A 131535-nucleotide genomic window follows, 5' to 3' on the forward strand; every position below is an offset into this window, starting at 1 on the left:
GTATACTAATCGGTTCAGAATCACTTTCTGAGTCGATTCCGTGGGTCTGTCTGTGTGTCCATGTAAACCTTGTGTGCACGCTACAGGTCGCAAGATAAGTTAATGAAATTTCGCACATACTTTTTTGGTTCAAGGACGAACGCTATTGAAAATAGTTAAAATTGGTCCATTATTTCTCCTAGCCCCCATACAACTGTACCCCACGAATCAGGCCAAATTATCAGCAAAAATTAGTACAAAATCTCTTTTTTTTGACAACAGTATGTTAAAATATTCCACAATAAAAAAAATAAAATGCTTTATATTTTAAAAAATAATCCAAAATTTTACAACTGACTGGTATAGGGTATCACATGGTCGGCAATGTCCGACTATAAATTCATACTTATTTATATATTCTTATATGTCAGTTTTATATATAAAAAGTTATATATGTATGCAATGGAATGAAGTACTCAATGGTAATAGAATGTTAGAGTAGAGTTAGAGACAAACCAAACAAGCTCATCATCAAATCAACTAAACGAGACCAACAACACTCTGACATGACAACTTACACGGTCTTTTCCAATAAAATCTTACAAACACATACATATATGAATATTCCTAGTAAACTCTTATGAAATAATACAGTAAGTTTCAAAAGTGAATCAAAGCTAAAAAAGTTCTCCAATGGCAAACGGTTTCTTTTTAAGCACAATGTAATCGGCGAAGTCCTTTTGTACAATATTGTCATCGTATTTTATAAAAACGTTACATTTCTACTTTGACAGTTTAGTTTTTTTATTCATGGTTCGTATTCCATTTTTCCTTCCTGTGATGTTCTTACGTGAATGACAACCATTTGGCTATTGTAGCTGTCATTTTGACTGTTAAGGTGGTTAAGATATGTCACAATTTATTCTGGCTAAAACACACATATTCACATATGTATATATTCTGTAAGTTCAAATAAGAATTTATATTCATATGCATATGTGTAGGTATATGTATGATATGTCTATAAAAATTACGAGTTTAAATACAAGTTTTCATCTATTTCTACCAGTTGTGCTACAACTATGAGTCTTTAGTTTTTGTGTGTTAAAGTTAGTTAACAGGAAGTGTGACGGTTGTTGATACATGTGTCCATTTACCACTGACGTAAGCTTCTTTTATCAAACACTTACAAATACTAGAAGTTTCATACCAAATATAAAAGAAAAATGGAAATAAAACTTGTACTTTGTGTTACTCTGAAAAATAAAAAACGAATATTTACGTGCACTGATTTAGCTTTTTTTTTTAAACAAATCTCTAGGCTCTTACCATACTTATGTTCTATTTCTATGAATCCAGCATATCGATAGTGATTGCAATTTTGTTCACTTGAGCTTATTGTAGTTTTCTGAGGATCTTTATTTTGTTTTTGTTTTTTTTTTACTTTAAAGTCAAATGTGAGAATCTGTTTGTTTTCATTTTCTTTATTTTTTCAGCTTGTGCCTTTTAGCACTGATTTTTGACAAAATGTTTCAAATTGTTTTTTGCTTGCTCGGTGATGTACATACATATGTCTGTCTAAGTGTTTGTATTTTTTTGTAATATATTCTTTTTATTGCTATTTGGTGTAAGCGGATGTTGGGCTGCACGTGTGGCATACATGCATTTCCGGTTTAATTGATTTTGCCACAAATTGTGTTGAAAACTGAAAAAAAACCTTATGGAATATTGAATGAATTCAACACAGCACTATATGATTGAGCTGTACAGCATTACAGTGTAATTTGAACGTTGTTGTCAGGGACCAAAAAATAAAATGATAATAAAAAAATATTATATCTATGTATTTTTATCATTTGTAATATTAACTTCCCTGCAGTTTAGTTACGCAGGTATCCCATCGGATAACTGTTTTACAAAGTTCTATTAAATAAGCAGTATAAATGTATGCTAAGCTTACAAAATTGGACAGTCGATTTTTGTTAGCTGTTTTTTTTGTTAGGAAGTTATTTTCTTATTTTTTCAAGCCTCATTTTTTTGGTATGTATCTGTTGATAGTTGTAATGAAACATTTGCTTGTGGCTACAGCACTCTCATACATATTTTTATGTATGTGTGACTACAAACACGAGCACAATTATTTACATGAAAGTTTGTTTGATTATATACATTTTTGTTTTTGTACATTAAAATGAATCTATGTGTTTGGCTTCTGGTTAAGGGTACTACAGACACTCATATTCATACATATATATGTACAAATATTAGTGTTACTAAGCAATACAGTAAAGTTAAAATTTGTTTAAACGCATGCAAGTGTTTGTGTCAAGTACAGTGTGAAGAGCGGAAAAATATTGCCAACACTTTGTACAGTTAAAAGTACTGCATTTATAACAACATCAGCAACTACAACATGTATATCAACAACATACAAGAACTAAAAAAGAAAAATAATAAAAGTACACTTTATATGTTAACCGGAAATGTTTGCATAAAATGAACACTCTCCGCCAGTGATCCATATTAACCCGCTCAAAGCCAAAATCAATAAATTTCTGTGATGATGATGAATTTTCTGCTTTCTTCATATATATTCATGTTGTTTGTTAAACAACAATTCATCTACAGCGACATCATGTTTTTGCTTCGTCAAAGTCAGAAAAGGTTTGTTCCATATTTATTTATATTGTTTCAGATTTGCTTGGTGTTCTTGTTGCTAAAGGATTTTAAAAATTTAATATGAATGCTGCTGTTGAATAAATTGTTTAAATTTGATTTGTTGATGTTTTCAATAGATAAATAACATTTAAAACAAAAATATAACTGAACTTTATTTAAAACTAGAAATGAACAAGAACTAAACTAGAACTGAAGTTTTAAGTTAAGTAAAACTCGCTTAATGAAAAATTAGAGATCAGTTGTCTTTTATTATATTAAATAAATAATTTAATTAAATCCAGTCAAACTTCCATTTACCCCCAATGGAATAACAAATATTTTACTTTAATTTAACGTTTTATATATGTTGGTTTTAAAATTACAATTACATTGCGAATGTGAGTGCCACATTTATATGTCGTATAAACAAACTCAGTTAGTTGGAAAAACCTCTGGCAAATCAACTGAAAATATTTTGCACCAAATATTCAAAACGCTAAATAAATAAAAGCGCATAAAATGCTAGTAAACGTTACTAGCAACTAAATATACGAACGTACATACATTCAACGTTCAACAGTCAACATGCTAAAAACCGCTTAAGAAAAGCAAACATTTGATTACACGTCTGCATTTGGATGTAAGTAACGTGCAAAAATTTCTGCCACAGCTGCTTTCATATTTGAATTAATTTACCATTTCAATATCATTTTATTCCAATTTTTTTCACTTCTTTTGGTATGTTCGTTTAGCACACTGTTAAAAATATATAGGAAAAGGTTGATGCACACAGTAAAAATTAAATTAAAATTTATGTTCACACCAATAAAATCACAATGGCATTTTTTTGTTTCTTTCTGTTTCAAGACTCTTTACCCTTTTTTAAGATTTCCCTACTTTAAGCCTTAAGCCGGAAGTTAAATAAATGTTTGTTTAATATAGAAAAAAAATTTGTTAGAAAAATTTGTAAAAATAGAAGGATGAGGTAGTGAGTATGACAGAAAGAGAAAAATGTAGTATGTAGTTATAGTTATATACTCTTAAAGTGTTTGCTTGTTTTTATTGCACATGATATTTTTGTTGCTGTTGTTAGTGGCGGTTCTATATTTTCACGGGTGAATTTTAAACGACTGAATTAATATTTATCTGTCGAATATTTACTCTCATTTTCTTAAAGCACTCATCACAATCATCAATTTTATCACCATCGTCATTTTGAATATGAAAGTACAAGTATGTAAAGAGCTTATATCTTTAAATATAATACCTTCATATGTTCATATATATGGAAGAATACATACGTACGTAAGTATTTTATTTCTATAAATTTTGGGGTGTCCCGTGGACCACTCTTTAAAAAGGAATACCTCTAAAACGATGCGTTTAAATATACTAAAGACGAGAAAACGAAAAACATTTTTTTGAAAAGATCCTCACAATATGATCAAAATTTTTTTCTGCAATCTTTTCAAATTGGGTGTCAAATACCAAACGACTTTTCAAATATTTTTCTATAAAAAGCGAGAATAATGTTCCTCCCCCATTTACTATAATCAAATTGTTGACTATAAATATTTTTCAAAACTTATTTTTTTTTTTGCTGTATTCAGCTCAAAATTACGGAATTTTTGAGAACCATTTCAAAAAAATATAAAATTTTTTATTTTTCAGAAATTACACTGAGGTCAGGATTTTTAATCACTGGTAGGGAACTGAGTATCATTCCAAAAAATAATATTTTTTATTTTTCTCTGTTTAGTACATTAATACGCATCGATTTATTGATATCCCTTCATGAAATTCTCAAAAAGGCTGTTCCTGGGAACATTCTATTATACATACATTAATGTTCAACCTTTTTAGTGTAATCTAAAGGAACAAATTCTTTAGGCAACTAAACACTTCAATCATAAATTCTTTAGTTAAGCCTATGAGCTTTGATAACACGTTAGATTGTTTAAGTTGTCTACCAAAATATTTATCATAATTTTCGTTTTATGTTCCATTTATTTTACTTTTTAATTTTCGAATAAAACAATTACACTTTGCATTATTTAAGAGATCTTTAAATTTCTCAGATTTAATTTTCTTCCTTAAATTTTCCAAATATTTATAAAAATTCCTTAAAAACTCTGTCATACACAAACACTTATATACATTTAGCCAAAAAGAAAAAATCAACCTCACACAGACATCCAGCAGCAGATTTTTAGCAGATGTGTGTGAAAGAGTATCTGTCAGTGTAGATATGCGTATGTGTGAAAATTTTCGCAATTGAAATGCCAATCAATTTTTCACGATTACCTTCAGTAAAAGTGTTTGAACGTAAATTTCACGCTGAGTTTCTTGCGTTTTTTTTTTGTTCCTTCATCCTCAGTGTAGCAGAGTTCACTTTGGGTTTTCCGTTTGTTCGTTTAATTTTTTTATTGTTTTATTTCTGCTCCATCTGAAATTTGTATTGACTGCCAAAAACCTTTGCACTTAATATGAATATTGTTTGTGAATGTGGAGTTTTTATTTTTCTTACAATTTGCTAAGCTGTTTTGCTTGGTTTGGCTTCGTTGGCTGCCAGGTTGGTAGCTTGGCTGAGTTGTTGCTGGCAAATATTGATATGACAGACATATTTTATTTATCATCATTCTCATTTTATTTTGCTTCATATCTCATTCATTCACTTACATACTCTCAATTTTTTTGTATTTTACAGATGAGTTTTGGCGTTCTATTTTTGGCTGCAGATGTTTCTGGTAAGTTTTAGTTATATATTGAGTAAAAGTTAAAATTCCATTCATTCCATCGTATATGTTGCTTATTTTTTTATCAAATAAATTTGTTTTTAATAATATATTATATGTGAAAAAATTTTTTTTGCTTACATATTTATGTTTGCATGCATTTACTTCAATAGCATTTTTTAGAGGATTGATTGGGGTAAGAAAAAGTGTTGTATTAGGTAGAATCTTTTGTACTCTTCATATTTATAAAAATATTATATTATTTTGTTTTAATTTGTTGAGATTTTAACCAATTTAATATAGGAAAAGAATGAAGTTTTGTAAAAATTTTGAATTGAAGATTTCTACCTGAAAGACATTTAAAATTTGCACAAAATTAATTTTAACAGAAATAGCTCAATATATACGCTTTCGATTAGGATCTGCAAAAGATATACTTAGTAAGGTCCACAAATTATATTGTGGAATTTATTAACACAATGACAAAATTACACTGCATAACCAAGGGGTTTAAAAATAAGTTTAAATTTTTTTCAGATATTTATTTTTTAGTACCTGTTTATTTTAACATATCAATAATTTTATTCGGATTGTATTATTACAATTTTGTTCTAATATGATTAGATTAAATTAAAAATGTTTGGTTCATTGATTAAGAAAAAAGCAAACATCTTAATTTGTAGAATCCCAACAAAAAATCTACAAATTTTGATAATGAATTTAGAGAATGTAGTTATCAATAACATTATTTATTTTTTAATGGGATTCGTTGTCAATTATGTGATTTGAATCATAGTTGATATTAGTATTTTTTTTCTTGAAAAAACGTCGATTTATACTTTTAAGATTAAATTATTCCAAAAAGTAATTTAAACAACTTGTTAGTGGAGCACTCAGTTAGCGGAAGGTCTAATAAATACAAAAAATAACTGTATAGCCAGGTTTAAGCCCGGTAATGTCATTTGCACATTTGTCACCAGTTATTTTTTGAACTTCTTCCAAAAAAAATAATTTGTTATTCACCCCAAAAGTAAGTAGTTTCACATCCCAGCAAAAAATAATTGATGTCATACTTTACAAACGACATCTTAATCACATCTAAATATGCGATTATATATTTTTAGCTTTTATAAACCAAATATTTCCTTACAAATGAAAACCTAGTTAAAAATGAGGAAAGAGATGTAGAAAAGTCACTACAAATAACATATTCGAAATACCTCAAAGTTTGGTGAAAAACCAATGAAATTAACATAAGTATGTTATTGAACGAATTCGATTTATTTTTGCATTTATAAATAAGATTAGATGTAGCTCATAGTTCATAGTCAAAAATGAACAACATCCCTCCAATGACACGCTAATCTAAAATTCATAGGTTTTTCACTAAAATTGGAAGTACTTCAAGTATCTTATTTGTGGTAAAAATTATATTTCTTTTTCCTCATTTTTTTTTTGCTGGGATTCAATATTACTTGCCTGCTTACCGGGTAAGTAAAGTTTTTCCTGGGATAATCCTTACTAACTAAATCACGTTTAGTGAGTTAGTTAGTTATTTAGCTAGTTTGAAAGGGAGATGTACATACATATATAAAAAAAATTCAACAAATCGGAAGAAAAAAACCTACGTCTTGAATATGATCAACTATTTATAGATAAAATTAAAATTTTAAATAAATTTCAAAGTATTTCACATACAAATTTCCAAGTTGAAACTTTTCGAACACTTTAACATTTTTAAACAAAAAATACATCTTCATTAATAAAAAAATTTTTATAAAAAAGTTCCTTGGAAGCCAATTTTTATTTTGGAAGTACTACGTTTATTTCTCGGTATACTTCCTATATTATCCATTTGATTTAAGGCCCTCGCTCAAAAGCAGCTTATCTTGTAACTTTCTGTACATTTTTAACTCTACTACTGCAACAACTGATTCCATCTAAACATCTTACAAATCATGCAACAAGTAGCTTTTACTTTTTTCTACCCAATTTTACCACCTACAATATCAATTGAAGTACTTACAAGTACATCAACATCATTATCGTCATCTTAAAAATGTTTCATCTTCGTTACCAAGTGAATTTATGCCATCAACACATTCTGCTAGTAGTGTTGCTATACACACATATGTACATATGCAATGCCTTTTTCCAATTTATATCCTTCTGTCATATACATGCATAAATACATTTACGATATTGATGAATTTTTATTATGATTTTTAATATTTGAAAAGGTATGAAAGTAGCATAATAATAATTTTAAGGTTATTTAGTTAAAATTTCATAAGAAAACATATTTTTCAATTTAAATATTAAATATTATGAACACACAGATGCACAGACACTCATGAAAAATGTATATAAGTGTGTGAGTGTGTTTGAGTTTTGTTAAATAAATTGACATCGTAGTAACTGTTTGATAAATTTAATATTTTATAATTTGACAATACATATTTGAAATATAAATACGTGTTTATATTTAACAAATATAAATTTATATACGTTTTGCAAATAATATACAAAAAGCTAAATATATAGCCAGTCTTACTTATTTGTTTTTAATAAATATTTTATATTTATTAAGAGCAATACATAAATAAATTTACTTTATACTATAATTTATTTTATATTTATACTCATATTTTTGTATTAAAATCCCTAAATGTTTTAATTTATTTTAAAATCAATATTATTTTTATTCAGAAAATAGGAAACTAAACATCAAAATTTAAACAAATTTCCTACTAAAAACAAAATAAAAAAAACATTTTTACTAAAATGACTAATATTACAAGCACTTTAAATAAACAAATCTTATTTAAAACAGTTTGCAAATGAAATCACTTTAAATGCAGCAATTTTACAATTGTGTATAAATTATTCATGCCATAAAATGTGTAAGAGAGAGCTTAAAAAAATACAGACAGACAGACAAACCTAGCAAGAGACAGACATGTGTGTATTCATTCATACATACATTTATAATAAATATAGTTAAATTTGTTTACTTGTCATAACTTTAACACTCACTACTCAAATATTTACCATTCATCCTTTTTGTGGAGTGTAGTTAGTGTTTGTTTGTCGGATGTGAGTATTTCTATTGTTGTTGTGCGTATAAATGTATCATCATCATTATTAAATATTATATTCTTTGTCTGTATGTTATTACAACAAATTGTTATTATCTGTATTTGTACTTGTACATGTGAAAAACGAACGTACAAACAAAACACAAAATAAAATTTACAAATACAGACATTTACTTACTATTACTTATACTTTTACGAAAGTCGTATGAAAAGTTTTGTGTTCATGTAAGTTTATTCAAAAATGCTTTTGAAAAAAAATTATTTTCTAACGATTTTTTATTAAGGAATTTATTTCAAAAATATTTGTACAGAAAATGGAGAAGTAAAGTTCAATTTGTTGCAAAGTTCAATTAGAATTTGTTTAAGCATGTTTTATTGCATCCTCAAATAAATCCTAAAAAAAGTTTTTGTTTTTAAATAAAACTTATTAAACACCCTTTATAGACGCACAGTTATTCAGAGTGTTTGAATGTAAATTTATCTGAATTTAAAAATATCATTGTTGTATCGTTGGGCGTAGTTGTTGCTGTTATTTTGATTCAAATATGTATATTAATAATAACAACAATAGTGTCATATTTACAATCCCATATTTGAATGATGTCATTGAAACATCAATCATAAAGTATTTCAAAAAAACACACATTCCGTTACGTACGATGTTCACATTTTTATAGTATTATATAAAAATATACTATATACTTACTACCTACCAATAAAAGCAAAAAAAATATAACAAAATATTTTTACCAACGAACATAAAAATAATGTTGCATATAATGTAATTTTTTATAATTTAGAAAAAAATCCTTAACAGCGAGGCATGGAGTATAATAACATATGGACTTCTTAGGAAGATTTTCGCGTATCACAATTTGAAATAACAACATTTATTAAGGCATGATATAGTTTGCAGTACTTATAGTTTGTACATTAGGGTGTACCGAGGACCAATTTTATTTGTACTCTAAAGTGGGTCTTAAAAATACGACAATTTTGAAACCTATTTTAATAAAAAGTGAATAGGTATAATTTTGTGGACCAAACATACTCTAAAACTTTTTTTATAAATGTTTTCAGGTACTCAACTCAAAATTAGGAAATTTATAAAACTCATTTTGACAAGACTACAGAATAATAACTGAGATCAAGATTTTTTATCGCTGATAGGCAAAAGAGGCCTTTTTTGTTGTTACAAACCTTATGTATATTTGTTCTTAAACGTATTAGAAAGATTCTGTAAAATATATTATTAAAAACTTAATATTCATAGACAATTTTGAAAATGTTATAGATTTTATACTCTACAAAATATTGGTAGACATAAAAAACTAAGAAACCTAAAACAACATTTAGGTGATTTCTTGAAACACAATAGGCATGTTATTTAGTTGAACTACTACTAATCCTTTACTTGGGACCATCCTAGTATATGTGTGAGTTTTCTTCTCAAATTTCTTAACTTTTTTTCTAAAGCTTACAAGAATCTATTTTTTTGGAATTTGACAATGTCGTCTTTAACATAAAAAACCAAATGACATGTGAGAACATGTAGACATGAATAGACACATACATATGGATAAAAAAGAAAACAATAAAAAAACCAAAAAAACAGATCAGACAATACGAGTGCATAATATATGTTTGTAAGATTGAATAAAGGAAGGAATGACTGACTGATGGAATGAATGAATATTTGAAAAAGTATACTTGTGTGCCTAACTGCCACTCGTAAATCGTCAAGTTTGTTTTACACTTTTTTAGTTTATATTCTTCTCGTTTTTTTCCTTGGATTTCAGTTTTTCTTTTTTTGTTTTATTTTAACGTTTCAAGGCATGTCTTTCAAACTAGAAGAATCTTGTGTTGTTTTAGGCCTCTTTATTATTTTTTTTTATAAATTTTGTATTGAGAGGAGAACTATATGAATGTCAGTTTACAAACAGTGATTGTGAGTTGTTACATAAAATACTACATGTTTTATAGACTTTATTTTTTTTAAGGACTCTGATATGATAATTTGGAGGAAGGTGTTTGTGGTTTAAATTTGTAAAAAAAGTAAGTTATTAAAGAAAATGTCTAAAAAGATGTATACAGAATTTATACTTTGTGAAAAGCTAATTTTACACGAAATATTTTTAATAAAATATAATTGTAAAAATTTTGTTACGAAGTGGAATAGGTGCATCCAAAAAATATAAAATTACATACACACAGCACAATTAACAATGCTATTATGTCAAAATGAAGCGATTTGTTGTAGAAATTAAAGCGTTGTTACAATGACAATGGTGCATTGTCAAAATTACAACGGTGATTGTTCAAATAATATTTTGGTATTATCCCATTTTTGGGTTTGAGGGATTTCTCCAAACAAATTGCCCAATTCCTATAAGTTTTACATTCTCAATGAAAGTTTTTTAAACTGTAAATTTTCATTAAAAATTTCCATAAATAAATATTTTATTTATATATATTTAAAATTTGTACCTTTGTAAAAAAAAAAATGGCACTTAAAAAAAAATCCATTGATATATTCTACTATTGTTAAGTTTTTGGCTCTTTTTAAGTTTATTTATTTAAGAGCAGTTTACACTCTATGCAATATGTAAAATAACACAGGGACTAGAATATGTAAAAGAAAATTCTCCAGGTCCACTAATAACATTTTCAAGAAACTAAAACAATATTCGGTTTCCTTCAGACTGTGATAACTATTTGACTATTTGTTAAAAAATAATAATTTTCTTATACTTTTGCGAAATCTTTAGACGATTTTCCTGTTCCATTGTAAGTTTTCCATTTTTTCTCTTTTCTCTTCTTGTCAAAATACTGAAATGTTGGAAATTTCTGTTTTATCATTACTGAGTCCTGCTGTTGTTGTAACAATTGAAAAGCGCTTTAAAGGATAATAACAATAAATTTTTTATTGTAATGTATTTTATCTGCTTTTTTTCTACAACTTCTACTTCATTTTTGCTACTTGTAATTTTTTTATTTCCGTTTGTTTTTTTTTAAGTTTTATTTTTTTAGTCTTGTCTTTCAAACAGTATGTGGTGTGTATTTTAGCAAAATATTTAGTTGATTTTTTGCTTACTAGAGGATTTTTTCTGTACATATTTTAGATGTAGTAATGGCCCGTGGGCTATAACAAAGGGATGTAACTTTTTTTTTTTTTTGTTTTTTTTTGGTTTTCTTTATCAGAACTAAAAAATGTAGATATGGATTTTTTCTTAAGTATTTTTAGTAGTTATTTTATAAACGTTGTTGTTTTTGCTTTTATTATTATTATTATTGTCATTATATGTATGTGCGTTGAGTTGTTAAAGTAATATATTAAAATATATAAGACTATAATGCCCTCCATACAGTGAAACATAACAACCAGCCCATCAACCAGTACATATCTTCCCTTTCTTCCAGGGCTGTGGGCTCAAAATGGAAACAGTAACATTGCCTTAAACTATTACAATGTTTTTGAGCATTTAGCATTTTCAGAGGCAGCAACATAAATATTTAGTTGTAAGAGCCAGTTTATATTTGTGTGCCTTAAACAATCTATTCTCCATTATTGTTATGGCTGGATATTTGCTAGAGGAGATACTCACTTACATACACATACGCAAAAACATTCTGTTAAAATACCACGTGATTTGGTATGAATGCTTTGTTTTGGCCGGCTCTTGAGTATAATAGGAGTCTGTGTTGGATGTACTGATGTGGAAATATTTAATCGGCTTCCGGGGATATTAGAAATTTTTGGGTGGAAACCTATTTATGTCCAAAAATTACTTCAAATGCTTGTTAGAGTTCTAACAGCTTTAATGCAGGCAAGAGAAAAGAAATATAGACATATTATTGTTATTATTGGTTTCGGTAAAAGTTTCTATTGGACTGCTTATTTTAACAAGAGACTTATGAAATCAAAATTTTGTGAAAAAAATTATGAAGTTAGTAATCATTTTTCTAAAAAATTAAAAAAATAATCTTAACAAATTAGGAATAACTTCCACATTGAAATCTTTCAAGACATTGACTTCTTCTCCCAGCCAATACACAAAGTAAATGATAAAAACTTTTAAGTCATATTTTGTTTATGAATTTATTTCACTCACTAGTATATGTGGGTGGTTGTTGATATCTTCTTATTATCATAAAATAAAAAATTATTTTGGTAAAATATTTTAAATTTATTATTTACAGGAAAAAATTCTTTTAATTTCAGACTAAATTGTTTAAATTCATATTTATAATCCGATAAACCTTTCATTATGTATTGATGTTTATATTTAGCAACAGCGGGTATAAGTTTTAAATTTTTCTTTGGAAAAGAGTAAAAATTGATTATTTGTACACACTTTTCTTTATCAACTGGTTATACAGGAAATAATTGTTAAGAAATTTTATAACTTAAATGTTGCCATTAAAATATTTTTAATTTTGGGCATTTGTTGCTGAATATAAAAATAAAAATTAAATGTCATTATATAAAAGAGTTAAAAGATGAAAAATACTTTAATAATTTTACGTTAAAGTACAATAGAAAGCAATTTTATTCACTTCAACTACTGCCACAAATCTAGAGTTTTTAAAATTCTTAAATGAAATACATAATTTTCTTTTATAAATGTTTATTATTAGTACATACTTACATTTTTGCTGTACAAAAAGCAATACAAGAAAAAAACAATATTTTTTTGACTTTTTATAGCGATTTCTCATGGCATTTTTAGCAATTTGTCGTAATTTTCTTCCTTTTATGTTTGTTAAAGAAAAATAAAAAGAAAACTTTGTACACAAGAAGAAAAAAAGTACAAAAAGAAAGAAACCATAATAAAAGTACAGGAAAAATAATAAGAACACATTTTATTTTCCGGACAATCGGTTTGAAAGCAACCGCAGCTAATTTAGCTAAAAGATCCTTAACAACAATTTTCGGGCCTTTCTTGATATTATCACGTAAAACACACATACACTCTTACACTCGTTTGTATACATACACATTCTCTAAACACACATAAAATCTACTTTTTAAAAATACCAAGTACAACCACTAGTACTTTTTGAAACACACTTGTTTTTTGTGTAAAATAATGTAAAAGTGTTTTTGTGTTAGTCTACATCCGCATCCTTTTTTGTGTTGTTGTAGGAAAAAAAAACAACAACAAAATTTTAGAAAAAAAATTGAAATAGAATAACTACGTGCTAATGGCAAAATAAGAAAGAGAAAAGTATAGTAAATGACATTTTCAACCCTACTCATGTTAAGTGTTCCGTTCGGTTTTTTTCACAATTCTATTTCAATTTTTCTGTGTTATTTTTTTTTCGTTGAAGTTCATTTGTTCTGTGATGCTGCTCCATTTCCTCTTAATTCTTTTCCTTATTATTTTTTTATTCTTTAAATTTGTGTGTAAACATTTCATAACCATTTCCGCTGAGGTCAACGTCATACATGTGTATGGCCAACGTTATTAGATGATGACCCTCTCAACAGTGCAATTTTCTCACGCTAATGGTTTCTTAAAGTTGTTAATTTTTTCACACAATGCCCTACAGTTGGTGTTAGGATTATCTATAGATAACATGTCTAAATACAAGATAAACCATTAAAAATAATTAAAGACAACTTATCTATAGAAAGATTGTTATCTGTAGAAAAATAGTTATTGATAACTTTTCTATTTAAAAGTTTTGTTATCGATAACATTTTTGTAAAAGCGTTCTATTATTGACATCTTTCTATAGATAAATTTGTTATCGATAACTTTTCTATAAAAAAAGTTGTTAGTTTTATTTTCTTTAAACTAAATTTTATTATCAAACTTTTGTAAAGAAAATTTATGTGATTAAGAATTTTTTGAAGAAACAATTTTTGTAGAAACGTTTTAGCATCGATAATTTTTATGTATAAATATTTGTAGATAAATTACTTATTAACAAACTTTTAGTTATCGATAATTTCCAGCCAACTCCGTTATATATTTTAGTTTTAATTTCTTTTTTTTTTTAGAAAAGAAGTATATTCAAATATTTTGTTTTTCCATTAATTTGCCTTTTGACAGTCGCATATTATCGATAACACTATTATCTCACTTATTTCAATTACTTCATTGTTCGTAAATATTGACAAAAAAAGAAGTGAGAAAAAAACGAAAATTGTTGTATAATAAATTAAATGCCCTTCAGGGAATTTAGTATTTGAGCAAAAATTTTACACGTTTCTAAATGTATTTTTAATAAAATGGTCATTTGTAGAATCAAAATTAGATCTTAAAACAGAATGTTTAAGATAAAAAGTTTTTTTTTATTTTAACTTAAATTGCTTAATAGCAAATTTAATACAATTTACCAACATTTTATACGAAAGAAAAACAAAATTTTATAATAAAAACGAATTACTAAACAGCAGCAGTGAGTAGGATTATTATTAATTATGTATTTACAAAATAATGGTTGTTCACTGATGCGTATGATTAATATTCACAAAAATAAATATATATTAAACATTCGCACACAATACATTATAGTTTGTGTGTGCACGACTTAATATTTATTATAATCGCATTTCAATAACAATTTCATTACACAAATCAAATGATGAAAAATTGTTTTCTATTTTTTTGTATGTTTTTGTCATGTTAAATGCTGCTAATAATCAATACGTGAACGTACAATCATACTGATTAGTTTCCATTTATTACGTATTTTTTACTATTTTTGCGTTTAACTTATCAATACGGACATCAACACAATTCCATTAATTTACTCATACTTCTGCTGAAACTGGCGACACTCGACTAAGAAACGTATATAGATATGCATGTACGTTTTTTATAGTTATTTAAATAAAATGAAATAAAAATTATTAATGAACTCTCTCCTCCCTTTTTTACTACTTCTACTTTTTTTTGCACTTTTTTATTGCTATAGTTGTTGTATATGAAATTATAATCATTGTGCAATAAATAAAGCAATTTTGCAGTAATAGAAAGAGCGTCTAAGAGTAGCAGCAACTTCTATCCTTTTATCTTCAGCTCTTCAATTTTTTCAGCATTTAATTTATTGCAAAGTTCTTTAGTCAGTTAGTTAGTGTGTCTGTTTTTCAGTTGGGCATGTCGTTTTTTATATCATTTTTCCCTCAGACTTCTAAATACATGCCATTCATAACTTATTGAAATTCCTCGAAAGACTTGATGGTATTTTCTATATAAACTATACAAACTCACTTTCATTTTTTGTAAGATACATACATAAATATACAGACACATTGGCTTATGCATGTCTCATCCTGCTCCACTATTTCTGTGTTGCCACTAATCTTCCTGGCTCAGAGTTATGACTTACGGATACATGTTAGTTTCTAAATGTATTGAAGGAAAATAAAATAAAAACCTCTTTTAAGTGAATTTTATGATGCTGAAGTGGAACTACTGAGATACCAACAAACAATGGGTTCGTTCTAGACATCCTTTCTTTTGTCAGAATTTTGTTGTTGCTTTTGATAAATTTATTATTGAACAGGAAGTAAATTATTTGTAATTAACAAAAGGTTGATCGATTAATTGTTTTAGATTTTTATATTTTTCATGTTTATTTTGCTTGTCATGCATATTGATGAGACATAAATCTAAATGCATGAATCTAAAGGTTTTAGACTACACCTGATGAAGGTTAAAAGCAATATGATTATTAAATTTATATAAAAGCATTTCACTGACTCATGTGTTTTTTCTATAATACAAAACAATAAATTAATTATAATTATTAAGAAAAATTTATATTATTTTCTATGATATTGTTAGAGGTACGATTAAAGTAAAGACATCCATTAAGCCAAGTTATGTTTAAATTTACCTAGAAAGAAAAGTTATATTTGTCCATAAAAAAGTGATGTTATGGGTAATTTTCTTAAAAAAAATAAGTTATCGATAACTTTCTATACAAAAATTATGTTTCAATGCCTTCTTGAACAAAAAATTAATTATCGATTACTTTTTTATAAAAAAATCATATTATTGATAAGTTTCTTATTGAAATGTCCAGTTACCTCCTACTCCTCTATAGAAAAGCCAAAGTATCGATAAATTTTGTTAAATAAAAGTCAAGTTATTGACAACTTTTTTACTGAAGTCATGTTTTCGATAATTTTTCTACAAAAACATTAGGTTATCTCTTCTAAGTTTAATTAATACAATTTTTCGAAGGAAAAGTCAAATTAGAGATAATTTTATTAATGAATTCAAGATATCGATAATATTTCCGTAGAAAGGTCATATAAAATGTATCTGTAAAAAAACTAAGTGATCTGATTAAAAGAATTATGTCATTAGGCACCACAATGACATATTTCTATATATTCTACCCATAGTGACAAGAGTAAAACGCAAAAATACTTAACAGTGTAGAGAAATAACAATCTGCTTTGTTAACCTGATTAATATACATAGATTCTCTCGCACTGAATACAACAGGGATACCGAACATAGTTTACTGTGTCTCTTGAACCCAATCCCCGTTAGATTTAATATAACGACATCACTTACTTATTTTTTTTTTCCTATAATTCCTCATGCTTGCTTTAGAATATAGTATTTTTTCATTTATTTTTTATAATAATAGAAAAAATGTTATTGTTTCATTTTACGCATAAACGACAAATACGTGAGTGCAGTGGATGCGTACATGTGATGTTTAAAAAAACACAATTCATAAGATGAATAAGAGATCCCGCTACCACTACCTATATAATACAACACTCATATATAGCCACGCTCTCACACTTCCATTTGCAACCAAAAGGAAGGATGTATTTGTGTGTATGTGTTGGTTCGTAGAAAAAATAAACTAAAATTACGTAAACAGCCTGAAGTATGATTAAGCTCTGTATGAGAAATATAAAATGGAATAGTGGTATGCAAAAATTAAAAATAATAATAAAACAAACAAAAAAATGCAGAAGGAAGTTAAAGTGGCTTCAAATAGGAAATCCTTCAAAAACAGTTCAAGGGGTGGGGGGTTTAGATGCCAGGTTGCGAAATAACAAAAGAATGGTTAGAATACGTAAATTATCTGCAAATGCATGACTTTAATTTTTATGTTATTTTTATACATACTCACATACACATACATATACATATTTTTTTATTTTGTTTTCATTAAAACTACTTTTCTTTTTTAAATTAAATAATCGAAAATATTTTTGTATGCATATAAGTAGCAAAGTGTTTTCTTTTATTTTCCCATACAATGTCGAAATAAAACTAATTAAAAATTCTTGTAGTTTGTTTTTTATTGTCACCATAAAAACAACAACTTTTTTTAGTATAAAAAACCATCTTAAGCGCTGAAAATAAAATATTTACGGTTAGAAGTTTTTGCTTTTTTAAAATTCCTAAGAGCTCGTACGTATTCATAAAATGTTGTCGCTTTTGTTGTCATTTCTAAATGGATAAATAAAATTCTATTCAGAAATTCTTTTCATTAGCACGATATGCGTCTTTTGTTTAAGACATATGTATGTATTTTTCCCTTGTCTTCATATAAATTGTTCTACACTATACTGACAATTGAAGTGTGTTTTATGCGTGTAAGTGGTTAGCTTGGTAGGCTTAAGCAAATTTTTTGTACTTTATAAAGGGATCTGGTATTTAAAGGAATGATTGAAGTATTTGACATTAAAGATGAGCGATTATTAAAAATTTATTGTTCTTTGATAACATACATATGTAAGGATTTAAAGCCAATTGTTAATTGCCAATCTTTTCTATTTTTCTCAACTAGATCGTAAGTGATTTTGATTATTCTCCCGATTGAAGCTTTATTTAAAGATCAAGAGGCAATGTTAAGTTCTTCATGGTGGGAAATAAGATTAATCATTGAGTTTCACTATTTTCTCAATTAGATCTTTATTAAAAAATTTCAAGTCTATTTTAAGTTTTTCGTATAGTTAGCTAGTGTGTAAGTAATTCACATGGATGACCATGGGGCCTGTCGTGAGCTCCTTTACCAGTTCCTCGGGTGGGAATTGAATTTAGGATCTCCTATCTACCAGACTAGATCACCAACCACTAACTAACCTACCGGAGGCCCGATAATCACGATAATCTTTTATATATAAATAGATCTACGACTGACTTAAAGTCTTTTTAACTCGATTTATGGGGGAAATATTTACTAAAAAATATTTTCACTTTTATCTAAATTGAAGCATTATTTATGGATCATCAGCTTTATAATCGTAATGTTGTCGATAGAATATTATTGTTATCGATTATAAAATATAAAACAGCACCAAAATAGTTACAAAGTTAATCTAGTTAAAGTAAACACTATCTTTAACCTTTAAACAAAATTATGAAACTTTCTGCCGCCAAATTTCCCTTATTTGTGTAGACAACACTTTCAAGTCGTTACTAACTAATATTTCGCAATTTCCTATTCCTCATTTAAATTATATTGTTGTTGTTACTGGTTTTTTTATTCATTTATTTTGCTTTAAATAATATTGTTCGCATTTTACACGACATCTTGATGAACTTAGAAGCGAAGACAATGTTGGAATTTTTACTAGCTACATGAAGTAAAAATGCTGCTGAATGCACTAAAACGACAACAACAATAGTACCTCCCTAAAACTGCCACTTAAGAAAAATCTCTTTTCAACGCGTGAGGCAAAGATACTAAGCAGATAAAAAAAAAACACACACACACACAAGAAAAAAATAGACAAATGAGAATGATGTGATGGGGAAGATATGTTCCACTAACATGAAAACTAAGTATAAAGGATTATTTTTCTTACTCGGGGTTAACCCACAAATTTTATAATGTATTAAAAATCCTAAGGCGAGACTTTACATATTAATGTTCGCTTAAAATAGAGGAAAGGGTTTTCACGATTTTGAGTAAGGAAAATAGGGTAAGGAATATACATAAGCTTAACCATTATTTTGGCATTAGCGTTTGAGGCTATGTTTGTTCAGATGTTTGTTTAACTGGTTTGTAACAATCGAGTTAAGTGCAAGTGTTTGCTTGCTTGTTTGATCATACAATTTGTTTTTCTTCATCTTTTTATTCTTAAGTCAGAGTACCTACTTGCTGGTTCCTTTCTGCCTTTAAGTTTAAGTTTATGGCGCTTTTTAAAGAGGAAACTGTTGCTGTTTTTATAAGTAGCGTTATTTTTATTTTTATCCTTGCCTCGTTTCTTAATACTTACTTTGAATTTTCTTGGCGTATGACAACTAAGTCTTAAGCGGAAAACGGAAGTTGACTGCATTTGTTAACTTCCTTAATTTGAAATGTCAGTTTTGTCTGTTGAAAAGTTGTTCCTTGGGGTTTTTATTTGGCGTTTTCTTTTCAAGATTTTTAGTCTCGCTTGAATAAAATATTTCATTTTTGTATAAAATTAAAACATTGAACAAGACAAATAAAATACTGCTACAAAAATGTTGAAATATTCATTTACATATTTAACATATTTGTTGTTGTTTATTATAATGCTTACTTTTTATTATATTTCTTTATTATTTTTCTCCGCTATATTTAAAGATGAAAATCTGTTATATAGTGTATAATTCATATTACAATTATTAGTTAATTAAAGCTTTAACAAATTGCCAAATTAAGTGGGTATTCATGTTATCTATCTGGGTTTCGGCTTCGGTCATACGTTTTTTGTGTAGTTTTTTTTTTTTGTATGGTCATAGTTTTTATATATTTCACACATACAGATTCACATATTGATAGCAATCGCCATAAATTTTTGTGGCCTGTTTGGGCCAAAGTATTCCCTTTCCTATTTTGATGGGCTTTTATTTCCTTGAGGAGTAAACTTGCTGCTGTTGTGTACTGCAAATATGTATGTGGGTGTCAGAGGGCTTCTTTTTATGGGTTTTTGTTAACTATTAATAGCTTAATTTTAGTGTTGTCATGTTTTCCCTTCTTTCCCCTCCATCGTTGACAACCAGACCAAAAATCAACCAGCAATATATGTATATATATATTTGTTTGTTGGTTTCAGTCCTGCTTTATAAAATCCTTCAACCACCAAAAAAAAAGTAACAACGATACCCGTTTGACATACCAACCATAAAATAACATTTTATTGTTTCCTGCTATTTTTATTGTTTTGCAAGGATGTGTAAATTTTTGTAAGTACGTTTGTACGTCTACTACAACTACAAACATATGTTAAAGATAAAGTAAGTTTGTTTTTAAAATTGTTGAAATTGTTAGTGTAGGCATAAGAAGATAATGTGTTAAATGTCTTAAAGGTCTTTGGCTGTTATTTATTTTTATATTTGTTCATGTAGGTATCTTTGTGTGTCTGCCTCTACATACATATGTATGTAAGTATGTGAACATATATGGTATAAACCACTTAACTTAAGTCGAAGTGTGTATACATGCTTAATTTTTTCGAAATATTTGGAAAGCTTTTTTATCCATTTTGATTAAAATACAGACTTAACATTTTCCAAAAATGTTTATTTTTTATTTGCTTTAAGTAGATAAAGCTAACTTTATATTTTCTGCGCCTTAAAGTAAAGACGGAGATTTATTAATTATTTTTATATAAAATAAATCATATTAGGTAAAATTGTTCCCCTGAAGAAATTGTTGCATACTTTAGGCTGTAAATAATAAACGTTTTGTTTGAAATTTTATAAATGATAATAAAACCAGTAGGTAAGTATAGTCGTTCATGGCCGGCAATATGATACCTTATATCATAAGTGTATTTTAAAAATTATTTATTTTTTATAAAGAAATTTAATGATGAAAAACATATTTCTATTCGAATTAGTGTCAAATATATAGTTATGCTGAATTTCGTTTTCTTCTTCTTTTTTCAAAGGTGGGTTTCTATGGTAGTAAAGGTCAACTAGGCGTGGTCATTTATGCCTATTTATAAAACACAGTTGTGCCATGTAAGATTGTTAATTGAAGTTGTTATAATTTAAAACACCCAAATCGAAAGGTCGGGTCGTATGAGGGATAAATAAATTAATAGAGCAATTACAGTAATTTTATTTATTTTATCAAAAAAAAAATCGTGAAAATTGGGGCCTTTAGTTTACATGAACAACCAGCCAGACAGACAGACGGACATGTCTTAATCGACTCAGAAAGAAAATCTGAATTGATCGGTATATTTTAAAATATTTTACAAATATCATCATACACACATAATACCATTCCCACTGTAGTAGCGTACAGTATAAATAGACTTCTTCAAACATTGCAACGAATTGCTACTAACAGATCATTGTTATAAAAATTGGTTACAAGATCATAGCATACTTTTGGGATAATATAATTATATGATTTACTGAAATTATACAACATCGTTTATATATTTTAGATTAAATTTAGTGAGTATCTTCATGGCCTTAGGATCTTAATAAAAATTTATACTTATAGATAAAATGAAGCTTAATTCATGATCATAAATTTTTGGGTAGAAAATTGTCTATAACTTAAACGTGTCCTAATTGGAAAAAATATTTAAATTTTTTAAAATTTGTTTGTGATCTTTCTTTTTTACTTCAAAAACGATCTTCCTTAATTTCGCTAAAACACGGATTTGTAATCATTCATATATTTGGTCTAACACTTAAAACTGAGTGTGAATTTATAACAAATTTAATTTTTAAATTTAATTATTTAAAAATTTTTTTTAACAAATTCAATCATAATTAAAAAATTTAAACATTATATTTTTAAACCTTTTTAAGCACTTCATTCTTATAAATTTATAGAAAATTTTAACTACAACTAAACACGCATACACACATAAATACATGTAGTGACTTTAACATACCCTTCCATAGTTTAGGATTATTTCACGTTTAAACTAAAAACATGAAATGGTGTGTTAATTAATTGCTCAATTAACTTGATGTTTAACATCTGTTACATTCTGACTGTGAAAACTTGAAGGCTTTCGTTTTTAACAACCTACAAAAGGAAATTCGAATTATTTTCCTTTCTTATAAAATTGTTTTTGCTGTGTTGCTCTAGTTAATATTATTATGTTATTAAGGAAAAATTACTTAAGTTGTTACAAAATAAAATGAAGAAAATAAAAGCAAACTGTAACAATAATAACTCTGACAGTTACTCAAATAACAACAAGGAAAGTATTTTTAATTCGCTTAGTAAAAGTTGTGCCACAAAAATAACAACAGCCCTCAGCGCCCGGACTCTACTCATTAATAAACAACATCATGGTAGCACCCAATTATTTATAACAACAAACCGAACAACTAACAAATCCAAAACGCCAAAAAAATAAATTTTATCAAGTTATGTTTTTTACTTGGAACTAAACACTGGCCAACGAAAAAAGAGTTCAAAAAGTCAATTGTTGAACATTTATCCTTTACAACAACAAACAACAAGACGAACACAAAGAAACTCTATCCCTTCAAATAAAATCAAAAATTATTTAAATAGAAATTCTATTTGAAACAAACCAACTAAATTTAGTCTGTTTATGTAAAAAGGCCAGGAGAATATGTTGTAGCTTGTGTTTTTGGCGTGTGTGTGTGTTTTGCATTATTGACTAGATACCCTGTTGTTCGAGGTAGCTGTCCCATATCTATTTGGTTCTACGTTACCTAGAGAGAGTGAAAGTATGTTTAAAATATATTTTAATCAATTCAAATACTTAGTAAAGCATTTGCTTTAAACCTTATTTTCAAAACTGTTGGGTTCCTTTGGTGTGTTGTAAAAGTTTTTTGGTTTGAGTATTTTTATATTTATTATGAATGTGGTAGTAAAATAAAATTAATTGTAATATTTTAGCATTTTTATGGCCAGCTTAATGAGTTGGAATTTATTTACTTTAATACAGACCAAGAAGAAGTATTGGCCAAATTATTATTTTTTATAAGGCTTGGCTGGCTCTAGAGTATGTAATTGTAAGTAATTTGAAATTAGTGCAAATAATATTTTAGTTTATTACCATTGAAGTGTATATAATTAGTAATGATTCTTATTTATGTAGTTGCTAGTATTATGTAATCACAAAATAAAGTATTGTTGTTTAAATAAATGTGTTAGTAGTATTAATAATTTGTTTTTCATGTTAAGCGATTAGACTAATGAAGCTAATAAGAAGTGCTCTATTTTTTACAAGTTAAAATATGTATAAAAATAATGAAAAATTGTAAAACTGTTTGGAATTATTTTGAAATTAAGAAAAACTGACTGACAATCGTTTTCATCTCACAAAAAGAATTTTGACTTACGATGAATTTTTTGGTTGGAACATAAAATGGGCTGGAACCTACATAGTGCAAACGCAAAATGAATGATTTAAATATAATACTCAAAACATATTCGTGTAGCATTTTATGCCGAAAACCTTATTCATTTATGAATTATTTACTGATGAGTGTTTTTATAAAGGACTCTGTATGATCAATTCTATGCTGAAATAAATTCGCAGAATTTAAAGTTAAACACATTTAAATAAAACCCTGCGTGACCGAAATGTCCCCCTCCTCCGGCAGTTCTTAACCGATAGAGCTGAAAATAACAGACATATTCTTATAGAATGTTTTCCTGATATATGTAATATCTACTACATCTTGGCTTTTACGGTGATTGTGGCTTATATTAGAACTAATGTCATTGTATTAATAATAATCTAGTTAAAAGAGAATAAACCCAAGGACAGTATTATGTTACTAACTCTAACAGAACATATCGCCATACAAGCACAACTATAAACAGAAGGAAAGACTTTTTAAAACTCTAAACACCTTGACACCAAAGTGTTCATAATTATACCCTTCACCTTCGTGAGAAGGGTATATATAAGTTTGTCATTCCGTTTGTAATTTCTATATTATAATTTTCCGACCCTATAAAGTATATATATTCTTGATCCTTATAGATAGCGGAGTCGATTAAGCCATGTCCGTCTGTCTGTCTGTCTGTCCGTCTGTCTGTCTGTCTGTCTGTCTGTCTGTCTGTCTGTTGAAATCAGTTTTTAGACGACCCCAGATCCGAATCTTCAATAATTCTATTGGACATGCTTTCGAGAAGATCGCTATTTAAAATCAGCAAAATAGGTCGGTTAATAACGGAGATATGAGCAAAAATCCGAGACAACCTCTGAAAATTTCATCAAAAAATTGTTAAAAAAGCAACAAAAACACTGTACATAGAAAAAGATGTACACGTGTGTGTGTAGATGTATTTGGTTTTATTCAGCTGTGTATTTTTTGTATGTTTGGAATCCAAAAATACAAAAAATACACAGCAAAAAAATATGATTTGCACTTTTTGTTAAAATAAAATAATTTTCCCTTTTGTTTTGCAAATATATTTTTTAATGAATAGAAAAAAGTATTTAAAACGTTTTCAATTATATGAGAGTAGATTGTGAGTTATTGTACAATAATTTTTTGCGAATAATGTAAGTTTGAAATTTAAAACTAACACAAATTTTTTCCAAGTGCTTTTTAAAACAATTTTTTTACGATAAACAAAAACAAAATCTACGTCTCGTCAATGTTTACCAGCAATGAATCAGAGGTCGAAGTCGACCGGCTTCGAGTCGGAGCTTAGCCGCCGCCGAACTATATTTAGTTGCTTGAGCCGCCGCCGAAACATTCGGCTTAAATCGACTCAAATTTTTTTAATGTTTTTATTAACTAGACTGTAAGATCAATTATGTTTAAAATACACTATGGTGAAGGGTATATAAGATTCGGCACAGCCGAATATAGCACTCTTACTTGTTTTATAATACCATCCGTTGTCAATGTATATATGGATAGTTCTTAAATCAACAACAAAAAAATAACAAATAAATGACGTCATAATAAGTATCAGCAAAGAATAATAATGTGTTACTATAGTTAAAACTCTATATTGTCAAACAGAACGTTGCTTTGGTTATATGACAACGGTTCGTATTAAAGTCGCAACGCCATTATGCTAAAATGGCACAAAGCGTAAACGGAATGACTACAATGCGTTGTTAAAATTACAACTGTGGTAGTCAAATGGAAAAGATTTTATTTACATCTTATACACATCCGTTTTCTAAATGTTATTTAACGTGTTAAGATAATTTTCGACAAGGGATTGTATCAATTTCAGTATTTTTTAACGGGGTTTCCTTCTGTGCACAAATCTTATTCTTTGTCAGAAATAAACAAACATCGATTTTGTCTTTAAACGGAACTGAGTTTCAATAAATTTTAATATTTCTTATTCTTATTTTTCTGATTTGTTTTTGTAAAACAATGTTATATTTTTTTAATATCATGTTTTATTTTCCATACAAAGATTAAAAATATATTACAAAATTAATGTTTTTTAATATAATATTTTATAATATAATTTTTAAAATTTAACAAAAAAAATAATTATACTACAGCCATATAAATGAATTTAATAAATATATAGCTCTGTGTAAAAATAACCCTACCAAATGAAGAAAAAATTATGTTTAATTAAATAAATAAATTTTTTATACAAAATTGTGGAAAAGTAACTTATGTATAAAAGAACTTAAACTAACGAACCGGGTTCTTTATTTTTATAAAAATGTTAACACAATTATTAAATAATACACAATAAATACACTAAAAAGATGTTTATAAAATTGTGACAAATAAAAAAAAAATAATTTTAGTTAATTAAACGTGTTTTACATTATATCAAAGAAACTAATTAAATGTAATTTTTTATTTTTCCTTAAAAAATGTTCGTTTAAAAACTACTTTGTATTTAATAAAAATGACTACAAATAACTACAGCTACTAACTAATTTATGAAACCTTAATTAGAACATATTACTTTTCAGACAACAGATGACTTTGAACCTCATTTCATTCACGCTTAACTTAGTTCTATGTCCATCTGTCATTTTGTCTTACTTCTATTTAACAAGTAACCCCTAAGATTATGAATAATACAAAAATTATAAGACTTGAATATTAATTTATTAATGAAATGACAAAATTTATGCAAACTACTAAACTACTTTACTATTAAAGCAAAAAAAAAAAAAGAGTAAAATAATTAATCTACCCCCCCCCCAAAAAACCACATTATAATTAAAGCAAACCCCTTTGTTTAACCCTTTTTGAATTTCAATAACAAAATGGTCAATATTAGAAAAACTAAAACCCAAGATGAAATTGATATGAAACCATTGTAAACAGAGGGATTTGACATATCCCAGCCACGTTGTAATATAGAACGCAGTGATTCAGTAGGTTTGGTGAGGGGCAAGAAGGCGGTAACAAATTGCAAAAATGGAAACATGCCTTCAACGGGCCAAATAATTCCACACAACATGACAATGGGCAGAAAAGAGCCCATGGCTACATAAGTGGCAGTACGTTCGGTGTCCACAGCACAGGCTATAACAAAACCAAAGCACATGCCACAGAGACCATTAAGTATACACAAACCCACTACCAACCAAATACTTCCCACAATTGTCAATTCAAAGAAATAAAAGCTAACCAATAAAACAAAAGCCGTTTGGCTAAACATTACAGTGAATTGGGTTAAAACTTGGGCCAAAAGAATTTCAGGTCCCGTAATGCCTGCCACCAAACAACGTTCTAACATGCCTTCATTGCGTTCGATTAACATGGCTCCCGAGGTAATGGCCACCGATAAAAAGAAGATAATGGTCAGGATAACACCAGGAGCAGCAAAGTCCGTAAAGTTGGGATTATTAAAACCATAAATAGGTTGATTCCAGTTGACTGGAACTCGTCCAAGTTTGGGATTTAAATCACAATCGATTAATATATTTTCCACAAAACTAAAGAAGGCATATTGCAAATCACGATATAACAAAGTGGAGATTTGTTGGTCTAAAAAAAATAAATCAAAAGTTTAAAATTTGTTTAAATTAAAAATAATTCCTCGTTCAACTGATACTCACTTGACATATCAAGTTTAACATTAAGATCCGAAGATTCCACTGTAGCATCATCAGTATAGCGTCCGTTTTCTGTACGTTCCACTAATGATTCTGTATAGTTGTCAGCAAATACCAAAGAACCCCAGGCCTGGCCACGGCGCACCATTTCATTAGCTTCTTCATCACTACTGGTAAATGTCTAAAAAAATAAGGCAAAAGTAGTAGTAAATTTTATTGGCTTAGTTACGCTTGTGAAACAATATTAATTTGGTTGTCCGTTACACATATAAAGGCATTTTTCTAGTTGAATTTCCGATTTATTTTTCAAAAGGAAATGGAAACTAAAAAAAAGTAACGTTTGCAATTAGTTAGATATTGGTAGTAAGCAATTAAGGGTAATCACATATTTGAGAAAAAAAGTTTTATAATATTTGTTTTAACCAGATTTTTATATGATGTATTATAATTTTAACATAAATGTATATTTTTTTAACTACTTTATGTTTTAAAGTCGCAAAACAATCTGCCGACTTTTTTATAGTCATCATCTACGAATAAAACACAAAATGCAAAAACAAATATGTCAAAATTATTAACAATTAAACGTTTTTTTTTTACTAATTTTTTCCTTCATACCTTTAATTTATATGAATATTCTAAATATTAATGAATACTTTTATTTGTAGAACTTGGTTTGAATACCCTTAATATTACAACTAACTACTACTAGAACGATTGCATTTATTTAATGGCACATCATAAATCCTTAAATAACTGCGATAAGCAAATAATTTTGGTCGTCAGTAAAGTCACTTGAAAATTAATCTGTAATTGCTACAAAATCCTCTCAATTCCCTTATAGCCACGTATTGATTTTTCTGCTCTTAAAAATGTACGTACTACAATGTTGCTGTAGTAACTGTAACTCAGAGAAGTCCCTTTATATTGAGGACTTATTTTTTTTTCAGTTTGTACATTAAATAAATGAAATCTCTTTTATTTTATGGTCTAGAGTTTATTGTTTCACCGACTTGTACTTTATTTAATTTCAAGTGCAATCTCATAAGACGTTTTTTGCCTTTTCCCCAAAGAAATTTATACTTTTGTTTAAGTGACACTTCACAAGCAGCTCAAGAGGGAGCTCAAGACGCAAATGTTGAAAGAGAAAAAGAAAAATCTGTTTCGGGTAATTAATGAATTTTTTTGGGTTTTTTCCTCAAGTTTTTTTTTCATTTGAGTAAACAAAGTTCATTTTTCTTAGTATCGGTCCTATTGAATAGTTTTACTTTGTGGACTTTATAATTAAGTTTACACCATTAATTGTTGTTAAGGGTTTGGGGTTAAAAAGTAAAAGTTTCCCCCTTTTTTGGGGAGAGATATTATAAATTTTCTATATTCATTTTGTGTGAGTTTTTTTTCCCTAGAAGTATGTATGTATGACAGTGTATAAGTAAATATTTCCGGAAATTTGTTTTCCTTTCACTTTGTTTAGTTTGCGTAATTTGTCAAACTGAATTGTTACACTTTATGTTAGTCTTGACAAAAGTTGGAAGGAGAAATTTGATATAAGTTAATGCGTTTGATTTTATTATTACCTTGTTTACTTCAAGGACAGCTAGACCGTCAACTAGCCATCCACTTACAAATTTTCTTTTGTTTGAGCTTTTTCAGTTTTTTTTTCAGTTATTTTGTAATTTGTCTTGTTTAAATGAAGACATATACAACAAAAAGTGTATTCATATTGAAAGAAAGAATGGAAGATTTAAGCTTAATATTGTCATTTTGTTATTGCCAACAACACCAGCCGAAGAAGCGACCACCATGATGTTGTAATACACAAAACCTTCAAACACTTGGTCGGTGGGAGTGTTAGAGGAATAGCCAGTCATTCAGACAATGAATATATGAGCAGGTATTTGTAATTGTATGTAAAATGTTAAAGGGGATCTTTATAAGTAAATGGTCATAAACTGCAGCAAATGAAGTACTTAAGGACCTTTCCTATTCCATCCCTTCAATGTTTCTATTTTCCTTACATTCCGTTTCTTTCATTATTATTCTTCATTTAAGTTTTCTATACTATTTTGAAATAAATTTTCATCATTGGCTATTTGTGGCTAGAAGTGTAGTATGTGAGTGTATTTGAGTATTTTCATGCTTAGTAGCATTTTATGGTCCGTAACAACGTATTAACATTTTGACAAATTGAATCAAATTACCTGATGTTCTAACATCTTCTTTATACACCTCAGACTGAAATTGTGATATTTTCCACAAATATACACTGAACTACATGCAGAGACTTTAGATACATACATACTTTCATACAATCATATAAGCATCCTATTATATTCAACATTTCACCCTCCCAAAGCATTGAAGCCTGACTGACACAGGACAATGCTAATGGTACAACAATAACGAGATGGAAATGAAACCAGTGTTCTGTCATTGTGTTCTCTTCTTCTTCATGACAATAAAACAAACAAACAAAAAAATTAATTCTGTCAGTTTTTCTTTTTATTGAAATTCATTCACCTACGAAACAAAAATCCCCCAAAAACATTGAAATTTAACAGTAGAATTCCGTAAAAAGGGAACTTTTCTTAAATTAATTTGTTTATGTATTTGTGTCTTACTTGTTGAATTGCCTGACAAGTCTATTAAAAGATTTAATGAACGTTTTGTTAAAGTGTCAGTTTGTGACATTTTTTGAGTGTTGGCAAAATAGGCTGGTTTTAAGATTTCAGCAGTAACTAAAGCAGTAAAAAGTAATTGATTTGTGTTAGGAAACAATAGGAACGCAATTTGTATATTGTTTCCGGTGTAAGAATGAACCCATTTAATTTGTTTTAAAGCCTCCCATCATTTTCTTCAACATCGTCCGTAAGAATGCTCTGATTGCTGAATTGACTTTAGATTAGACATCCAAAGAACTACTTTATCACTTATGTTGTAAAATTTTCACACGCACCAATTTTATTTTGTTTCTTGCAAATATCTTTAATAATTGTTATACAAATAGCGAATTTTGTCCAAATATTAAATTTTCTTCTCCAATTAGAAACATTCACATTATTTTAAAAAAAAAGTTGTCTAGGAACATTTTCCATTAAAAACTGCAAATACTTACCACAACCATACTCTTATTCTTCACCAACAAATCCAGATAACGACAACTTAACATGGTTTGATTGCAACCCATACGCACAGGACAACTTTGTTGCATAATCATTTCCTCGGTCATTTCATGATTGGAAACAGCAATTTTCAAACCAGTAGGATCATGACCAATGGCATAACAGAATAAAATAATCTGAACAACCGGTAAACCAACAATAAACAACATTATGCTAAAAGGATACACAAAAAGAATCAAAATCATAAGCATATGTAAAGTACTACAACAAAAAAAAAAAAAAATATCTTACCCCACATTACGCATCATCCACAAAAAGTTTTTCCATATTAAAGCGTGCAAATGATGTGAACTCATTACATGTAGATTGTACAAGAATGAAGTTTGTATTTCTTGCTCTGGTGGCAAAGGTGGTGCGGGAGCAGCTTGCGATGATATGGGATCACGTATGGCCGAAGACATAGAAATATTATCACCAAACTCTCCCGAAATTTCAGCAGGATTTTGTTCATCCGATAAATCTAAGGCTGGATTAGAAATGGCTGGCACTGCCACCTGTTCTACAATTTCCTGAGCTATAGAAGATCTTCTACGTTTACCCATATTCTGCAGGACAGATAATTTTAAGAAGACCTCCTCCAATGAATCAGCATTGTATTGTTGTCTCAGAAATTCTGGAGATTCCTCTGCCAACATTCTGCCACCACGCAATAAACCAATCTAAAATTGAAAATAGATAGAAAAATTTTAGTAATGCAAACTTTTGTAAATGTATGTGTAATAAAATATCATTTATTATAATCCTGAGATGCTGTAATCATCATTATCATCAGCATGTTGCTGCTGTTTCTATTACATTTATAATCTCTATATACGTGTTAGTGGGTGTATGTGCTTGTGGGATTGTAACTCGTTACGTTGCTCTTCTTGTCTGGTGATATAAATCACACAACATTGATTAACCCACCCACTTTTAAGCAACAGCAGAATATAAAAATGACTTTTACATTGAAATATTGCCAAGTTTTATGAACTTTCGCTGACCCCTTTCTTTTTATTTCTTTTCATTTTGCTGGCTGCCATTATTCTCTTACAACATACATATAAACAAACCAACTGCTAACTTTTGTTCTTGTTATTGTTTTTTGCTGTTGCAATAACCATTGAAACATTTACTATACTTACAATGCCAAATACACACACACTCATTCACTCATTTACTCATAGAAACTATAATCATAGTTTTGCATAACTTTCCAACACCCTTTATTATTATTTCATGTTTTTTTTTTTGTTATTGCTTTTGTTCAAGTTTTTACATTTTCATCTCTGCTATACGATTTTGTTTTGTTTTCAACTCTTGCCCCGACATCGAATAGTAGAAGCCGGAAATTTTAGCCGGTAGCAGGCGGAAATTGAGTTAATTGATTTATGTTCGAACATGACTAGACACATCGTCATGCCTTTACTCGTCGTCGTTTACGTATTGCGTTCTATGGTAAAGTTTTTCCTAACTTTTTTTTGCAATTCTATTTTTGTTCTATTTTGGCTAAATTAAAACAAAAAGTAAAAGAAAATGAATTGTGGAAGAAAAAAAACCTTTTTTATGTAGGTTTTTATCCAACAACTTACTGAGCGAACGCCTTTGCGTTGTTTTACTTATGTGCGAGTTTTTGAAGGAGGCTTTTGTTTTTATTACATTTTAAGTGTAACAACAATGAGAAACCTCTTTAAATAAGAATGAAGTAAAAGTTACAATAAATCCTGCAGTTTGAGGCGGGTATCCTGCAGAAGAATTTTATCTATCATTAAAGGTTTACCAGCGGTTAAGATTTAGATATTATGTATGTCCCATTTTAATTACCAATGTTTTCAATTGGTTCTGCTGTAAAACCTGCACTACATGTTAGATGATTCTAACCTTCAACCAATTTATTACTAGTTTTGAAGAAATGGATACATTGACTTCTTTAAAATCCGCTTGATACCTTAGTAAAGGCCCCCAAAAGGTGAGTATATGTGAGTCTGTATCTATTTAAGAATTTGCAACATCTGTCTGTTGGTGGATGTGTGTCTATCTGGCTCTGTCTTGTTGTCGGTTAAAATTTATTTACGAGCAAAGTTTTTACCTCTTGCCTCATCGCTAATGGTGGTCAGTTTTATTTAGTACAAGTAATTACATCAAAATTGTGGTTACGTGTTTAGAATTACTGTGAGTTTGATGTTTTCTCTCTTTCTTCTCTAGTTGTTTTCCCTGTATTTTTCACTTTTATTCGTTTTTTTTTTTTTTTGTTCCTTTCGGTTTACATATTTATGATGTTGAAGTAATTAATGAACTTTATTAGAAGATTGATAAACTTAAAGTTTTTCCTGTCTAGAGTCTTTGTGTACTCTCAGCATGACCAGCACAGCGTACAATTAAATCACAGTGACGTTGATGTGTAATTAAACAGAAATTAAGGTAAATTAGTAACATTAATAAAATAAACTATCATTGGTTTTGTTTAAGAGGAAAACGATTAAAAGGTTGTTTAGCAAAGTTAAGTCTAAACTTTAGTAAAGTGATAAACCTAAGGACAAATGACGTTTATTAAGAACTCATTATGAAATCAAACTTCCCTAAAATATGGTATGCGTTTAAAATAACTTTAAATTATAGGAAAAAAATCTGATCTGCGAATATTGCTGATATATTATAAAATTCGATTGTAATGACAACATCAGAACATTTATTAAGCACAAGGAAATCATATAAAAAATGGAAACTTTTCATTATGAGGTGTCAATCATATTAACCAACGAACTGGAAAATTTGTTCCAATTTATTATTTCTCACCATAAAAATTACCATTTTTCCAAAACAGTTTTTTTTACCAAATTATAGTTTTATAAATTATTCATACATGTTAACAAAACTCAATTTAATTTAATGAGACAATTCTTCTTTCGCAGCAAAAAATCCAAATAACCAAATATAAAAAAACTTGCTGAATATATGTGACGCCGATGATTTTAGTTATTTGATTTGAAAGTGATAAAAAGAAACCCTTTTCTAAATGTCATACACATTTCAAATTCAAACTCAAACATACCAGCATTATAAATAATCTAACTAAAAGTTATTTGTTTCGTCTTGTCTTGTCATTCTTTCTTCTGATTCAATAAACAATTTCATTTAACTTTCTAATAAGATTTTACACAAATTTTGTACAAAGCAAATAAAAATTTATGTTGAAAATTCAAATAAATATTTGTACAAATTCTAAATGACTAAACAGACACAGACACTCTTTCAAACCCCTTCCTTATTCCAGCTTTAGTGCAAATACTTCTAAGACAAGACAATGCATGATGAAATATTAGATTTTTCTGTTAGAGGAATATATTTGCGTCTTTATTTTACATGTCAACAAACCCTTTTTAAGAGTTGGAATGTTAAGTGACATGGATAAACATCTTATTGATTTACACAATGCTACAATTCAATATTTATCAATGCGAATGATTTTACTTTATCCTTGATATTTTTGCTAAAAAAAATCCATTTAGCAACCAATATGATTTGTTTTAATGGCATGACGGATAAACGAACAAGTTTTTTTTCGTCCACAACAGCAGCAAACTTCAAATCAAAGTGTTACAGTCAAAGAAATCCAATTGAAAACACAAATGACTGGCGACGTTTGAGTGAAAGTAAAAAACAAAAAAAATTCAGCAGAAAAAGATGTCACATGTCCAAACATCAACCCACGAGGAGTTGCTAGCAAGGACCAAAGGATACGGCTTAAGATTCCCAAAACTCAACTACATTTTTATTTTCATAAGAAAGTGAATCTGATTTAAATTTTTTTGTTTTTTGTTTTCTTTTCATTTCGTTCTTTAAGCTTGTTGATAAAGATTTACGAGAGTGACAGCTTATTTGAATACCAACTAAACTCTAGTAAAATCAAGACGAAGGAATCAAAAATAAATTTTCCCTTAATAAATAGTCTAAAGGGAGTGTTTATGATTTTATTTAAATATTCCTCCTGTTAAACTTCTTCGGTGACGCTTCCTAAGCATCTTTGATAATGTATAGATATAACAAAAATATTAAAAAAATCATAATCCTTATAGTTATTTAGTTAAGGGTTACATAAAGTTAGAATATTTTGTGATCAGACGTAAAAAAAAACAAAAAGTTTTCAACTAAGATTTTATACTTTTTCCATTTAATTTTTCTTCTTTTGTGGCATCAACGTCAAAAACCATTTAACCTTTTGCTAAGTTATGCATTAACCTTTTGTTGCATTTTTATAAAAATATTGTGGATTATTTGTGTATGTTTCATAGCATGAAAGCTGTTGCTGTTGTTCTGACTGCCACCAACAATATCAAGCAACCATCATTGTTGCTACTAAAACAGCACACAAACAATATGTACAGCAGCAACCACAACGAAGGCAACAGAACCCGTGTTTGAAAGACAAACGTTAAACAAAAGAGAGACAATAGAGATACTACATGGCTTTAAACACACACTCGACTGCACTTAAAGAAACTACAAGGATTTTAATTTTATATTTTTACAATCCCTCTCTATGGAATCATAATTTAACTAAGGCCTATAAATATGCTACATATTTGTTAATTAATAAGAAAACTACATTTTTGTATTAAATTTCGAAATATTCGCGAAAATAAATATATTTTCTTCAAAATTAATTTTTTGTGAAGATTTTTTTAAAATTTTAATATAACAAGAACTTAAAACTGTAGTTATAACTTTTTAAGGAATACTTTGTAAGGTTCAATTCAAAAATATAATTTTCTTTCAGTGTGTTTTTATTTATGCCAAAAAATTTCTTTTGCTATATTTCAAGAAACGCAGCAGAGGTGAGATCTTGAGTTTGTCAGTGTGACTGAAGGGCTGACACTTTTGTGAAAGTAGAAACCACAAAAATGTCAAATGGGAAAATTGTTGCAAACGAAAAAAGTAAAATAATTTTTGTTCTATGTGTCCTTCTTCCTCGCAACTCATACGAAGGAGCAAGAAAAAATATAACACTAACAATCTTAAATAAATAGAAAATACAACAACCTGCAAGATGTTTGTTCAATTTAGTTTCTCATGCATACGGCATGTTTGTCACTCTCTCTCACATCTACACACATGTATGTATATCTATAAAGTATATCACATGAATAAATATTATCCTTATAAAAAGCATAGTTTTTTACTTTTTTTGATTTTTTGTTCTTATTTTAAACACTAAAAAATATTTATTCCATTTTTATATTTTTTTTCTCTATTCTTTGCTAAAAAAGTTTTTATATGTAGATATTTTTAAAATTTTTACTATTAAGTTTTTTATTACTATGTTTTCTATTTTATATTGTATTATTTCCGTAATTTTTTTCTTTCTGTTGTCATGGTGTTAGTACTGTTATACTAAGTATAGTAATAATAGGTTGATAACTTGTAATGGTTTGTATCTGTAGCAAAATTTATTTTTAAAAATTACTAGAAAGAAATTTTTTTCTCTGGTATGTGTATATATCTAGGCGGTGATGCATATAATTCCAATCATATTAAAAGTCACTCAAGTAATAACGAATAAAACAAAAAACAATAAACAAAACAGGAATGGAACTATATTCTATACAAAAGCCAAATAACTTAACTCCTTTAAAAATATAAATCCAAATGCTAACAAAAAAATTTTATAAATGGTATCTGGTTGTATTATATTGCTTAAACTATAAATTTGAAAGTTAAAAAATTTTGTCAAAATGTTTACTTAATCACTTTACCAACTAAACTTCCTATAACTCCATACATGGTACATATGGTATGTATGTGTTTATCTGTAGTTTAAAACAAATACAACATTTTTGTTTCCAAATATTGGTTAAACTTTTTTTTTGAAATTATAAGAACATATTTTTTTAGGAAATAATAATAATAAGAATTTTTGTTGGTAGAAAATCAATGTGGTTTTTTTGTATGCAAATAATAAAATAACTTTACTGTCAAGTATAGTTAGTATATGGTTTTCAATCTTTAAAAAAAATATTTCCATTTATTATTAGTTTATAATACTTTATGACCTTATCTCTTAAAACTAGGTATGATGTGGTTCTTTTTTTGTAAATTTCTAATTGAATATGTTATTGAGTAGGATAGAGAAAGTACAATATTATGAATTTAAACTGATATTAGAAGCTTTTTAAAATATAAACCGATTAATTCTGAGTTTGTGTCTATTAAAAAGCAACTTGTATATGCTATGCCAAAAACTAAGTTTTTTATTATATGAGAATATATTTTCAACTATTTCATATTTAGAATTTATTTAAAGAATTTTTTTTGAGGTCTTAGCTTATCAACATTTTCATTTAGACCCTCGCATTTTTACCTAGTCCAAAACATTTATAAATCAAAGTAAAAACCTTTGTTATTTGTTTTATTTCCTTATTTTGTTGTGGAAATAACTTTTAACTTCAATTTGCCAATTAGAAGTTGAGTTTTTAGTTTCTTTTTAGTTATTGCTATTTACATACCCTTTACAATATATGTATGTATATGTTTCTTTAGTTGTACAAGTTTATCCTTTTCTCTAACAGGCAAGATTTAAGATCCATGTTTCCTGTTTACTTTTGCAAAAAAATGAGAATTGTTTAGTGTCTTTTTGAAGACTAATAAAGCAAGTTATAACAAGCTCAAACTAAACTAAAAGGTTTTTTTAATAAACTAAATGACAAATTCTGATAAATATTTTACTTTAAAATTGTTATTGAAATTAAAATATTTTATAAAATTTTATTTTAAACCATTTGAATCACATTTTAACAATTACCACTTAGTTATGCTAGATTATGTCGAATCGTATACATATATATCTATCATGTTTCGAGTACTTATGTAAGTGATTTTTGGAAAATGGCTGTGTATATGAAAGTTCGTGTCAATATATATTGAACTTTATGGAATTCTAGAAAGTAATAAATTTCTAATAAAAAGTATATTTTTTCCAATATTATTTCAATATGTTGTTTTGTATTTGAAATCAATTTTGTAACTATAACCGAAAAGTAAAAAAAAAACATGTTTTGTACATCGAAATATATAGTTTTTTTCAACACTCTTCAGAAGTAATAAAATTTCATCATTCACTTTTATGAAATTATTTAAGCCGACTCTCTTACCAAGCAACAGTTTCGTCATACATATTGAAAATTTACAAATTAAAATAGTTGGGATTTTTTATTTTTTTATTCCATTTCACTGACTATTGTAATTTGTAGGTGAAATAAGTCACCAAATGTTATTGCTATTTTGTATTGTCACTATTCAATGGTTCAGTCATTTAATTTTTACTCTTTTTGTGTAAACGACATCCTCAACAGTATCATTGACAAAAGTTTTACAAAAAAAAAAAAAAAAAAACGAAATATATGTAAGTACGTGTGTGTGTATATTCTCTTGTTTCATATATATAAATTGTTTTTAAATCCTGTCTCTTTTCATTAAATTGTTGCCATGAATGGGACTAAAAACGAATAAAAAAAAAACGGTGAACCAGATCACAGCAGAAAAGGTTCAAAAAGTCTAGCCAATCATTTAACAAATAATTGAAATTCATTTCATTTTACTATGATATGTTAAAAATCGTTAAATAATCTAGAAAAATGTACATATTAAACAGGATTTAAAGACACAAAATTAATTTATAGTAGAACATTTATAAATAAATTGTTGATAAGAATATTTATTTATTACATTTTAAGTGATTATTGTGGCTATCTGCCAAATTCTTTTTCAGAATATGTCAGTAGCAACATGCAGCAAATATGAAACTTTCATCACATGGGATTTTTGTATGTAAAAATTTATATTTACAATACAACAATATACATATGTAAATACATATATAAATATATTTTACAGTGGCATCAACATCGACTCCTTATATAAGCAACTGGTTAAAGTTAACTTCCTATCAGCAACATTATTTTCTTATTAGTTAAATCTATCAAATTCTTTATTATTTCCTTCCTTTGTTTAACACTTATTTAATGATAAATATTTAACATTTGAAAAGTTAATTTTAAAACATTTTATCATTGTCGAGCTGTCATGTTTGTCATTAATTTTCTAATTAAATACTTTCTCTTTATATAAAATAACATTGTCCAAATAATTTATAACAATGTTGATGGTTTACTTCGCATTTAAAAGAAAAAAAAGTTGTTTTAAATACTTCGTTACGTTTACGTTACCATTTAATAATTAGCAGAAAAAACATAAAACAATCTCTAATTACCTTAGAATGGAAATTAGCTCAATATAAAATAATACTAGAGATACAAAGTTTTAGTTATAAAAAAAAGATCAATTGCAGAATTAAATAAAAAATTATTTTTAAACAAGGCCATTAAATGTATATGATAAAAATGAAAAAGAATTAAAATCTAAAGGCGCAACATCATAAACATTATCGGGATATTGAACAATTGTAATAAAAACTCAGAGCTCTCTTGCAAGCATTCACAAATACGAAATATCGTAAGCTTTCTCATCACCTACGGCAGAGTCAGAAAGCCTTTCCATAAATGCTTAAATTTTCACAAAAAATTTATAGTAAATAAGTATGAGAGTTTAATTATTTCTCATCATATCGGTTGTGAGCTCTCTTAAAAAAGTTGAAGCTTATTCAGCTTTCAATCATTGCCTTTACCTGAAAACCTTAATTTCTAAAAATTTTTAATTGGAAAAGTATAAATGTATATATTTATACCCCACACCACTATAGTGGGGAGGGTATTATGCATTTGTGCTGATGATTGTAACACCCAAAAATATTGGTTCTAGACCCACCTTAATGTATACCAATTGGCTCAGAATCATTTTCTGAGTCGATTTGGCTATGTCCGTCTGTCTATCTGTCTGTCTATCTGTCTGTGTGTCCATGTAAATTTTGTGCGCACGCTATAGGTCGCAATTTTCAAGATAATTTGACGAAATTTCGCACATACTCTTTTCTTGGTTCAAGGATCGTTGAAATCGGTCCATTATTTCGCCTAGCCCTCATACAACCGTACCTCCCGAATAGGGCCTTTAGGCTCATAAATACGTTAAATGTTGTTAAATGGAACAATAAATGACACTACTAATTTTTATAGTGATCGGGCCTCATTTGACCCTAGCCCCCATACAAATTCCCCTCAGCAAATGTCTTGAAGGTCAAAATTCACTTATAATTTCTAATAAATCAATTAAAATCTACGTAAATAATTTTGAAGTATACGTAAATTCCTCTACCAAAACTTATAAGGATAGGCCAATATTTACCCTTACTCCCTTATGAACCCTCTTGTAGAAAATCTTTTTTTTTTCAATACACACAATACGGTTAAAGAACAAATTAAATGCTTTATTTTTAAAATTATCAACTTTTTTAACATACTGACTGGTGTAGGGTATTATATAGTCGGTAATGTATGTAATAATTATGAAATTTGTAAGTGCATTAATATCAGTCTTTGATTTAAACATGTTATTCATGCTTTAAATGCTTTGCATAATTGAATAATTCACTTTAATTTGACTTTCACGACCTACATGCCATTCTTAAATCAATTTCCAATTATGCTCCCAACCATTGGCAACATTATTTTTTTAAAGTCACAATTTTGCATTTAAATTACTCTAGAATAAAAAATTAAATTAACAATCAAACACTCTGCTTTTATATCCGTTTGAATAGCGTTAAGAGAAAATGAAATACAGCAAAAGAACATTAAATAAACAAATGTAAACATATTTTTACTTCTGTTAAAAAAATAATAGAAAAACCAAAATGAAATAATAGAAAAAGAGAAAAATAGAAACCCCAAAAGATTTTAAAAAGAATGTCCCCAAACAGCTTAAATAAGCCTGAAAAATTCTAGGAGATAGGTGGGGTAATCTTATACAGGATCACGTTTGTTATGATTATTGTTAAGGACTTGTTGGTTTCTAGTGCGTGTGTGTATGTAAGTGTTTTCAAATGTTGCCACATTTAGATGAAAACAAAACATGTTTTGTTGTAACACGTAGCTACATAACTATTATTATACTCCTCTTGAAGTCCTATATATGTCATTATTCATACATTCGTATTTTTATTTATCCACCCTGGTCCAGTTTCAATGTTAACAAAATTTTTCTGTTCTTTTTGAACTATTTTGTATGGTTTATTTAAAGAATTTTTTATTCTCTTCTGTTTTAGAATATAAGTATGTATATAGCTAAATAAATCGGTTGCAACAAGCAAAAACTGCACATCTCAAATAGTAATAAAATCTTTTTTGAAATCTTAATACTCAAATCCATATTGTATGAAGTATCTAAAAAAAATAGACCAAAACTTAAGATAAAATTACCATGTTAATTATAATATATAAATGTTGCTCATTAAAAACTGAAATGTTTTAAAATGCTATGCTGCAAAATGTAATAAAGCTAGTTATGTAATTCTTCTTTGTTGCCACAAAACAGTTTGTCTTTCTAACACAATCACTTTTCCGAAGAAGACTATTTCCTAAAAGTAACTATGTGTATGATTGTGTTCGTATTAGAGTAATAAAAACAAGATTTAATGCAATGTATTGTTGTAAAACATTAATTTGAGAAAGAGGAACAAAAAAACGTACAGGACCTTGAGTATGAGTAACATTGCTGTTAACGAAAGAAAAGTGGATTAGGTGAAAGGAGACAAAGAGATAGGTAAAGATGGAATATATAAAAAGCTTTTTATTTACAAGCATAATTCCCAGCAAAAAGTTGTTATAATATAAAGATATTTTAATTAAAAAAACATAAGAAAAGCTTATTTTCTCAAAAAATATTACTTTTCAAAAACGAACTACTTTTTGTTTTTCTGGATTCATATTAAAAAAATCAAAATAGAAAATTTTCTCTAAAAAATATTATATTTTGAAATAAAATTTCTTAATTTTCTAATTTTTTTAACTAAAACTTTTGCCTGGATATTTATATTATTTTGCATAACAAATTTATTCTATTAGATTTGTCACCTCCTTTTGCTCTACACTCTAATTCATGTTATTGGAACGATTTTAGCTATTAAGTCGATTGTTAAAGAAATTAATGCGAGCAATTAATCACAAACTCTTTCATTTTTATTTTTCTAAACTTCATCGTTTTAAGCTTATAGCCCAGAATGAGTTTCATAAAAAGTAGATGATTGTTGCAAGAAACCAAGAAAAAAAGACTGAAAAGACATAGTATTGAACAATGTAGAAAAACAAACAACCAGTAAAATCCACACAACACATACAGATTGTTAAAAACTGCAATGGTTCTGGGTTTCATCATAAACAAAACGTGAAGAAGAGTAAAAAACAGACCATGATAGAAGCAATATAATGGACTATTCCTGTTCTTAGTTTTATATCCTTGTTGCTGTGTATCCTTTTAGTATGTTGCTATGCTATTTATATACCTTTAGGTTACCACACACATACACTCACTCATACACTTATTAAGTGTAGCAACGTAAATTATGCTTTTCAAATTCTTGTCGTTGTTGTCCTTTCGAATTGTTCCTTCATTCGTTTTAGTCATCCATTTATACAACGTACTTTTCCATTTATTTAGGTGGCCATTCTTTTAACTGACTTTGATGGTAGTGACAATAAGATTGAATTGCTCGCAATCGTTTCCATGGCCACACAACACATTTTTGAAGCTAGTTCTATGCAGGAGTTTTGTAGAAATTCTAGCAGAAGCCATAATCTCATAAATTCACAGCAACAAAATGTATATCATTCTTTTAAACAATATTCTAAATATAAATGTTTTAAGTTTAAGAAGTCTATAACAAGAATTATTTTTACAATAAAGTTTTCCAAGGAAATTAATACCAAATTAGATTCTAAAATGTTTGCGTCGTTGTCTTAGAAATATAATCTAATTGAAGAGTTTTGGTTTCTTTAAGGAAGATTTCAAATGAAAATTTTAAATGTTTTTAAAGGATACTACCAATATGTTGCTAATAAGAACATATTTTATGGTAAGTTTTTATTTAAAAATTATTGCTAAGATGTTTTCAATTTGATACTTATAAAGCAGAAAAGGATTGCTGCTTAGTCACGACCACTAATCACTAATTTATATTGTGGCAACATAAATGTTTGTAAATGTTGTAAAAAAATAATATACGTTTAAATTAAATCCGCAATAAAGTTACATTATTTTCTGACGAGCTAAAAACAACTATAGACTAGACTATAGACTATAGACTAGACTAGACTAGACTAGACTAGACTAGACTATAGACTATAGACTAGACTAGACTAGACTAGACTATAGACTAGACTAGACTAGACTAGACTATAGACTAGACTAGACTATAGACTAGACTATAGACTAGACTATAGACTAGACTATAGACTGGACTATAGACTAGACTATAGACTAGACTATAGACTAGACTATAGACTAGACTATGGACTAGACTATAGACTAGACTATAGACTAGACTATAGACTAGACTATAGACTGGACTATAGACTAGACTATAGACTAGACTATAGACTAGACTATAGACTAGACTATAGACTAGACTATAGACTAGACTATAGACTGGACTTTAGACTAGACTATAGACTAGACTATAGACTAGACTATATACTAGACTATAGACCAGACTATAGACCAGACTATAGACTATACTATAGACTAGACTATAGACTAGACCATAGACTAGACTATAGACTAGACTATAGACTAGACTATAGACTAGACTATACTCTAGACTATAGACTAGACTATAGACTAGACTATAGACTAGACTATAGACTAGACTATAGACTAGACTATAGACTAGACTATAGACTAGACTATAGACTAGACTATAGACTAGACTATAGACTAGATTATAGACTAGACTATAGACTAGACTATAGACTAGACTATAGACTAGACTATAGACTAGACTATAGACTAGACTATAGACTAGACTATAGACTAGACTATAGACTAGACTATAGACTAGACTATAGACTAGACTATAGACTAGACTATAGACTAGACTATAGACTAGACTATAGACTAGACTATAGACTAGACTATAGACTAGACTATAGACTAGACTATAGACTAGACTATAGACTAGACTATAGACTAGACTATAGACTAGACTATAGACTAGACTATAGACTAGACTATAGACTAGACTATAGACTAGACTATAGACTAGACTATAGACTAGACTATAGACTAGACTATAGACTAGACTATAGACTAGACTATAGACTAGACTATAGACTAGACTATAGACTAGACTATAGACTAGACTATAGACTAGACTATAGACTAGACTATAGACTAGACTATAGACTAGACTATAGACTAGACTATAGACTAGACTATAGACTAGACTATAGACTAGACTATAGACTAGACTATAGACTAGACTATAGACTAGACTATAGACTAGACTATAGACTAGGCTATAGACTAGACTATAGACTAGACTATTGCCTAGACTATAGACTAGACTATAGACTAGACTATAGACTAGACTATAGGCTAGACTATAGACTAGACTATAGACTAGACTATAGACTAGACTATAGACTAGACTATAGACTAGACTATAGACTAGACTATAGACTAGACTATAGACTAGACTATAGACTAGACTATAGACTAGACTATAGACTAGACTATAGACTAGACTATAGACTAGACTATAGACTAGACTATAGACTAGACTATAGACTAGACTATAGACTAGACTAGACTATAGACTAGACTATAGACTAGACTATAGACTAGACTATAGACTAGACTATAGACTAGACTATAGACTAGACTATAGACTAGACTATAGACTAGACTATAGACTAGACTATAGACTAGACTAAAGACTTAAATATAAAATGAACTATGTTAAAAAAATTGAAAAACGCCTGTTTTAAAATCTTTAAATATTCTGCTGACCGCTTAAATACATAATATAATCCCCCGATTGCTATTTTATAAACTTTAGATTTTATGTGAAAAAGTCATATTGGCTACGCTGAATATTTTCCTTAAACCAGTTCCATACTAAAGAAATAGATATGATTATAAAGTAGTTTTCATTATTCCAGTTGTATCTTTAAATCACTTAGCTCTCGTTATCTGTAATCATTACCAGATTGTTAATGTTGATACAACATTTCAATCTAGTTTTTACTTTAGCAATAATTTTATTTATTGCGGAAAAGTCATCATTTAAAACATTCTTTTTTGTTTTGATTTGTTATTACAGATTATTTATGTTATGTTTTAAAAATTGCGTAACATTTTATCAATCCTTTATTGCGCCATAATTTCCATTTAAATCGTTTTAACCCCTTCAAACCAGAAAAAAGATAAACAATTACAATTTTTCTCTCCATTTATTTTCAACTTTCTAAAATGTTATAAAATTGACAAACGAATTTAAACCAGTTTTATTTATAAAATGCGAATTTTATTCATTGTTTTTAATATTTGACATATTTTTAATTTATGTTGATATAAATTTAAATGGTTTAATTTGTCTATTGTGTACACTGAGCAAATACGTATACTTAATCTAATATTTAATTTGATTTTCACATAGTTGTTTTAATGTTAAAGTATTGTTTTATATTTATGCTATTAAGTTTGGCTTTTTTAAAGTAAATTTTATGAAAAAAAACATTTGTATTTTCAGCCATTTTTCTCCATGTGTATATTATTTTTTTGTCTCATTTATTGTCCACTTTTTTTGTTTATAGTTTTTTTCTTTTCAATTTACTTTAAATTTATTGATTATTGTTATTTGACTTTTTGTTGTTGTTTAAATTTCACTTTGCTTTATGATTCTTTAGTTTTTTGCCTTTGTTTTGATTTTTATTGTTCGTTATTTTATTTTTATGGGCCATAATTTTTATCTTAGCTTTTGTCTATCGATTCCTAAATGTTGTCACACTAACAAAAAAATCGTAGACGTTTAGTTCTTGGGTTAAATTTAGATGGATGGGTTTCGTTCGGTTCCCATGTCTCAGATGATTTAACCTCAAATTCACACATTGCTTGAGTTGACTTTTGTCACCAAAACTTGTTTGTTGTTTTTATTAGATTCCAACTCCCTTCAGTCATATAACCCATTCACTTTTCACTTCACTTTTCTGTTTGTTCTTCATATTTTATCCTTTCTTTCTTTATTTTTGTCTATGTATTTTCTGAGATGTTTTCTTTATATGTGTTAATGTATTTTTTGTTTTATGCGTATTTATTGTAGAGTGTTGTGTTGTGTTGGTTTTAGTATTTTCCCATTCATTTAAGTTCTTTTCGCATTAAAAGCTTAAATAAATCTTTCTGTTAAATTTTTTTCTCTTTTGCTGGTTATGAATGTAAGTTCTTTTAAGGGTGTGAAGTTAAATTCGTCGGCCAGATACGTCCCACAACACATTTGTCAAATACGTTCCACATACTGTAAAATTCGTTTTCATATTAAATTAATTGATTTTTTAATAAAACAAACGCCAAATAAAATGTTTTTGTGAAAAAAAGTAAAAATATATTAAAATTTATTCCGAAAATAAATATGTAAAATAAAAATTAATTAAAATAATTGTATACTCATAAAAAATGGTGGTTAAATAAAAAATTTTCAAATGAAAAAAATCGACACTTTGAGAAGACATGAATTGGGGTACCGGCATAGTGGATGTAGTCCAGGACTAGTTCTTTCAAAAAATATATAGTTTATATGCAATTCCAGCTCTGGATAATTTTTACGATTTTTTTAAAAAACACAAAATTTTGCCAAAAATTCTGAAATTTTCAAGTGGCTCCAACGGGTATTTAGAGAAGACATGAATCGGGGTAGCGAAAAACTGGAAGTAGCCCAGGACTAGTTCTTTCCAAAAACATATAGTTTATATGCAATTCCAGCTCTGGATAATTTTTACGAATTTTTGAAAAACCATAGAATTTTTGCCAAAAATTCTGAAATTTTCAAGTAGCTCCAACAGGTATTTAGAGAAGACATGAATCGGGGTAGCGAAAAACTGGAAGTAGCCCAGGACTAGTTTTTTCCAAAAACACATAGTTTATATGCAATTCCAGCTCTGGATAATTTTTACGAATTTTTGAAAAAACGTAAAATTTTGCCAAAAATTCTGAAATTTTCAAGTGGCTCCAACGGGTATTTGGAGAAGACATGAATCGGGGTAGCGAAAAACTGGAAGTAGCCCAGGACTAGTTCTTTCCAAAAACATATAGTTTATATGCAATTCTAGCTCTGGATAATTTTTACGATTTTTTAAAAAACACAAAATTTTGCCAAAAATTCTGAAATTTTCAAGTGGCTCCAACGGGTATTTGGAGAAGACATGAATCGGGGTAGCGAAAAACTAGAAGTAGCCCAGGACTAGATCTTTCCAAAAACATATAGTTTATATGCAATTCCAGCTCTGGATAATTTTTACGATTTTTTTAAAAAACACAAAATTTTGCCAAAAATTCTAAAATTTTCAAATGGCTCCAACGGGTATTTGGAGAAGACATGAATCGGGGTAGCGAAAAACTGGAAGTAGCCCAGGACTAGTTTTTTCCAAAAACATATACTTTATATGCAAATTCAGCTCTGGATAATTTTTACGAATTTTTGAAAAATCATAGAATTTTGCCAAAAAATCTGAAATTTTCAAGTGGCTCCAACGGGTATTTAGAGAAGACATGAATCAGGGTAGCGAAAAACTGGAAGTAGCCCAGGACTAGTTCTTTCCAAAAACATATAGTTTATATGCAATTCCAGCTCTGGATAATTTTTACGATTTTTTAAAAAACACAAAATTTTGTCAAAAATTCTGAAATTTTCAAGTGGCTCCAACGGGTATTTGGAGAAAACATGAATAGGGGTAGCGAAAAACTGGAAGTAGCCCAGGACTAGTTCTTTCCAAAAACATATAGTTTATATGCAATTCCAGCTCTGGATAATTTTTACGATTTTTTTAAAAAACACAAAATTTTGTCAAAAATTCTGAAATTTTCAAGTGGCTCCAACGGGTATTTGGAGAAAACATGAATAGGGGTAGCGAAAAACTGGAAGTAGCCCAGGACTAGTTCTTTCCAAAAACATATAGTTTATATGCAATTCCAGCTCTGGATAATTTTTACGAATTTTTGAAAAAACGTAAAATTTTGCCAAAAATTCTGAAATTTTCAAGTGGCTCCAACGGGTATTTGGAGAAAACATGAATAGGGGTAGCGAAAAACTGGAAGTAGCCCAGGACTAGTTCTTTCCAAAAACATATAGTTTATATGCAATTCCAGCTCTGGATAATTTTTACGATTTTTTTAAAAAACACAAAATTTTGTCAAAAATTCTGAAATTTTCAAGTGGCTCCAACGGGTATTTGGAGAAAACATGAATCGGGGTAGCGAAAAACTGGAAGTAGCCCAGGACTAGTTTTTTCCAAAAACATATACTTTATATGCAAATTCAGCTCTGGATAATTTTTACGAATTTTTGAAAAATCATAGAATTTTGCCAAAAAATCTGAAATTTTCAAGTGGCTCCAACGGGTATTTAGAGAAGACATGAATCAGGGTAGCGAAAAACTGGAAGTAGCCCAGGACTAGTTCTTTCCAAAAACATATAGTTTATATGCAATTCCAGCTCTGGATAATTTTTACGATTTTTTTAAAAAACACAAAATTTTGTCAAAAATTCTGAAATTTTCAAGTGGCTCCAACGGGTATTTGGAGAAAACATGAATAGGGGTAGCGAAAAACTGGAAGTAGCCCAGGACTAGTTCTTTCCAAAAACATATAGTTTATATGCAATTCCAGCTCTGGATAATTTTTACGAATTTTTGAAAAAACGTAAAATTTTGCCAAAAATTCTGAAATTTTCAAGTGGCTCCAACGGGTATTTGGAGAAGACATGAATCGGGGTAGCGAAAAACTGGAAGTAGCCCAGGACTAGATCTTTCCAAAAACATATAGTTTATATGCAATTCCAGCTCTGGATAATTTTTACGATTTTTTTAAAAAACACAAAATTTTGCCAAAAATTCTGAAATTTTCAAGTGGCTCCAACGGGTATTTGGAGAAGACATGAATCGGGGTAGCGAAAAACTGGAAGTAGCCCAGGACTAGTTCTTTCCAAAAACATATAGTTTATATGTAATTCCAGCTCTGGATAATTTTTACGAATTTTTGAAAAAAACGTAAAATTTTGCCTAAAAATCAGTTAGAGAAGACATGAATCAGGGTAGCGAAAAACTGGAAGTAGCCATGGACTAGTTCTTTCCAAAAACATATAGTTTATATGCAATTCCAGCTCTGGATAATTTTTACGATTTTTCAAAAAACATTTTGCAAAACATTCAGAAAAATTTTGGAGAAGACCCGTTAAAAACTATTTTAAGGGTTGTATTTACATAACCAGTTACTTTTCAGTGACTAGTAATTAGCGTCTGCATAACTTTGAGGTACTTTAGTAATGACTGTTAATCTAGTATAGGAGTATGAGCTTTATTTTCGATTTGTTTCTTAGTTTTCATATTTTAACCGATTGCGTGAAACAATTGTGTTTTTACAAATAAGATAACAAAATAAATTTGCAGGTGAATGTTAAAACCATTATTTGAAGAACAATAGAAAATCTAAGCACAGGAGCAGTGAGTAGAACATTTGACTAGCAAACAAATAATGCTGCATGTACTTCCTGGGTATTTCATATATTCTTGAAGAGTTATATTTAACATTTCCCAAAGAAATAGCATTTGATTTTAAAATTTTAACTTATTTACCCATTTACTACCATAAAATTGTTAGTATATATATTTCTTTATAGGGCGAATCTGTCAACCGATCTTGACAACTTTATTTGGCAAACATTTTTAATTTTAGAGTTAAAAAAAAAATAGAAAAAATTTTTTGATGGCACATTCAAAATATTTTGTGTGAATATAAACTGACCCTAATATGTGATGAATCCGTTAGCGTAAATCATTTTGATTGAGGGAAGCAAAAGTTATAGAGGGTTTCACTTAATTATTTAAAAAAATCCGTAAAATTGTAGTAATTATATGTGTAATATTTGAAAAAATTGCACATAATTGTAAAAATTATTCAAATTTAGCGCATAAGATTTATTTTAAAAAAAATTTAAGAAATTTCATTTCTGTAATGTTTTAACTTGTTGCCTATAGTTTTTGAAAAATATAGAATTAGTAAAATTAAAAAAAAAACAATTAATATCTGAATATTGTGAGCTTGATTTATATGGGAATGCAATTAAAAAAATATAGTTTGAAGGAATTAAATATTTATAGAGCGATGCTTTTTGATGCTGGGTACATTTTATTTCAGGAGCGGATCCAAGGTGTGGAAAAAATAAAATTTAAAAAACTTTGATAATTGCTCATATACCGACAATCAAACAAAAAATTAAATTGATTAAACCAAGGTAATGTTTAACTTTAAACACTGTGAATTAATTTATATCAGGATAGGTACAAATATCGCGGTAATTCATAATTTTTAAGAATTTATGATGAGAGTGATACAGGTAGCAAAATATTATGTAAATTGTACACAAATTAAAAATGTTTTTGCATCTGTGTCAATTGGATTGATCGTTTTGGGTCTTTTTTGTAAATTTGTTGTTAGGATCGGGTTTTTTATATATGATTTATATAAATTCTTAAAGGACATAATGTTGCAGGTAATAATAAAGTTAAAACGGAGTCGCTTAGACTCTACTTGAACGTTAAAGTGCACTGAACTTTCACGATAACCATTCACAGGTAATATTTTACAATTTGTTGTGATAATTGGAAAATGAATCTCAAAAACCCTAAACTAATTCAAAAAATTGTGAAATCTTTGATTTTTAATTTTCTTAGAGACTTTATCTAGAAAGTCAGTCGAATTTCCTAAAAAATAAAAACATTTTTAAAATTTAAAGGCTTCACAAATGCTCTAGAAAAAGTAGCAAAAGTAAAATTTGTTGTGAATATTAGAAAATGTATTTAAAAACTAAATATTTCACAATCTAAATCTAAAAAAGCCGAAAAAAGCAATTTGTTGAGAAAATTTGAGATTTTTTCAGCAATCCAAGCCCACTCCAAATGACCATTGTATAGTTTTTAAAATTACATTTATTGTATTCGTAGATGTAGTGAAGTTTTTACAGTTTTTTACTGCCTGGAATTCAATCTTTCACGAGAAAATAATTTACCTATGCACATATTTAAATTACTCCAATTTTTGTAAAACTTAATGTTTAAAAAAACCGTAAAATTTACCCAGAGCTGGAATTGCATTTAAGCTATATATTTTTGGAAAAGTCAGGTCCTGGTTTACTTCCGCTCTGTTGGTACCCCGATTTATTTCTTCTCCAAATACTTGCTGCAGCCACTTGAAAATTTTTGATTTTTTGGTAAAATTTAATGCTTTTTCAAAAATTCTTAAAAATTATCCAGAGCTGGAATTCCATATAAACTATATGTTTTTGGAAAGATCTAGTCCTGGGCTACTTCCAGTTTTTCGCTACCCCGATTCATGTCTTCTCCAAATACCCGTTGGAGCCACTTGAAAATTTCAGAATTTTTGGCAAAATTTTGTGTTTTTTAAAAAAATCGTAAAAATTATCCAGAGCTGGAATTGCATATAAACTATATGTTTTTGGAAAGATCTAGTCCTGGGCTACTTCTAGTTTTTCGCTACCCCGATTCATGTCTTCTCCAAATACCCGTTGGAGCCACTTGAAAATTTCAGAATTTTTGGCAAAATTTTGTGTTTTTTAAAAAATCGTAAAAATTATCCAGAGCTAGAATTGCATATAAACTATATGTTTTTGGAAAGAACTAGTCCTGGGCTACTTCCAGTTTTTCGCTACCCCGATTCATGTCTTCTCCAAATACCCGTTGGAGCCACTTGAAAATTTCAGAATTTTTGGCAAAATTTTACGTTTTTTCAAAAATTCGTAAAAATTATCCAGAGCTGGAATTGCATATAAACTATGTGTTTTTGGAAAAAACTAGTCCTGGGCTACTTCCAGTTTTTCGCTACCCCGATTCATGTCTTCTCTAAATACCTGTTGGAGCTACTTGAAAATTTCAGAATTTTTGGCAAAATTCTATGGTTTTTCAAAAATTCGTAAAAATTATCCAGAGCTGGAATTGCATATAAACTATATGTTTTTGGAAAGAACTAGTCCTGGGCTACTTCCAGTTTTTCGCTACCCCGATTCATGTCTTCTCTAAATACCCGTTGGAGCCACTTGAAAATTTCAGAATTTTTGGCAAAATTTTGTGTTTTTAAAAAAATCGTAAAAATTATCCAGAGCTGGAATTGCATATAAACTATATATTTTTTGAAAGAACTAGTCCTGGACTACATCCACTATGCCGGTACCCCAATTCATGTCTTCTCAAAGTGTCGATTTTTTTCATTTGAAAATTTTTTATTTAACCACCATTTTTTATGAGTATACAATTATTTTAATTAATTTTTATTTTACATATTTATTTTCGGAATAAATTTTAATATATTTTTACTTTTTTTCACAAAAACATTTTATTTGGCGTTTGTTTTATTAAAAAATCAATTAATTTAATATGAAAACGAATTTTACAGTATGTGGAACGTATTTGACAAATGTGTTGTGGGACGTATCTGGCCGACGAATTTAACTTCACACCCTTAGTTCTTTTTTGGTTAGTGTAAATATAACAGTTTTTATATTTTTTGTTTATGAGTAAGCTAAACCTCTTCCTTATAGTTAGTCCTTTTTAATATTTACACTCTCATATACAGACACACATAAATACATTTAAGTCACGCAATTATATTTTATTGTTGTTAAATAAAAAATAAAAAGAAAAACCAGCAACAAAAATATATAAATAAATGTTTTTTGTGTATTTGTTTATTGTTAAATGCGGCTTGTTATTTGTTGTAGCTAGTGTTTTTCATTCTATATTTTTTCCAGTTCCTGTTGTTGCTGTTGTTGTTTTTTTGTCAAAATAGATTTACAAGTACCATAAATCCCTGACATTGTTTTCCGAGATTTTTATATACAAATAAATAAACATGAATACTCTCCCACTCGTACTCTTACTCCTTTTCACGCTCACTATACATATGTAGAAAGTGTTTATTGTATGTCTGTGTCAGTGCGATTGTTTATGTCTATATATGTGTCGGATGATAAATTAAGGTTAAACACATAAATGTATAATTTTCATTTCTTTTTTGTTTATTATTAGTATTTTTGCAGCGAACAATTGTTTAAATATATTTATTTTGTATTTCCCCTCAAATATCATTTGTATGTGATTTTTTGAAAATGGTAATTTACAACATGAACAGGTTATAATTAATAAAGAGTTTCGACCAAGATTTATATTTCAACATCATGTGATTCTTTGGTTTCTTAGGAAAAAATTATTGTTTTAAATTTTAAATATATTTAAAATTTAATTTCGAATAGTTAATTATTTAAACTTTATGTAAAAGTTTTAGATTAATTTAAGAAATTTTAAATTAACGTTGGATTCCATATTTAATTTAAAATTTTTGACTAATTTTAGAATTCATTAAAATTTTATTAATCATAATTTCCCTCCAAAAAAAAATACATTTTTTACATTTAACGCCATTTTTCAATTTATCAGCTCATTAATCCCACTGTGCTATTTTCGAATTCCTACAATGAACATTAACTAAAAATCACACGCAACTTCCTATTCAAAATAATAAGGATGTATTGGCCATAAACAGCAATTTATTTGTTCCAAATCTAAACAAAGCTAAGAGAAATATTATTATAAATTAAATGTTTCTTTGTTTTAATTGTTTCTGAAAAAAAACATCAATTATAATTAAGGAAACTTCTTATATATCCTTACAAAAAAGCTGAAGCTTATAACATGGGCTTTAAAGAATGAATTAAGTTTTTCTTTCAGTGTATTACAAATAATTCTGCAAAAAGGTACATAAAAATTATGTTTTATGCATGACTTCAGAAGTTGTGAATTTGTATTCAAATTGATTCCGAAAGTCTTTTTCAGTACCTCTTTTTAGCTTTTCTGAAAGTTGAACTTTAAAAGAGTTTCAACAGAATACTCTTCAAAGGTAAACTTTGCACTTAATAAGTATCAGGCCAAATTGGCAGCAAAAATGCAATCAGCGAATGCCAAACTGTTAAATGCAACTGAAATTATATGAGCGAGGAAATCTTATAGAGCCACTATTTGATTGCCCCAAAGACAAAGCCTATTGAGTGAATGAAATCAGTCCATTATTTCACCAAGTCATCATAGCCATCAACCGTTTCCCTAGAATAAGTCTTTTGAGCTAAATTTATATATTTTAATGTTCTTGTATCTCTTCAGTTTTATATGCATAAAACTAAATAAATCTGACAATTTATTATAGGGACTACGGAAGGTATGAGTAATATTTTACTATACAAATTACTAATACGTAAAAAATCTGTGATAATTCAAAAAATTTAATTAATTTATTTGTGTTTTTCTTAAAATATTAAGGGTCTTATTTATGAACTTTTATAAAAGATTTTTAAAAAAATGTTCATAAAAAATTTGTTCTATAAAACTATAACAAATGTTTATGAATAAGGCAGTTAAAACTTTTCCTTTGATTTTAATTTTTAAAATTTCTCCTAGATGCTGTAAAAAGAAAGCCACATAAGTCATAACAAATTTACTTTAAAATACAATGTTATAAACTTTATATATGTACATTTTATGTCAACTGTAAATAAAAACTATTTTTCTATATTTTATTTGTACAAAAATAATTACGAAAGCAATTAGAATATGAGTAATTTATTTGGACAATAGTCTAAGTCGTAATTTTAAATATTTCAAGTAATATGACAATTATAAAAATAAATTTTTAAATATTTTTAATTTATACATTTTAAAATTTGGAGAAAAATTCTATAATTCCTTTTTATAAGTTATTTGTTTACTTTTACTTATTACACTTAAAAAATTACTGACCTAATTGTTGTTTTTTTTTTGCATATAAAATTTTTCAAATATATACACTTGAAATAATTATGTGTAAATATGTGTCTGTGGGATTTGTATGCAAGCTAGTGTTAGTAATTAAAGTAAATGTTTAAACATTTCCTTGAACTCTATTTTTGACCCCAATTACATTTGTATTACTTGCTTAACAAATAGCATTCATAACCCAAACAATTTAATTTAAAATGTTAAATGTAATGCTTGCACATTACCAGACAGTTCAGCGTAATTGTCCAACTTTGTCAGCAGAACTTACAGTCACTAACTGTCGTGCCATGAGCCTGTTCTAGGCACTTCAATATTATATCGACATCTGTGTATGCAAATAAATCACAAATATATAAATTCGATTCGATTTTTTAAAATAGGCTACCTAAAATCTGTTAGGTATTGTACAATTTAATAATTTTACACAATAATCCCTTCGTACGCTGTCTTTCATGCGGGTGATACAATGGACAAAAGACCGACAGATACAAATATAAAGTACAAATAAATAGAAGACGAAAAGAAAAAGGACTAACAGGACGAGCAGATAGAAAACTGCTTGCATTTATTTCAACATGTGTATAAATATAAACATGTGTATAGCAAGTCGGTATTTGTGAGTAAGTAAATGAGTATCCTTGTGTTATACGAGTGTTTAAGAGCATGTGTGTTGAAGATTAAATACACTCGTAAATGTTGTTTTTAAAAATAACTGTTCTGATACAACATTCGTTTTAAAAACGTTCATTAAAACATACATACAATTCAACAGATATTACTTACCACATGCGCTTGGGCACATTCATCGATGTAATGTGTTGTAATTATCACAGTTGTGTTACCATTCTTGGTTATATCCACTAGATGATCCCATATGCTGCAACGAAAGGACAAATCGCCATAAAGAAAAGGAAGAAGAAAAGAAACAAAATGAATTAAAGTATTCGTGTTTAAATATGTAAAAGAAAAAGGAAAATGAATTAAACAACTGTAATTAATCTGAACATGTATTTATATTAGTACATACATGAGCAACATGAAAAGTAAATAAAAATGTATAATTTTTTTAAATAGCAGAGACCAAATTGAATTGCAATAAATCTCGTTAAGGATGTTGTAGTCTATAAAAATCGACCAAATAATATCCTGTCCTTAATAATCGAGTTAAATAATTTATTTTCTTTTGTAAAGCTTAATACTTTAAAATCATACACATATGTATAGTTTATTTGCAAAAAAAAAAAATAATTTATTACAGGAGCTTGAAAAATAGGAATAGAACTTTGACTTTAATGATTTTTTTAAGCTTAAACTTTTCTTTAAATTATAAAAACTTCTTCCGAAAAACTGCAGGTATGAATGAGCTTTCTTTAGATATTACATTAGAGCTTTTCTTTTAAAAAATATTGTTAGCCATAAAGCTTTCTTTAGATATAGTATTTAAGCTTTATAAAACACTAAGTAATAGAGGATAGAGGATATCGCCGCCTTAACTTTTTAAGGCGGCGATAAAGCCTTTACTATAAAATCTAAAGAAAAACTTTTGTGTATAAAGTAGTAGTAGATCAATATATTTAAGCAACCGCTAAATATAATCTTGAGAAAGCTTTAAAGATTTTTGTATATAATTTTGAGCCATTAACAAAGTTAAAATGGTTACAATTGAAAATGTTAAAATCAAGAAATAGTGTAAACAGTACCCTTTTGTAGCGTACAAATCTTTTATTTCATATGCATATTAAAAAATGTAAAACCACAGCTCAGGGTACTTAATTTGTTATATCTTTATATTAATAAATATTATTTTCCTTTTTTACTTTAAACCAACAAATAATGGAAATAAATAAATATTTGTTGTAGTTATTTCAATCAATAGTCAATAACAACAAAAACAAATTTTAACCAAACGGAAGTGTATTAAAACTGTTTGCATTTTTACCAACAAACAGCTAAAGGAAGTGTAAAATATTTAATAACTTTATCACTGCAATAAAAAGCGGGGCAAATTATCAATGTGTTGCAATTATTTCATTAACATCTTTTTTCTTTTATGCAACTAATTTACTTTATTAAAATATTGCTATAGAAAACTTACCTTTGACGTAACACCGGATCCACACCTACTGTAGGTTCATCCAAAATTAACAATTCCGGCTCCTGCAGCAACGCCACTGCTAAACTCATGCGACGCTGTTGACCACCACTTAAATTTTTAACGAATTTCGAACCATTTGGCAAATTTAAAAGTTTCAACAAAAACTCAGTTCTATCTTCAATGTCGCTGCGGGACATGGCAGCAATTAAACCAAAGTAGATTAATGTTTCCCTCATAGTAAATTCACCATATAAAGCCACCTCCTACAAAAAGATGAACAAAAAAAAAAAAAAAACATGAACCACATATTTATACTTTTTTAATAAAATTGTATAAAAAGGAGCAAACATTCAGAGAAAAAAATATGTATGTATATGTAAGGGAAATCAAATAAAAAAACATTATAATAAAACTGAAAGACTACATCATAAAATTTAAATTTATTTTCTGTTTTATTCATATTTTTTGTACTTTTTTGACCATTTCTTTCTCTTTACAATGAAGAACCATAAATTATATTTAAAATGCAACTCCATTAGTGGTAGATGAATGTACAAAAAGTGTATTACAAAAATATAAAAAAAGAAAACAAATATTTTTTTTTTTTTATTTAGTGTATTTTCTTTGTAGGAGTCTTTGTGTCTGTATTTTTTTTTTTTTTTTTGTTATTATTGAAATTATTTTAAAAGAGCTCATTAGCTTTGATAAGGATCTGTCAGAAATGTGTTGGTGGTAGGTGGTAAAATTTGAATGTATGTATAACAGTAATAAGTATTTTATATAATATTACATCAACCATCATTAATACATCATTTAACTTCCCTAGCATTCTTAAGTTAATTACTCTAACAGCACATTTTGCATAAAAAAAACTGTCGCCATATCTTGTTTATTTGTCTGTTATTTATTACACAATTTTGCTCAATTTCAATAGCAACATTTTGAAGAGTTGCTGAATTTAAAAACCATTATTAATAAAATACCTTGACATGAATGAAAAACAATTTATTATCAATTTTACCGATATAATAAAATATTTCTAATAAATTTCTAATTCAATTATTGACCACTTTTATAATCATTGTCAAAATTTCATGGCAAAAACATATGTAACAACATTTTTAATTAATTAGTAATTTTTAGTTTAATTTGTTTAATTGATAATTTAACTGCATTTACATATTTGTTTAGGTTTACACTGTAATGACCACTTGTTAAAGATCTAATTTTCAATAGCATCCAGAAAATCTTTAGTTTTCTTTTTTGAGCTAGCGATAGATTTTTCTGTAGAAAGTCTTGAGGTAGCGATAGAATTTTCTGTAGAAATTCTTGTGTTTTCCATACAGTTTTCTTTAGAATATCTTGTGTTTCCTATAGAGATTTCTCTAGAAAGCCTTGAGCTACCGATAGAGCTTTATTAAGAAAATCCTATGCTTTAAAGAGTTTGAGTTTTCTTTGGAGCTAACAATAGAATTTGAAAATACAGAAATTCATTACAATGAAACTACGTATTGTTATACACATATTGCTTTCCGTTCACAGTCTGTGGAATGTTTTAAACAGTTACATTATCGTAAAGTATTTTTTTCAATCTTTTTTAAATGCTTTTATAAGTAAATAATTAAAAATATTTCATTGTTATGTGGTTTTTTATATTGTCATTATTGAATTGAATATCGTTGGTTATAAATTCTTCCTGATAAAACTTATTGAAATGACGATGATAAATTTTATGTTAGAAATTGCTCAAACATTGTTGACATTTATAAAGGTATTTTAATTGTGTGGTTAATGAATAAATTTTATATAAATAAATGTATGGTTTGATAATTGTTATTTGTTAAACCAATTAAAATTACACAAGTTGTAAAAAATGTAAATTTATTAAGGTTTGATTGTTTAGAAATCATAGTGTGTTTAACACTTACCTGTGGCATATAACCAATTCTTGGTCCCGGTACACCGGAACCCCTGGAGCCAGGACGACCACCCAATACCCAAATTTCACCTGAATTTAAACGTCTTCTACCCACAATACAGGATAATAAAGTGGTTTTGCCACAGCCAGATGCACCCAAAAGACCATAACTGCAATTTAAAGAAAAAAATTAATTATTTATCCGTATTGCTTGCACATAAATAATAATTATATTATAAATTCAATTTAAATTTATAATGATTTTCTAGAATACAATTCTTCAAACATTTCGATAACAGATTAATTAATATTTGTGGTTCTTTTTTTATAATACATTAAATGTGTAAATACTTATTTTGTTATTTAATATTCATAACAAAAACACAGAAATTATTAAATTCATGTTAAATTATTATTTTCAATTAGGACTTATATGTAGATTTCGGTAGATCATTTATTATTATTTCTATTAAATGATTTATTTAATAAAAATTTTAGTTAGAAATAATTTTAACAAATTAAACTATAGAAAATAAGACCAAAGGAAGTAGAGGATAATAAACTTAAATTGGTTTATAACTAAAAGGATAATATTTTATATATTAATAATGTTTGTTGAAGTCTTTTCGATGCTTTTCATATTTACTAAAGTGATTAACTGCATATTTTAATTTATTTTAAGTAAACTTTTCAATTGTAATTTATTTTTTCAATGACAAAGAAAAGTTCTTTTGACTAATTTTAAAATTTTATTTTTAAATTTGAGAATGCATTTGTCAAATGAGTTCTTTTAGTAATCTAGTTTTAATATGTTATGCCTTTCTAAGTATTTATTTTCCTGTTTTACCAAATAAACAATATTTATTTAAGTTTCAATACTTGTTGTTTTAAACAACAACAATTGAAAGAGAATAAATGTCTATGATTTAGCTCTAAATAAAAGAAAATATATTTATACATTTCGAAAACATTTTTATTTAAAAATATTTTCTTTTTAGCTTAAAATAAATAGAAATTAGCACTTAACTTTGTATGACTTTATTTAAATTTTAGTCTTTCAAATATGCTTTTTAAAATAAGATTAAAAACACATTTTTCTTGTTATACCCCTTATTTTCGTGGGATGGTTATATGTATCCATTTCAGCCTGTCTATCTTCTTTTTTGAAATCCATTTGAAGGTCTACAATATTTTCGGGATACAGATATGCATGTTTTTGGTACATTTAGAATTGGTCCATAAATACGTATGAGGAAATATGCGTCACAGCTTTTTATTGTTTATAAAAACAAAACAGAGGAAAAACAGGATACGTATGAAGTTAATGGTTATTATTGTCAAAATCAGGAAAAATGCTTATGATTCGAATGGTATATTTTTTAGTTTAGACCAATATTTTTGAATGTTACAAACATCAACAAAAACGCATATTTGTTGTAGCAACATTTTCTAAACAATTATGTTATTGTTACAATGTTTTTGTTATTCTCGTTTAGGGAAACTTTCCACATTGTTGCTATTGTTATTATTAGTTTTTTGTTATTGTAGTTGTTGTTGCTTTTAACGTTAGCTGTTAAGAGCAACTACGTCTAACATTTGTTTTAATATTTTTTTTTTTTTTTTTGTATAGTTTGTATTTTACATTTCATTTTCAGTTTAGCCCCAAAACAGCCACAGTGCCATTGGGTTGCACATAAACTGCATGGATACTTTGTACAACAACATCAACAACTAAAATATCAAAAATTAAAATGTTACAAAAAATTGATAAAATTATAAAGTTGGTTTTATTTTGTCGGTTGCATACTATTTCTGATATATGAAATGAAATGATGTCACAAAAACTCCACTCAGAATTAGTTCATGATCTAAAAAAACAAACATTTTAATTTCATAGTTTCAAATTGTTGGGATGAGTAAAATCGGTAAGAATAGCTTTTCCGATTTTAAAGATATCAAGTATTTTACTCTTTATTTGAAGTTAATAAAGACAAATTTAAATTACTTAGTAAAACTTAATACTTTTAACAAATACATTGAATCTTTTCAAATTTTACTGAATATTTATTCAGAATTTTACATTCTAATGAACTTTACATAAATTAATCTTTGATATTCTGCATTGTGTGCATTTACATATCAACTCCATTCCTATTCCCCATTTTCGATGTTTAGACTGAACAATAAACCTTTTACTGCAATATTGAAAAGTTCAGTTTTTTCACATTTTTTTTTTGCTCCCTTTCAAACATGGAATTTTTAAAAGTAAGTACTTACTTTGAACTGTTATAGCAAGCTTTTAAAAAAGTCAAATACTTGGGAATTCTACTGCCAACTGCCGAATAGTACATATAAATATTTTTTTATAAAAAAGTTCATAGAAATAGTTATTTGCAAATAGCAGGGACCAAGTAGCAATCATCCATACAATGATAGACAGACAGACAAACAGTTATACTATCACAATATGATTGTGTGTTTGGTATGCTGGGAATTTTGTAAAAAGTTAAACATAGTTTTGGACTTTATAGGGAAACTATTGCAGTAGAATATAATACAAATATGAACATTATTACTTGATGTGCCCTAAAATGTCAATGATGATAGTGTATTGTTGTATCAAGGATTAGAAAGTAAAAGAAGGAAGTAATAAAAGGCAAATATACCTGTTTTATAAGCATCTTATACAATGAATGAAATCATAATTTTAACCACAATGTTGTTTACAAAAACAAACAAAAAAAGTTATTTGCCATAAATGGTTAAAGGGGGGATTTTTTGTTAAAAATCTAATGAGCAGAAATTCAAAATGAACAAAAAACATACACACTTTTTTACTAAAGATTTGTATGTAAATGTTCTTTGATTACTGGTTTTTTGTGGGTTTGTATGTGTATATATTCATTTTACCTCAAATGTGCGTTTTGCTATTTTAATTAACTTTTGTGGCCATTCGTTTACTTTCTTTCTCCTACTTCCGGTTTAGACTTTTAGTTGCTTTTCTAAAGGGAAAATTTTACCATACATATATATTTATGTAAATACTTGGAGGTGTATGTGTGTCTATGTGCATTGTAAGTCGACTTAGAGAGTACTTGTTGTTTACAAACAATATTTCATTCATTCACTCAAATCAGTCTTTGTATTGTCCTGCACATCTTTACACACATATATTTATGGTGTATATTTCCAAGTAGTTTTATATTGTCTGGATCCCTTTCATCAACTCATTAAAATAACTTGAAAGTTGAATAGATCAATGTTTACTTTTATGATAAAAGGAGAAGTATATAGAAATGATGAGTAAAACCATTAGTGTGGTACCGTCACCCTGAGCTGTCGGGTTATGTTAGAGAGTGTAGGAGAGTAAGTTTGTATTGCTACGTTTTTCATATGTGTGTGCATTTGTGGTTTATTTAAACAAATTTTCTGTTAACTTGTGGCATTTCATTTGTTATACTTGTAATATTTTCCTTTTTCTCCGGCAAAGCATTATGGTTTGTTTAAAAAATTAAACCCCCCATAAAGGATACCAATGAAACAAATACTTTTTTTAATTGGTAATTTTTGTTCACATAAAGTTCACATAAAGCAAAACTAAAAAATATAATTCTATATAAATAATTTAAAAAATACCTTTTTATATACGATTTTAATTAGGAGTTTGGATTAAAATGTCTTTCATTCTTCACAGATGGAATAAATAAAAGTTAGTAATTTTAGAATCTTCAAAAATTGTAATAATTTTATTTTTTATTAAAAAAATTCTGCGATATTATCAGATGGCTTCAGAAAGGGGTCGTATATGCATCAGGATTATACAAGGAAACAAACCAAAATAGTCAGAGTACCTAATTGCTCTAAAACATGGAAATATTTTTTTTAATAAATCTCTCAGTGTTTTGGTAAATTGTCAATTTTTTATACAAATATTTAGTTTTTTATAAATTACATATTTCATGCTCCAAATTTTTAAATTACCAAACCAAAGTAATAAAAAGATTTATTTATGGATTATTATATTAAAGAAGTTAATATAGTTTTTTATAATGAATCAGTATTTCAAAAATGTTTAAGGTGCTTATCTTTTAAAAAAATCTTTTTCAAACAAAAAATAATTTTTTTGCTAAATTATTATAATTATGCTATTAAATCTACTTAAATTCAAATCATTTTACCACTCAGGTGCATGATGTCCTTGTCTTTGCTTATTCGTTAACAATATGAATTTGTTAGCAACATAAAGTGAACAACAAAAGTTTTCCCTATAGTCTAAAAGTTTTATGTTTTTTATTTTGCGTTGTTTGGTTGTGGCATAGAAAGTTTTACACAAAATCTTACAAAAATTTACAAGTAGTTGTTGTGTTGCAACAACTGATTAAACTAAAACAGTCAACTGTTTTGCACGTACTTTAGTGATGTCTTCCATATTTTTTTCGCGTTGGAGGAGAAGGAAAGGAATTGAATTAAGCATTGTTTGGTTTTTAAATTATGTTAAATTAATGTAGATTTTAAGTTTGGAATTTACAGTAAAAGCCGTTTAATTACGCCAAATATTTTCCAAAATTTCCTCATATATTACAATTGTTCAATTAAAAGCAAATTTAATTTGCTACCTGTTTTTAAAAGTTTGTATAGTAGTAATTGTTGTGCTTTTCAAAAAGCATGAAGTGTATAGAGGGGTTTTACTCAAATTATTGTAATGTAAGTTAAAAATATAATTTAGTAGTTTTATTTATAATTAAGGGAATAAATTTCGTCAATGATTTTTTATTTAAAAAAATATTAATTAAATTAAAAAGTTTCTTATCTACAAGATTACTTACGTAAACTTAGGCTTACTTAACAAATATATAAATAAAATATTGCAAACAACTTGAATAATCTGAATAAAATTAAAATCACCACTAGTTTATACATATTTCTTTTCGCAAAAAAAAAAAAAAAATATAAAAGAAAAAACTTTAAAAATCTTCAGAATTCTGCTGATAACAAAACAATGGGATGGATGTTGCGGTACACTTACTGCAAGCTTCGTTACACCAATAACAATTTTTCTAGGATTTTTTTTCCAAGAGACAAAAGAAACAGAGTTAAGTAAAATTAAAAAGAATGTAAACAACAAAATCCATAATTAAAAATAAGTTGGATTTTGCACGACTACAAGTTGAGTCAGCAATTGCATTGAAAACTAAAAGAAAAGTGAAAAAATGTGTAAAAATAAACAGAAGCCGTAGGACATCTAGATTTCCTGGTTAAACTCTTCCATCTACCATAATTTTGCAGTTGTTTTTCTTCGCACTTGGTGTACATAGAAAAAAATGGGCCATATTTTTTTAGAGTTTCAGCTCGAGTTTGTAATTCCAACAACGAATTGAAATTGTAGCAGTAATTACATTACAATAACATCCTGTTTAAAGCCAGCTATAAGGCTATGAATGTATGTGTGGTTTAAGGATTCACTTATTGTTTAAACACTCATACACCCATACTAGCAAACTGGCTTTCAATTCCTCTTTCACACTTTCTGTCACTCTACCCTTCGTTCTCTTTAGTTAACTTGTTACTTTCATACAATGGTCAACTGATTGGTAGTGAATTTCTACTAATTAACGCTTAAATTGAACTGTATTTTTGGCCACCTGCAGAGCTTTCATTCTCAGTCATGTTTGCCGTTTACTGATTTGTATTCCTTTTTCTTTACTCCCCTTTTAGTTTTTTTTCTTTTCTTTCGTTTTAATTTTTTCAATTTTCCCATTGTGTTTGCTTGTTACAATAATAGAAAATGAAATTAATTGAACTGTTTTGCTTGATTGCTTAATTTGAATAGAATTCAATGAAAAAATATAGATAATTAGGCAATTGCTAGAATAATATGAAAGCTTGAAAGAATGAGAGCTTAAGCAAATTTAACAATAATTGTATTGAAAAATAAAAGATAAAAAAATTAATAATTTTTATTTATTTTCCTTTTATACCCACCAGAAAAAAATGGGGGTATATTGTTTTTGTTTTCGTTTAAAAACACATTGAAATATTTATATAAGAGCCATAAAAATATATATATTCTGGTTCTTTATTAGACGTCCTAAGACGATTTAGCCATGTCCGTCCATCTGTCCGTCTATTTAAAACACAATAGAGTCCAAATGGAAGTAGCTAGTGAGCTGAAATTTTGCACAAATATTTTTAATTCATGCAGTTTGTTTTATATTTAAAATGGGTAATATCTGTTCACAATTTTTAATTGTTGGTAATGATTTCCTGATGGGGTTTAATCAAGTTTTCTTTAATAATAAACTCTAATTTTCTCAAGAAATAATATATTATTACTTATAATTTTTTGTAAGTCATTGAAGTAACCTGAATATTATTATTTTAAATAGTTATTGTTAAATATAAATACATTGTTAATATTCAAATGTCCCTTTTAAAACATTAACCTATAAAATATTTACACAACTAATTCAATGTATTACATAACAATTTTAATGAATTTAATTACAACTATTAATAATAATTTACAAAATTAATATTTTCTTTATCATCTAAAAATCTCGGCCTATTACTTCACACTTAAATGGTGCACACAAACTATACAGACATTGATAATAATTATGAAATTATTGTATTGTCTTTGGAATTTGAACGACAAGTCGTAATACGTACAACTAAAACATTTAATAATTTTTGTATACATATAATAGCAATAATGGTAATGATGTTGTTGAATCTAAAAAGTGCGAGATATACAAATTTGCTGTAATGAAAATTCCTACGAGACAAAATGTTTAGATTCTTATCGAAATTAGTCACAATTACACAATTTTTTCATTACATCCTATTTAATGTATTTTTTTCTTATTCTATAGCTTTTTATTATGCTACAGTCTTTGGGTGATAAAGAGATGTTTATTTTTGTATAGGGGAGGTATATTTAATGGCGGAAATTATTTTTTTTTTGTTTAATGATTAACCAATAATTAGAAGAGATATCAAATTGAAACTGTTTAAAATCTAAAGGACATTTAGTACTTTAATTTTGCAGTAAATGAGCTTTAATGTCTTATTGTTTTATTTTGTTATAAGTTGCCTTAAATAGCTTAAAGAAAAAGGAAGAGCTCAGAAGAGATTGTAAGGAAATAAACACAGACTGTGCTTTAAAATTTAATTATGTTCAGACAAATAGTAGCAAATGGTTTTTTATTGCTTTTTACAAAGCCAGCTAGACAGTTAAGGAAAATAGCAGTTAGTCCATCCATCCATCCAGAAGAAGCTTCTCTTTTAGTCAGTTCGTCAGTCCGCTAGTCGGTTAATCATATAACAATTTATTTATTTACGGCAATCAGCCCGTTAAAGATCTATTTTTAAATATTTAACACCCAAGGAAAATTAACAGCATCTTTATTTAGAATTTTTATAGTCGCCTAAAAGTATATGTTGGTTTTAAAATATACACAACATAAACACGTTCCTGGAATATTCTCGAAAATGTTTAAAATTATAGTTGTAACTAAATTATTTTTGGATTTAAACTAATTTTGCAAATAAGTGCAATATTTAAATTTCTGCTTTGATTCCCAATACAATTATATTTTCCACGAGTGTATGAATTCATCTACTACAAGCCAACCATCCAACTACATATACATACATATAAAGTAATGGTGTTTAATGTAAAAATAAAGAGCAAAAGTTCTTTAAAAGACTCTTAACTGTTTTCTTTTTTTTAACTTAATTCGTTTCATTTTCTTTACTTTCCTTCTTGTCTAGTAATACAATAGTCAATCTTAATAACAGCAATAACACCAATATTTTGCCACCATCACCATTGAAGCCATTACCACCATCATCACCATCATTACTTTTAGATTTCTATAACTTTAACCAACAAAGCAAGCAAGCAAACAGCTTCTCTATTCTTATTTGTTCTATACAATTTTTAACTCATAATATTGTATGCTTATGACAGCCTTTTATTTATACAACAAGTCGCAGGACAAAAAAAATATAGACAAAATGTGAGAAAAAAAGGTTAAAGAAAATGTATAGACTACACTATAAACGACTCAAAAAAGAGATTTTGTCGACAAAATGGTTTTGAGAGATTTGTTTTCCTTTTACTAACACACTCATGCACAGAGAAGAATGATGAGTAGGACCTCTATAAACTATTTGCTGTGTTTGACAGGCTTTCGTTGAAATTTGAGCCAAATATCCCTAAGGTACATTGATTGAAAAATTCATAGAAACAACGTCCACGAAACTGTGTTTCTGGACATTGGACAATAATTCGGATTCAATTATTTTCACTCATTAAGGATTGATTAGACATACAAAATGATGGCTATACTTAGATTATGATCAGACTTTTCTCTAAGTGTACATACATCTAAATTAAGAGAAAATTTGTTATTTAACAGACGATGTGATAAAATAGACTATTAAAGAAGTACAAATACATAAGGAATGGAAAATAAAAGCTGGAAATAAGTCACTTACAGTGGGTATTTAAAATTAATTCTATGGGTAAATTTTGTTCGCCCTTATATTCATTCGCCTGTCTGTCTGTTCTACTGTTGTTTTTTTTTAGATTTTTTCTTGTCTTATTCATTCTATGTATTCAAATGTGCGCTTAATGCATGAGTAAAAGTTTTACAACTGAAACAAATTATGTCCTTTACATTTGTGTCCGAACATAGATATATAACAGCAAAGAGAGTAGGGGAAAGACGAAAAAGTACATAGAAAATAAAAGTTGTTTTAGTCTTTGCTGGTTCGTTTATTTGGTTTGCTTGTCAATGTTTTATTCAACATTTTGTGGTTCATTCATTTAACATGTTTATTTTAGTTTTACAAAACTTTAAAGAAAAAATTACAAATAAAAAACGTATAATAGATAAAAGAGTAAAAATTCTATACAAAACAGACAAATATTTAAGCTTTTAATATGCATTTACTTGAAAAGCTGCTTATTGTAATTATAATAAAGTTGTTATTTAACAACCAGTTAAAATTGTATCTACTTATTTGATTGTGCGAAATGAAATAAGAAAAAACTTCCTTTTAAATACAAATAAATGCATAAAGAGTGTAAATAAGTACCCTGCTGTTCGTGGTAAAGTTCATTTACAATTTGTCCAAAATATTATATAAATATGTATTCTACTATAGATTTTAGGCTTAAATTGTATTAAACCATCTAGACTTATCTGCTTTCTCTTCACTTTAAGCTCTTTTTTTATTTTCCCAACTATCGGGTTTTTGTATACACAATGTCATTTACATGTATGCAGTTAATGAACTGTACAATTAAAGAGAAAAGAGTTTTGGTATAAACATCCTGGATGATGTTGACTACAATGACTTTTCATGAATTCTTCTTTTATTCTTTTCCAAATTAAATGGCCAATCTGCTTATAAAAATATCCTTTTTGCACAACAACAACAACATCAGTTAAAATGTTCCGTGAATTATTCATTTATTTTAAAAGAAAAATGCAGATAATGGAAAAAACTTCAACCGTATCATTGTAATTGGTGATTAACGCCTATAAGATGAAGTTTAATTTTAGTTACCTTGAAAAACAAACCAAATAAAATGAGAAAAGTGTAAAGTTTAATCTGAATTTCTGTTATTATTGTTAAATAATTTGCATTTTTTTAATAATTTGTTTCATATTTATTTAATAAAATGCTTTACATTAGCAAATTAATAGTATTTTATTTAAAATATCCATAAACAAAAAGTTTTCTCATTTTATTAAAAATTATATTTGTTAACTGAAAATAAATTAATTTATTGTTTTGTGGTTAAATAGAAAAATATCATAACGAAATGTAGATTTTTAGCGTGATTATATTTAATTATCTGTTATTACCATTAAATATAACAAAATTATAGAAAATAAAATCAAAAATTAAATAAAATTTATTTAAAAAATTATACTTATTATTTTATTATAGGAAAAGTAATAAATTTTCTGTTTCGCGCCTTTACGTATATAAGTTAATTAACCCTTTATAAAATTTATTTAAATGTGCGTAAAACAAAAGAAGTTTATAACAACATATTAATAAGCTCTTATTTGAGTATTTATTTGTAAGCGATGTTTCTAATGATAATACCTGGTCATTCATTAAAGATTTCTTTGTCTAAATTTCGTTTTAAGCATAAATTTTCCTAAAATCTCCCTAAAACTTTTAACATTTAAGTCAACAATGAAAAGGATTACAAAGTTAAGGGGTTAAACATTGTATTTTTATATATTTAAATCTCTTCTGGTATTAATATTTTAACATAAATATGCATGAGAGAGAAAAAACTTTTTTTGTTTTCTTGTAATGCATGTGTTAAATTGTTAATAACGGTATTTTTACAGTTTACTAAACATCATTAAAAAGGGTTTAAACATGAACACATACATTTCCATATATTTATTTATAAAAAATATATACTTTTTGTTATCGTTCTCTAACAATCAGTGTAAAACAACCTCAATAAGTATAAATGTATTTTTTGATAAAAAAGAAAAACAAAAACAACAGCCAAAATGGTATTATGGGTTTGCCTGTGAAACACTAACAACATACAACAATAATATTAACAAAATTGAAATAAAAACATTTTGTTTATAGGAATTATAGTATTTTTTATGTTTTGCACTGATGTTTTATTTTTGTGTGATTGTGTGATTTTTTTTTTAGATTTTTTCTCAAAATATTATATATGAGATGTGACACGCGATACATTTTAATAAATTTGTTAAACATTCAACATTACAAATTTGTCAGATTACCATGTTTATGAATAAGCAGCTTATAAATTTTACAGAAAATTACTAAAAAAATCTTATTATTAATACATACATGCATACATGTTTACATACATGTGTTAGTAAGTAGTTAAATGCGTGAGATTGTTGGGATGTTTGAAATTTTCCTATTTTTAAAAAGTAAATCACAAAAAACGCATTAAACCATCATTCAACTTAACCACCCCCACCTAAGAAAATAATTTAGCCATCAAGCTCTAATTGACGTATTGCTGCTGTTTTTTTATATTACTGTGACCAAAACAACATCATTGTTGCATGTTTTTTAGATGATGATGATGACGATTGTAGAAATAAATATCAACTACAATAATAACAATCACATAAAAATAAAAAATTATAAACACACACCCACGTAATTCCCTCAATTACACGCACTCACATTAAAAGTTGCGTGCTGTGTGCGTGTGCATGTGTTTTTGTGAGCAAAATCCTTATTCCTGCAGTTTTAGAGAAAACAATGTATCCTTATTAGACAATATTTCCGCAGATGTTTAACTTCCTTAAAATTCAAGAAAAAAAATTTCTACATATTTTTTTAAGTAATCTAGAGATTAGTAAAATTTAACCATTATTTTAGAATTTAACTTAAACTAACCCGAACAAATTTATGCCAGAGTCAATTTGCTATCTGTAATGAATATAAAGTCAGCTTTGAAGAAACTTAGCAAAACTGCAGGGTTTTTATCTTATCAACTTATACTAAAACACAATAAAAATACTAAAAATACTAATCATTTTTATTATTAGTTGAATTATTTTTATTATTATTATTATTATTTTTATATTGTTGTTTTTGCTGTCTATACTGAGTTTTGATTTTAAAAAATCTATGCCGGGTCACGTTTCAAAATGTGGAAAATATTTAGTGGAATAGTTAGTGTAATTTACTTACACAAATACAACTATAAAGAGATTTACATTATTACCACTTTGTTTCTATTTACTTAATACTTAGGGTACTGCGTATTTGCAATAAATATTAAAATTTGTATAAAATCATTATAGAACAAAGTAGTTAAAGTTAATACGTGGAACTTCTGATTTTGTTTCTTTTTTAGAAATTGTATATCTTATAATGTTTAAAATTAAAAAAAAGAAATCAAAAGTTTTGGGCAATCTAATTAACTGCTATTTGTATTCCGATTACAGCAATGTCTTTATAAACATTTTAAATGCGGCTTAATGACTTTTTTGGTCAATAAACTTTAACTTGATCGGTGATATATGTAGTACAATTCTTGCATTTATAAGTTCTTTAATGTATGGATAATATAATATGTATTTTCCAGCATTAAAATAAAAATGCTTTCTTAAACAATTTTATTTCTATGCATCAGGAATGGCAAATGGAATTAGGAATGGTACAAAACGCATTTAAAACTGTACTTTTTTGGGTCAGATTTCACCAAATGTAAATTTTTGCAAATTAAGATCAATGGACAACAAAGGCATTTCAAGACGACTTTTTCACTCAGTAAAATAATCAATATTTGTAATACATTAGTCAATGTACTAGTCCATTGCTAGACAATAAGCTATTCTATAGAATAGATGGGAAACTAGTCTTAACAAAATAATTACCTAGTATACCAAGTTTTGATACTAGTCCAAGGACAAATTCAAAAATATTTTAAACTTCTAGTTAAAAATACTTAAAATCTAAAAATAAGTCATTAGAAAAGTCAATGTTAAATGTCATTTGTTCAATAAACCGGCTCTTAGACTGGTCAATAGACCGTCTGTTGTCTCTCTATGGACATGAGGATAATTAGTCTATAAACTATAAAAAGGACTAGCCTATAGACTATTGTCGGATCTATAGAGTAGCCCATATACTACTCCAAAGAATAGAGAAGCGATCGGAAAGAAGTAAAACTAAAAAGTACTCTCCTTTTGTGGTTATAATCTCTTCCAGTATCGCAATTCCGTAAATTTTTAATTTCAACTACCGATATCGTTAAAAATTGTTATCGTGAAACAAAATTCAGAATTCTACATAAAATAATTATTGTTAACTTACGAATTTTTACTATTTAACAACAAAATTTTGTAGTTAAAAACTTGCTGAATTGCAAGTAAAGTATTCTTTACAATATCCTTTTCTGAAGTTTAGTAAAAAATTGTGTCTAAAATATTCTTTTACAGTTTAGTCTCAATAAATGTGATCGATGTTTGTCACTACGTAAAAAGTATTTCTATATAATTTTATTTTTCTGACCAGCAGTATATGTACATGAGCATTGAAAAATAAAGTCAACATAATGACCACGAACCATCAACCTCTTCTACAAATGTTAGTGGTTTCCCCTAGAATTTGTATATTAGAATGTATGTATATATGTGCTAATGTATGCATTTTGCTTGACCAACAGGAAAATACTCAATTTAGTTAAATTTACCAACTCAATTGAAATTAAAATGGAAATTATAATTTCTATATATTTAAACAACAAATAATATATGCTCTAGAGAGTATGCGTATGAGTATATTGTAATAAAATAACCAAAAAAATTTTCTATGAATTAAAAATAACATCAAAACGAAAATACATATTATAAAATATGTTCTTATAGTAAAAAACATCAAAAGTAAATATTTATAAATTTAAATAATTTTTATATTTTGATACCAGTAATTTTTCTAGAGTTTACACATAATCTTGGTAAGTTCAATTAAATTTTATGAAAATTTTATAAATCGTTTTTTTTTTTCTTCTCTTAGTAGTTTACTTACATTTAAGGAAAATAGAGTACATTTCGTACACTTAAACTCAAGTATTGTTGACTATTCCTTAGGTAATATAATAATTTTAAATCTTTGGTGAGCAAAAAGAAAAAAAAGATCTGTATATTTGAAATTGTAAAATATATAATATGTATGTCTAGTAATTTTTGTTTTTTTCTTAAATATATACATAAAAACAATAATCATTTGAATGTTCATTCTGTTTACTTGGTTTCATTTATAATGTCTGTCAATCCGTCCGTCCGTCCGTCTATACGTTCATATGAGGATAAAATTTGAAGAGTAACAAAAAATAAATAATATATTTTATTTTATTTTATTTGGAAAATCATAAAAAAGTTCATATTTATTTAAATTTGTATGTACTTTTCTCTTTTTGTGTATATTTTATTCTCGTTTTTCTACTTAAACACCCAATAAGCAATTTTATTGGAATTCAACCTGCATTTTAACATAAAATCTTGTTATCCTTTTTACATACACATGTATGTATGTATGTATGTATGTATGTATGTATGTATGTATGTATGTATGTATGTATGTATGTATGTATGTATTTCATTAGTATTTTAATATTCTTTAGAAAAAAGTAATTAATATATGATTTTAGTTGAAAAAAAGTGTTTATTTCTTATTCAAAGCAATATTTCTTATAAAATTAAATGAAATTCTAATAAAATTTCCAAAAGCTTAAATTTTATACATATTTTCTAATGTTTTTTGGGTGCACATGTACCCCGTTTGTATTTGTATACCAATGATATCGTATTCATATATACATATATAAATATAGTATAAATGAATGTGTTTGTGTACACATAGACATATCCGAATGTAGAATTTACCTTAACGTGTCAAATGTGACCAACAAAAGTTTTTTTTTGCAATTTTAATAACATTTAGTCATCCTTTGGTTGGTGAAATAGTTACAAAGAAGGACCACATTTAAAACAGGCTTAATCAATTCGTCAAAAGCTCAAATTTTGGTAAAAGTCAGATGTCCAAATGTTGGTGACATTGAAGAAATCCATTTATTTTTTATGTTTTTTTTTCTGGGGGGTAGTACTTGGATTTTGTTATCGCAAATAAAGCAACTTTAATATGACTTTTTGAAATGTTGGCCTAAGAGTATTTAAATTTTTTATACATCTATGTTTTTACCATATGCATTCATACACAAATACTATCAACCAGTAACACTTTAATTTCATTAAAAGTAAAAAGGATGAACAAAAAACATAAAATGTTCAATAAAACATTTTACCACACAATTTTAGTTCGACAAAAAAAAAAATCGATTTACCTTTTAAGAAAATAAATACTAAAAACACAAACATATATAAACATAAAGTCATGTAATTGAGTTTATTTATAAAAAAATAATTGTTTATTGTTATTTCTGAGTGTGTTTGAAAGTGCACATTAAGCATTTGATATCCGTCATAAAAAGCAGTAGAAAATTAAGTCACAAATTCCAAAAAAAAAGAAACCCCAGAAAATAATATACTATTACCAGGGTACATACATATACATATTTTCCTTTTTATATGTTCGACTACATAAAAATCTACTTAATTTTATTTTTACACAATAAAATAATTGACATACATAAATAAATGTTTATTGTTGGTGGGTGGATAAGTAAACACTGCAATGCTTCATACCAAAATAATAAGCACAGTAACAACATACATAGGAATTTCAATTTTCTGTAGAAATTTTCCATAGATGACATGTTTTTATTATTATTGTAATTGAAGTGGCCAAAGTAATTGAATACTCTGTTGTTGTTTTATTAACAAATATTTTGACCAGTTTTCAGTAAAGAGTTTAACAATATCTAGATTCCATTTCACTCTTCAGAATGTATTCAATTTAAGAACACATTTTAAAAAAATAACACACATACCAACAATTGTAATTATTACATTGTAAATGTATGAAAGGACGAGTGAGTGATGGAATGTGTTTGTATTTGTCTGTTTAAGAATTTGTGTAGTTACATGAATATATTTTGACATTTTGATTAATTGTTATCGTGTCATTAAAGTTCAGTACAAAATTGTATGCATTATAAACAGGAAATCGATAAATAGGTTTAAACACACACTCACTCTCATGTACATAGGCTAGTGTTTACATACTTAACCCAACAGTATTGCAAAGATTCAAAAGTGTCCATTTAAAAAAATATCTTTTTCAAACTATTAAGTATTTCTAAACACTGTAATGAAATCAATTGAGAGACATTCTTCTTACACCGGATAAAGATCTCTGTTTCCCCGATCGACAGGGTACTTTACACCAAAAACACATAACACCCATGTATGTAAACACAACTTCTACAGAAATGTATACATGTGTATGTATGATGTATACATGGTTGTAAGTAAAATGTATAAAATTTTATATATGTATTGAAATGCTTTATTTGTGTATGTGTTTGCACTATATTGTTAGAAAATGTTCCCTCTTAACATATAATTAAAGTGGCATTAGTTTGTTTATACCTTAATTGTATATTGTTTGTATATTTATTTCATTCATATGTTTACTCATACTGTTACATATACATATGTATGTGTATAAGACTAATCATTACCTTTAGAAATGAAACGTATGAATAAATGGTCATATTGGTTAGAATCACAAGTAATTTAAATTCAAATTTATTATCTGGCGAAGTAAGTTTCTGTAGGAATAATCTATATATATTTTGAACTTCTAGACTATAGACTGTAGTTCAGACTATAGGCTGGTCTATTGGTCGAACTATAGAATATACCATTCTTCAGATTATAGACTAGGCTTTTTTTATAGTGTATAGAAAACATTAATTTCATTAAATACATTAGATTAGTTTTTGGAGTATATTTTTTTAACCACCTAACATTAGTTTAATACAATTGCAACTGTTTAAATATTGACATATAGAAGATGTGTCTGTTTGTACGGTTGAGTAGCAATTAGTTCTTATATCTGCAGCTATTTATACATAAATACATTAAATTATACATACAAATTTATATGCACATACATATATGGGTATACATATACATACATATTTAATGTATATGCATTGAACAATGCAACAATTAACACAAATTTGTGGCCAACATTTTGTATTTTATTTGTAATATAAAACTTCGACAATTTAAGATCCCTTCAACTATCTGTCTATTTCATACTTGTAAATATTTATCAGGTCATATTAACTACTGACAAAAATACAATATGCATTAAAGGTGTTTGTCAGTATCAATGAGTCTTTATTTAAATATCCTTACTGATGCGTGTACGTATGCTTCTGTGTGTATTTGTATTAATTGATTTAATGAGATTTAATTTTGAACCATATTTTATTGTTTATTTATCTTTTACATTCTTAGAATTCTCCAAAAATGTTTGTGTTTTTGCTTGTATAAATTTTTGTTTATTTGAAAACTAAAATTTTAAGTGTAGCTATTTATTGTATAACAAAGTGGTTAATAATGTTGATATAACAAATTTAAATTAAACTACTGCTATTAAGGGATTTTCTAATTTAAAAGTTAAAAATAACACAAAAACTTTAATTAGGTTAAGTGTTTAACTTATTGGGTACAAATTAAATAAATAATAATTTTTGAAAATATTAAGTTAAATTTGAGTAAATAAAACTTTGTAATAATTCTATTACCAAAGAATCGGTAAAATAACTAGTTCTAAGGCGTATATATTAACTATGTATACATATAAGTTGTAATTTATTAAGTACTTTTTTTTTCACCTTTTAACACTTTTACTAGCGACAATTGAATTCGAATTGAAATACAAGTAAGTAAGTAAGTAACTATCACTAATTACAAAGTAAATTAAACAAACAATTATTTTTCTATTATTAAGTATCAGTTTATACATGAAATTCATTTAAATATAAACTTCATCAGACGTTCAAAGAGCACTATCACCTTTTGAATAGCAATAATGGAATTGTATATTATTTATTTTATTTTTCAGTTTTACAAATACTAATATAATAAGTTATAATGAATGTTTAATATTTATATAAATTGATGTATTTTCATATTCCTATTTATTATTTAACTACATTTCAACAGATTTTCACTTGCATATTCTAATGTACATATGTAAGTATTGTACATATGTCGTATTTACATTTACAGTTTCTATACATGTTTGCTTGTATAATTTTCCGCATATATTTTATTTTCTAGTCATGGTTTTAGTATCGTCAACTATAGGATTGACTTACCAAACGTATTGGTCTAATATTTATTTTGTATAGTTTGAAAAATTTGTTTTATTTTCAATTGTTATTCGACATTCAATATTTGGTCTCTAACTCTAAATCAATAATAATAACAATAACAAATTTTACTCTAATTATATTAAGTTAGTTTGCTGCTGTTTACAATTATTATGTCAATAAATATGATTGAATGAATGAAAGTGAGAAATATGTATTTTGTTGTGGCATTAAAACCACTAAAAATCTACTTATTTTAATTGTTGACATATGTTACAACCAACTAGTAATAGGGTTTACACATACTATTACCTATTACATGCATACATTCATTTGAATACACTGTGTATATATTTATCTACATGTAAATGGTTTAAAATCCCATAGGATAACATTTTTTGAAAAGAAGTAAAGTCATTCATTTTATATAGTATAGGAGCGATAGACTATAGAATCTATAGTGTCCCTAAGAGTACCAAAGATAAATCTAAAAATAATTTTTATTCTCACGAAAAGTACTTTGTCAATTCTGAAATAAGGTTCGAAACAGTCACCGCGATCTGTCGGGATGTTTTTCTATATGTGTATACACTCTGTTAGATTAGAATAACAATTACAATTATATTGTTTAGTCTTAAGGGATTTTGTTGTTTTTTTTTTTTGCTTTTATTAATAATATTTGTAAAGTTAAAGGTCAAGTTTACTTAATATTAATTGTATGATTATAAATCCTCCCAGAGGTCACTTATTATACGATTATTAAAATGTATGTGTTACTTTTTAAGGCAAAAATAATACAAAACTATATTAATTTTAATTTATCTTTGATAAACATAAATCTTGTAAATGAAAGTTTATTGATAACAGTTTTAAATAATAAATTAAAAAGGGATTTTTAGAAAAATTTAAGAATTTTATATTTTTTGTTAAAATTTAGATTTCTATGAAAAAATGTATTCATCATAAATATTGGATTTATTTGTAAAAAATCTAAATTATAGAGAAAACTTGTTTTTTTTAATGAAAATTTGAACTATAGAGAAAAATTGTATTTTTTTAATTGTATATTGATTCAAAAACAGGATTTTTAGAGAGATATAGAATTCTTATTGGAATAGTTGGATTTTTAGAATTTTTATTTTATAAAAATTTAGATTTTTTTGTAAAACTAAATTTTTAATGTAAAATTGGATTTATAGTGAAAAATTTAATTTTTAATAAAGAATTAATTTTTTAGAAAATTACTAAATATTAAGACAGAGAAAATATTGAAAAAATGAGAAAATTTAGGATTTCAGTGGTAAATTTTTATTAAAAGTCGGTTAAAACATGTTAAAGTGAATTCTTTGAATTGCTGTTACTTAGGTTTTTTTATGTATTGTGAAAAATTATTTCACTTTCGATTGGAATGGGATTCAACAAGGTATGCATTATTGATACATTTTTCGAATTTATACTTATTTCCTATTTATTTTTGAAAGCAAAAACTCCAAAAGTGAATAATTTACTATATTCCACAAGTTTTTTGAATTTAAACTAAATTTTAAAAGAGATGAATTTAAGGCCTTTTCGCATAACTTTGCAGACTAAACCTTTTAATTCTTTAAAAAATTTTAAAAATATTTATTTTTTTTAATAATATAACGCATTAAACACTCAACAAAATTATGGTCAACTGCCAACAAAAAGTTGAGTAGACTTTTTGTTTGTTATAAATAAACTTAACAAAATATTTAGTTATAAATAAACAAATAAATCTAAACAACAAATAAAACTTTTTTGCATTACTACCACAAAACAATCAAACTTTGTTTGTTGGCCGTCAAAGTGGACTTTTTTGCCATCTGCTTTTGTAGTTTGTAACAAGTTATTTACAAGTTCAGAAACATACATTGCTTTACACACAAAAAAACTAAATATAGTTTAGCTAACTAACTTCTAACTAAACTATTAAATACGTTAAACTTTTAACTCCAACGCCATAATCGTAAAAAAAATTAAACAAAATAAAAAAGTAAGAAGACTTAAAAAATGTGAGAAAACTCGCGTGTTGCTAATGACAATTATAGTGACTATAACATAACAAAAAAAAAAAACACATGTATCTAGATACGTTAAAATAACACAGCAATAAACAAAACTTAAGCATGCTTGAAACAACAACATTTTCATGGTCAAGTTAATAAGGCGTCAACGTCAGCTTAAATACAATTTTTTTTGCTTTAAACAATTTTAATCACTTCAAAGTGAAACCTAAAAAATGCTTAACGTTAGCAAAAACAAAAATTTGTTAAAAATGTTGTTGGAAAAAAATCAAAATTACTTATAAATTAATACATGTGAAATATGTAAACAACAACAAAATTAATAACAACTATTTAGTAGAAAATAAAAACAACAAACATTCCTCCTTCCTTCTAAATTGATTAAGAATTATTATGACGTTGGTAATGAGTAAGGTAAACGGGTAAGATAATCACACTGTAACCAACACAAAACGTCATAATTACAACAACATTTGAACAACTAATATAGTTGTAAATTAACAGTAAACACTCAGACTCGAAACAAGTTTGTAATTAGAACTAAACTAACCAGTACGGAATAAACGGAACCAACAAGTAAATTTGTTCAAAAACTTACACAAACCACTGACAGACCGCCGGTCACTGTGGTCGTCTCATTTCAGTCAGTTATAAATATGCAGTAGTTTTTTTTTTCTTTTTTTGCTGTATTTCAGTTCAAGTGCAATAATTTGCAATGTGCATGTTTTTTTTTTTTTTTTGCGCAAAATGTGGGCAGCATGCAACTTAGCTAAATACACATGCAACATCATTATTATAATGAACATTATTATGTTGATTACTACTGTGCATGTGTTTTGTCATAAAACACATTGTCGTGCAGTAGTAACAGTCATTCACTTCCCCTTCAACAAAAAAATATTTTGGTTTTTTCTTGCGTTCTTCTGTTAACGATTTAATGTTTCCTCTAATGACCATCTGTACTAAATCAGCTGTTACTGAATGAAATATTTACAAATAGCAGCAGCAAACTTAATTATACTGCACTTGTTAAAATTATATAAATTTATGTTGAATCCAAGACGAATCTTTGATTCTTTATACGAATTAAGTAACCACAAAACTCTCTCAGAAAATGGTCTAAGCTTCCTTTTGCCATACATATAAGAATTGATATATTATAGTGTTTTTGATGGGTCTCCTAATTATACATTAAAATTAGTATAACTTCTAATTTTTTATAACTTCAGTTACAGATTGCAATCGAATTATTAATTTGACTCCATTATAATATCAGTTAGAATCTAAACTGTTAAAAAATAGACGAATAATTACTATGTATAAATAGTTTACCTACCCTCTTTAGAAATTGTAGTAAAGTCGGTGATATATAGACAAAAAGCCAAAAACAACTTTACTACCGAAAAAATTTTTACTATTAATTATTTTTACTACAAATTGCACACTTTACTATAAATTCGATTATAACACAACATTTATCACTAAAAATACAATTTTTCACTAAAAATCCTATATTTCATCCAAAATTTAATTTTTATTAAAAAAATTTCCATTAAAATATTATTTTTCACTTGAAATCAATTTTTTCGCTTTAAATCCGATTTTACACAAAAAATCCGTTTTTTCACTAAAAATACAATTTTCATAAAAAAAAAAAACAATTTTCAACTAAAAAACTATTTTTCACAAAAACATTTCATTAAAAATTTATTCAGTTTTCATAAAATTAGTTTGGTAATTATTATATAAATGTAAATTATTATTTAAATGTATTTGCTCTTAAGAATCCCGAAAAGGTTTGTTATTGACCTGGAAACAATCACGTGGAGAAGTTTAAACTGGTTTAACTTTTTGTTTACTATTTTTTTTTTTTTGGCATTAATAAACCAATTTTTAATAAATCATAAACCTTGAACTTCGCCTAGAAATCGGATAATAAAGTAGGGTAAAAAACAAAACGACTATTGAGACTAATTATTTGAAGAAAAAAGCTTTAGCAGACAGATGCTGTCTTCGTATTTTTTGGTTTTGAGTTTCTCTGTTTTTGTTTGGATTTTTTGTGTTTGCTTTGCTTTTTTTCTGTTGTTTTTTTTCATCTTTATTACATCAACATTTATTTAAGCCATTAGCTGACATTGACCCACTTTGTTGAGACTCAGCTACAAACACGACTGCTATTACTGCTGCTGGTGACTGCTTTTGCTGTCTTTGGTAAAATCTGTTGCTATTTCTTTAACTACAACAGCAGCAGCCGGTAGAAGCAGCAAGTAACTAACCAAACAAATACTCTGCTTAAAGTATGGTTAAATCTTTTCTATATTGTTTGTTGTCTGCATCTGTCAGTTGGTTGGCGTGTTTTGGTTCAATTTGATTTTAATAAAAAGAAACTTGTTTTATTTATTTTCTTCATTTCATTTTATTTCTTCCACTACGAGTTGCTCTTTTCATCTCTTACACTTATTCGTCATGTTTATGTCTTTTCTGTTCATGCTGTTGTTGTCGTCGTCATTTTCATTATTTTTTTGTTGTGATTTAATGTGTTAATTGTGGTCATTTATTCATTCATTAGATTTGTATATGTTGGAGCATCACCGGAATTAATTCAATTCAATTAAATTATTTTTTCCTTGCTTTCTGTATTAGACATAATTTTAGTTACTTTATGGTGGGAGGTTTTTTTATTGGTCACCATGAGTTTGGAACAAAAATTGGCTTATAAGTTGTTTTAATCATAAATAAAGTGGGAAAATTTTGAGAATTGTATTAAGTAAATAAATTATAAGGTTGTGTTATTTATCTTTATATTTATTTTTTGTTTGGTCTACATTATAATATTGTTAAAATTACTCAATTTGCCAGTTTTTTATGATTTCACACAATTTCAAGGTTTATTAGTATTAAAAAATGATATTGAACTATTTTTATTGTGTGACATTCAATTTGCAGCAAAAATGGTAGATTTTTTCCCAAACAAATGTAGAGGTGTGGGATGATAAATAATCAATGTCACTTAAAATAGAAACTTAACATTCCTTTTAATATTTAATATTTTAAAATTCAAAACATGTTTCTAAATAGTGCAAATTTTACTGCGTTAACACTTAAAAATGTGTTATATACACAAGAATTTAAAAATATTTTAAAGAAAGTATTAAAATGTTTATTAATTAATTTCTATTAAAGCTAATTTTTTCCCTATTTTTATTAAATATTTCATTAAGCTAAATAGTGTTTTAGACATTTAAATTGCGCAATTTCCCCTTGCCAATAAAGTTTTTAATTCAAGAGTTTTTAAATGGCAAAACTAAAAACACTTGATCATAAAGTGTTGAAAACACAATCCACATAATTTGGTTAAAATTATTTGTTCATGGATTAAAAAACTTAATATTTTTTTTAAATTGTACTTCAGAAATCTAGTTGTGAATTTTTTCCGTAATTATTGTTGGAATAATTAATTACTCGTGCAATAGTGATTTGATAATTATAACAATTAAACAATAGTTAACAATAAAACTAAAACTTGAAGTGTATTTAAATTATTTTTAAAATAGATTTTCTCTAATATGCAAAATGCAAATATTAGAAAAATTATTTCACTTTTGATGTGAAGAATGAAAGGCAATGGGAATAACACATTTTTTAAATATTAGTTTTAAGTGGGTTATCTCTATGGAAAGTGTTAGAAATATTCTAAAGTTAGTTACATCAGTTATTGTGAGCTCATTTTCCAGTTCAAATCCCTGACCTCCTGTCTAACAGACAAGAACGCTAACCACCGGAGACACACTATTCCAATACACTCAACATATATATTTCTAAAAAACTATGAGCATGTTGCTGAAAATGTGAACGAATTTTTAATTCTTACTTTATATTGAAATTAGAAGGAACCATGAGCTTATATCCTTCAAATAAAAATTATTTTAAATAAGTTTTAATATTTATTTGAATTTTAGTTATTTTTACTTCCTACAAATTGTACCACCTTAAGTTTTAGCATGTGTAGTTGTGTTAATTTACTGTAGTGTATTTGTAACATTTATTATCAATTAAAATTAATAATTCTATTTGCCTGCAAACTATAACTTGTAAATCTATTTTGTTATAATCCTCTATAACAATTTATTGCAATTTAATTTGTTTTTACAATTTCTACAAAATAATTATTTTTCTAAAACAAATAAATATTTGCCGCAAAAAATTAAGTGAAAATCTTAATTTAAAGTAAGAAAAGGAAATATATACTTTATATAATTAAAACGAAATACACACATACAATAAATAATTGAATTTAAATTAAAACAATAAATAAGAAATAAATATTCGGCGGTAACGAATCTTATATTCTCTTCACCATGATGTTTTAAAAAAAATAGTACAAGTTTTTTACATGAATCATTCGTAACACTATGTGTATTGTTGTTTGTTTATAATTTTTATATCAGCATCGATTTAGTGATTTTAGATAGAAATTTCTCAAAAATATGTCTGATAAAAATTTTGAAAATTTGGATCTGCTAAAAGCTTTAAAGATTTGGACTTCAAACAATTAATTTCAACTAAGATACAGACGAACAGGGTCGGAAAATTATATTATATAAAGAAAATTCTATTAGAAACAAAAACTCGTGAATTTTGTAGGAATTTTATAGGTAATAATTAAAATTTGTTTATATTTTTAAATTTATTGCTTGAAAAGTAGTGGTTCTCTGAAAAACTCAATTTTCAATAAAAAAAATCTCAAGTTATTGTAAAATAACTTAAGCCAATTCAAGACACGCTTTTTTAAATTACATAGGTAAATACATATGCACACATATGTCTTAAGTTATTAGCAAATTATAGATTTTATTTGCAAATTTCAAATAAAATGTAATTACTTTTTAGTACAAATTACTTCTTATTGCTATAAATTACAACTTGTAGTCATTAAATAATTATATACATTTTTGCGATTTATTTTTACTTTTCTAGGAAAAATTATTATATAAAATTGCTAAATAAAAAATATGTATAACAAAAAATAACTGAAAAGTTATTTATCATGCTGAGTAAATCAAAATGCAGACAGACACATTTGTATTTTAATACATTTTTATCATGGTAATGAAAATTTAATTGAAGCTTTAATAGAGATTTGTGTTAAAAGGTCGTATAATATTTTATTTTACTTTTTAGTTTATTGTTAAAATAAACGTATTTTGTTAATGATGACGTTATCAATAAAACATTGAATTAAATATAATTAAAAACTTTTATTGATTTACTATGGCTTAACAATTATTTAGCGGCATTAATAATAAAAATAAAGGAAAAAGATTTATATACAGTAAAATTTTATAATAATACAAAATCCAAAAAGTTTTCATTAAACTGTATTAAATTAAATACATATAAATAGAATATATATAATTTAACATCAAATACTGAGAATAATCATTTGTTTCTACATATTTAATATATCATGGACCTTTTTTTATTAGTTTACAAATCTTTGATCTATAAATAGGTATTTTAATTATCAAAAATTTTCAGAAAGAAAGGGGACTTAAATTACAAGGATTCCTTTTATTGTTAGTCTTTTAGTTTAAACTGAAATGTAGCCACTTGACCTATATGAACAAAAATGCCCCAACTAATTTTATGTCAAAAATGCACTTAAAATTTACTTTTCTCCTTGAACTCCTTTTATTAAATAAACTAATATATATCATTTATATTGGTATTTAAAACTAAATACCTTTTTCTACCCTTCGACAATCTCAGAACATTGTTCCCCTTTTTTTTAATAAAAAGACTCTTGACCCTCTTTTATCTCAAACTTTTAACAATAGTATAAATTGCAAAGAACAATAAGTAGTAATATGTTGCTAAAATTTGTATATATAAAAAATACTTTAACTTTGTTAGTTTTACTTTTTGTTCAAATACTATAAAAAAATATTTCCCCAAACACTGAAAGAATAGTATTAGGGGACCCCTATTAAATTTCCATACAAACTAAACTGATGGTCATTTGATATAAAAACTCATACAAAGTTTTGTTTGCTATAAAATTCAGCGTGTGTGTGTGTGAGATGGTAAGTTGATAATACATGCAATCGATTATCCCCACCAATATGACCACAAAATTTATCTTTGACTTCATCACCCCTCTCTAATCGAGTTTTCGTTGTATTACATTATGTTATCTAAAGGAAACTTATTATTCTTTTTCCACCCAAATCTTTAGTTCCCTTTAAATGCATTACATATTTGTTTTTTTTTTCAATTGTGTAAATAATGAAAATTAAATTGTTTTTGTTACTTACATGGAGCCTTTTTGTACTGTCATATTTAGACCATCGAGTACAACATTTGGATTCTTGGAACTGCCATACATTTTATGGGCACGACGTACACATACGGCTTGTTGACGCCTTGAGGCCAATGTCGATGGCTGTGACATAAACAGGCGACGACGTGCAGCTAAATCATTTTCTGGATCTGAGGCAGCACTTGCTGGTTGAACGGGTTGAACTCCTTCTGTTTCAGCATCCATATTTAAAGTATTTATGTGTATAAAGTGTGCGTATGGATGTGTGTTTTTTTAATTTGGTTACAATTTCCAAATGTTCTTGAAATTGTTTCAAATTCTTAAATACAAAAGAAGCAAAGAAGGCAGTTAAAACACAAGAGAGTTATGGAGTATATCCGGAGGCGTTTTTCTTTTATTTCCGCTTGTAGTACTTCTATCCGGTTGCTTGTTATTATTGCTTCTCGTTCTATTTGACTATAAATCACAGAGTATTGCGTATTAAAAATAAGATCCAGAAGCAACTCACTTGATATCTATAGCAAGTTTAAAGTGTGAGTGTTTGTGTGAATTGCTACTGTTGCATGTAATAAGACTATAGTTCAACAATGTTGCAAAGTGCTTATTTACAACTTTGACTCTGTTTTATTTCTGCCACGTTTGGATATTTCTCAATACACACACAAGTACTTAGACTTAGTTATGGATATTGTAGATTGGAAGTGGAAGGTTTCTTATAACTCCAGCCAATATATATGTGTATATGACAATTGTGGTAGTATGTGTCTTTAGATGATGTTGCTGATATTTTATACTTTATGTCCAAATTCTCTCAAACATTTACTATTGTCTTTGTTCGTATTACTTTCTAAATATATGAATCTGTTGTGTATTTTTCAATCCAATGAATATTTTGCAGTTGTTGTTAGTGCTCTACTTCTCTTTCTTATGACAATTTTATATGATTGTTTAACTCCTTGTTCATTTATGTTGTCTTGTCAAGTGTTGAAGTTATTGCTGCAATTGATGTTAAGCAGGCCAATTCAATTGTTATTTTCAGCGTTGGCAATGCAAAAATATTTTCGTATGCAACAAAGATAGAGTGTAATGGAGAGGACCAAAAGTTTGTTTAAACTGGTGCTGATATTCTGGAAAGAAATAAAAAGAAAAAAAACGGAATAAAGCATATGAAATGTAATCAAAATGAATATTGTTTTAGTTTTTATTTTAAGTTTCTGTTTTATTTTCCTTTTTCCCCCTAGTAAGAGAAAAATACTTAAAAATTTTGTTGCTGTTAAATTTTTTCTCCATTTTTTGTTCTGGATTTTTGTTCATCATTTTTCTTGTTAAAATGTTTCCATTCAATTCAATGTTTATGTTTTCAAAACAACATATGCATGTAAATACTTTATGCATGTGTAACTTTGTATAAACAGTTATGGTTACAGTGGACAGTTTTTATTTACAAACGATCAAACAGTGTGTAGAATTGATATCGGTTTTAATTTTGTATTTTTATCACTAATATTATATGTTTATTATTTTCTTGTAAATGAAATTGAGAAAAGTTTTCACCAAAAATTTCAATGGACTTATAACTTAGCAAATACAAGAGATTTTTAAACAATTCAGAAGGTATATTAACTATAATATACGACAAATATTGTAAATTTTAGGCAAAATTTTATAACAGAAATTAAAGTTACAGTTTCGGCTATGTCTAATCTTAAATACCCTTCACCTATAAGCTACGCCGTATATTTATAGATATTAACATTTTATAAATTTTTAAAGTAATTATGATTTTTCCTAAACGACAATTGCACAGAATTGTGTTGGATCTATGACCAAATATCGGCCGATATGGAAATGCAAAACACATTCCTGGAAATTTTGTCTTGATACGATTATTAATGAATTATATGAGTTTAACTAATTGCCCGAGGGTGACCTACTATGGCAGATACGACCATTTAGAAAACATACCGAAAAAAATTCTTAGGATAAATATACAAAACTTTTGTAAATATATAAAACGAATTTTATTTCAATATCATTATTTGTTCATATGTTATTAACGATTAAGTTATTTTTTGAAAGAGAGTCTTATTGAAATTTTGAATAGATTTCTAATATTTTAATATTATATTTTAGTTTCTGTTTCCGAATTTGTAAATGCATGTGTTGACCAGTTTATGGTTATACATAAATTCCACTGTACATGAACATACTTATTCAAATATTATTATTGTAAAACATTTTACATCCTTTTTTCTTCATTCTTGGTTTTGTTTTATGGCAAAAATATGTTGAATGTATTTGTGTTTGCGTAAATGTGTGCGTATACATATCCTCCAATACAAAATAGTAATTCTGCATTATCGAATTCTTTGGCCACTAAGAACCAAAGTATTTACAGTATTTAAATGCTTTTATATACTAAAACTTTATACTATTATTTATCAGTCACATCACTTGTCGTTTTAGTTTGACAGTCACCTGTAATACTTTCAACTAGAAAAACTTTAATGTTGTGTTAGGAATTATACATTGCCAATTATGTATTTGAAAACTGTAGGGTATGCTTACACAGACGTCAATATGTCCGTGTCACCAACATTTGCTGCACATCCCATTTTGTTATGAAAAATTTATGTCATGACTAACATCTTGCAACAGCAAAAGCCGGAAGAATGAATCACATTTTTTAATATAAAATGTACATTTGATTATTTACTTAAATTTAAGGAATTTGTTTAATAATATATTCTATTTTATTCAGTACATAACAAAATTCAACTAACTATTACTTTGAAAAAAAGAAATATCATAATTTTATTGGGAAAAGCTGTTGCCATATAAATGCTTTATAATATATAACATAGGAAGGAAGCACCTTGAATCAGTAAATGACTCTCAGAAATATAAGTTTTAAATTCGAAATTTAATAACAAAAAGGAATAGTTTTTTTGTATTATTAAATTTAATATTCATTTGAAAATATTTTTTTCTTCACAAAAAATCCTTTTTAAAAAAAATTTTTAATAACATTACTTTAACACTCACTTTTTAATTGACTTCCTTTTAAATTTAATATTTGTAATATTTCTAATATAAAAAGCATATTTGTATGAATTTATAATTAACATATTTATGTGAATATTTCAATTTATTTTTTTTTTTTTTGAAATAACACAGCGTTTTTACAACACTTGCAATGGCATTGCAATTGTATTGAAAAAAATTGTCGATAAATATTTTCTATTTAATATTTTACATGATTGTCTGTGTTATACTATTTGTCTATTTGAAATACAAATAAATTTTATTACATGTTCTGGTCATTACAAATAATAAACTAAATACTGCGAACACCAATTTCTAAACATATTGATATACACTGAAAAAACACATTGGGTCTGTAATAGAATTTTAAATGAAACTTTCACAAGCAAGAAATTTTAAAATACCCAAACAAATATTTTGTTTAATTCATTAATTTAAATGTCATTTATTCTAATTTTTTATATATTTAAAATTTTTATTAACTTTTTCCAGGTGTACTTACGAAAATTTACTCAAATGTATAGTTTATTACATGCATACTCACATATGCATATCTGTATTTGTTTTTTGTTATTACCACAAAAAATATACAAACATTAATTTTCTATTTTTATTAAACTTTATTTTAAGAATTATTTTATTTTCAGTTGAGGTTGTTGTACGATTATTTTTTGTTATTTATCGTTTGAACGCAAGTAGCCTTGTTTCGTTTTTTGTATTAGTCTATTTATTTAACCAATATTTTACTTGGCTAACTAAGTTAATGAATGAATGAGTAAATGAATGGTTTTACTAATGAACATTTTATAATAACCATATGTATTGTGTGTATGTTTCTATGTTTGTTTTTCTACAACTAAAATATTTTGCAAATTAGACACAAGTATGCAAAAGTAACAACACCAACTATTTTGTAAGAAGAAATGTTAATTTTATATAAAACTCACCTTAATTGCCAAAAATAACCACAATATTTATTTATTTCTACTTACATTCATTAGGTATTTTAGTATATAATTCGAGATTTTATGTTTTTATAAAGAAAGACATAATCATTATAAGCATAACATATGAACTTAAAAGAACAAATAAAAAATAAGTTTAAGTAAGTAAAAATAATTAAAATTTTGTCAAAAGATAAACAACACATGTGAAATATTATAAAAATATACTATGTGAATAAAACATGAATAGATCTACAACAGAACTAAACAGAACTTAAACAGAACTAGAATAGAACTATAACAGAACTAGCGCAGAACTAGAACAGAACTATAACAGCACTATAACAGAACTAGAACAGAACTAGAACAGAACTAGAACAGAACTAGAACAGAACTAGAACAGAACTAGAACAGAACTAGAACAGAACTAGAACAGAACTAGAACAGAACTAGAACAGAACTAGAACAGAACTAGAACAGAACTAGAACAGAACTAGAACAGAACTAGAACAGAACTAGAACAGAACTAGAACAGAACTAGAACAGAACTAGAAGAGAACTAGAACAGAACTACAACAGAACTAGAACAGAACTAGAACAGAACTAGAACAGAACTACAACAGAACTAGAACAGAACTAGAACAGAACTAGAACTAAACTAGATCTGATTTAGAGCTAAACTAGAACTGAACCTGTCCTCTTTCAATTAAATCTCTTTATATGTATATATTTTTTTTAATAGTGACAAATTATACACATTTCATAACTACCAAAAATTATTCTAATTCTTTAATAAATTTAAATTTTATCTACGTATACTAATAAATTCTTGTTAAAAATGATCTTAAAAAACTCCCACAACCTTTAATTTTAATAGTTAACATATATTTTGCAAACCCCAGCAAAATTTGTTAAAATAAATTGCAAGAAATATATTCGTATGTAAACTAAGAATATTGTAAAAGGCTATGTTGAAAAAATTATCCCTATGGGAATCTATAGCTGGTTGTGATTCTTGTTTGACCTCAATCTCAATGCAATGGGAAAAACAAGAACAAAACATTTGTTGGGTAGAGTTTTTATAATATTAAACTACCTTAGTGTTCAATTTATGCAATTTATTATAAATTGTTCATATAAAAAATCCCAACAAAAAATAGCATTGATACATTTTTATCGCCAACATATTCTCCAATGTCCAATTCATTTAGCACTTCTATGCACCAACTGCAAACAGATACCAGCACTCTCTCTCTTTCATTCTCAATAACACATGGTTACACATATATTCGATGTATGTATGTACAATGTACATACATATATGTATATAAGGCATAAACTGTATTTTGTAATAAAAGTTCACTTGTTTTTCATATAAAATAAATAAACTATTGAAAGTTTTTAAAAAATTTCGGCTGTTACAAATACATAAGAATGTATCTAATAATATGTATGTACAGCAAATACTCTACCAACACTTGTAAATACTTTCTATACATTATTACAAACATTAGTATATGAAATAACATGAAGTCTTTTGTAAAGTGCATGAAGGTAAAGTTAAGTATTAACGAATTCATTGGTTACTAAGGGGCGTTACTAATTTATCTGCTATTGTTTATTATCGCCCTTTGCTTTAGCACAGACTGTATATTTCATTACATTTTATGTATCTACACCACTGTATAGGAAAGAAACGAATACTTATAATGTATTAAAAATGATATATATGCAATTATATCAAGTGAGAAGTTGACGATTACCATTTTTAAGCCTGCAGGGTATACAACAGTTAAAACGCTCTTATTTAGAGGCATAGTTTAGTTGCTTTTATAATGGTTGCTTGTGAAATAATATTTTGTGGCAATTTATTTTTTTGGTTAAACAAAATATTTGAAAATTTTCTCAACCATAAAATAATTGGCGATTTTTTTTTTAATATCTCACAACATTTAAACCAAGTCAAATCAAAAAACAAAAACCTAAATGAATACTATTATACATCCATGTATTCAATTTGTATGTGTGTGTTTTTGCATTGTATATATTACAATAACAAATATAACAAATTTGAAAATTCAATATTTTAACATGAACAAAAACAATTGATTTGAGCAATAAATACAAGAGTGTACTCGACAGAATATTTATAATAGAGATCTACTTAAAATACAAATCACTTTAATGAATAGAATTGAACACTCTCGAATACTTTTTTTTATTAAAACTGCTCTTTTTAGGAATTAGATCCATACTTTATATTGTACTTTTATATATATAAAATGACAGTTCCAATATTTTAAACATACAAATCCAAATGTATATTAATGCTACAATGAGCCCCAACTATAAGTGATTTTCTTTTTGCTCATGCTTCAAGAAAGACCGAACAAGTAAAGTAATGTAGTCCACAAGACTTCGTGTACAACCTTTAGTATTTTTATTGAAATAGTTGTAGTACTATAACTATTTCACTGTTACTTTATTGTAGTATTTCACCGACACATGAAAAGGTGGTGTACAGATGTGAACATTTATGCATTTTATGTTTGCATGTATGTATAATTTCTATGATAATAAAACAGATGTTTTTTTAGTTTGTTTTTCAAATCATATCGATGGTGATGATGAAAATATCGAAAAACTAAAAAAATAGGAAAAAGTACTCACAACAATTTGCCACAGTTTAGCAGTGGCAATATAATTAAAAAAACCTTTTTTCCGAAATACAAAAGATATAAATTAGTTTTTGCAATATACATATGTACATATATAAAATAAATAGAAAAATTTACACTTGATGCGAATGAATTTTGAAGTACCCTAAAGGCGAATTAACAGCCACAGTTTAACAAAAATTTTGAACAGAACAAATGAACAATATTGAGAGCATACTTTCGATGGAATAAAATTTTACAATTTCAAAGAAAATAACTCGTGTTTTTGTAAAACAAAAAAATATTATTGAAATACATATACAGTTAAGCCTTTAATCAATATTTTTGATGTTGAAAGTTTTTGAAGATTGTATGTGGGGTATAGTTAGGACTGCATTTATATTGTATAGCTAGTGAAATCCTTTCCTTGGAATGAATAACATAATCTAGACCGCGGGAACTGGTGGCCCACATACTTGAGTTTTAGACTTTATATTGTGCGGTTATTGGAGAGGTCCATTTGTGATGGCTGTATTTTAAGAGAATGTTGGCAAAGTGTATATCCTTCAGAGAAGTAAATTTGGGACAAAGCGATGAAAATGAATTGGTGTCACATATACCTAGAGAAAGAGTGTATCAAAGGAATATGAAGTGTGATGGGTTTAATAGTGATGGAAGTAATGTATCTTCTGCAAGTGAAACCATTGAATTTTCCCTCTTTGTCTAGTTAAATTTCAGTTTTTTCTCCGTCAGTAATACAAGATTCGTATTTATTTAATAGATTTCGTAATACAATTAAATATAAATTTTCTTTTTATAAAATTCAACGTTCAACTAATATAAAATATCAAATCAAATATGCCTTCCAACTAACTGTAGTAGAGAAATCATAACAAATTAAGAACAAAAATAAAATAAATATTTTAAACCAAATAGAAAAATATGTGAAATATTCAATACTATTAAAACATAAATAAATATTAACATTGATAGATTTGAATATAAAGCAATGATTTTCACACTCAACTATTAAATTCATGAAATATGTCACACCCAAATTATTTTAAAAATATATTTCTTTAATATTTTATATTTTTTAACAGAATATCATTCATGTTAGTAATATTATTATATTTAATCTAGGTACTTGTAATTACTTATACCGAACCAGCTTAAGTTTTGATTTGTTTATTTGTTTAAGAAGACATTTTCCACAATCCCAATATTCTTTTTATAATGCCACCTAATACCTGTATTGTTTATGTTAAAATTGTATCTTTTATATTAAAATAAAGAGAAAAAAACTTTATTTTATTTTTAAAATCATCTCTTCTACGTAAGTGTCATGTTGTTTATCTTAGACAAACATTCTATTCTAAAGCATTACTATTCGATTTGTTTCCTTTATTTATTCATTGCTTTCCTTTTGTAAATGTATTTTTTCTTACAAGCTTTCTATGTAAAGTTGTGTGAAAAAATAGTATTATTTGTCCTAAGTACTATGAAATCGTTACTTAAATACTACAAACAAACACATACACATGTAGTTTTGCAGCATTCAAAGTTTGACACACAGAAATATTAAGAAACGTAACTAAATGTTGCTATTTACTTAGTCGTGTTTTCTTTTTTTTATTGTTGTACATTCCTAAGGATACTTTTTTAACATCTTTTCTAAGAATAAATGAATCCTAAGGAATCTGAGTTTTTTTTTTTTTTGCTTTTGTGATTTCTAAGTAAAACGAATTTCTAAAGCTGCATCAACACTACAAGTTGCAACAACACTACTTTGTTATTGTACTATTTTACTAATGCATTTATTTTAAGTTTTCTCTTAATATTTTGTGTGTGTGTGCTTCTTTCTTCAAGGGATTTAACCAAAAACGTCAGCAGTTTCTTTATTTTATTCCCTTTACTGATTTCTATATCTAGTATTTAGTTAGTTTTTTCCACTCCTCACTTGACATGGATTTTTTAAAAGATATTTTCATTGGTAGTAATTGAAAATAAGAGCAGACAACCAAACACATTAAGTATCAAAACTGTTTGGCGCTTAAAAAAAAAAAAACAAAAAAGTCCACACAATAATATGAGTTTGAAGAAGAAATATGTATTAAATAAAAAATTCTTCCAAAATATATAGAACATAATATGAAAAAAAAAACCAAACTTTGTGCAATTGTTGTCGTTGTCTAGAGCAACAGAATTATTGCATGTGCTGATTTAGAGACCAAACTGTACACTGCCTCTACTCACCGAACAAGAAGTCTAAAATGTAAAATGTTAAGAACCAGAGCAAGAGCTTAGTGTTTTTCTCACAAAACACAAAAAACACAAAATGAGAAAACAACATGCTGTTGCCCTGTTAAGCTCCTAGTATTGTAGCAATCTCGTTGGCAGCAATAGCAACAGCTGCTAATGAACGTATAGATCTACACCACAATAAAAACATAAGTTAAAAGCAGTCAGCCGACAAAGGAAGTCATATTCATTGATTTCAGTTCTTGCTAAGAGCAAAATGTTAGGAAATCTGAATTGGTGATCATTCTTAGAAAATTTTGAACCCATTTAATATATTACGGATTTTTAAGATTTTCAAGTTTGAAATTTCCTAAAGCTCTCTGCAGAATTATTGAATGTATTTTTATAAAAGCGGTCTTCGAAATAATTTTTTAGTAACACACGTTTTATTTTAAATATATTATTTAATTTAACTAATTCTTTTAAAGTGTTATGTTTGTCCCTTTATATGCTTCCCAAACTTAAAAATAGAAAAATGTTCTATACATAATTTTTAAAGCAGGCTTATTCCACTCCATTCCTTCTTTTCACGGTAGATGTGAGTGTGTATAACATTAAAGGAACCGGTTAAATATGTATATATCAACTGTACGTCTATATTAAACTTCTAACATATATGTATATCAAATATTTTACATACGAGGGTAACAATATCTAGAACTGAACTAGAACTGGACTAAAACTGAGCTTGAGCTGAAGTAGAACTGAACTAGAACTGAACTAGAATTGAACTGGAACTAAACTAGAACTGAACTAGAATTGAACTAGAATTGAACTAGAATTGAACTAGAATTGAACTAGAACTGAACTAGAACTGAACTTAACTAGAACTAAACTTTTACCTCTAAAGCAACCCTCGCAATATAAATACATGGTGTGTGTATATGTTTTGTATTAAAACTGTACCAAAGTTGTGGCTGACTTCTTTTTTCGTTTTTGCTTTATTTTTTTTGTCAATTATTTTTGCAATCGATTGCAGATTTTGATTTCTAGTTATTTTCATTGTTCTGCCAACCGACTAAACCAACCATAGAATGGCTGGTTACAAAATGTTCATGATATTTTTTGAAGCTGAAAAAATATAAATTCGATTTTGTTTAATTTTTTTTTAATTTTTGTTTGTAGTTAGTTGTTTTGTTTCCTTTATTGCAACTTTCATTACATTCTGGGTTACTCAACTTTAACAACAATTAGTGTCGTTTAGCAGTTACAAATGACTTTTGTAATTACAAGTTTATGTTGTTTTTTTTCTATTTTTTTTTTACTATTTTTGTTCTATTTATTTGTTAAAGAGTTTTTTTTGTGCAGCCAGTTTGAAATTGCAAGTCCTTTTTAAAATGTGTAGGTGTTTAATATTTATTTTGTAGCTTTGACAGGTATGGAGGTTATATTTTTTTGTTTTAAACAAAATAGTAATTTATGGTTTTGTAATTTTCTGGACAGAAGTTAGAAAGTGAAACTAAGGAAAATTGCTACTAATATGCAGTTGGTATTGTTATAAAAATATTTATGTGAAATATGCATACATAGTAATAGTGAGATAGTGCTTTCTTACAATATATATTGCTGTCACATATGTATGAAAAAATGTTTCAAAAGTGAATAATTAAACACGTTTTTGAAGCCAAGTATATTTAATTGTTTTTTATTTTATTTATCTAAATATATATATATAAATACTAGCATTCCTTACTAATAGTTTTACTTGTAGTTGTTTTGTATTTAATACAAACTTAATCCCCTTACTTATTAATTGAAAAATAATAAAATTCCATTCATTATTATAATGAATAAAATATTTATTACATGTATAAGTGTCCGCCTATATGTACGACAATTTTTTTAATTAAACGTTTTTGCTTGTGATTTTTTTTCTGACCAAATCTATCATGACTCAACACTTGCTTAAAACAGCCTTACATTAATTTATATGTACATATCCCTCTCTATAACATTGACATCATAAATTATGTGAACTGTTTGCAAAATTTTTTTATACAATCTTTTTATTCCAACATGGAAATTTTTCTTAAATCTGAGTTTTTTTTTAATAAGTGAGTAATAAGTAATTAAATTTATTTAATGCATATTTATTTTATTTAAAATACCAGTTATTTTCATTTAAATTATTCCATTGAAATTTCCGTTAAATTGTAAAAGGTTAATAAAGTGTCTATCTACTACGTAGGTTAGGGGCAGCAAGTTTATGTTCGGAATTTTTTAATCCTTTGGACTTTTTTATACTTTGTTTGTAATTAATAGTTAAAATAGAATTTTTCTATTTTTGCAGTGTTAACATTAAAATTTCATTAGCGTATTAAAATAGAATCTAGCAATAAGACGATCCCATGATGGAAATCATAATATGTTTATGATATAGTCTACCGACTAGTGAAATAACTAATTTATGGTAAAGTCTATTGTTATTGGCTAGACTATGGTCTTATCAATAGACCAGAAATGTTCTAATTTATTAACTAGTCTATTGACTAAATTATGGATTAGTTTATGAATTAATCTTTCGACTAGTCGTTGGTCTTTTCTATTAACTGTAGGTTTGTCTATTGATGCGACTATAGACTAAAATATGAACTAATGTATTAACTAGTCTATGGTCTAATTTATGGACTTGCCTATTTCTATTCTATGACTATTCGATAAATACGTCTATTGTTGTCTAGTCTTTAGACCATAATATTGTCCTTTTTTAGACTAGTCTATTGTTTAGCATTATAGGCTAGTCTATGGATTAGCGTTTGATTAAAAAGTATTTCCACAAGATATATTTAGTGTGGGTGTGGTGTATCGAAATTGTGGACTAGTAGATATAGTAGATATATGTAGTAGATACATTATTAAGGCCCATCTAATCTAGTCTATCTATAATTTTTTTTTTATTTTAACACTACCATATATTATCCCACCAAGTTAGATTTCACTGTTAAATTATTTAAATTAAAATAGCACGTTAAGAGATTTCCACCTCATTTTCCTTCATATTTTGTTTATAGAATTGTTGTGGTTTTATAGTATTTGATAATTAAATATGACATTTAATCACAACACGATTTAAACAAACAAATAAAAACAAAGTGGATAATGATTAATTACTAAAACATTATACACACATAAAATGTACCTTTGAACTATATTTTACGCATTTAAATAAAGTATCCACTTAAATTTAATATTTATTTAATAATTGTAATGACCCCATTTCACCTATTTGTTTGCTTTTTTGTTTTTTATGTATTGTCTATTTGTTATTTTACTTTATTTCATTTAAGTAAGCTTGATTAATTAATTATTATGGAAATATTTACAAAAAAATATATATTTTAGTATCACAAATAATTCAATGCCAAGTTAAACTAGCTTTAATCTAACTCATTCATTAACTAGCTGAAATTAAGTGACTAACAACTATTTGTTAGGTTCATGCAGTGAAATGCATTCAATGCTTCTAAAAATTCCAAATATAAATTTTCTACATAATAATATCAAAATCTCATTAAATGCAATTAGTAAGTTTATATATATTATCTACATATACATTTATGAAATTGTATTTACTCATTTGTTTATTTTTGTGTATATACATATATGTATGTAGATATGTAAATAAATATGACTAAATGAATGAATGTTTAATTTACATTAATTACCCATTCGATTAAGCTGTGAACTTGTACATACGTACATACACATATATGTATATATATGTATGTACGTATGTTTACATGCCCCGGTATATACACATGTACATAAATATATATGGGTGCATGAAGAATTTGTAGTCGTAGGAAAATTTTAACAATTACAAAACTCTCCTGCCATAGATACAACTAATAAAATAAAGATGCATGCTTTATAGTTACACCATTTCCGGTTTGTTTCTAACATTTATTTAATAAAAACTTTAAGAAACTTTTATTAAAGTACATAGATTTGTATTTTTTTCTTTACAGGTAAGGCCAACAAATAATTAATGCTTAAACAGGTAAATTTTCATATGTATGTGTTATATATTAAAAGCCCTGAAAAAAACAACTACCGGAAAAAAAGAAGACAATGGCTCTTACATATTACGGATGCTTGTTTTCTCCATTTCTGATTTTTAAATATAGTTCATTTGTTTTGGAAACAGTTTAAATACGATTTAGTTTGTGGGGAACATCACATACATACATACATACATACATACATACATGCAAATTTCATAGATATTCAATTACTTATACTCAATTTAAAATGTATGTATATGAATGTATATCTACTATAACCATTAACGTTTTCATCATCAATCTTTTGACATCGAATAAATGACTTGAAATAAATTTCAATATTAATTAGAATAAATACGTTATAGAACAATTTAATTCCAATTTAAAACACTCGCCCCCCCCAACTCCCCGTAAATAGAGGGTTCAAGTTCTAAACACCTTAAAAATTAAATACATAGATACATACATGCATACATATATATATTATATTATATATATAAATATATATATATATATATATATATATATATATATATATATATATATATATATAATATATATATATATATATAATATTAATATATATATATATATATAATATATATATATATATATATATATAATTATATATATATATATATATATATATATATATATATATATATATAATATATATATATATATATATAATATTATATATAATATATATATAATATAATATATATATATATATATATATATGTAAGAAATTAAAGCAACAACTTTAAATACTATTTAACAAGTACTAAATAAACCATTAAAAAGTTTCTATTGGCTTTAAAAAAACCTAACAATTCTTTTTTTAAATGTGTTTTTTGTTTCGTTATTTTATTGCTTATTTAATCTTTTGTTTTAAGTTTAAGTTTTATTTATATTTCATAAACCATAATTAAAATCCATTACCAAATTTAACACACATTTTCTAATAATAAATTTTAAAGCTTGTATCCAGCGGTAGAAGCTTAATTTCGTGTAATAAAATTTATTATTATTTTTTTATTTTACAATCAAGTGAATAATGAGTCGCTAATTTAAAAAGAAAAAAAAAAACACAACTCCAACAAATTTACAAACAATATAATGAAATTAAATACATTAGCGTTGCTTTGGAAAATGACCTTAAAGAATTTTTAACGTAAATATTAAAAATTAAATACAGCATGAAAAAAGTACCAAATACAAAACACACAAGTTGTAAATAAAACTACTCAGGCTATAAATTACACTTGAAAAAAAGGGTCTTCAGACAGAAAAAGATTTCGAAAAGTAATATGAAAATAAACAAACTGATTTTATGATTAGGTTTGATTAAACCTTTTTTTGTAATTAAAATTTGAGTTAATTTATTCAATGCTGTGAGACTGTTTTAAATAAACAATTTGGTATATTATATGTATATTTTTTCATATTAATTATGAGCAAAGTTTACATTTAACAGGCTTAAAAGTTGGCTTTATTACCTTTACATACATTGAGGTTTAATGAAATAAGTGACAATAACAGCTTTTAATGACGTCTTACAATTCTTACCTGTAAATAGAAAAAAGTAGAAAAATATAGTTAATTATAATACTAATTTTCAAAAAGCGTCATATAATTTTTTCACTTTTTGATCTATTTTATTTTTCAAAGTGGTATGGTATGCCCAAATAATAAACATTTTAACTTTTTTCCCCAGTGTAAAATACATTTAGCTTACTAGCGAGTTAAAAAGTACCCCCAATTACAACAGACACTACAATTTGTCATGTAATAGTTACTAGTTATTTCACTATCAGACTATATGATACTCATTCATAGAAAAACAGCAACAACTACATATTTGGATGGTGCACTTAAAGACGACAACAAAATGACAAATTACAAGAAGATGAAGAAAATACTACGAGATTTTTTTTTTTTAATTTTAATATAAAAACATTTTATTCGGTCTAGGTTTAAATTTGTTGTTGATAATATGTGTGTACGTTTTTTATTTATTTGCAATATTTAATTACTTTGCACTTTTTGGTAATTGCTCTCATGTTTTTTTTTACCATATTTTTATACCCTACACAAAGCTGTAGTCACTCTATGCTTTTGTAACGCCCAAAACTATGATTCCATTTTCAGAGTCAAATAAATAATATATGTTCCTAATGAAGTCCATAAAAAGTTCCATATACCAATCGATAGAATACAACATGGACTTCATAGTTTATTAATTGGAAAGTAATGTATAAACTAGTCTTTCGTTGACCATGAACTTGTCAGTAAATTAGTTCATACAATATTCAATGGCTAGTTCATAGAGTAGTCATAGACCAGTACACATATTATCCAAAGACTAGATCCTAGACCATTCAATAGACAACTAATTATAAACTAGCATACACTAGTCCATAGATAGTTATATATAATTGTCCATAGAGCAATAAATAAAATAGTTTAGTATATAGTAAAGTCCATTGAGTACTCCATACATCAACCAATAGAAACTACGAGAAAGTATATCTAAGAAAATATGGTTTCAAAGCTTAAATAAGTTGATTGTGCAATAATTTTTCTCTTTTAAAAAATTACGGATTCATATTTAAAAATACGTGAGAATTTGCATCTAAACATATAAGCTGCCTTCAGAAAATTATTATATATTCATAATTCAGTTTTATCTGAACTGTCAAATCAAACATCAAATTAATACTAATAGTTTAACAAATATGGTGACTCCATGGGTCACATGATAGTATTAAAATATATCATTCTATAATTGATTTAAGTTCCCATTAATGATATTATTTATTCCATGAATACATTCTTATTCTCATAAAAAATCTAAACTGTGATTAAATTCGATATAAATAAGTTCTCGACTATACATTCGCCATTCCCGACTATACATTCTTACATATATTTTGCTATTTTTTATTTTTGTTGGTGCTATTAACCACTCTACTACTTCAGTTTAGAATTGTTGTAATTTGAATGGCTTTTTAATATCTTTAGCTGCTTATTACATTTGGACTCTGTAAATGTTTTTCCTCCTAGTTAAAGTTGTTCTTTAAATACTTTTTTATGGTTACCATTCGAACTTTCCGTTCACAAGCAAAAAACACACATACATAAATATGTATGTCATATGTTTGAAAAAAAAACTACTAAAATTTTAGTTTAGTTTTTAATTATTATTTTGTTATTTTTTTATTTTTTCCTTGAATCTATTGTGCAAAGTTCATTTCTTCTTCTTCTTCTTCTGAGTTTTTGATATTTGTTTTTACTAAATTTATAAAACCGTTTTAATTTGCTACAAAATCTTATAAGAAGTTTTAAATAATTCTCTACTTTATACTCTGACTCACTCACCAACCGACGGACAAATTCACACAGTCTCTTGTTCACTTCACGCCACAACATTTGATGGCTCATCATTTTTAATTTTCAATTTAAAGAAGAATCTGTTTTTTCAGCGCTTTTTAAGTTTAGTTTGCTTCAGTTCAGTTCTTCTTTTTTTATTTCTTTATAAACATGTTTTCAATGTCTTTGTGGTAAATTTTAGCTGTTTTTTTTTCTTGGTTGTTATTATTGCTCTCTACTACTTCTTCTAGGTTTTAGCCATAATGACTTGTTGTTTTTTATGTTCTTTAATGCTGTTCTTTTTTGCTTCTATAAGTTTTTTCTATATGTAAGTGGTAATTCACACAAAGTTTAATGAATTTTTAAAGTTAATACTTATGAGTCAGTTGATTTTTTTAGCTTGTATATTTTTTTCTAGTTGAAAATGTTTTTTAGCGTTTTTCGTTTTAATAGCAGTGTGCAGTAACCATAATGAGCTTTTTTACTTGGATTTCTTTTAATATAAAGATTCAGGTGGTTATTAAATAGAAAAAATTATGGTTTAAAAAAAATTAATGTTTTATTTTTCAATGGTGTTTCCCCAGTTAAAAAAATATGTATATATAAAATCTATTCTTACTTATAAAAGACCTTGATAACTGAGTTAATCGTTCACATACAAAAAAAAAAAAAACAAATTAAGTAAAGGATTTTTAAAGAAATGTTTTTATAATTCTAGAGAATTTGGTATTAAAATAAAGTTTTTATTAAAGAAAATCTGTAATCATAACCATTACAAGTTTTTGGTTAATTTATATTAAAGATAACAATAAAAAAACAAATTTTCGAGAATATTCCAAGAATTCGTTTCCTGGTTTTGTTTGAAATTTTTAAAATGTAAAAAAATTTAACATACCTTTTTTTTGCATTTAATGGGGGTTTCGAATGAATTATTTTTTTTTTTTTTATAATTTTTCCTTTTAAATTTTAGACTCAACCCTTGCTTAAAACTTATTTCTTCATATCAGTTTAAGAGAAAAAATTGATTTTAAATAACATTATTTATTTATGAAGATAAATAAAACAACTTTTTTTGCAAATCATTATTTATTAAGAAATCAGCAAATAAAATCATAAATTCTTAGGAAAAAATCTTAAACACACATTAAATTAAAAAAAAAACCTCAAACGAATCCCTACAGTTTTAAAGGTAAAGATAACCAGATAAATGTAGACAATTAGCTTTGTAAAATAATTTATAGAGTATCCAATGGTTATCTTTGTATTAAATTTGTATATTTCTTTATCTTCATTCGAAATATTACTTTGTAGTTGTTAAGTATACGTTTACGACTATTTAGTTCCATGAACTAGTGGGTATTTAAATAAATAAATACTTGTATGTGTATATCAGTACATAGCCGAGTTCATCAACATGCATTAAATCATATTAAAAAGTATAGCAAACAAGTTAATACCCCACTCTTTTGAGGGATAATGAAATCAAACATAAAAGCCAACTAGATAAGGGCCTTGTGGTTTAATTTTTTTTCAGGAAGCAACCTAACAAACAGGTTTCACAAAAACACCCATACATACCCATAAACAAATAAATACAAAAAAGAAACAAAAATGTTTCCCTTTAAAATGTAAAATTTACATCTATACCTATTTTACTTTTTTATAGATTATAAAGTTTTTTATATTTCTTTTCAAATTTAGCTCTATTTTAAGCTTTTTTATATTCAAAACATAAATCATGACGAACATATTATTAATTTTTTATTTTATTTAATTTGTTTCGGTTGTTGTTGTTGTTGTTGTTGTTTTTTTTTGTCTTTTTTTGCCTAATAAATTCATATTGTATACAAATCAGTAACTAAAGAAAGAATGAAAAAACATATGACCATTGTTGGGTCGTTTTGCTGCTTTATATTTTTTGCAAAATATATCCCTTTTTAAATATGCTACAAATATTTGCAAATACAAATTTCCGAACTTTACTTATGTTTTTTTTATATGTATAAAAATCTTCTGAATATCCGGTTGGGGTTAACACATGTACACACACAGTAACTCTCATATTTTGGCATAAAAGAACGTTTATAACCTCAGCATGAATCCCTTAACAAATTTGTTTTTTATTAATAATCAATAAAAAATATTTGTGTAAATAATAATACAACAACTAAATGCCCCTTAAATATACCTATAGAAAAATATAGCCAACAAAATGGTTTTTATGAATAAAATTTATTCTGTTAAAAAGTGAAAAAGAAAAATATTGTATTTATTTTTATATTATTTAAAGGATATTAATACAAAACTGATTTAGCATTTATGAATTTGTATTAATAAGGGAAATTTAAATGTTTATTTATATAGAAGTGTAGTTTGATGTTAAAATCTTGACGGAATTATTGAAATTTAAATTCATGTATAATAATTTGGTTAAAAAAAGCTTAACGCGATTGCTATGGATATTAAAAATTAGGAAATATTTGGAAAACTAATTGGTTAATTTGACTACAAGTGAGGGTAGATATTTTCGGAAATATTCCTCGATAATTCTCGAAAAATTACATTGAAGAAATTATAAACAAATTGACACTTCTCATAAATACGAGATAATTATCTACGTGATATTTTATCCATAATAGTTCTATATATCTTTGATAAGAAATCAAGCGCTATTTTAGACCTAATTGAATAAAAAAACTAAATTTAAATTATTTCCTTAAAATATCTTAAATATTTACCCTCATATTTATAAATGCTTAATAAACTTATTGATGGTTTATGGTAGAAATTTTGTTCGGATTATGTGTGTAACACATATTCCGAAAATAATACATTAATATCTTTTTAAATACGAGTATTAATGTTTGCATTTTAAATATCATTTTGCCTGTCATACTTAAATATTTCCATCTTAAATCTCGTTGAAACATAGCAACCTTGAAAACGTTCAGAATTATTGCGTACAAAAAAGAAAATTTAAATTATAGAAATGTCAATAATATTTACAATAAATTTACATTTTCATTTCTTATTTAGACCCCATTGGCAATGACAATCACACTAACACCAACACAAACAGTCAGTTTTATATTTTCACTCCATTTTGATTCAAACAGGCGGGTGTGGGTTAGAAATGGTTTTGATTACATTTCCGTAGCACAAATAAACAAGTCGAGAGTTATTGCAAAAATCACCAATATAGCAAAAATGACAACAAATAAAAAAATAAACAAAAGACTAGTGCGCAAAGATACTGCAACATGTGGCAGTGCTGACTTTTGGTTGACCTTTTCGATTAGAGATATATTATTAGTTTTTTTAGATATAGGTAAAAAATTTGTTTTTACCTATATCTAAAAATGGAACTATAAAATTTTAATAATACAGTGGACTTTACGAAATCAGTTTATACGATGATCGTATCATTAACATATTACGAACGCATTAAAGTAACTAAAATACCTGTAATTTGTGAAATGGTTTAAAAAAGCATGAAACAAAAAAGTTGTAGCATAAAAAATACGAAGTCCCCAGCATCAACTTTTACAACAACAGCAGCCTTCACAAATATTCAAAGCTTCAGGGTCGTAGAAAAAATGTATACAATTCTAAATGGGAGTAAGAAATAGTTTCCTATTATTACACATATACATACATATAAACATACATACACATACATATATATGTATGTATACATAATAATACTTTCTTCAGGCACAAAAATTGTACTCTTGATAAAACTTTTTGTTATGATGACAACCATTTCAATAAATCCTTCCAAGAAAACTGAAATTAATACATTTCATGTTGCCTTCAAAATAACAGCAACAACAGGATTTCAAACCCCCAGAGTTTAAGTGACAGAAAAAATAATGAAATGAAAATGTTTTAGACGTCTCTGACAAATAAAAATCATATAAATATTCAGAACAACATCTGTGACAGGCCATCACTGACATTGTGAATGTATTTTATTCCTTTTTTCATTTGTTATATATACATTTTTTAAAACAATATAAAAGTGTGGGTGCAAATGTGAGTCTTTTAGTGGGAATTGTCAACAACTGCATCTTAAACTAAAGAAACAAACAATTGTCAAGCAAACAACAGACAAATAATTGACGCTTGATTTATTTCTTTTTTTTTACAAATTTATGACCAAAATAAACTTTAAGCATTCCAAAAAGGGTTTAGCAGCCACAAAAAAGATGTACTAAATTTTCGATTTTAATTTAAATAAATTTAATATATTTTCTTGTATGTACCTTCAGGAATATTTGTAGATTAGAATATACCAAACGTTCAAAAATAAAATGTATACATGAATTTTAATTATTTGTTTTATAACGATCCTGCAAAAACTTTTCTCCTGTTGGCATTAAATTGTTTTTTTTAATATATTATAGTAAAATCCTTATTAACAACAACTAAGTTTTTTATACATTGCTTGTTGTTTTCTTTTTTGCATTTTAATGTTTAAAATATAATTCAAAAATAATATATAAAATTCCTGCTATTACATAACAATGGCATTGAGATCTTTCCATTGGTAAATTGCTAGTTCAGCGTTTAATACTTCATTTTGTTCATATCTTGTTTGTTTTTCTAGTTGGAGTACAAGTAGCTTAGTACTCGGTAATTGGAATTATTATTTTTTATTTTATTTACATTATTGTGTACAACAACAATCAATGCTCTAATGACACGCAATAGTTCTGTCGAGTTTCTAGTCATCATGTGTCAGTAGAAGTTTATGTCAGTGGCTTCCAAACTGTGAAAAATTGCAGATATATTTAATTATATTTATTTATCTATCTATCTATCTATCTATCTATCTATCTATCTATCTATCTATCTATCTATCTATCTATATATTTTCTATCTATCTATCTATCTATCTATCTATCTATCTATCTATCTATCTATCTATCTATCTATCTATCTATCTATCTATCTATCTATCTATCTATCTATCTATCATTCTATCTATCTATCTATCTACCTATCTATCTATCTATCTATCTATCTATCTATCTATCTATCTATCTATCTATCTATCTATCTATCTATCTATCTATCTATCTATCTATCTATCTATCTAATAAACCCAATTAAGAATTTCCGCTTTTGGTTTTTGTAAAAAAACTGTTTAAGAATCTCTGCTCTAGCAGGCACAGTGCTAGTATATAGTTGTTGGTTTTCTTGCTATCATCATTGTTGAACAGAAAAGATAAATGCTTCTAAATATCTGTTAAATATTAAATCAACACAACCTTTGGCATGAATGTATCCGTAGGAATTTATATTTTGCTTTACGTTTTAATATTTTTATTTGATCATAGTTTTCACTTATTTTTCAATTTATTTTTTCATTTTTTATTATTTTTTTATTTGCTTAGTAATAATGATGGCCTTTCCATTCACTAGAATATTTAGCATTAAGACAACAAAAACGTTAAATAACTTTAAAGCTTTTGATTTGTATATAAACTGCATTCACCAAATACGTTTAAAAATTTTCTAGTAGTCATCATTAGACAACAATCGTCATCATCACCAAATACATAGTATCGAATAAATAAAAAAACTATTTGAACTAAACTTATTCAAATGTCTTAAAAAAATAAATTTTATATTTATTTTATAGTGGGTTGTTTTTTGTTGTTTATTTTTGAAATCTTGGCCGAGAAAAAAATGCGAAAGAAGTAGAACAAGTTAAAATGAAATAATTTTATATACAATTTGTTAGTTTAAAATGCTAATGAAGTTGATTCTTTCATTCGTTTCATTCATTTATTCAACATTTTCTATTTTTTCACTTTATTACTATTATTTCTTATTCTATCTACATCACTTTTGTGTCTTCATTTCTATACTTTCATGACATCAAACATTGAACTGAATCTTTTAATTTGATTGTAAATGTTTGCATTTTGTATCTGTGTGTGTGTGTGTATTCTTGTATGTATTAAGTATTTCTGCATAGTTAACAGAGATTATGTAAATAAATTTTGTGTGAATAATTGTCCTTTTTTGTTATCAGGTTAGTAGAGAGTGAATGTGTGTGAGTAGCTTAGTGTTTATCTAAGTGGCTTATTTACACTTTCATGTTGATGATCTTGACTTTAAAATTTATTCTAATTCATTTGGCTTCTTTTCTTTTTGTCATGTTATTTTTTCTGCATAATAATTTTAGCTTATTTTTCACTCGCTGGTTCAGCCAAATGAAAAAATATAATTTGTAAATGTCAGAAAAAAAATTAATTATAATAAAATTTTTCAATTAAAAACCAAGAATTTTTACTTAATTATGGTCACAAGATGTCATTATGCAAAGGTCTTTTTTTAATTTAATTTGTTTGAACATTTTATTTGTGTTGGTTTATTATTACAAAATGTGCATTTTTATGGGGAAAATATTACACTCAAGCAAGTGTTAACATTTTTAAAGTTATTATAAGTCTTTTCTTAAAATACTTCAAAAGAAAGTTTTTATCAAACGACTCAGATTATACTGGAACATCGAGGCCTAAAAATTTAAAATAATTTTAATAATGATTTTAAGTTAATACTTCTTGTAGAATTTATTACTTGCTTTAAATATCTAACTGTCTTAATTATTTGAGCGTAAAAATATAAAACCAAGAACCCTATTCAAAATATTTCTGCACTCTTTACCGCAAAGTTCGGCATTAGAGTTTAGTCATAGGATGAAACTGAATTGAAAAATTGGCTTAGAAAAAGTATAAGTTTAGATATACATATAAGTCAATCATTTGAATCCTTTTCCTTTGTAGAAAAGCAATCTCAACAAATTTGGTTAAGTACAAAATGTCATACATTTTTATATATTTAAAAATATCAAACAAATTTTTCGTTCGTTACAATTTTCCTTATGATTTTTATAAAACTTAATAGTGAAAAAAGAACTTATATTAAAATTGTTTTTTTTTCTGAAATAAGGTACTTCCCCAATCAGACTTTTGTAAATATATGCGAATATTCCAAGAGTTTTTATCTTTACCCTTTGTTATTTGATAAATCAATGTGAAATTAAAGTTAAAATTTAATAATTTATTTATTATCTACAACAAGTACTGCTCAGTTTCTATTCGTTGCTGCTGTATTAGTTTTACATTTGTGATTTTCATTAATTTATTATTAAAAATCAATTGAAATGTTTAAAATAACTAAATTAATTTTCAATACTCATGTACGACAATATGGTTTTAATTTGTGATTGTATGTATGTTGGTAACATATACATACATAATTATGTATATGCAGAAATGTCCTTTAACACAGTTTATTGTAGTTTTTGTAATAATTTAACAAAAATTAAATGTTTTATTAAATCTGAAATGCAATGGCGGCTGCGGTAACACCAAAATGTTCTACATACTACTATATAATATACATATTTAAAAACAAACACCAACACAGAGACACATACACGCACGGATTCACATACTTATGAATTCGGGCAACACCAAACACAAATAAGTTTTTTGAAAAACCCAATAAATCAATTAAAAAATATTATAGTTTTCTTAAAAGTTTTTAGAAATAATTATCAAATAAAATTTTAAATTACTTTGAGCCTAAATGATTGTTGGGTTATTGAACATATTTGCATATGTGGGAATATATCTACAAGTATATTCATGTTTCTGTGTTTGTAAAGGGAGACTTTTTTAAGGACATACATATAGATGTTTGTGAGTGTATGCGTAATGTTGTATTAGCAATAATAGCCAGAAAGACCGCGTTATAGTAGCAGCATGTTGTAATCATGGTTGAAAATTTGCGGTAATTTAATTATTTTAATATTTATTTTTTATAATTTTTATATATTTTTCTTTTCTACACTAAAAACATTACCAAATGCATACATACTCTTGTACAATTCGAAAATTTCATACATAAATTTATACAGTCGTATGAAAATTTCATATATTCATATACAAGAATCCACTGGTCATGTATATACACTTGCGTTTAAACTCATGTATTTTATTTAAAATATATGTTTTTAAAATGGCCTTGTTTTAATTTCAACAAAAAATTTTTTTTGAATTTAAAAAAAAACTACCCCTTTGGCCAAAACCAACATAAAGTTTTCATTAATTACATAGATATGTATGTGAGCATAAACGTACATACATAAATCCATAAAAATGCACTTTGTATTATACATACAAACACTTTCATAACAGACCCACAGACAGATGTATATATTTATGAAAATAATTGATACAATAATAAATTCTATACACAGTATATATTTTGCTTGTAACTATTTGTCGGTTTATTATAAATAAGTATATCAGCACATGTGTATGATGCATTTACCTATAAACATTTGATCCAATTTAACTTGTTTAGTCATTTATTTATTTATTCATAATCATGTCGTTGCATTCCCATTATATACCCTGTAGTCCATGGTACTAGATTTACAATTAATATAGGAAACTAACTACTACTGAATGAATTGTAACTTCTTAAGATTAAAAAGAAGTTTACGATGCTAAATCTATACTAAGTAATAAATTAAATCCGTCTAAATATAAAGCTGATCTTTGACATGGAAGTTAAACATTTTATTGATTATTAAAAATTTTCAAAAATTGTATTTAAACATACAACGAAATATATGATGACCTATATAAACAGTCAGAGTGCTAATTTATTGTAATAATAGAACTTCTGGGTATATACCTCCTAACACTTGGACACTTTCATACATACACACAATTACCACCCCATCCATAGAAAACCAATATTAATGAATATTAAATATAATTAAAGCCCTAATTTTTATTGATGAATTTCAATTTATGTTTTTTTTTTCTGCAAAATTTGAAATGTTTTAAATAATTTTTTTGCATTAAAAAAACACCAATTTAATGCAAATTACACACAATCACATATTTTGCCGTTAATAAATATTCAATAAACTCACCTTGATATTTGGTTGTTTAAATGTGAATAAATTTAAATTAAATTATTTAAAAACATCATAAAACGTTCATAATTTGTTTGTTGGAGTCTGGAATTTATTTATACACATAAGCATGTAAATACATATTTATTATAAACGATATTTACTGTTGTTTAGTGTTGGATTTTTTTTAATCAATCTTTTAGTTTGGTCAATTAACAATAGAATATTTATATTCTATTACTTTTAATGAGTTGTTGTTTTGAATTAATTTAGCCATCTTATTTAAACGCTTGTTTACAGTTTGAATTGATACCGGTTTTTTTATAGAATTCGGTGTATTTTTAGATGGGGAATTCTAACACGTTTTAAACTTGAAATTAATATTATAAAATTCTTTTTAAAAGTTTTGGTTTTTAAATTTTGTAGCTGATGTAAAAGGAGAACATTTTTCACATTTGTTCAATACATATTTGTGTCGGAAGAAATGTTATACTTTCAGCAGAAAAGTCTGTCTTTTAAGAATCAGCATGATTCATAAAATATCTTCTAAGAACTATGCTACCATTTAAGTATAAGACAGTCGAATTATATGCCCCGCCGAATAGGTCTCATGAGTACATAACTTTGCTAAAAAGTCTAGTATTTTATGTAGCTTATCACTGTGCAATATCACACCCTGTGCACAAATATTACAGAAAAGTAATTAACAACAATTAAACAAATTTGTATAGGTAATTATTTTTAAACAGAAAAGTTACGTTTATAATAAAAAAAGAATAATTTTAAAAAATTTTATAAAAACAAAGTCCTAATTTACCGAGTAAAATTGTTATTGTTATTTAATTTAAATGACGTTAAACGATCTGGATTTATTAAAAAAAATAAAACAATTAATATTACTTTTAACTTTTAATTAAGATTTTTCAACAAGTTCAACGTATTGTATTTATGTGTTAGAGTTGTAACAAAGTGTTTGTATATACGGGTTAAAAAAATAAACAGTTGACATCACAGAACAATAATAAGAAACAATGGAACAGCAATAACAATAATAATGGCAACAAAAACAAACGTCAATATAAACGATAAACAAATTTAACGTTTGATACAACGAAAACAACAGGCGTTTATATGGAACAAACAATCCGGTCAACCAACCAAATAACCAAAGTGCTAGAGTATTTATTTTCAAAATATATACATACATATGTATGTACCTACTACATATGTACATAAATGTGTTCGAATTGTATGTACATATTTATAAAGTTCCATTTTTTATTGTTTCTTCTTCTTTTTTGTGCTGTTTTCATTATTAATATTTTTTTAATCGGACTCAAAACCAACAGCACAAGTAGTATTTTTGAGGCTATTAACATTTAAAGATTTTTTTTAACTTGTATATATATTTTGTTGGTTGATTGTTTGTTGTATTTCCATTTTTGAATTTATAGTCAAATATACATTCATACATGTTTTATGGAACGAAGTATGTATGTATGTACAAAAGTGTATAACAAGTATAAACCATGACCTTGAGCTCCATTTCAATGGAAGTGTAACACAATACAAATGGAAAAACTACATGTGTGTATGTATGTTTGTACGAATATGGAGAATCAAGTCATTGAAGCAGTAAATAAACCTCTTTTAATTTTTTTCATTTCAATCTTTTTTTTTTCGTTTTTGTGCTAAACAAAACAAGAAGCATTGTGAAATGTATCTGTAGCTATAAATGCATAAATTTTGTATTTGTATTGCATATGAAAAATCATATAAATATGTATATAACATTATTTGTATCTAGCTTTGTGTAGTTTAAAGTCGGTAGAAACTAAAATAAAAATAATAATCATAGAAAAATGTGATGCTGCACAATGCTAAACGCCATAACAAAATTACAAAACCAAGCAACTAACTAATACAAAGACAAAATCAATAATCATAATCAATAGTTCAGCACAAGTACTAGATAAGTGATACAAAAATAGTAGCGGCTTCCACATATTTAACACACAGTTTTACACATGTATTAGCATACCAAAAAGCATACCCAGCAGTTTTACACGATGTCAATGCATTTCGTTTAGATTATTTACAACACCGACATTATCTCGTCTATGTATAACTGACTATTCTATGGAATGTTTTATAAAGTATATATTGGCCAGTCTATTGACTAACATATGAACTAGTCAATATTCACTAGTCATTATTCACTAGTCTATCGAATGGTTTATAACCCTTTTACTAATTTACTGACAAATGTATTGACTACTCAATTGGCTAATAAAACAATGAACTATTCTATTGACTAGTCTATGGATTAATCTATAATTTTTTCTATATATTGACTAATTAAACAATAGACTATCCTATTGACTAGTCTAAGAAATGGTCTATAAATTTTTCTATTGATTTGTTTTATGGAAGTAGTCGACTATTTTATTTTATATTATACTAGATTATTATGTAGTCTTTTTTTACTTGTCTAATTTGAGACTAATTTGAGGCAGTCACCGTGAACTGCAGGGTACGGAAAACTATGCATTTATATGCAGTTTTTAAAAATGCCAAAACACAACCACGCATTGGATGCCTTCTGCTACAGTTGTGGGAATACTAAGAGCATTCAAAAGCTGGTGTTGTAAATGTCTATCTGTGTGTATATGTTTCATTATTGCGAAAGTACAAAATTCTATTACAAAACATTTAAAATTAATGAGAAACAAGTTCGGCTTTTTTTGTTTTGTGTTTATGCATTATATCGTCTATGTATTTTTAATTTTGGGGTCAATAATTATGTAAATAAGCTTATTGTTAATTTTCATTGTTGCATCGACGTTAATGGCCGCATTACGAAAATTTTACATTTCGTTGCAGTTATTAGAGAAATGCATTGACTTTGGATTGCATATTATAAAATTGTTTTATAATAGTTTAGTACTCTTCTCTGCACAATGTGTTTTATTTGTTACTAAAAACTAAATTTGTTGGTCATTTAAAATAGAGATTTAATAATTTCATATTATGAATAATTTGTTACTATAATAGAGTTTTATATATAAATTTGTTAAATTGTTAGAAAATAAAGATATTTAATTGTTGAAAATTGTTGAAAAAATATTAAGGATTTAATAAAATAAGTTTTTAAAATTAAATCTGAACTAAACATAAAATTATGACATTTGGAAAATTAGTTTCCAGCATTTCAGCAAAGCAAAGGTTCTGGGTATTGCTGGAGTAAACAACGAAAAATATTTGTAAATGGGCAATTATTTAATATTATTTTAGAAACTTTTATTTAAAAAAAATTAAAAATATTTTGCTTATTCCAGACTATTAGTAGCAGACATCATCTAAATTTTTAAACATTCACAAGTTGAAATTCTTCTTCCTCATAAGCGAATTAAATTTTCAAGGACATTTCGAAATACTTTCGAAAATTTAAAAAAATCCTTGAAAAGTTCATATCACATTACTACATTTTTGCTCTCAATTTTAGCTAGAAATACTTCAGAACACACAAAGGAAAAAAATAATAAAAAACGATACTTCAAAGAGATGCCCTTTGCTGTAGCTTTCAGTTCGTTTTTCTCTTTTATTTTATTTATTTTTATACTCGTACGTACCTTGAATTATGATACGCGTTTATCTGTATGTATTCGTAGCTGTGTGCAATAGTCGTTTAAAATTTGTATCCTTGAGAAAGGATATTTATTTATTTTTTATTATAAATGCTTTTTATTAAGCATTTAATTCATACAATTTTTACAATAAATTTTCTTTTTTAATTTCCGTATTTTATGAATATTTTACTGTGTTTGTTAGAAATATATTTTTTTCTACATATATTTTTTTTCCTTTAATATTTTTTTTTACAATTTGCACACGTTTAACAGGTTTTATAAGACTCTTTTTTTATTTGGATTTTTTCTTCTATTTGGGATTTTTTCGCAATTCTTGTTTAAGTGTTTAAAAAAATGACTCTTTTTTAATAACTTTAAAAGTAATAAAGTTGTTTGTCAATTTTAAACAATTTTATTCTTTGCACGATTTTTTTCAAAATACACACCTTTTGCTTGTAGTATTACTGATTTTATTATTGTACTTTTAGTTAGTTAGTAAAAACAAATACACGTTTTAAATTAATTAGGCAAACGAAGAGTAGTTAAAGATTTAAAATTTTAAACTTGATTCTTGTTTGGATTTTAATTGATTTTGCACAAGTTCTTCCGCGTTGACAGTGTTTTGTAGACTGTCTAAGGCAACGTTTAGCTCTAGACTGATTGTAAAATACCGCCGTCTGCTAGTATGATGGGTCAGCTTCTCGTGCTAATATTGTTGGCAATAAGTAAATAGTTGTCGTACTTGTAGTGGTTGCTATTACAAATGTATGTAGTGGTAGTACTTGATCACAGCTTCTCATGCTAACTATCTGACAGACTGACAGACTAAAGTTTAGTAACTTTGACTATTATTAACAAATACCTAAACACATGTATTTGTGTGTGTTAAGATGCCAGTATCTAGTTTATTTTTTTTTAAAAAACTTCTGCTTGTCTGACTTAAGCTGAGACTTCGTTTTTGTTAACTCGTTCAAGCTTTAAATGCATTAATCGCAAAAATTCCATTACACATTTCAGCTCAGTCGCTTTTGAATTTGTTGCGGTAGTCTATTGAGACGTCAACAGATTCTCTCATGAAACAGCAAAATTTGTTTAACTGCCTGAGAAGTTGCATTCAGTAGACCCCATTAACCAGTTTCTTGATTTTTGTTGCTGTTTGTTTTCCATTTTTGTTTATTTACCTCATTCGCCTTTGTTGTGATATTCTCTTTTTTGCTGTTAGTATAGTAATATTACTTCACTTTGAGTATAAACTTGTGTTGTTTATAGACATTTCTAATCGTTTTTTGTTTTGGCCTAAAACATTTACCAGCCGCTTAAAATGTATAACTAATAAAACTAGCAAAAGCTATAAAGACAGGCGCTAAAGATTCTTCAAATCAATAAATGTGTGTCTACTCAATGAACAGAATAGACAAACTCACTCACGTACCAGCACACATGTCTAATATCATAGTGAGTCATGAAGTAGTTTCAAACAATCGATCTAATTGGCAAGTTTTAAGCTAAGAGAGGCTTTAAGAACAACAAAGAGAGTTTAAAATGGTTAAAAGAGAGAGAGAGAGAGAGTCTAAGAGTACAATTTAATTAAAAACACGAGAATATTTTTTATTCAACAATTGTGAATGATTGTGTGCTTTTGTCAACCACTCGTTGTAAGCCAGGTTAAAACAATAACAACTGTTTGGTTTATTATGCAGGTTTCTAAATAAGATACATGTTGTATTAAGGTGTTTACTGTGTGGATTTTTTTTTAAGCAAATATGTATTTCCAATTTTATCCCAAAAATATAAAAAATTGGGGTTTTTATAAGATAATACAGGTGTTAACAAATTTTAAAAAATATCTAAAAAATATTTAATAGTGGCCTCTGGTAGGTTAGTGTTCTAGTCTAGTAGACCGGAGGTGGTGGATTCGATTCCCACTTGAGGCACTGGTTAAGGAGCGCACATCAGGCCCGATAGAGGTCTAGGTGTATATATGTTCATCCTCCTTTCTAATTAACTAACTAACTAACCTTTTAATAGAACAGATATTTTTGTGGTATTTTTGCGTAAGAATACTATAAACTGTGTATATACACATAAAAAGGTTTAGCTATGCGTTTTTATCATAATCAACCGCAAATTTTAGTTGCTGCTATTGCTGTTGGCATTACAAAATATAAATTATCAATGAACACATTAATTTCCTTTATATTTCTTACCGCAGTTTGTGGTGGGTGGCAAAGAATGAAATTTCCTCTTGCTTTTATTTTCTTTCGTTTACTACACACTATGCGTTTTATAAAACTCTTAACAAACGTTAACCAGACATTTAAAATGCGAATGCTTTTAGTGCCTTTTTAGTAAAACCACAGAAACCGAAATGAAAAAAATAATAAATAATTCATAATAGTTTATTTATGTGTAATTGAGGAGTAAAAAAAAACAACTTTAATTTTAGCTACAATATATTTCTTTTGAACAGATTTAATAAAGTTATATATGTTCTTATTCTAAGAACTTCTTTAACACAAGTGGTGGTTTAATTCTTCATCAATATAATTAATTCATTCCATTTTATGCTGTCATAGTTGTATATGTTTTAACAATAGTATTAAGTATGTCTTCATTTCAAGCATGTAAAGCTGTCATGTTATATCTATCATTAATTCATCTTAAAATCAATTTCAAACAACAATTGTTCACACAAACATTTATAAGCACAAGTAAAGTCATATAATAAACCTTTATCTCTCCAATAATAATCATGATGACAATATTCTCACATCATTTAACAATTTTTCATTGGAATAAGACGAATTTGATGTAACAGCATGAATTTTTGTTAAAATATTTGTTGATATGTCTATGTTAAAAGTTCTTATGATCTTGGAATAAAACATATTTAAAATAAGAAATGAATGAAAAGTTCAAAGAACTGTGTAATTGTGTGAGTTTAATATAATATGCTTGAAATTCGGACATTTTAGGGTGTAAAAGGCTAAAACTACAAACCAGTGAACATATTAAAACAATTTTTGTAGATATTCGGACGATAAAGGGGTGAATTTTTACGGTATTGTTTCATTAAACATTGTTTTCTGTTTTTTAAGATTAATACGATGAGGGTAATGCTAATTTTATATAAAATATAAACGTATCGAAATATTCACATACATATAACAACTTATAGATACATACATGTCAATAATTATTGCAGTTGTTATTTCTCTATTGTCAAATTTGATCAGGATTATAATTAGTGATGACAATACCAACAAGATGATGAAGTTGATGATACGGGAAAATATAATTGTGATGATAAACTTAATCATCATTTAATAAATACACACACATAATTATGAACACAATAACAATAAAATAACAAACAAGGAACAACAACGTCAAATAACAATTTATCATCATTATCATTAACAGCATAAGAAGCAGCAACATCAACGCGATATTCATCATTTTGATGATCTATAAAGGAAAGCAATAGTAAAAGAGACATAAATTAATTGATTTTTGTTGTTGCTGTTTTTATATTATAATATTTAATTTTACAAACAAAACTTAATATATGTTGGTGTGTGTGTATTAATTATGTTTATAATAAAAATACCGACATCATCAGCAATAATAACAACAATAATAATTTCAAAATTGCGTGCTATAAGAAAATGATTCATAATTAATTATGTTTATAAACTTACAAAAAGTCCTTTGTTGCCCGAATAATATGTACATATATGTGAGTGTGTATCTGTGTGTTAGTGTGTTAATATGTATTTTATGTTTGTAAGAAAGTGTGTACTTGTGTGGGGAAACGCTTACATACAGGATGTTTTACAAAGTTCAATGTATCCATTTCAGATAGCATTTTTAACAAATATGTAACTACTTGACAGACATGCAATATAGAGCGTAATATGATCATAACTTTTATATATAAATTCACAAATTTACCAAGATCTCCACGAACTATAGGGGAGTAGTGTAAGTAATATTGTATTAGTTGGTTGATAACTTTACGTATGGAACTATGTATATGAATCTATTGCTGAGAGTACGTGTAATAAATGGATTTTGTTTGTTTATATTAAGGATATAGACCATAATACATTTTCAGCAATACTCTCTCTCTTCTCCATCTAATACACAGACACTCTCACATATTTACACTAAAAGCTAATAACAATAAACCATAATTGATTTGGCGGTTAAAAGACAAAGAGCGCGCTTTCGTTCATTATATATACATAAGTACATACATACATCCATACATATATGTATATATTTAGTACATATAACATTTATTGAATCTATTGTATATTAGATGTGTTTTGTATGTGTGGATGTGAGTTTTAATATAATGGCAGAAAGGTTATACACACTTTTATCATCATTCCATTTGGATCCTTTCTATGATGATGACGACTATGATGATGATTATATTGCTGTTGTTGTTGTTTTATAATGTGCATGTTAGTGGTTTAATTTTTATTGTTTTTTCCTCATTTTGGGTGTGTATGCGTGTCTTTGTACTAAAATGTTTTAACATTTTTATTATGATGTTCGTTATTTTGTATACCCTACATCAACAGATAGACACATTTATAACATTATCGGACTTAGTCTGGAAATATCAAATGCATCTCTAGTAAAGCGCACTAAGGCATGATCACTCCCATTATTACACCAACCTGTAAGAGGTATGCTGGTCAATGTTGTAGCAATAGTCATATCTTTATTGAAACTTGATCCATTCGAGTTAGACAAAACGATTTTTAACAACTAAAATAGGTACTGACTCAAATAATCTATATTGTATGTATCAAGGCTTTGAAATAAATAACAAGTACGAAAAAAACTTCACAATTAAATTCAACTCAGAGATTTTATTGAAATAATGTTGAATTAAATGGACAATTAATATCATTTTTAAGACTTATTTTAGATCAGAGCCCGGCCTCATATAAATCTTTCCAGGATATATTAGCTCCTGATTAATGGTTCTCTTTGCTTCATACAATAAAGTTAATCATGATGATCATCAAAAACTAAGACTTATCAGAGGTAAAATAAAAATAGGGTACTTCTACCATTTGCCTCCGCTAAACACAAAGTCTACACAATGTAATGAAAACTCACTGAGTATAGTCGACCAAACGCGTGGGTACAAAACTGTGCTAATAGAACAGGGAAAATTAAATTCCAGTGCTACCATTTTTTATATAGGTATAAATGTTGTTGTAAATCTAAAAACCATGAGGAGAAAAAGTTAAAGAAGGAAAAAAAAACTAAATAAATGAGATATTTTTCAAAATTACCAAAACAACCCAAAAAAATACTTAATGCAAAGAGATGAAGAAGGTTAAAAGTAACGAACAAATGAAATATTTTAATTATGACTCAAGTATAAAGGAAACCCTCTGTATTTCTTTTATTTTTTTGGTAAATCTATATAATAAACGTTTAAGATTTTTTAATAAATAAAATATTTTATTAAAACATCTAACGAGAATAAAATAGAATAATTGCAAAACTTATTTGATTTAAAAAGAAATGAAATGCATATTAAAGTTTTTTTATATGAAAACTAATAACTAGTTTTAAATATACATACTTATTTCGGATGTTATAAATTATTATGATATTCATAATGATAATGATATTCATTATTTGGATGAAAATGTTTGTATGTTTATTAAAATGCTTTCGTTAATGCAAACTTTAGTAATTTACATACACCAAATAATAGGCAGCATATCGGATTTTTATAATGTTATATATTATTACATTATTACTAGAACAGCTCATCTAAATTATTAAAAAACTACGTTTCTGACCATGCTATCAAATAAAGTTTGCTTCATTTTAATTAGGCTCTAGTAAGCAAAAACTAATTTTAATGCAAATGAATAACTCTTTGAAGTAAAAAAAAGCTAAATATATTTACGACAAAAATTTGTATAACATTTTTAATAATTTAAGTAACGCTGTTTGCAATAAAATAAAAATACATACATATGCATTACATTTTAATTAATTTCCTCTTTTGTCATTTAGGTAGTTTGGAATGTAACTAATAGCACTTATTTCTTATTACTAGTATTTTTTGGTAATAACTTGTACTTACGCAAAAACATGTTTTTATTGATTATTTCTGTATTACTGTATTACATCTGTATTACTATTTTTTAGTCTAATAATGACTGACATATACTCATACATTCATATTATGTATTTGCTTCTTATGGCATCGCTATATTAAAATAATGAATTTGTTGTCAATTTATTAGTAGTGAAAGGGTTTTATGTTGTTTTTTTTTATCAATACATGTTTCTGCTGGATTAGTTGATAATGTCATTGGCTCCTTATAGAACTGTTTATATCAAAATAAACACTTAAATACATCCATTCTAACTTTAACGTAACGTAATGATAAGGTGTATATATGTATATATATTTTTTTAGAATTCAGTGTACATAAGTTTCATTTATATTACTTAACTTTATGTCTGAAGATCTAATATTATTATTTTTTTATTTTTATTATCTTCTGGGTAATATATTTATGAAGGCATAACGACAACAACAACAGTACAGAAACGTAGTAACAACAGCAAGTAGGTACTACTATACTACACTTGTTGTATAAGTGTAGTAGAGTTGACATTTAACACAAAACTTTATGACATTCATACTGTATTTACAACCATCTTTAGATTTACTTTATCACATTTGTGAACTTTAACGTTCTCTACAACTCTAGAGATCTTAATGAGATTTTTTTCTTCCTTTTTTCGTTGGATTTTTTTTTCTGTCCCAGACAGTAAAATAAACCCACACACATACATAGAAAATTGTAGGTCTTACATGTAAAACAACAAAAAAGTGTAGTGAAAACAAACGTGTTTATTAGTGTACAACAACATCAAATAGAAAATAAAATGCAAACTGCAAAGGGGGCGGGGGGATTACAAAAAGCGCTAACATAAAAATAAAATAAAAAGTGAAAAAGTCAAATGAATGTTAAATGTTTATTTCATAAGAAGGAGTTAGGGAAGGATAACTTAGTTAAATTATTTTTAAATAAGAAATTATTTAAATTAATTTTTTTTTAAATGTATACTTTAATACAAACAAATTGATGTTTACAAATGTTTAAAAATCTCTTTCTAAGGGAAAATTAAAAAAAAAAATAATTCTCAAACATTTGAATATGATTAAATTTTTCAAATTCCAATTTGATCTCTGCGATTTTCATAGTTTGTTTTGTCAATTCTATACATTTGTTTTTTGTTTTATTTTATAGGTAGTTTAGAGAACTTTCTTCTGACAGATATTCATTCGTTCATCGCATCCTAAAAATTTCTTTTGAGCAAAAAAAGTCCAATTTTTTTATATTGAAAAAAAAATCGGAAAGATTGAAAAAATAGCTATAGTTCAGTAGACATTTTTTGATTAGACCAATAGATGAAAAGTTACACATTCTGTGACCAAAATTTTAACCCCGTTTAACTACGGTAGTTATTGTCCATTAGAACTATACTAGCCTACTATCCAATTGTAATAATCTTCAATCAAATCGGAAGACAATCAATTATTTGTATTCAAATATAGTCAAGGATTTCCTTCCCCTTTATTCTCAAATGTATATAAATTTTAAACCATTTTAATTTTATTCTCATTTTTTCTTTCGTTTTCATAATTATGTTGAGGTCTGTATAATTTTTCTATGTGAATTTGCATTATTATACCTCTTCCGACTTACATATAGAAAATTGTATAATTTTTTTAAGATATTTAAGTTTGAGAATTATTTTTTCTTGTATTTCTGGCCTTGAGGTTATGAAAACTAATTACAATTTTTTCAAGTCTTTCCTTTTCGTTCTATCTATTTCTCTCGGTGAATTTCTTCTACATTTATACCGGCTGTTAATTGGTAAGAAAAAATGTAAAACAAAAATATAAACCACCTTTAAGCCTCAGAAATATGTATGTATGTATGTATGTATGTATGTATGTATAAAACAAAATACGAATATTTAAATTTATTTTATCATATTTGAAATATTGTTACTTAAAGCATTAATTTAACTCAACAGTATGCTGCAAGACAAAATTCTTGGAATTATTTGAATTTGAAATGTTTCTAGACGAAATAATAATTATATGTTTTACAAATAAAACCTACAAATATTTGCAATTTATTTGTGGGCAGATAATTTAAATAAATGAGCAATTTAAAGAAAAATCAACGTATGCCGACATTTGTTATAAATTACCAAAAATATCTTTAAAAATATTTAAAACATGTGGAAATTTATGCCATTTAAAAGTCAGTTAACAATTTATTTTGATAAAATGTGACATCAAGGCATAAGGAAATCAAAAACACTATATATATATATATATAAATGATGTAAAAACAAAACTTTCAGATGTCTATTAAATACAACTTTAGTTTCCTGGAAGTGAGAAAAAATTTGCATACTGTCATTTCATTTATTATCCTTACACCTTCACATACAGACATACACATGTTACCTGTTAAAATAAAGTTTTGCTGGGTTAATTTCCGTTTTACTCTACATCCATATTTATAATTCACCTTCATTCATTTAAACGTGGCTGGCATGTATTTGGTTCCGGTTTCGAAATAAATTTCAAAGCAAAAACCAAGAAAAGATGTAAAATAAATGTTGAATACTTCTCAAAAATTAAAAAAAAAAAAAAAAATAGATGACTAAAGTTAAACACATAATTTGCAAAGATTTTAATGACACTTTATTCTAGCTTTTCAGAGTGTTGGGAAATAAAGAAAAGTAAAAAATACCTTGACATTGCTTCATTAGCATCATACTTAGACACTCATTATATTTCATTTTTAAACTGGGATCAAAAAGGTCCTTTACTTATATATCATAATGAACATTAGGAAACATATATTTAAACTCATTTTTAAACAACTTGGTACTTTTTAACCTTTTTATCTTGCCAGTTTTTGTTTTTAATTTTTCATTTGAATTTAATTTTTTTCATATTTTTATACGGTTTCATAAAATATATATATATATAAAATTCCCATATTTTTTGTTTTTTTAATATTAAATGAAATAAGTTTCTTTTTTTGAAATTGTTTAACCAAGTATTCCTTTTGTTTTATATTTTTTCATTCACCGCTCAGAACTTTAAAGAAATTTATTCTTAGGCGTCATAAAAATATTTTGAAGATCACCTATAATTTCCTAGTGTCGGAGAACTTGTTTTCGATGTAACTTTTTACACAAAAAAATTTTTTTGTTTGTACGTCTGTTGACGTATCGCAATATATTTATCGAAAAACAAAACTCCTTATTTGCAGATATTTGTCGTAACTATTCACTAACTACTAATGAATAAAATGCTATTTACTTTTCAATACAAGTTTTAGCTGGGCATGAATATTTTTAAATTAAATTGTTTAACATACATAAAAAAATAATTATAATTATCTATCTATTAGTGTAAAGTAATGAGCATAACTCATAACAAAAGATTTAACTCCTTAAAAGTACTTTCAAAAGGACATTTCATTTAATTTTTTCTATGTCAAATATAATATAATATTTTCTGCATTTACATAAATTGTTAATGTAGTTGTTGCTACCGCTGTTATTGTTGTAGTGATCACAAAAGTAGCGACCCTGCAAATCAGAATGATGGTCCCCAAAATGTGCGTAGGGAAATTTAACAAAATTAATAAGTCTAGTCATAAGTCTAGTGTGGGAGCTGATAGTCAAGTCTATAGTCTAGTCTGTATTCTAGTCTATAGTCTAGTCCAATAAAATGAAAATATAACCTAAAGGGTACTTTATGTAAAACTACAGGGCTATTGTGGCAAGAAAATGACAGGAATGTGTGCAAGGCAAGTGTAAAAAGTGTCGTGTAAGTGTTTTACTGTAATGTTGAAGTGTCATTGCATGTAGTTGTCATTTGTTATTGTTCTTGTATCAAATTTAATTTCTTCTCATCAACTAGAATTTTCTTTTCTTTTACTTGTTTTGTTTTGTTTTCTTTTTTATACTCTTATGTATGTTGTTGTAACGGTTGTTGCCTCGTTCTTCAACTCATTTAACATCCTTCTTAGAATAGGACTTTGGGTGTCTTCTCTTTTCGTTTTCTTTTTTTTTGTGTTTGCTGTTTAAACATGGTTAGATTCATGTACGTTTGGGAGGGGGCTACGTACACATTTCTGTATAGTTATTGCTGTTGAAACATTTGTTGTATTATAAATAACGGTCATTATTCAAAATGTCAATGTCATTTTACTTTGTTTTTGTATTTTTGTTTTAGTTTATTTTTCTTTTACTTTTATTTCTCATTTCATCGTCAAGAAGACATAGTAACATTTTCAATGGTGGTACTTAAATACTTACACTTATGTTTTATTCTTGTTGTTTTTGTTGCTGTTGTCTTCATTGTTCTTGCTGTTGATGCTTAAGTTGGCAATTTAAAACAAATGTCAAGAGTTAATAAATTAATAAATTAAATATTTAATAAAAATATTTAAGAAAGGTAATTTAAATCTGGTCGTTGGCCAAATAGGGCCTACAAAAAATCATATAAATTAATGTTATAAAAATTATACCTGTCAGTTGTGGTCATTAGGTGTATACAATGAATGTAATGATTATTGTATTATCCCCATAATTTGGCAAATATTTAACATTTTTGGTTAAATAGTTTTACATTGGCTTTCAAACAAATATTTTTCTATGTTATTCAAATGTTCTTTGGAAAAATATAAAACAATAGTTATATTTTTCTATTTTCAACTAGAATTAATCATCTGTTTGTATAAAAACTACTTCAATGCAAAAAGGCGTAACAACCAAAAAATTTAAAATCAACTTTTGAATTAAAAATTGTCCACTGCACCAAAATACATTTTGTCGCATTTTTTTGTCTTGTTATATATTGTCCTATTCAAAATTTTGTATATACATATAAATAGCTGAGTTCACCATAAACCATCTTATATGAAGAACTAAAGAAATAGAAATTATGTTTTACGAGGTATGCTTGACTCAAGGATATTCTTTAATATCATTATGCTTATTTTTAAGCCATAACATTTAAACAAATTAGGAACTAAAACGATTTAAATCGGGTATATAGTTTAAAAATATAAGATTTAAAATTTAATTTCATGAATTTTATTGTATTCTAAATTTTAAAAAATTTAGAAATTTTTAAAAACTTTAATTTTCATATTTACACAAAGAATGTGTGTACCGAATTCCATCGAATGTTTAAAATCCTATTCTTTTGTTCCATATTTAATTATATTTATTCGATTTATTTAATGAATTTATCATGTTGAGATATTTTTTCTTACGATTTAAATAACAACTTTTGATTAATTGAAAATTACTGTTTTCACCTTTCATAAATAAAAAAAGTCATTAATTTTCATGTTACGAAAAACCTTTAGTTTGTTGCATCTCTTTTGCATACAAAATGAATAAGAAGAAGTGTCATTTGAAATATTTGATCCTCTTGAAACATTGTTTTCTATGAATGATGAAATAAGACAATATAAATTAATTTAAATAAATACACTCAAATACATGAACACTTACACCTACAAACATACTATAAGTTGATTGTATTTATAAACAAAACACGCATATAAACATGTATAATACTAGCTGTACATGTAGCACAAGGATATGTTTATATGTGTGTGAATATCTTTAAGTTGTGAATATAATGCTAGAAGCAGTCATTTATATGTATGTATGTTGTTGGTATAACTGCAAATTTTCATTATGTAGGCTTCTGAAATGTTGTCATTTATTTCACATATCCTCATCATGAAAAAATTTTTCAACATTTTCGTTAAATTCTATTAGCATCTGTCCTTTGTCCGTTCATACAAACCTTGTTAATTTTATGAAATTTCGCAACATGTGAACACTTTTGAGTTTAGTTAAAATAGGGCTTCCAAATGGATCATTGAGTTTATAAGTTTGACATTTTCGAAAAATTAGTTATTTAAACTGTTGGTTGATACTTTATTTCTTCCTTCAAATTAAACCCTCCTAATCCACTTACTCGCATAATAAAATGTAATAACACTTAAGATTAAAGCATAAAATGTTTGAAAAAATAGTTGAAAAAATCAAGAAAAAAAATACAAATGAAAATGCAAGTGTCTCAACATACAAATGCATATAAACTCTACAATAAACACGCTCAAGTGGATACAAACAAAACAAAAATTCATCACAACTACGAAAACAACACCAATGCCAACGTCATCACCATTTAGCATTATTTTGTACCATTCTACAATACGAAAAGGATAATGAATCACAGAACAATACATACACACACACACGAATACAAACGCAAAAATTGAAAATTTTTCTTCAACATTATCCCCATCAACATCATCGTCGTCATCATCTTTAACATGTGTATTTGCCAACATATATGGAAAATCTACTTCATTACTTAACATTTTTCAAAAAGATATAAAAAACACCAAAAAAAGCACTTTCATTTAACAATTATTATGATGTCAAGTAGAAGAGGGAGAAAATAAACGGCAAGAGAAAATGGAAAAGATGGAAGGAGTATATCCCAACTAATATGTTGAATATATGTTCATTCTAATCGGTTAAAATTGAAAACATACACCAACATACATGTGTGTATGAAGAAACAACTGTTTCAAGTTTCAACAAACATATTTGATAAGAAAAATGAAATAATTTTTGAAATTAACCAAAAAAAGTAATCTGACTAAAAATAAAACCAAACAACAAGAACAAGGATATTGCAAAGTACTTGAATTTAATGATTATTACTACTTATACATACTACTAAATATAAAATATAAATACAGTACTTAAATTTTCAGCATTCAGTATTGTCATTATCTAAAGATACAATTTTACATTTTACACGCACTCGATTTTCCAGTAACACCTACAAAACTCTTCTTATTTGCACTTAAAGTTTCAAACACTTCAAATAACACTTCGCTCATCATCCATACAATATATTTTTTGGGGGATATGTTGAAGCCTGTTGATGTTTAACCCTGTAATTCAGAGTGACTGTTCCTAAGACGAAATTGTACAAATTCTTTAAAAAATCTTGATATCAAATAATACAAAAATGGATTTCATGACAAGGAGATAATGAAGTGACAATGGATTTCCTACTAGGTGGAGAACAGTAATGTGAAAAATTTTCTCAGCGATCCATAATTATATAAATTTAATGCAAATAATGCAGAATATCGTGGAAGTGCTGCCAGGCATCTTTATGTAAGGAGTTTATTGGGTAAATATCTATTTGGCACTTGTAAAATGTACTTACTATACAATGTGTTTCTTTCTTTGTGTTGCTCTATCATCTTTTGGCAAAGTAATGCTTACAGTCATAAAAATTGATTAGTTGTTTGGTAGTAGTTGTTGCTGTTGTTTGTTTTGATGATATTGTTGATAATGTTAAGTTTATGTTGTAGTTGTTGTTGACGTTGTCATTACAGTCATTGCTTTAGATATTGTCATTGTTCGTTTGGCAGTTTAGTCAAGAATCTTCTTATACTTAATTTTTAGCTGCTTGTTATATTTATTTTAAGATTGCCGTATCTTTTAAAACCTTTTTATTCCCAATTTTTAAGTTTGAATGCCCTGAATTACTTTTAGACATCATATTGTTTAAATCATATTTGTGTTTGTATTTTTAACGTGACATTCACTTTTTGTTATGCCATGTCCCGCATTTAGATGGAACTTTTTTCCCTTTTATTATTCGCACATTGTTCCGATTTCATTACCAGAAGAAAATCTTGTCTGTTACACTAAACTATAAAAGAATTTAAAATTTAATTAATATTATTTGGCATATTTTACGAAATTTTTTTCACAAAAAAGTTTAACCACATATTTATACATTACACCAATAATATTGATCCATGGCCCACCTTAAAGTATATCAATCGACTCATAATCACTTTCGGAGTCTATTAAGACATGTGCGTCCATCCTCCTGTCCGGCTGGCTGTCCATGTAAACCATTGGCGAAAGCTAAAAAACAAAATTTAAAAGATATGTTGATGAAATTTGGACCAAGCGAGTTTTTTGGCCTATTAAAAATGGTTTATATAATTCCATTATTTCACCTAGCATTTGACCTTCCGATTTGATATTTTTTACCATAATTGCACTATATATATACTACTACCTCTCCAAAAATTTGTATAAATAAATAAATTATACTTTTCATTTTGTTATTAGGTGCACACATCAAAAGACACTTCTGCTGATTGAAAACTAATCAAAGAAGAAAACAAAATAATTGCTTAAAAATATATATTTTTTTAATATTTATTAAAGATTTAATAATTTACTAAACAGCTGGGAACACTCACAAATTAAATGCCTTTACACAATAACCTATTATAATAACTCAAATATGCTTGAAAAACATATTAAAAAGGGTTAATTTTTACTCAAACACCTTTATTATTTGCATTATAGAATTAAACAACAACTTTTTTTGTTTTTAATGTGACACACGTAAAAGAAATATATTTTTTCTATTAATAATGTCATAAAATAACCTTATATTGCATATAAAAACCGGATTTTACTAGCAAATATACAAAACATTTATAGGATTTTATTTTTTATAGCTTTAAAAAAATTACCAATTTACTTATGGTCCCGTAGCTGACACATCTGGCAGCATACAATTCAATTAGAAAATTTCTTCAACTCCCGCAAAGTATGCTTTAAATTTTACAGCTTATAGAAAATGTTTAACACTTGAAGTTTCGACAACAAGTGAGTGAGTAAGTAAATGAATATTTTGTAGAGTGTTGATGATGGTTAAACTGTCATACTTTTTCAATATTATGGATTTTGTTTTTTTTCCTAAAAATACTTTGATATCTTTTAAAGTGCGATAAATTTTACAGCTTTAAAGAATGTGCGGTTAAGCATAAGTATTTATCTGTATTTATGTTTAAACGCATATTTGCTTGTAAGTCTTGGTAGATATTTATTTATAGGTATTTTTGGTATGTAATCATAATATATTGCCATCGTTATTTGTTTGCTTTATGATAATTCTACGTTTAGTTTTATAAAAAAAATAAGATTTTCGTTTGGTGGGGGAGAAAAGACTAAAGATTGTAAACAATATATATATATATGTATGTTGCAAAAAACAATCAATCATATTTTTGCTGATAACTACTTAACAAAAGATGGCAAAATCCATACGATACAATATTAATAATATTTGTCTATGTGTGTGAGCCTTTCTCTGTGTGATATTCTCACTCCTGCTTAAAAATCACTGTATTGCTGTGTATCTATTTGTCTACCAATCTATCTTTAAGTTTGTAGGTCTATAAGTAAACATTATTACAACGATTGAGCAGGAATGTTTTCTACATTTTTGCTGTTGTTTTGTTTTTTACGTTTTTGTAATTTGTTTGTTTGTTGTAGCTACTTGACATAGTTAACAAGAAAACATTTATTTTTTGTCCCCTTAATGTCCTTAACGTGTGTTTTTGATGTTGTTGTTATTTGTATAATACTACGTTGTTGTGGTGGTTGTCATCATCACCGAACTCCTTACACTCATTCTCATCATTATTCGTGATTTGCTATTTAGCTTTTTCAAAACTATACTTATACCCAGCAAACAGACCAATAGACAATATTTGTATATATTTATACTCATTTAAATTAATTTCTTAAAAATTTATCACTTATTTAAAAGCCAAGACTTTTACATTTATATAAATACACATACTTCGATAAATGATATACTTTAATTTTCATACAAAATCGAATTTAATTTAGCAAAAACAAAACTGTTCCACTAAACTTAAAATCCGAAGTAAAGCCAATGTTCAATAATATAGAATTTTAGTTAAGGTATATAAAATAGTTTTTGTAGGATAACCTAGAAATCTTTCAAAATGTAACAGATTTCCAAATCTTCAAGTTTACTGGGTATTCTCTTATAAATGTATGTGTGTTTACATGAGTGATTGCATGTGTTGTGGGTATCAAGTCCCTCAAGGTATTTATTCATTCAATGATTCCAATTCAATTGTATAAATTGTGAAATTCGTTTACGATTTCTTGGAATTTTTTGTTTCAAAAATCTTTAAAAAATTCTAAGAATTTCTTCTGTACAATTTAATGAATTGAATAAAGTGAATTTATTTCCTTATATGAAAAGGAAAACAAAAGGTTTTAGTTGTCATGATATAATCTTTTATAAGAGAAGAAAATAATATCTTCTGGATTTGAGTGGCTTCATGAAGTTTTTTTTTTTATATAGCATTATGCAAAAAAGTCCCAGCTTCTTAGAAGGCCATCTAATTACTATAGTTATGTCTTAAAGTAATTTATAGAAAATATATCGGTAACAAAATCTTTATCGTCATCATCAGATAAAAAAGTTTTTTCAATTTTGAAGGAATTTAATTTGCGAAAATTTATTAATAGACAAATTAAATAATTTTATGGACCTAGACTCTATACCTTATTATTACTTCAGAAATAGTTAATATAAATCAAGTGATATTTTTTCAAATTCAGGCACTCAAGTTCTATGAAAAAGAATGTAAACCAAGATTTGGATTTGGCACCACAGGACCTATTGGTGTTTACTAAAGGGAATACAATTTGCGTTAGTTTTCTCTGATAAGAACAATCAAAATCGTTTTAGAAACCTAATACTAAAAAAATATGTAAAATTGAGATATAGTATAATTAACAAATATTGGGAATACATTATTTTAAATTATGTTTTACTATCTGTCTCTCCTATCATAGATGTCGATTGTAGCTCAGTTTTTATAATCTAGACAATCACGTCTTTATATTTTCAAAACATTGGATGTAAAGGCATTTTTATACTGCTGTTATTGAAGCTGTTTTTGCTATTCAATAACATGAGCTGCGCTGCGTTACTTTTCAGCTTCTAATGATGGAGTTTGAGTGAAATGACTAGAGAAGTTTAGTGTTGAGGCGTGTGCTATGTTTAGAATTTTTAATATTTATATAATTCCATTTTTGATTAAAATAAAAAAGTATGATATATAAATAGAAGCTGTGTACCTATACAGTCAAGATGTTGATTTTAAAATGGCATATCATAAACTATATTTAATGACATAATATTATTTTAAAATCTGTTTTAACATTTTGAAAAAATTCTTTGGTAACTAATAAATATTTAAAAATAAAATCCAGAAGAGGAATTAAAAGTTTTTTATATACAAAAGTATAATTGTATTTAATTACATAGTTTTATTCAAATAAATAAAACATTTCCTTTTCTGTTGGATAACCAACGAAAATGACTGTTTTATTTACAATTTAATAATTACAGTTGTTTAAGTTAATTAACCTTAATTTGGTGTTAAATTGTTACAACAAAAATAGTTTAAGAGTAGTATATTAAGCCTTCTTAAAATTAAGTTTTACATGTGTAATTTTGCTTTTAACTTCGACAACAACATAAACAGCTACAACAGAAAATATAACTACAGCAGCTACTTGCTTAAATTGCTTAAATTAAACATCTTTTGTTATGGCCTGAGTACTTTGCTACTTTTACCACTTGCAACTGTAACAACTTGTAAGTTGGGGTAAAATATTTATACATTGTATATTGTTGCTATCTACATTACATAAAAAACATCATACAAATAGCAACAAAATGTGCAGTTTTTCCTCACGTATGATAAAAACAAATTGTTTAGTTTAAATTGCAATACAAGAGAAATTTTACTTAAATACAGAAACATACACATACGTATA

The 131535-nt window shown here is 26.7% G+C and overlaps 1 protein-coding gene across 3 annotated transcripts; it reads right to left on the reverse strand.

Moving 5' to 3' along the window:
* Positions 1 to 26361: 26361 nt before the first annotated feature.
* Positions 26362 to 114775, reverse strand: LOC111690216 (ABC transporter G family member 23). 3 transcript variants are annotated; one of them, XM_046950129.1, is made up of 9 exons: positions 114138 to 114775; positions 84788 to 85919; positions 58606 to 58765; positions 56678 to 56940; positions 55366 to 55459; positions 30803 to 31230; positions 30505 to 30724; positions 27393 to 27570; positions 26362 to 27321 (listed from the first exon to the last, which is right to left on the reverse strand). In XM_046950129.1, the coding sequence occupies exons 2-9, from the start codon at positions 85015 to 85017 to the stop codon at positions 26567 to 26569; spliced, it is 2328 nt and encodes a 775-aa protein (XP_046806085.1). In that variant the 5' UTR covers positions 85018 to 85919; positions 114138 to 114775; the 3' UTR covers positions 26362 to 26566. The 3 variants fall into 3 exon arrangements, with proteins under 3 accessions (XP_046806085.1, XP_046806084.1, XP_046806087.1); XM_046950128.1 differs by having other exon boundaries at positions 113695 to 114775; XM_046950131.1 differs by lacking the exon at positions 114138 to 114775 and adding an exon at positions 110081 to 110167.
* Positions 114776 to 131535: the final 16760 nt, after the last annotated feature.

This window comes from Lucilia cuprina, chromosome 4 (assembly GCF_022045245.1).
Source record: "Lucilia cuprina isolate Lc7/37 chromosome 4, ASM2204524v1, whole genome shotgun sequence".
NCBI classification, from domain to species: domain Eukaryota; kingdom Metazoa; phylum Arthropoda; class Insecta; order Diptera; family Calliphoridae; genus Lucilia; species Lucilia cuprina.

Excerpts from the sequence above, each read along its gene's own strand:
- LOC111690216 (XM_046950129.1), bottom strand. The coding sequence starts at position 85,017 with ATGGATGCTGAAACAGAAGGAGTTCAACCCGTTCAACCAGCAAGTGCT. Across the intron at positions 58,766-84,787 it reads ACAGTACAAAAAGGCTCCAT|TTATGGTCTTTTGGGTGCAT; the intron begins GTAAGTAACAAA and ends TTTAAATTGCAG. Across the intron at positions 56,941-58,605 it reads GAATTGGTTATATGCCACAG|GAGGTGGCTTTATATGGTGA; the intron begins GTAAGTGTTAAA and ends ATCTTTTTGTAG.